Source organism: Malus sylvestris, chromosome 5 (genome assembly GCF_916048215.2).
Source record: "Malus sylvestris chromosome 5, drMalSylv7.2, whole genome shotgun sequence".
In the NCBI taxonomy this organism is placed as follows: Eukaryota; Viridiplantae; Streptophyta; class Magnoliopsida; order Rosales; family Rosaceae; genus Malus; species Malus sylvestris.
This window is the reverse complement of record NC_062264.1, coordinates 7,154,987-7,290,208: the sequence shown is the minus strand read 5'-3', so window position 1 is coordinate 7,290,208 and position 135,222 is coordinate 7,154,987. Positions and strand designations below refer to the sequence as shown.

General features: G+C 38.6%; 15 protein-coding genes, 4 long non-coding RNA genes and 3 pseudogenes across 24 annotated transcripts; 8 read left to right on the top strand and 14 right to left on the bottom strand.

The window, feature by feature from the left end:
* Window positions 1–11,315: 11,315 nt before the first annotated feature.
* Window positions 11,316–14,089, bottom strand: LOC126624250 (subtilisin-like protease SBT3.11). The gene is made up of 3 exons (XM_050293274.1): window positions 13,721–14,089; window positions 13,504–13,601; window positions 11,316–11,529 (listed from the first exon to the last, which is right to left on the bottom strand). The coding sequence occupies exons 1-3, from the start codon at window positions 13,936–13,938 to the stop codon at window positions 11,456–11,458; spliced, it is 390 nt and encodes a 129-aa protein (XP_050149231.1). The 5' UTR covers window positions 13,939–14,089; the 3' UTR covers window positions 11,316–11,455.
* A 9,638-nt stretch (window positions 14,090–23,727) lies between these two features.
* LOC126621806 (uncharacterized) lies at window positions 23,728–25,965 on the top strand. The gene is made up of 6 exons (XM_050290395.1): window positions 23,728–24,036; window positions 24,126–24,258; window positions 24,387–24,544; window positions 24,735–25,148; window positions 25,384–25,504; window positions 25,604–25,965. Coding segments are annotated over exons 1-5 (717 nt in total). The 5' UTR covers window positions 23,728–24,034; the 3' UTR covers window positions 25,394–25,504; window positions 25,604–25,965.
* Window positions 25,966–26,245: 280 nt separating this feature from the next.
* Window positions 26,246–28,259, top strand: LOC126621809 (NADH dehydrogenase [ubiquinone] 1 alpha subcomplex subunit 8-B-like). Its single transcript, XM_050290399.1, has 3 exons — window positions 26,246–26,389; window positions 26,478–26,687; window positions 27,950–28,259. The coding sequence occupies exons 2-3, from the start codon at window positions 26,500–26,502 to the stop codon at window positions 28,080–28,082; spliced, it is 321 nt and encodes a 106-aa protein (XP_050146356.1). The 5' UTR covers window positions 26,246–26,389; window positions 26,478–26,499; the 3' UTR covers window positions 28,083–28,259.
* LOC126621810 (uncharacterized) lies at window positions 28,188–28,612 on the bottom strand. Its single transcript, XR_007623197.1, has 2 exons — window positions 28,400–28,612; window positions 28,188–28,270 (listed from the first exon to the last, which is right to left on the bottom strand). It is a non-coding gene; the product is annotated as an uncharacterized LOC126621810 (long non-coding RNA).
* A 379-nt stretch (window positions 28,613–28,991) lies between these two features.
* LOC126621804 (uncharacterized) lies at window positions 28,992–38,475 on the bottom strand. 2 transcript variants are annotated; one of them, XM_050290392.1, is made up of 10 exons: window positions 38,327–38,475; window positions 35,811–36,158; window positions 35,598–35,713; window positions 35,178–35,385; window positions 34,558–35,080; window positions 34,173–34,424; window positions 33,869–34,060; window positions 33,711–33,785; window positions 31,053–33,584; window positions 28,992–29,622 (listed from the first exon to the last, which is right to left on the bottom strand). In XM_050290392.1, the coding sequence occupies exons 2-10, from the start codon at window positions 35,990–35,992 to the stop codon at window positions 29,320–29,322; spliced, it is 4,383 nt and encodes a 1,460-aa protein (XP_050146349.1). In that variant the 5' UTR covers window positions 35,993–36,158; window positions 38,327–38,475; the 3' UTR covers window positions 28,992–29,319. The 2 variants fall into 2 exon arrangements, with proteins under 2 accessions (XP_050146349.1, XP_050146348.1); XM_050290391.1 differs by having other exon boundaries at window positions 35,811–36,150; window positions 38,327–38,462.
* On the bottom strand, window positions 38,192–43,321 carry LOC126621805 (pentatricopeptide repeat-containing protein At1g71210, mitochondrial-like). 2 transcript variants are annotated; one of them, XM_050290394.1, is made up of 3 exons: window positions 40,010–43,321; window positions 39,672–39,787; window positions 38,192–38,957 (listed from the first exon to the last, which is right to left on the bottom strand). In XM_050290394.1, the coding sequence occupies exon 1, from the start codon at window positions 42,769–42,771 to the stop codon at window positions 40,102–40,104; it is 2,670 nt and encodes an 889-aa protein (XP_050146351.1). In that variant the 5' UTR covers window positions 42,772–43,321; the 3' UTR covers window positions 38,192–38,957; window positions 39,672–39,787; window positions 40,010–40,101. The 2 variants fall into 2 exon arrangements, with proteins under 2 accessions (XP_050146351.1, XP_050146350.1); XM_050290393.1 differs by having other exon boundaries at window positions 39,672–39,860; window positions 40,010–43,320.
* A 511-nt stretch (window positions 43,322–43,832) lies between these two features.
* Window positions 43,833–47,352, bottom strand: LOC126621807 (uncharacterized). Of its 3 annotated transcripts, none has more exons than XM_050290396.1 (4): window positions 47,149–47,352; window positions 46,712–46,764; window positions 45,949–46,024; window positions 43,833–44,559 (listed from the first exon to the last, which is right to left on the bottom strand). In XM_050290396.1, exons 3-4 carry the CDS (start codon window positions 46,015–46,017, stop codon window positions 43,993–43,995), a joined length of 636 nt encoding a protein of 211 aa, XP_050146353.1. In that variant the 5' UTR covers window positions 46,018–46,024; window positions 46,712–46,764; window positions 47,149–47,352; the 3' UTR covers window positions 43,833–43,992. The 3 variants fall into 3 exon arrangements, with proteins under 3 accessions (XP_050146353.1, XP_050146355.1, XP_050146354.1); XM_050290398.1 differs by having other exon boundaries at window positions 43,833–44,556; window positions 47,149–47,349; XM_050290397.1 differs by lacking the exon at window positions 46,712–46,764 and having other exon boundaries at window positions 43,833–44,556; window positions 47,149–47,348.
* Window positions 47,353–56,119: 8,767 nt separating this feature from the next.
* Window positions 56,120–57,130, top strand: LOC126622512 (homeobox-leucine zipper protein HAT3-like; annotated as a pseudogene).
* Window positions 57,131–61,911: 4,781 nt separating this feature from the next.
* LOC126621044 (putative cyclic nucleotide-gated ion channel 8) lies at window positions 61,912–66,419 on the top strand. Its single transcript, XM_050289404.1, has 8 exons — window positions 61,912–62,110; window positions 62,708–62,835; window positions 63,322–63,910; window positions 64,050–64,259; window positions 64,383–64,690; window positions 64,830–64,941; window positions 65,111–65,347; window positions 65,510–66,419. The coding sequence occupies exons 2-8, from the start codon at window positions 62,777–62,779 to the stop codon at window positions 66,221–66,223; spliced, it is 2,229 nt and encodes a 742-aa protein (XP_050145361.1). The 5' UTR covers window positions 61,912–62,110; window positions 62,708–62,776; the 3' UTR covers window positions 66,224–66,419.
* An 833-nt stretch (window positions 66,420–67,252) lies between these two features.
* Window positions 67,253–73,785, top strand: LOC126623659 (probable hexosyltransferase MUCI70). Its single transcript, XM_050292617.1, has 7 exons — window positions 67,253–67,692; window positions 68,240–68,995; window positions 70,029–70,384; window positions 71,690–71,901; window positions 72,332–72,588; window positions 72,695–72,873; window positions 73,220–73,785. The coding sequence occupies exons 1-7, from the start codon at window positions 67,431–67,433 to the stop codon at window positions 73,301–73,303; spliced, it is 2,106 nt and encodes a 701-aa protein (XP_050148574.1). The 5' UTR covers window positions 67,253–67,430; the 3' UTR covers window positions 73,304–73,785.
* A 365-nt stretch (window positions 73,786–74,150) lies between these two features.
* On the bottom strand, window positions 74,151–74,667 carry LOC126623663 (uncharacterized). Its single transcript, XR_007623831.1, has 2 exons — window positions 74,582–74,667; window positions 74,151–74,278 (listed from the first exon to the last, which is right to left on the bottom strand). It is a non-coding gene; the product is annotated as an uncharacterized LOC126623663 (long non-coding RNA).
* Window positions 74,668–74,743: 76 nt separating this feature from the next.
* LOC126623662 (uncharacterized) lies at window positions 74,744–75,735 on the bottom strand. Its single transcript, XR_007623830.1, has 2 exons — window positions 75,130–75,735; window positions 74,744–74,805 (listed from the first exon to the last, which is right to left on the bottom strand). It is a non-coding gene; the product is annotated as an uncharacterized LOC126623662 (long non-coding RNA).
* An 804-nt stretch (window positions 75,736–76,539) lies between these two features.
* On the bottom strand, window positions 76,540–77,424 carry LOC126623661 (uncharacterized). Its single transcript, XM_050292618.1, has one exon. It carries the CDS (start codon window positions 77,208–77,210, stop codon window positions 76,740–76,742), a length of 471 nt encoding a protein of 156 aa, XP_050148575.1. The 5' UTR covers window positions 77,211–77,424; the 3' UTR covers window positions 76,540–76,739.
* A 4,482-nt stretch (window positions 77,425–81,906) lies between these two features.
* On the top strand, window positions 81,907–85,405 carry LOC126622403 (leucine-rich repeat receptor-like tyrosine-protein kinase PXC3). Its single transcript, XM_050291120.1, has 2 exons — window positions 81,907–84,802; window positions 84,883–85,405. The coding sequence occupies exons 1-2, from the start codon at window positions 82,228–82,230 to the stop codon at window positions 85,188–85,190; spliced, it is 2,883 nt and encodes a 960-aa protein (XP_050147077.1). The 5' UTR covers window positions 81,907–82,227; the 3' UTR covers window positions 85,191–85,405.
* Window positions 85,406–85,490: 85 nt separating this feature from the next.
* LOC126622404 (dihydrolipoyllysine-residue acetyltransferase component 5 of pyruvate dehydrogenase complex, chloroplastic-like) lies at window positions 85,491–89,925 on the bottom strand. The gene is made up of 6 exons (XM_050291121.1): window positions 88,733–89,925; window positions 88,131–88,322; window positions 87,946–88,033; window positions 86,304–86,374; window positions 86,105–86,188; window positions 85,491–86,016 (listed from the first exon to the last, which is right to left on the bottom strand). The coding sequence occupies exons 1-6, from the start codon at window positions 89,609–89,611 to the stop codon at window positions 85,912–85,914; spliced, it is 1,419 nt and encodes a 472-aa protein (XP_050147078.1). The 5' UTR covers window positions 89,612–89,925; the 3' UTR covers window positions 85,491–85,911.
* Window positions 89,926–90,858: 933 nt separating this feature from the next.
* On the top strand, window positions 90,859–96,445 carry LOC126621979 (uncharacterized; annotated as a pseudogene).
* Window positions 94,805–96,292, bottom strand: LOC126621980 (uncharacterized). Its single transcript, XR_007623242.1, has 2 exons — window positions 96,176–96,292; window positions 94,805–95,026 (listed from the first exon to the last, which is right to left on the bottom strand). It is a non-coding gene; the product is annotated as an uncharacterized LOC126621980 (long non-coding RNA).
* Window positions 96,446–96,682: 237 nt separating the features above from the next.
* LOC126621978 (uncharacterized) lies at window positions 96,683–101,275 on the bottom strand. 2 transcript variants are annotated; one of them, XM_050290610.1, is made up of 6 exons: window positions 100,930–101,275; window positions 100,544–100,607; window positions 100,003–100,195; window positions 99,105–99,178; window positions 98,425–98,580; window positions 96,683–96,991 (listed from the first exon to the last, which is right to left on the bottom strand). In XM_050290610.1, the coding sequence occupies exons 1-6, from the start codon at window positions 101,186–101,188 to the stop codon at window positions 96,922–96,924; spliced, it is 816 nt and encodes a 271-aa protein (XP_050146567.1). In that variant the 5' UTR covers window positions 101,189–101,275; the 3' UTR covers window positions 96,683–96,921. The 2 variants fall into 2 exon arrangements, with proteins under 2 accessions (XP_050146567.1, XP_050146566.1); XM_050290609.1 differs by having other exon boundaries at window positions 96,683–96,932; window positions 100,930–101,274.
* Window positions 101,276–103,163: 1,888 nt separating this feature from the next.
* LOC126621977 (protein SENSITIVE TO PROTON RHIZOTOXICITY 1-like) lies at window positions 103,164–105,799 on the top strand. Its single transcript, XM_050290608.1, has 2 exons — window positions 103,164–103,328; window positions 104,022–105,799. The coding sequence occupies exon 2, from the start codon at window positions 104,042–104,044 to the stop codon at window positions 105,623–105,625; it is 1,584 nt and encodes a 527-aa protein (XP_050146565.1). The 5' UTR covers window positions 103,164–103,328; window positions 104,022–104,041; the 3' UTR covers window positions 105,626–105,799.
* Window positions 105,800–106,075: 276 nt separating this feature from the next.
* On the bottom strand, window positions 106,076–110,460 carry LOC126621976 (FHA domain-containing protein PS1). The gene is made up of 6 exons (XM_050290607.1): window positions 109,998–110,460; window positions 109,695–109,900; window positions 107,511–109,385; window positions 107,242–107,377; window positions 106,746–107,137; window positions 106,076–106,661 (listed from the first exon to the last, which is right to left on the bottom strand). Exons 1-6 carry the CDS (start codon window positions 110,311–110,313, stop codon window positions 106,425–106,427), a joined length of 3,162 nt encoding a protein of 1,053 aa, XP_050146564.1. The 5' UTR covers window positions 110,314–110,460; the 3' UTR covers window positions 106,076–106,424.
* An 840-nt stretch (window positions 110,461–111,300) lies between these two features.
* On the bottom strand, window positions 111,301–114,011 carry LOC126624814 (uncharacterized). Its single transcript, XM_050293925.1, has 4 exons — window positions 113,642–114,011; window positions 113,413–113,518; window positions 111,778–111,926; window positions 111,301–111,681 (listed from the first exon to the last, which is right to left on the bottom strand). The coding sequence occupies exons 1-4, from the start codon at window positions 113,780–113,782 to the stop codon at window positions 111,586–111,588; spliced, it is 492 nt and encodes a 163-aa protein (XP_050149882.1). The 5' UTR covers window positions 113,783–114,011; the 3' UTR covers window positions 111,301–111,585.
* Window positions 114,012–132,748: 18,737 nt separating this feature from the next.
* On the bottom strand, window positions 132,749–134,474 carry LOC126623910 (GRAS family protein RAM1-like; annotated as a pseudogene).
* Between the last annotated feature and the right edge of the window lie 748 nt (window positions 134,475–135,222).

The window sequence follows — 135,222 nt, the reverse complement described above, 5'->3', positions numbered from 1 at the left end:
TAATTACAACATCGTCAACATATGGCAATAAGCCTGTGAAAGACTTTCCTGAACTGCAAGTGAAAAGTGAAAAATTGGCCTTAGATTGGTTGAAGCCAACAGCAATAATGGCTTTGGTGAATTTGGCGAACCATTGCCTTTAAGCTTGTTTTAACCGTAAAGCGACTTATTGAGGCGACACGCAAGATTCTCCCCTGTTGCCGAATATCAAAAGGAAGGGACATCTAAATTTCTTCATCTAAGTTGCCATGGAAAGCATTGTTGATGTCAAGTTGTTGAAGATGCCAATTTTAACTGGCAGCAACGGCAATAAGGCAGTGGACGATGATCATCCTAGCAGTTCGAGAGAAAGTGTCATGATAGTTAATGACTTCAGTGTGAGTAAAACCCTTGGCGACAAGACATGCTTTGTACCTTTTGATGGAACCATCTACTCGATGTTTAATTTTGAACACCCATTTGCAATCAATTGAGTCTTTCCAAAGGGCAAAGTGGTGAGAGTCTAGGTGTTGTTGGCAGCAAGAGCATCAAGTTCAGACGTCATGGCCTAGCGCCAGTGAGGATTAGTTGCTTCTGCAAAAGAAAAAGGCTCCAAACTGCGACGGGCAATATTTCGTTAAACTCAAATATAACTGAAAGATTTTTTGTATGTGCCTAATTTTAAAGTCGATCTTTTATCCATTCGTAAAATTACAGATGGATTGAATTGTTTCGTCACTTTTTTTCCTCTTTGTGTATTTTCAGACTTGGGTTCAAATGCAATTGATGTTAGGAAGCGCCGTGGTGACTTTTACTACCTCGTTGCATTGATCTCCACCACCACTGTGGTAGCAAGAACCCACCATCTTCAGTCTTTATGAATTTTTACCTACAAAACAATTAACACCTTCGATCAAAAACCAAAGTCTTACCCCCCTCCCACGAGGTGGGGTGGGGTTTGGCCAATGGATCTCTGATGCCTAAGTCAGTAACTCTGAAAATATTGGAAGTTTAGGACTTGTATGCTTCGCGTAAAGTTTACCAATAAATGGTGGAGATGAGGTATTTATAGGAGGTCGTCGGCCATGGGTGTCAGATTTGCCCTACACATGGTAGTTTCGAGTGGCCAAGGTGAGTTAACATGATGGATGAGGAAGGAATAATGCCTAATATATTAACTAGGAGATAATATCTTAGAATTATCATGTAAGTATCATTGATTGATTATGATGAAGATTCCTTATTTGTTTGAGTTGTTCTTCAATCAGGTATATATTAAAGATAGGATTTGGTGATTTAATCCTATCTTTAATGTTGGTATATGGTCCAGCCCATGATCAATGTTCTAGATTATTCTAGTAAGCAAGTGAGGTGGCTAGAGCATGCTACACAATTCTAGCATGTTATTAATTTGATGGAAGAAGCTAGAGAGTACTAGCTTCCTTGGTTACAAATGGAAAGATCTAGAAGCTACAATTTTGTGGCTAGTCTAGAATTATCTATGCTAGAGGTTTGAAAAATACACTAGAAACTAGTAGAATGCCAAACTCTCACCTATAAATATAGGTGTGATGTTGTAGTGAAGTAACCAATTAAGAACCAAGTGTGAATAGCAAAGGATCAAGTCCAAAGCTAGAGTTCCGCTCCAAGAGTGAGAGTAAGAGTGTTCCACTACACATTGTGAGTGAAGTTTAGAGTGATAGAAAATGTGTGTCATACTTTCTTGTATCCATCAAGACTTGTCTTTGGCTTGGTAAGACTATTCTTGTTGTACTCACCTTTTTCATATAGTGAAGATTGATCATTGTTTTGTGGACGTAGGCATAAATTCTTGGTGTCCATCTTCTACTTTACCTTGTGCATTCTCTATCTTGTAGTACCGACATTCCTAACAAGTGGTATCAGAGCCCCGTTGGCTCGTACTACGAGATGGAAGGACGTGGCACTATAATCAAACTCACCAACTCCAATTGGGTAACATGGAAGCCAATGATGGAGGACATTCTCTATTGCAAGGATCTGCATGAGCCAATTGAAGGAGATGCCGATAAGCCCGATAGCATGTCCGATGCCAAGTGGAAGAAGATGAATCGCAAGGCAATTAGCACAATTAGACAATGGGTGGATGATAGTGTTTTTCACCATGTGTCTAATGAAACCAATGCCCGCGAGTTTTGGACGAAGCTTGAGTCTTTGTTTGAGAAAAGGACCCTAGCCAAGAAAGCCTTCTTGATCAAAGAGCTCATCAATGTGAAGTACAAGGATGGTTTAAGTGTAGCAGAACACTTGAACAATTTCCAGAATATCATCAACCAGTTGGCTACTATGAAAATGACGATCGAGGACAAGCTACAAACGCTCTTGTTACTTGGACCCTTGCCAAAAAGTTGGGAGACCTTTGTGGTGAGTATAAGTAACTCTGCTTCTAATGGTGTTCTTACTTTTGATAATGTTAAAAATAGCATGCTCAATGAAGAAACAAGGAAAAAGACTTCTGGTATAGATAGCAGCCAAGTATTTGTCACAGAGAACCGCGGAAGAAGCAAGAGTAGAGGGCCTAGAGGTCATGGCAAGAGTCCTAGCCAATCCAAGTCATGGTTCAGGGGTGCATGCCACCATTGTGGCAAAGAAGGCCATATGAAGAAAAATTGTCGAGTTTGGAAGAGAAAGCAAAGGGAAGGAAACAATCAGAAGAAAGATGATACTGGCAATACCACCGCTGTCATATGTGGTGATGTACCAGAAATATTGTCTGTTGGTGAATGACTGCATAAGGGCAACTCTGACAGAGACATTGAATGGATCTTTGACAATGGAGCTTCCTTCCATGCTACGTCTAAACGGGAGTTCTTTAGTACATACAAAGAAGGTGACTTTGGCATAGTGAAGATAGGGAATGAAAGCTATTCCAAAATTCTTGGAATTGGTGATATTTGCCTAAGAACAAATCTCGGCTGCCAGTTGATGTTGAAAGATGTGAGACATATTCCTGATATACATCTCAATTTGATATCCATCGGTACCCTTGATCGACAAGGTTATTATCACCATATTGGCGACGGAAAATTGAAGCTTACAAAAGGCTTAATGATGGTAGCAAGAGCACGACTTTGTTGTACATTGTACCGGTCAAATGCCAAAGTTTTGAAAGGTGAGTTAAATGCTGTGGAGGACTCATCTCTAGACTTGTGGCATAAGAGCCTAGGCCACATGAGCGAGAAAGGCCTACAAGTTTTGACAAAAAGTCTCACATTCCCTTTGCCAAAGGTACGTCGTTAAACTCTTGTGAGCACTGTTTATTCAGAAAACAAAGAAGAATTAGTTTTTCTGTTCCCTCTACAAAGAAAGGAAATTTGTTAGATCTTATTTATTCAGATGTGTGTGGTCCCATGGAAGTCGAGTCACTTGGAAGAAATAAATATTTTGTTACTTATATTGATGATGCTTCACGAAAGGTCTGGGTGTTTTTGTTAAAATCCAAAGACCATGTGTTTCAGACATTCTAGGAGTTCTATGCCATGGTGGAGAGGGAAACTGGGAAATCTCTCAAGTGCCTTCGTAGCGACAACGGCGACGAGTACACATCTCACTAATTTAGAGAGTATTGTGTGAAACATGGCATACACCATGAGAAGACAGTTCCTGGAACTCCACAACATAATGGTGTTGCTGAAAGAATAAACCGAACCATCATGGAGAAAGTCAGGTGCATGCTGAGGACTGCAAAGTTATCTAAGCAGTCCTGGGGTAAAGCTGTAAGGACAGCCTGCTATTTGATCAATCGATCTCCATTAGTACCATTAGGTCTTGATGTTCCAAAGAGAGTATGGACTGGTAATGATGTGTCTTACTCTTATCCGAAGGTGTTTGGTTGCAAAGCTTATGTGCATGTGCCCAAAGAGCAGAGATCGAAGTTAGACTACAAAGCTACACCGTGCATCTTTCTTGGTTATGGCGGTGAAGATTTTGGTTACAGATTATGGGACCCATACCAGAAGAAGTTTATCAGAAGCAGAGATATGATCTTCTATGAAGACCAAACAATTGGGGATTCGGATAAAGAGGCACAACCAGATGGCGCAATCAAAGGAGTTGATCCATTAGCTTCAGATGAAGAAAGTCACGATGACATCCCTGAAGCAGCTACCAATGAATTGCCTGCAGAACCAGATAATGCTGATCAGGAGGAGCCTGATCATGATGTACCAGACCATGAGATTGCTGATCAAGGGGAGCCTAGTCAAGAAGAGCAGATTCAAGAAGAACCCAATCAGGGGGAGCCTCTAGCCCCCCAAAAGAATGAAGATCAGGTCCTAAGATCCAGCAGAAGTCGAAGACCGTCTACCAAGTATTCTTCATAAGAGTATATCATGTTAACTAATTATGAAGAGCCCGAAACTTATGAGGAGGCCAGAGCTCATAACGATAATGACAGATGGATGAAGGTAATGGAGTCAGAGATGGATTCCTTATTAAAGAATGATACCTATGAGCTGGTGGAGCTTCCAAAGGGCAAAAAAGCATTAAAAAACAAGTGGGTGTTCAAATTGAAAATGGACGACAACATGACAAGGTACAAGGCTTGTTTGGTTATCAAAGGTTTTGGTCAAAAGAAAGGAGTTGACTTTGATGAGATTTTCTCACTGGTGGTGAAGATGACTTCCATTCAAGTTATCCTTGGTATGGCAACAAGCATGGATCTTGAGCTCGAGCAGTTAGACGTTAAAACTGCATTTCTCCACGGCAATTTAGAAGAGGAGATATATATGGAGCAACCCAAAGGCTTTGAAGTCAAAGGTAAAGAAACTTTGGTTTGCAAGCTCAAGAAAAACTTATATGGTCTTAAGCAGGCTCCGAGACAGTGGAATAAGAAATTCAACTCATTCATGGTGAGTAATGGGTACAAGAGAACTCATGCTGACTCTTGTGTCTATATCAAACAATTTTCTGGAGGTAAATTCATCATTTTATTGCTTTATGTTGATGACATGTTGATTGTCTGTCAAGATGCTTCTATGATTAAAAAGCTCAAAGAAGAGTTATCTAAGTCCTTTGATATGAAGGACTTAGGACCAGCCAAGCAGATTTTGAGCATGGAGATAATTCGTGACAGAAAATCCAAAAAGTTGTGGCTGTCACAAGAAAAGTATGTTGAATGGGTGCTTGAAAGGTTCAACATGAAATGAGCCAAATCGGTAAGCTCACCTTTAGCCAATCATATCAAGTTGAGCAAAGAGTCGTGTCCAAAAACATATGAAGAAAAGGAGAAAATGGTAGTTGTTCCCTACTCTTTAGTAGTAAGAAGTATCATGTATGCAATGGTGTGCACACGGCCAGATATTGCTCATGCAGTAGGTGTGGTGAGCAGGTTTCTCTCTAATCCAGGGAAAGACCACTAGGAAGTTGTTAAGTGGATTCTCAGATATTTGAATGGGACTTCTAAGATGTGCTTGTGCTTTGGTAGTTCCAAACCAATCTTGGAAGGATTTACAGATGCTGACATTGTAGGTGACCTGGATGGTAGAAAATCTACGTCTGGGTATTTGTTTACTTTTGCAGGGGGAGCCGTGTCTTGGCAATCCAAGTTGCAAAAATGTGTTGCTTTGTCCACAACCGGGGCTGAATACATAGCCGCTACAGAAACATGCAAGGAGTTGTTGTGGCTGAAGCGGTTTCTCCAAGAGTTAGGTTTGAAACAAAGTGATTATGGCATTTATTGTGATAGTCAGAGTGCTCTGGATTTAAGCAAGAACACTACATATCATTCACGCACTAAGCACATTGATATTCGTTATCATTGGATTAGAGATGCTATCGAGAACAAGTTGCTACAGCTGAAGAAGATTCATACCGATAATAATTCTTCAGACATGTTGACAAAGGTAGTCACAAAATCAAAGTTGGAATTCTGCATTAAGGCTGCTGGGATGGACTCCAGGTAACTTGGAATCATGATCAGAATTCCTCCCTCATGGATTAGAGGGGGAGATTGTTGGTATATGGTCCAGCCCATGATTAATGTTCTAGATTATTCTAGTACGCAAGTGAGGTGGCTGGAGCATGCTAGACAATTCTAGCATGTTATTAAGTTGATGGAAGAAGCTAGAGAGTACTAGCTTCCTTGGTTGCAAATGGAAAGATCTAGAAGCTACAATTTTGTGGCTAGTCTAGAATTATCTATGCTAGAGGTTTGAAAAATACACTAGAAACTAGTAGAATGACAAACCCTCACCTATAAATATGGGTGTGATGTTGTAGTGAAGTAACCAATTAAGAACCAAGTGTGAGTAGCAAAGGATCAAGTCCAAAACTAGAGTTCCACTCCAAAAGTGAAAGTGAGAGTGTTCCACTACACATTGTGAGTGAAGTTTAGAGTGATAGAAAGTGTGTGTCATACTTTCTTGTATCCATCAAGCCTTGTCTTTGGCTTGGTAAGACTACTCTTGTTGTACTCACCTTTTTCATATAGTGAAGATTGATCCTTGTTTCGTGGACGTAGGCATAAATTGCCAAACCACATAAATTCTTGGTGTCTATCTTCTACTTTACCTTGTGCATTCTCTATCTTTTAGTACGGACATTCCTAACATTTAATACCTTTCACTTTTTCATGCCACGAGCAAAGGAGCTTGATGGTGTCGTAGGTAGTTGCTCAAGTCTCCAGGGATGAACTGCACGTGGGAACATTTGTGTCTCCTGCCATATAATAAGGGTATTCTTTTCTTCTTTAGGAAAAAGTCCATATATCATATTCAGAATTTTCGTGATTATTTTTTGCTCCACAACCACTGCCCATTCCTTAAATTTTGTCTGCCATCTCCTCACCACCTCACCCGAACTTTGGCACCGATGATTAGGTCACCCTTCTTCTGCCCGTCTTGAAATATTAGCTAGCACATTTTTAAATTGTTCTTTTGATTCGGATCAAATTTGTGAAGTTTGTCTGTTAGTGAAACAAACTCGCCAACCTCTTGGTATCTATTTCAGTGTCGAGTTATTTTTTCCTTTTGCATTGTGACATGTAGGACCCTAAGAAATATCCCTCTCTTATTGAGGCTTACTATTTTTTCTTATCCATCGTTAATGATTTTTTTTATTGAGTTGGGTTTTTCTTATGCGTTATAAACATGAAACACAAAATAATGGGAGAATTATTTTCCATGCAGGATTTCTTTGCCAAACAAAAGTTGATTTTTTCGATTTTGTTCAATTTAGTTGGATTTTTTTCACTTATGTTGAAACACAATTCCAAACAAAAGTCCAACAAATACGAGTCGATAATGGGAAAATTATTTTTCATGTGGGATTTCTTTGCCGCTCGCGTGTCGTTTACCAACGCACAGGTATCTACACACCACAACAAAATGGTGTTGTAAAAATAAAACATCACCATCTTCTTGAGGTAGCAAGAGCCCTCTGTTTTCAATCCAATCTACCACTTCAATTTTGGGGGAATGTGTTCTTACCGCCGCTTAGCTTATAAATCATATCCCTACACCCTTACACCACAAGCAATCTCCTTTTGAAGTCGTCTACAAAAAGCCACCTTCCTACCACTACATGCGAGTTTTTGGTTGTCTCACTTATGCCACATCCATCCCGCCAACACAAATGCTCTTTCATAGGCTATCCCATTGATCAAAAGGATTACAAACCTTGAAACCCATAAGACACTCACTAGTCGAGATGTCACCTTCCTTAAGGGCACTTTTTCCTTTTCTTGCCTCACCATCTGAACCATCCATTAATATCTCCATTCCTCAAATCACTCCAAATACCTCATGACCAACCCTCCCTACATCACTTGAAAGTTGAAACCCACCAATTTTCATATCACCTCCGGACTCACCACTACCCCAAAACATATGAGGCCATCTATATATAATAAGGAAAACTAATTAAAAGAGCTTAAAATTTTTGAATTTTAACGATAATGATAAAATAAAGGGTAAAGTGAATAGTACCATGATTGACTTTTTAGTGTAAAAATATGATTTTTAGTTAAAATGAACAATACCAAAATTTTTTTGTTAAAGTTCTCATATATAATAACCTATAGGTCATGAAATGTTGGGGTCACAGCATTGATTTGATTTGTGGAAGGAGGACAACCGTGGTCATTGTTCAGTGTGCGGTTGTGAAAGAATAGACAGCCATGGCTGTAGTTTGCAAGTCTGCATCATTGGTCCCCACGTTAAAGGAACACAACAAGAAAGACATCGATATAAGAAAATTATTTGTTTTCACATGCAAGACATCGATATTATACTTAGAAAAATATTTTAAACTTAATAATTTAGAAACACGGAAAAACTAATTTTTGTATCAAGAGAAGGAAACCAAAAAACTCCGAACTTACAAGTAGATAGATGATGGGTTTTGTTTTCCATCTGAACTTTTATAGTGTTTTTGTATAAATCGTGAGATATTTTTTCTTATTTACTAACCTTGTCAATATGGGACTAAAAAAATTAATGATGTTTTCAAGTCTTTAATTGATATGTATAAGTAATGAATAGGCACTAAATTAAACATTTTGATGCCACGTCATATGATTTGCGAATTTGGTTAACGCATTACTCTTTGTTAAAAATTAGACTTGAATTGAAACGCATGTTTAAAAATAACAACCCACATAGCTACTAGTTAGTAATTAAATATAAATTAACAACCAAACAATAATTTGTGAAAAATGAAAAGAATAAACATGCACATAACATATTGGCATTTCAAACTTAGGACCTCTCGTTAATTTTAAACAAAAATCATTGCTTCCAATTAAACTTCTTGATCATTTTAGCCAATTTTATAAATTTATACACTTATGAAAAGAAATTTGTAAAAATTGGAAAGTAAAGAAGCACACATGATGTTTTGAATCCAAGACCTCCTCATTAATTTCAAACAACAAAACCACCAATTCTAGTTAAACTTCTTTGTTATTGGACCAAATTTTATAAATTTCCTGGGCCGACCTTGTTACCATGTTGAAGACAATATCAATGTTGTTGGAAGAGGGCCTTTGGCCGATCTCTCTGATAATTTCACATGGTATCAAAGTCAGAGAGCGAACCCGTATTGCCACATGATAGGTGGGTCCCCTTGGGCCCGCACGATGATGGTGGGTCCCTTGGCCCTGTTTGTAGGGTAAGTCCCATTGACTCCATATGGTTGCCGATATGTAGATCTCCCACATGTGACCCACTAAATGGATCCCACGTGACGGAGTGTGTTGAAATATCCCACATCCGTTGAATTTATCAGAAAAGAAGAGTTTAAGTATCATAACTCCACTCCAACTAATACCGAGGTTTTTCACCTGATGAATTGTGTACATGATAATTACCAAGTTTGAAACAATATTGATGTTGTTAGAAGTGAACTTTCGGGCCATCTCTCTGATAATTTGACATGGGATCACCATTTCCCTTTTAGAAGTATTGGTCGACTACCCTACCACATATTTGCCCCAAAGCACACGAGCATGCATGGAGGCTCCTTAGAGACCCAAATAAGATCACATGCTTTCCTACCTAACTTCATGTTTTAAGACTAGCTCTTACGTACCCGAGTTTATTATCAGATCCCAACCTTCATTGCCTCTTATCAGGCATCCCCCAAAGGAACACTCGTCCACCAGTAGGACTACTGCACTCGTGGGCGTGCGTAACCCTAGCCTAGTAGATGACTAATGGACTTCTTCCATATCAATAGTCGTTGAAGGAAACAGGTAATCGAGAACTATATTCAGAACTCATTTTTCTTTTTCTCTGAAACCTCTGGATAGTCAATTGTTCTTTCTATGTTACCTTTTTTTTGTAAGTTTTCTTGTCAATATGTTTTGAACAACAATTTATCTCCACAACTAACACGAAATCGGAAAAGTGTAACATTCACCTGAAATAATCGAGTACTAAACTATATGATTCAGATCAACTTGGGGGCCAATTGACATGATTCTTTTTCCTTACTTCCCCTATTTCTAAGTTCTCTGATTTCTTCTTTAACCTATTTATATTAAGTACACAAGCTTTAAGTCGAATCTTCCATTTACAAGTGAGGAGGAATGTCACTACACAGTAATACCAATAAAATTACACTTTCTTTTGAGTAAATGAAAAAGGAGTAATTGTTGTTTACGCTCTAAACTATCACGAAATTATCAGTGTACTCCTCAACTAATTCTTTAGCCAGTTTGCCAATTTTTACCTTCATTCAATTTTTTTATTAAACAGTGTTGCATGCCAAGTAGGGGTGCAACTTGGGTTGGGTCAGCCCAAATTCATCCATGTCCAACCTGATTTCTTACTCGATCGGGCCGATTAAAATAAAGTAAAAACTCTTCCAAACCCAATCTCAACCCGATTATTATTGGGTTGAGGTGATGCTCTACCCACTAATGTCAAACCAAACCCAACTTGGTTTCTAGACCGAATTGTTCATGCACATATTACCCTTCCCACTCCATAATATATAAGCTAGGTACAAGTTGGGAGGGCTATACTTGAAGTTTGTTGTTTGCTTTTCATTTGAACAATGAATGATAGTGTTGCTTTTACATTTTTTTTTATTACAAATTTGGTATTGTCTTGTAACTTAATTTCAACTTTACATAGTTGAAACTTTATGACGACACGCTACTTAATTTATCTTTTGTATGGATGAGGATGTGTAAAATTGAATTTTAAATCATTTTGATATTATTTGGTTCAAAATTTGAAATTTATCTTATACAATAATGTTTTACAAGATTGACCTTCATATGAGCAAACCTAAAAACCGAGTAAGCTTGAACTCAATTTAAACCCGAACCTGAATAAACTCGCATGAATCCGAACTCAACCCAAACCCGAATTAGAAATGTTGGGTTAGGGTTTGGTTGAGCTTCTTTCCATTGAATAATGACACATTAGCATCTTGGTGTTGAATAATGACGTCATCACTTAGGCTAAACCTCTTCCGAATAAATTGAGAGCAACTTAGATGGACCTGCTACACCTGGCGTCCAGTTCAATTACACAATACCACAGCTGCTTTTCGTCTACTTTTATTTTTTTCCATCACTTCATCTGAATCCTACCGTGCCAGTGCCCCCAAGGGCCCCAACGTTGATTGACCCAAAGCCTTATCAAATTAAAATAAAAACTTAGAGCCAGGGCCTGATGTTTGTAATCCGCACTGCACCCTTACAAATCATCTGTGGAACATAAGCATGGTCATCCATCTTATATTTCCCTAGGGAACTAGACGTACGCTCAAATTACAACCTCTGCAACTTAACTGGGAATTAAGTAAACTACGGAAACTACATATACAACGTATCAAGGTTACATAAGTACGGCAATCTTAAACTTTTATTATGAACCTTATTACGCAAAGATTCACGGCATGCCAAGAGTAAACAAGTTTATTGTTTTATACACCAAGGCGGATACTTGAGTTTAAAACATGTTCTTATGTATGGAGTTCAGTTCCTCTACTGCAGCTTTCCCGGTCCTGAATGTAGCTGGAATGTCCTGCTTGGTACAACCTGAAGGACCCCAGGTAGCTCTGCCAATATCGAGTAGACAACAAAACTATGAGTATTTATTTCTAATCATCCGAAACTCCCTAGTTTACCGGACTCATAACTTGCATAAAAGATCTATTGATGTAACTCAATAATCAGTAAAATGCCTGAAACTGTGCATAATTGACAAATGGCTTTGTCTACAATGGTTTTCCTCTTCACTTATAAGTGATTGGTCTTAGGGTCGATTCTCTCCAAAGGCGAATTTGAACCACATTACTGCTAGCCCAATGTGAGACTTAGCCCACTTCATTACCTCTTTAGTGTAGATAATATCGTTTGTTCAAAAAAAAAAAATAAAGGTTTTTTCTCTTTTGTTTTCTGTTTATTTTTTGAAGGAGAAACGACTTCAACTCACTTTCGCAATGCACATGCCTTAAAGTTTTCCTAGCATCAATCAACAAATTACTCATATACATTCGTCATCTGCCGTGGTAAATAGATGAAATACCAAATTTGACCTAAAATGTGAAATGCGAATTCATATCAATGCCAGCCTAGAGACATAAACAAAATGCCATGACACTGGTAATTCCTTTACCATATGAAAGCCTATGCAACATTTGTGATGTGTTTAATGGTAATAATACACAACAAAAACAACAACAAGGAGAAAAGGGATACACTGCCAGCCATCAGTACTGAGCATGAGCAAGAAGCATTGTACAGCCTAAGTTAAGCAAAAGTAAACACTTATAATGTGAATCAACAAGGAAACAGTAGGTTTTTTACCAATTGGATACTTGTGGGGGCAACAATAGTAGTATAAAACTTCTTTTATAAAGATAACGTATAAAAATGACATCAGCTAACTTTAAATCATTTAGAAGTTAGAACCACAAAGACTCTGAATCAACAACAGGATAAGAGGATTATAGAGATTATCTAACCAATGACAAACAGTAAAAACATCATTTGAGGTTTTATTTATTTTATTTTCCTCATGTTTGGGTATTGCCAAATTTAGCATATTATGAATTTCACAGGAGTGAAACTTTGGAGTGTGTGAGGGACTTTGAAGTTTCATGGAACTTAGGCTAAATTTGTTAGGAATGCGCTACAAAAATTAGAGGGACTTAAAGATGACTAGATACAATCAATACATTGAGAGATTGCTCAAATGACTCCATGAAAGGTGTCATTTTGAAAGCCCCATGTTAAGTGTCTGTGTAGCGCATTTTTAGTGTTTTAGTAGTAGCTTTGTGGTGTTTCACTAGTTCATTAGTAGTGTTCTTGTTGTGCATTTTTAACAATTTAGTCAATGTTCCTTGGGACTTTGATCTAAACATAGGGTTAAAGTCCAAGTGGAATAAGGACCCAGTAGTGTGAGCAAAACTGAAACTTTAAGGCCTTGTTTGGTATAGAGGATTGAATTGGAATGGATAAGATATTCTTTTCAAGGTATGAAGGAAGAAATGAAAAAATAGCAACCAACTTAAAGGTAGCCAAGGGATTACTCAAGAAGAAAATTTATCCATTCCAATCGTCCCCAAAATGGTAGGATCAGAAGGAAGAAGTTTTCTTCATGTCTAATCCCCTAAAAATTCTCCTCTACCTTCAATATGCCTTGAATTTAGAGGGTTTTCCATTCCATTCTCCTATACCAAATTAGTCCCAAGCATTCTGAACATGCCAGAAAGTGATAACAATAAGCAAGCAAAGAATACCCACAATTGTTGAAACAGATGCGGTTGGGGGTCCAAAACAAAGCTGAAACAAACCCGCAGAGGCCAACCTATCAATCACTACACAACCGATTCCCCAATAGAAAGATCGATACGCTACCGTGAATTAAAAGATCACCTTTAAAAATCGACTCACTTAGCTTGAAACATTCATATTAACCATGTCAAAGAGGAGTATAAGGGATCGGATAAATAAATAACATTTGCTAAGAAAACCGGAAGAATACTCATCACCAACACTAGAAAGAAGGGGAGAGAGAGAGGACTAACTTGAAATTTGGTCGACCTGCTGAGGAGTGAGCTTAGCGGAGAATCCACTGGCAGCCGTCTTGTAACTGTATACCAGAGCCTCCTTCGCAGCCTCCTCACTGTATGTATATATGTATGTATGCATATCACAATCCACAAATTCACACAAATTCACAAAATTCATTTTTCTTTGGTTTTCCCAGGAAACAAACAGTAGATAAAGGAGGGAGAGAGAGACCTGCCGAGGACGGAGGCTAGGGTTCGGATGTGATAGGACTCAGGCTCCTCATTTTCAAGAGGGCGTTCGGTGTAAACGATGTGGACCGCCGTTTCGGAAGAAGAAGCAGCGACGGATTTGGGAGCAGATTCGTCGGCCATAGCGAACACAGAGAAGATGATGAGATTCAAAAGCAAAATTAAAGACAGGAAAGCGTTGGAGCTGGCGGTGCTTAGCATTCCTTTTTATACAATTCAATCACGAATATCAATTTGGGCAAATTCCTTTTAGCAATTAAGGATATGACTTAGCTGCTAAGATACTTGTGTGTGTTTGTTTGGTAACTCCGTCTCTTCCTTTGGCTTTTCTGCCTTGCCTTTGCCTCTTTGGCCTCCAACTTGGTGTGGAGCCTTCTTCCTTATACTTTCTTTCCTTTATTTTATTTTATTTTCTATTTTATTCAAGTTTTCTCTAGAGGTAATGCTAGCAAGACTAAATTTATTGATGATTGGTTTATTACTTAAACGTTCATAAACGTGCTCATTCTTATTGGTAACACATCATTTAGTTTGCAAACTTTGTTTACAAATTTAGTTTCCTCAGCATTGCCCGTTCTCTCGTGCACATCAAAATTACACATCTAAGTTCCACTGCAAAACAAGAGCCATAACATCCAAATAGATTATTCGATCTAACGACTCTTATTATGATGTGTAACTTAAATATGTGATTTTTAATAATTGATGGTAAGCAATGCTTTAAAATTCACTAGGCGGTAGCCGGGTGGCAATAAGAGTGCAAGTTGAAATGATGTTTTTGTTGGATGTATGACCTCAAAGCAATCAAGATTAATTGATCGATTAAGGTAATACAATGTAATCATTGGGCAAGATCACTATAGGTAGATTACCAATGTAATCTCGTTAGTGAGTCCATGTATAACGATTATATACTCTTACAAGGTAACTTATGAAATAATGTTAAAGAGACCATCTTCATATGTGTTTATCCTAAACATTGCTTCTGGTCGTTGAATTATTTGAGTGGACATATTATAATCTGGTAAGATTGGTACACCCTATGTCTACACTCTTGTAGGATGGAATGCATGGTTAGTCTCAAGTCATCATCGTGGGTCATTAAGATAAGTGTGTAGGTACTTAATAAAGATGCAGTATACTGAACACGAATAACTCGAGATCTTATGTATGTATACTTGATACATACTCATGTCAATTAGAACTCGATTGTTGCAATAATGCAAACTAGTCCTTGAACCTAAAGCACCCCAATTTTCTTGTGGTTAGTTTCTTAATGTTACATTATGCAAAAGACGGAGTATGAGAGGATGTTTACGACTTCGTTGGAGTTAAGCAACCCAATCGCAGAGGCAAGTGAATGAAAAACAAGGAATCTCTAACCTTCACAATTGAAGGAGAATGCTCATTGATGTAATTCAAAATCTTGGGCCAAAGCATCGTGATTTGAAATGAAATAGATTCCAAATCTATCAAGTTGAATAATGAGTTTCTCACAAGCTTTATGAATCGAACATACTAATAGCTTGGTTTGTTTCTTATTTGAGCCGGATTAAGCTTGGTTTGGTTTGGTTTGGTTGTTTCACGAGCCAAACACAAGCTGAAACCAATCCGAATTCAAACTTTTTTGAGCTAATTTTATATATACTAAAACCCAAACATCTGGTTATTGTTCTAGGGCAGTGTGCAGACCAAAATGCCCCTCAATTCGTTTGTTAAGCCACTTTTTTGCCATCTTTTCTACAGTACAATGACTTCCTTGCCCTCCGAGGCCACGCGTTCATCCTCTCCGGTTTCAATTTCTTTGGGTGCTTCAATGCTCTTTCCTTTTTTTTCTTTATTGTTGTCCTTTTGATTGTACGTGTCTTTCATCCATCCATGCTTTTTCGTTTTTCTACAGTGAAAAGGCTATTACGCTTTTTTACTCCACCTGTCCGTCATCAGTTACACCAGTGCCCTTTGTTTGGTTGTCTTTGACGGAATTGGACTTTGTTTCACTTTTTTTTTTTTTTTGTATTTGTTTTTGCTACAGCTGCAACACAGTTTTGTCAGGCCCACGTGTTGGTCATCGTGTGGTACTTTGTTTGGGTTTTTATTTTGTTCCGTTTTGTTTCCTCTCATTTTCAAATTTGCTTCACTGTCGCTTTCACCCGTTTTGTTTCCTCTCATTTTGACACACCCTACCGAGATCAAGGCATGATGGCCGTCACGTGAGGGTGACGTAACCATGCGCACAGTGCGGAAGCAATGAAGATAAGAATTATATGAATAATTAAAAACCGAAACTACTAGAGTGCACTACTAAACGGAAGTGTTAGGAGTAAGATACAAAAGTAAACACTCCTAATCAGAGCATAAAAAGTCTAGGTGCAGTCCAGTAGGACAAATACTAATTATACAGTACCATAATATGTCCTACAATTATTTAGATATGTCAGTACCACCGAAGTCCTCGCACCCAGCAACTGCAAACTTACCTAAAACCTGGAGGGGCGCAAAACAGAAAGTGTGAGTGGGCAAAAACAAATGTTTTACAAAACCATTTCATTTATCAACATATCTAACCCCTCGCTGTAAAACATGTATAATTTTTCCCAGAATCAAGATATATGCATATACATAAATATATATGAAATTATAACAATTCAAATCATGCTTCACATAGTCATATTTATATGTATGCCAAGATATAACATAGTAAGCAATTCAAGTAAGAATAATTTCATATAAATATAACATGTTAGTCGGAACCCCTGTGGTAGTCTGTACGGCTGAATTCATAGCTCAACATCAATATAGCCGGAGTCACTACAATGACCTATTCAGCAACATACTGCACAAGAGTCGGAACCAAAGGAAAAGGTTTGTACAACAACAATGGGTGTAATATAACTATGCTCAATACTGTTCTCACATAATAGCTGGACGATAAATCGCTAGTCACCTACGAGTCGGAACCACCTAAGATGGTCTATGCGACAAGACTGTGCACCTAAATTGGATCCAATATGAGCATATGGTGCGGGAGGTGACATAATAAACAAGCATGTGTCATAACTCTGGCTAAATCACAATCACCCTAGGTGCAGTCTTATGAGCTCAACATTATTCAATCACATATCACATCATTGACAATTCACATAACCAAACATAACTCACCTGTGCTTACCTGAGCATCCACAGCACCACATTTATATATATATATATATATATATATATATATATAAAGCATCATATACCAATTCATAAACGAATTATACTTATATGCATGGCATTTACGACATACTTTCATTTAAGCACATATTTCTGGGAAAATATCAAGTATATAAATATATACTGAAAACCAAAAGCCCACTCACTAGTATGTCAAAGGGTCGTAGCCCCCGAGTCGCCCTTGAACACGCTCGTCCTTGGGATAAGTCTCACCTATATGCAAATTAACTATAAAAACGTTTTTTAAAGTACAAAGGCAAACTATATAATAACTTCGCATACAATGCTCAATTTTGGTATTTGAATATACCATAGTGACCTACACAAGCTCAGGATCATTCCCAAATTTTTAGAATATTTTTCTAACCTCTCATGCGCGGCTACGCGCCAGCGAGTGCACAGCAATACACGCGGCCACGCGCAGGGAATCCTGATGAATTCTCTAACGGCCGTTAGGAATATTCCATGGAATATTCCGTTAAAACCCAATGGTAACTATTAAAGATGACTGATGGCGTTAGCATATTCCGTCAACTTATCGAAATATGCTCATTTCTTCTTTGGCGAGTCGCCGGTCGCCGGTGACTTCGCCGGTTTCTAGGTAAAACTTTAAATCGCTTATTCTCTTTCATTTCTTCACCATTTTCCATAAAATTGGTACCAAAATGAAGCTAATAACATGTAGAATCACGTTATATAAGTTTCAAGGCTTAAAATCTACTAGGTTTTCCTAGAGAAAGCTCAATAGTTCAGCTTACCTAGATATACGTCGATCTCAGCCCTCTGACGTCTTCCAACGAAGTACCCCGAGACTCGTGAGGACCTCCTTAAGCTTCCTATAAGCTTCAAATTCCCTGAAACACAAGATTTCACGTATGCATGAACAGTGACAAAATCGGAGCTAGGGTTTCCACGTGAAATCGAAGGTTTCCTTACCTGAAAATGGTACATTTGAACTCGTATGGTCCTCACGAACACAATGGTGATCTTATAACCTTCGATCTACAAGGTTTGAGAGGGTTTCTGGGTTGGTCCGTACGAAGAAGGAAGAGAGAGGGAGAGTCTGAGAGAAAGAGAGCACGGGAATGAGAGAGAGAAAAGGTGGGTGTGTGTGGTCCAAAAGTCACCAATCAAAACTAAGAAAAGTCTTAGTTCTAATTGGGTCACCAATCTAAAACAATTTAACCCAATAATAATTCACACACATCAATTAACGTCCGAAGACAATTCCGTCATTTTACATCATCGATAATAGAAGTTCGGGACGGGCTGTGACACATTTCCATCTTTGTTTCGCGGCTGTTCTCATAGCTTAAATCCTTTTTGCCTCAAAAATTCCTGCTTCGGGTCGTCGCAAATTTTCGTGTTGTTGCTTTCAGTCGGTGTTTTATGCAATTCTGCAGCCTGTGGTTGCTCGGAAAATACGAAATCAATGTAAGGTTTTTATTTGCACCATGTGAAGACATCTGTGTTTAAGGTGAAGAGTTTTGAAATTATGTGCTTTTAATTCGAATGATAGTGTGCTTGCTTATTGTTAATTATTTTTATTTCGTTTTGAATTTGTTAGTTTATCTTTTGTGCATCTAAGTATATGATTCAATGCTTTAGATTGGATTTTTGTGGTTTTGAGTTTGTGGGTTTTTTTGGGTGCATGAGAAAATGTTATCCAATGGTTTGATTAAACAATTTTCCTCAATCTGTTGCAACTTTGATGTCGTTGTGCCCCTTTGTCAAACTTTGTTTTCTGTTTTTTATTTTTTCTGTGCTGTTTTTGTAAAATTGAAGTAGGAGTTTGACGGATGTTGATGAATCCCACAGTTTATCGGCGAAGAGAACAACACCTTTTCTAATGTTTGTAGTCATTTACCCACAAATTCATAAAGTGGTATTATTTTTATGGGGGATGGTTGTTAATCTTTTGTATTGTTAATTTCGCAACGTGTGGGTTGCTCAGAGACCACCGGGTTATGCTTTTGTTCACTTGGATCACAGTAGAGATGCAGAGGATGCAATTGGTGAATTAGATGGTATGTTTAGTATTTGACTGTTGATATTTAATATGGGGTTTTCTTAGTTTATGTCATTCAAATCCAGCATAAGTTCATCGGCAACATTGTTTGTGAAGCAACATAATTAGATGGTATCTATTTTGAGATGCATATTTCAAAATATTCCTTATGCAACCTGTGGTTTTTCACGAATTATACGTGTTCAACTAGGTCTAGGTTTCTTCTTTATATAATGTGGTTGTCACCTTCGTTGGAATTTCTTCACTTTTTGACATGTGAGATATCTCAATCAAAATAATGCTCATCATATAACTTATAATTTAGTAGAACAATATTGATACCGTTGCTTGAGTTGTGAGCATTCTATTTTCCTCTTCCAAAATTGTGACTTGCGGTTTTGCTTTTTATGATTCACTGTTTTATTTTTTATGTTAATCCTTTACTTATGCATTGATGGGTAAGTCTTTGGTTCTGTTTTTTGTTGAGCTTTTTAATTCACCCAAGCTAGCTGTCCATTCCTAATGGATGGGTTTGGTTTCTGGATTAAAAAGGCAATTTCTAACAATGGCATCTAAGAAGAGTATACTCTTTTTTCTCCTTTTTCAACTTATTAAACATGATTTCCTAAGTGTTTATGTTTTTAATTTGTCTGTTTGCAATGTGGGAAAATTCTTATTATCTCCTTGACTCTACAGTTTACTGCCTGCACACGTGTTTGACATTTTGTTTTGCTTTTGGTAAGTAATGTTTGTGTCTTTGTAATATGTGGTTTCTTTTTTAGTCTTCCCTTTTGAATCATTGCTTTGCTGCTTTTATCAAACGTTCCATATTTGATAATAATCTGGGAGAGCAATTTAGGTTTCTCTTTCAATGGCAAATATACCTTTGGGACAGATACTTGGATTCCAGTTTTGAATCCTTTTTTCCATATTAAATCATGCTTTCCAATTTTGTATACTTAATTAAAATTACTTTTTATTTTTTATTTTTTTATATAGGTTCTATAGTTTGTTAATTCAGGTTTAACATCTTATATTATTTTTGAACTTAAATAAGTTCGCAGTATTAGATTGTTAGTGGGGGTTCACTTCAAGATCACTATGCGATGTGCTTTGTTCTACAATAGTGTTCAAACGTTTTGGATTTCTTTCTTTATCTATAGATTTGCATTAATATTGTTTGTTGTCAAGTTAGTTCATTTCCGTGCACATCGATATATAAAGCTTGAGATTTAGGTTTTCAGTCATGTGATGCTCAAATGCTTTATTAATTAGTTGGTTAAATATCTGGTGATCATTTGGGCTATAGAATATTAAATTTGTTGTCAATGCTTTGAAATTTAGCCGAGTACCATGGATACCTGATTGTTTCATATTTGTGTTTATTTTCGCTTCACATTAATGTAAAGTTATATTTATTGAAGGAAAAAAAAAACAACAATTTACACCCGTGCCACCTGACAGACATAGTTGTCTTCTATTTCTTTCTTAACTTACTAAAACTAACTTAGTAAGTGTTTTTCTTTTTGGTTTATGCATTTGCAGTGTGGAAAAATAATTGATTATATCTCCTTAACCCTGCTTTTCCCTTTTGGGATAAGTGCTTCACATTTTCTACTTTTGGTAATTGATATTTGGTTTCCTCTTTAGTTTGCTTTTTCCAACTGTTGTTTTACTGCTTTCATAATGTGTTAAGTGTTTCATAATAGTTATTCTTTGTCATCTGTTAATGTGTGATCATTTGTCTTACTATCCTAATATGAATTGTATTTTTTTTTTGTCAACTTTAGTTCTTTAATTACTTTTGGTTGGCTTATTTCTTTTCTGAGTCCTTTTTATTTTTGGAATTTCAAGTTTATGTAGTGGTTATCGGTTTTGTAATAGTTATGTTAAAATTATTTTAACCATTTATTTAATTAGGAATGAAAGAAAAGAAATCAATCCTTTCTTTCATATTTGTTTACAGATTTGTGTTATGTTGATTCTTATCTTTATAAAATTTATTTCTCTTTTAACATATTCAATGGAAACAGTTAAGGTTGTTGATGCACAAAACCGAAGGTCTTGGAACAACGTAAATCCAACCGTAAATCTGCATGAAATGTACATAACACAAGAAGTATTGTGGTTCACCCCAAGGTTTGGGCTACATCCACACTGATTGTATTTCTCTGAGAGTATTTATGAGGGAGAGAGTGTGAGAGCTTTGCTCTAGATAGGAGAGACTTTGAGAGGGGGTGAGAAGGCCTAGGAATTGGCCTCCCTTAATTGTGAGGGTGAGGAGTCCTTTTATAGAATAAGGGCTCCTCACTTATTACATATTTACCCATTCCTTTATCACATAATTACATTTAAGTCTCCCGAGTATTTGTACGAGATCTAAATATGGAGGCCCTAAATATGGTATAAACAGTAGTCCCCCAAGTCTTCAGTCAAGAAAGTATTTTGGCTGGAGACTTGAAATTCAGTCCATGTGTGGGCCGAAGTAACTAAATGTTGTCTTGAACTAACGCTCAATATTAGGCGGTGCTCAATCTAAAATGAGGCTCAACTAGATGTAGCACATGCTGCGAGGCTGCTCGGCTCGTGGCTTATGTTGCCTTGGTTGGCTCGGCTTGTGGCATTGAAGGTGAGGGAGTCCCTTTTATAGAATAAGGGCTCGCTCCTCAATACATGAATGATGGGCTAGAGTTGATGCTCTTTAATGATGGTGAGGGAGTCCCTTTTATAGAATAAGGGCTCGCTCCTCAATACATAAGTGATGGGTGCTTTCTAATGAAAGTGAGGGAGTCCCTTTTATAGAATAAGGGCTCGCTCCTCAATACATGAATAATGAGCTAGAGTTGATGCTCTCTAATGATGGTGAGGGAGTCCCGTTTATAGAATAAGGGCTCACTCCTCAATACATAAATAATGGACTAAGTCCCCCAAGTATTTTTCATGAGGCCCAGTTGAGGCCCAATATATGGTACATAATGTAGTCCCCCAAGTCTTCGGTTAATAGAGTCTGTTGGCTGGAGACTTCAAATTAAATCCATGTATGGGAAGTGGCGGTTGTTCGGAGGCGGTATTTGTATACCCTGCACTGAAACTTTGTAGGTGAAGCTTTGCAAGTGAAGCTTTGAAACTAGAGCTCTGTAAATTAAGCTTTCAAAGCTGGAGCTTTTGTAAATGAAGCTTTTGAAGCTAGAGCTCTGTAAATGAAGCTTTTGAAGCTAGAGCTCTGTAAATGAGGCTTTTGAAGCTGATTGACATGAGCGATGCTTATGGATGTTTATGTTGATTGACATGAGTGATGCTCATGGATGTTGTCATGAGTGATGCTCATGAATGTTAACATGAGTGATGCTCATGAATGTTGACATGAATGATGGTCATGAATGTTTATGTATGATTGTCATGAGTGATGTTCATGAATGTTTATGTATGAATGACATGAGTAATGCTCATGTATAATTTGGAGTACTAGGCGTACTTTTGATCACCTGGTTTGTGGCATGAAGGAGAGTACGGGTTATACATTTCATCACCTGATTGGTGACATGAATGGCTAGTTTCCAAATGATATTAGAGTACAGGTTGTACATTTCATCACCTGGTTGGTGGCATGAATGGCTAGTTGCCAAATGATATTAGAGTACGGGTGGTACATTTCATCACCTGGTTAGTGGTAATAGCAGCAGGTTGCCGAATAATTGTGGAGTACTGGGCGTACTTTTGATCACCTGGTTGGTGGTAATAGCGGCAGGTTTTCGAATAATTGTGGAGTACTGTGCGTACTTTTGATCGCCTGGTCGGAGCTGTTTTGGGCTTATGGGCCTTTGCCCTTTCACATAACATTTCAGCCCATTTATTTTGGGCTTTGCCATTTTTTTTTTAATTTTTTATTATTACCCACTGATGGGGTTTATACAGATGTCTCTGAAAGATACGAAAAAATAAATTACATGTTTTCAGCATGTTGATGGGCATCTTCTGGTCCAACAAAAAGTGGAGACGGGAAACCTTGGTGGGCATCTTCTTATCTTCAATCATGTTATCCCGTGGGATAGTGGAGTAGTGGAATAATGGAGCATCTTCTTTTCGGCTTTTTGATTTTCTTTCTGTTTTCTTGACCCTGATGAATATGGCAGACAAGGAATAATAATAGATTTAATAATAAGAAAATAATCTTATCTCCGCTTTTGATTTGCAAAAACTTTTGCTTTCTTCTTTTCACTCTCTGCCCTTTCTCTTTTTCTGCTGCTTGAACACCAGTTGGTGTATTCCAGCTCCACCACGAGATCTGAGTTGTGCCATCCCATCTCCAAATGTCCCTCCCTCACTGGTGCCGCTGTTGCATAGCCTCGGAATAGGTTTTTATTATCATTTGCTCCATAACTCAAGAGTTTTCTAACGAGCGCCAAATTCCTAGAGTGAGCGACGAGGAACAAGGCAGTGATATGAGTAATGAACTCCTCGTACTCGAAGCGAACCTCATGCGCCAACTCGCCCTGCGCCACAATCTCCGTCTTCTTTGACTTCAAGCATACCGTTCCGACAAAGTTCACATCCACGAAAGGATCGCCCAGACAAAATAAAGTGGGGAAGAAAGTTGGGGTTGATCTGAACCGTTTGGATATGTTCATTTAACTAAAACTCACTTTTTCTATTTTTATTTGGATATGTTCTTACATTTCTTGCTATAAACTGTTCCACTCTTATATCATTATGGAATTTTACTGTATTTGATTGCTACTCTTTATGATAGAATTTTGATATCTTTTTTTCTTTCTTTTTTATTTCTTATTTATACACTGTTAGAACCTGTTTGCTAAAGTTTGTATTTCGTTTCTAGCATTGCATGTTCAAATTATTTTACCACATTTTTATATGTATCCATTACAATTTTTTCCTCACATTTAAACATCTACCATCCAATTAAAAACATTTACTCATCTATGATATTTGCTAATATTTGTTTTACAATTCTGTTATTATTTTTTGCCATCAACAGAGAACATCGTCTTGAATAGTACTGGCTCCTCCCTTTTTTTCATCGACGCAGACATCCTGGAGGTTAACTCATATAAATCAATGTCAGTGCACTTCTAAAATCGTCATTCCTGTCAAAACCTCTAAACATGCTGATTTTTCAAAATTTCTTATTTTCTTTTTAAACTTGCAGGTTCTCAACCTGTAAACTCCCTATAAAAATAATGCCTCCTTCTTCAAGGCAAGCAAATGAGGTTGAAATTCTACGTACAACAACAAGAGTAACAATAGATGAGTTGGCCTTTTTGGATCCTGATTTGTATAAGGTATACAAACGATTTATGCTTTTCTATCTTTTTAAAAAAAAAACATTTACCTGCATTTTTACATATTGAACAAAAACTAATTTTGTTGTTGCTCTTTTATGATACACGTGTCATAAAATATTTGACAGAATGATACATTCCTATGTAAAGCATTTGTCAAACGTTTTGACACACGTTATGATTGGTGGTACAATGCTTGCTCTAGCTGTGTCAAACAAATGCATAAGGACCCATCGACTGGACAACTCATCTGTCAGAAACACCCCAACCAAATTCCAACACCATGGTAACATTCAATATGCAAGTTTGTTAATCTGTCTTTTTTTACTTTTTCTACGAATTTCAATTTCATGCCGTTTCTTTCCAACTAAAAAATGACTTCAAATCTGTAACCTCTGTTCTTTAAACTTCTTTGCTCTGATTGTTAACAATGAGTTATAAGCCATAAAAAACTGGAATTTAGTTTTTAAATATAGGTACAAAGTTAATTTGATTCTTGAAGACATCACTAATGAAATTAGTGCTTTGATAATTGGCAAAGCTAGAGAAAAACTCTTTGGTATGCCCTGCAAAGATTTGGTCATGAATCAGAGATTGATTGACCAACAACAACTGCCAAATGAGTTTTTGCGACTGATTGGACAAAAGAAGATTTTCCACTTGCGATTCGAAAATAGAAAAAATAGTTTCAACTCAAGTGATGTGCTGGTTTACAATTTGTCTGATGATACAGCTATAGAACCAATAACTCCACAGATCTTACCAAGAGCACTCACAATATCATCCACTACTGTATCATCTTTGACCTCACCACTTGAAACAAGTGGAGAATCACATAAACGAAAGAGGGAGTCTGTGAGGAAAGCTTTTTTTACTGGCAGTGAACAAAGGTATAGATTCAAACTCCATAGTATCATAAAATCTGATACTTTTATTTTACTTCCCTGTGTTCAAATATTCATATTTTCTAGCTATCTTGCTTTACTTAATATATACTTGTCAAGAATCTTTTCTTTTCTTTTTTTAAGACAAAATTTAAGTAAAGAGATACAAATTATAGTTGGACAACATTTTTTATGTTTTATCCAATAAAATGTGCTCATCAATAATGGTCATTTAAAATAGTGAAGCATAAGAAATTTCAGAAGTTGATATGAAATAATTTGATGAAATGCCTATCAAATTGCGGAAAAAAATTCACCTCCAGCTTCTGCAAAAACAGATAGTCCCTCCAAAAATTAACTAGGTCAGTATGGTTTCATTTTGCTAAATTCTTTGCTTCAAAACTACATAGCTGTGAACTTAATCACTGTCTAAATGCCTTGCATTATTTTTCTCTGTATAGGTTGGTTTCTCAATGTCAACACTGATAATGCTTCTGCTACAAGATGTTTCCTCCTCTGCTACAGTATATTTTGCATCTTTTCCTACTCTGTATTAAACTTTGTCTAATATCTTTGGTGGTTTGTAAATACCACTTTCTGCACAAAACTCGACAATATTTTTTGCACCTTCGTATACCAGCATTTGTTAAAGTTTTGTGTACATAAGCTAGTTTAGTTTTTAGAGCACAAAGAACAGCTAAAGTAGAATATATAGCTCTAATATTTTTTGTATCCCTGTAAGAAAGTATCTGCTAATTTTTTGTTTGTAAATATGATCATCTTAATCAAAAAACAGTTATAAATGCTGTGATCCAATCATAAACCTTCATCTTTATCCCTATCTTCTCACAATTCAAGCTTTTCTCCAACTTTTCCATTTTCTTTGTTATTAATATTGTTATTGCTTTGCAAATTCATTTTTCAAGTCTATAATATAGTATTTCATTCTGCTTTAAAACCCCGCAGCAACGTGCGGGTATAAATAACTAGTTTACAGCTGTATCCCTAATTGACGGTCGGTTAAAATAACCTTATTCACTCATCAATTACAATTTCGGATTTATCTTTAAATGCAACAATTATTAGAAACTAATTGACACAATTGAAACTATAGAAAACTACATGGGCCAAAATTGAAATTTGCCCTTTAGAGGTCTTTGATCCTTTCCTTGTGCTCCTCCAACGCCAAGTCAGTTCAGGTGGTGTGTATGTTCGGCTGTGAGAACTCATTCAACCGCAGAAACGAGGTGTGAAGGGGCGGACTTTACCAATTCTGCGCTTTCTTTTCCAATTAATATCTGAAAATTTACAATTTAAAATTTTTTGTTTTATCAGAAACGATCGGAGGAAGTGGGAAATGGCAAGCGCAGTGGACCCAGCAGGAGATCCGATCCCAACATCGGCAGTTCTGACGGCGGCGGCGAAGCACATTCGGTTCAACTGCCAAGCGGAGAACGTGGCTTTTCTCAAGTGCAAGAAGAAGGACCCAAACCCTGAGAAGTGTCTCGACAAGGGTCGCCAAGTCACTCGATGCGTTCTTACCCTGTAAGCCCTTTCAAGTTTTTGCCCTGAGATTCGTATGCTTTGGACCCTTTCCCTTTGGAATTGGAAAAGTTTGATTAACTGGGCTCATGGTTTATAGAGAATTTAAAGCTTGGATTGGTCAAACGAGCTCTATGTGGTTCATTGGTTATATACAATTTGTGGGTTGGATTACTGAAATGAGCTCAATGTGGCTCATGGGTTGCATGGAATTTGAGACTTTAATTAAATGAGCTCAATGTAGCTCATGGATTATAGAATATGAGACTGGGTTGCTCAAATGAGCTCAATGTGGCTCATCGATTATAGAGAATTAGAATTTGTGACCTCGATATTTCATATGAGCTCAATGCGGCTCATGGGTTTTATCGATTGCTCAAGTGAGCTCAATGTGGCTCATTGGTTATAGAGAATTAGAATTTGCAACTTGGATATTTCAAATGAGCTCAATGTGGCTCATCGATTATAGAGAATTAGAATTTGTGACCTCGATATTTCATATGAGCTCAATGCGGCTCATGGGTTTTATCGATTGCTCAAGTGAGCTCAATGTGGCTCATTGGTTATAGGGAATTAGAATTTGCGACTTGGATATTTCAAATGAGCTCAATGTGGCTCATCGGTTATAGAGAATTAGAATTTGCGACTTGGATATTTCAAATGAGCTCAATGTGGTTCATGGGTTATATTGCTTGCTCAAATGAGCTCAATGCGGCTCATGGGTTGTGGAGAATTTCCATTTTTTTGGTTGAGCTAGAGACCAAACTTTTATGCCATCTTTGTTGAAATGGAAAAATCTAAATAATGTGATTCAATACATTGCGATGTATCCATCTATCCAAACAAATGTTTAGAGCAATGTCATTTGGTCTAGCTGACTAGTCTTCGTTTTTGAACACTTTTTGTGCTTATGCTTTTCATCCTCCTCGTTACACTCAGTGAGTACCAACCATTTTTTAAGTTCAGGAGAGTGTTTCCCAAATGAAAAATGAATAATGAGTTTCTCCCAAATGAATTCTGCATCACATTCTTATGTTTGCACTATTTAAGATTTGGAGTTTTTTTTTTTTCCAGTGATTTGATCATCCAGTTAATTTGATGATGTCTATGAAAACTTGAGGAATAATGGTATTGGAAACAATCTATCAAAGTTCCCAAAGAATTCATCAAGAAATTTGCTTAAAATGTATCAGTTCTCACATCAAACAGACTGATTTACGTGTTAGCACGTGCTTCTTTTTAACCTCGATATTTTGTCCTTGCAGGCTGAAAGATCTTCATCAGAGGTGCACGAAAGAGATGGATGCTTATGTTGGATGCATGTATTACAATACAAATGAATTTGATTTATGTCGCAAAGAGCAAGAGGAATTCGAGAAAAAATGCCCGTTAGCTTAAAAACATGTCCCTAGTCCCGCCATTTCCACAATAATAGGGGCAGCGTGCAATGAGCAAATGGCGTTACATACAATTTCAATGGATCTTGTTTTTAGATCTGAGCTATTTTCATCGTATTTGTATGTCGGATTTTTGCTTGGGGAATGCTCCTTTGAAACATGAAGCATGATTGACTTACTTGTGTTGCACTTGGAATTGTTGTACCTTACATGATCCGATGGCAAAAGGGCAACAGGAAAATGAGTTTTACATGTAGGATGAAACTCCACTCGATAGATTAGTCTAACATGGATTGCCACATAACTATTTAAATTAACATTTGACATTTATTTTTTGACATCTTCATTGGATGTGCTCTTAAATGCCCCGCAATATACTATACTAGAAAGAGAAATGCTTAGCCGACTTTCTCAAAACTGAGACTCCATGGACTCTCTGCCATTTCACAATTTGATGTCAATTCTCATGCTAACATTATAAAACATTATGTCAAAAACATGAGAATTATTCTCTCCGGTCGAACATTGGAAAATTTCATCAGTAACATCAGGAAAATCAGCACCGACCCCTGACCTCAGACTCTCCCTCCCCTCAAGAGTCAAGAGTAGGGTCTGCCCTTTTATACAGGAGCCATAAGTCTTACCTTCAGACGGCACTGCCGTGAGAAGCCAGAAGTAAAGATCGAAAGACGCCGTAACAAGCGGCACAATAAGTCTTAAAGCATTTTAGCAATTAGTCGTATTAATTATAATTTTGGTTAAAGTTTTGGCAGAATCCATGAAAAGTCTCACTTATAAACCATCAGACTTTCAGTTTTGTTCTTTTGAGGCGAAAAACCTAAACTCATATAGAGTACCAAACGGGCTCTAGATGAGCCAGCTTTTGGCAAGTTTCTATTTTTCTTCAGGATTCTGATACAGGAGCGCAAGTTAACTCAAAACATGTTACTTACATAAATCCATACATACATACATACATGAATACAATACATGAATACAATACATGCATACATTACATACAAACATACATACATACATTACATGTAACAGAATATCAAAATATTGCACTTTCTCTCTCTCTCTGGCCCTTCAATTCCTAAAGCAATGCTTTGGTATTATGATATGCAGTGCAGAATACAAAATATTATGAACCCAAGCTTTCGCTCTCCTCTCTCTAATCTGTTATCGCCATATAATTACGATAGGGTTGTTGCGCAGAAACGACTTCCAGATTAAGATTATGATGTCCACAGGAAGTGCATAGCATCCAATTGATTCAACATTGTGGAATTGAGAGAGAATTTGTAAAGCTGCCTAAGTTTTTCAGTATCCCCACACCTGTTGGATACTGAAGCTGGCTGAGAAACCGAAGATTTGCTTGCGCGTGAGGAAAGCGCCATCCCCAGCATCTTCTTCAAAAGCATCTGCAACTGATTCCAAAACTTGGCATGTACCTCGGGGTGGTTGGTTTTCAAACAGTCCGAGTCTGTTTCTGACACATACCGCCCTTCAAGCAAGCAAGACAAAGCCGATTCCAACATCTGGAACACAAGAAATATTTCAGCTCTTTTGAGTATTTTAATAACAGAAACAGTAACCGGAAGACGAGATTATATAAACCAAGTCTAGAACTATCTCACAAAATCATATAAAGTCGTAATATGACCAAGTCTCCCAAACAAAAATAGAATTAACATTCAATATGTAGTCAGTTTACTTATCAAGACTAACTATGCAACGTAACTATGACATGTATTCAACGGTCAACCTCAAGAAAAACTGCAAACCAAAATATGTTAATTAATGGGAACTGTTATTAGCACTCCACAAATCTCATTCGACACTCCTCACAAGTGTATTTTTCTTTCTAATTATATAATGTTTGGTACGCAAAATGAGATTTTAGGAGCCCCAATAACAATTCCCTAATTAATTGCAGTATAACTAACAAAACGTCTAGTGGACGTGACTGCTTGATGTGAAGACTGAGGAAGACTGATGCAGCAGTACAGATAGACAAGAAAAAAAAAAAAAAGAGGATTTCAATCAACTTCCGATAGTAAGAGTACATCATGTCTAGGGGCCAGTCAATCAAAATTAAATCCCTTGATCAGATCCTAATCAAATTACAATCCTAACCAACTTAGAGCTGGTTTGGTATTGCTGTGCTTTGAAAAAAAGCTGTTGTGAGAATAAGCGGCTGTGCTGTGAGAATAAGCGGCTGTGAAATAAAACCAGTAGAGTGTTTGGTAAACTTTTTTGTGAAAGTGCTTTTGGAAAAAAAAGCAGGATGATAGTGTGTCTTTTCATTAAAGGAGCACTGTAGCTCCGTGTGCTTTGAAAAAACTGGCTTTTTTTCAAAGCAGCAAATAGCAGCTTCAGCTTTTCCTTTGATTTTCAGCTTATTCTCACAGCAGCTTCCAAAATAAGCCCTTTTTTTTTCAGTTTACCAAACACAAAAATGACCCTCAGCTTTTTTTCACAGTAGCTTTTTTTAAAATCACCTCAATCCCAAACAGGGCCTTAATGTCATGATTCATGATGATGAACGGGACAAGTCAGAAAGTCATCAAGATGAATTAAAAATGCATCAGCCAGGAATTCAAAGGGATAGATCAATCAAGAGTTAGAAGAGAAATAATCCGTTCATGGCTAGTTGTATAGCATTCCCTCTCTTTGCAAAGATCATAAGAATTCACTAAAAAGGAACAAATTCAAGAATAAAATTGCTCTTTAGGATTCAATTCCCTAATAAAATTCCTAAATTAGCACAAAATCTCAAATTGCAAAGAAAAATAACAAAGGAGCATTATGTCTTCATCAAATAAATAACAAAACTAATTTTCTCATCTAAAATACAGATTATATATTGATTATGCACACAGCTAAATGTGGTGCAATTCATGCACACGTGTGTATAAACATTACTTGAATTCGAAGCATTATGTATAAAGCAAGTTCAAAAACTTACTGCATTTGAGTGTAAAGGGCTTGAAAGGCTCAATGAAAGAGCTGATCTCTCTATAAGAATAGTTAAGTACATGGTAGGATGTGTTTTTGGGCCATAAAAATCCATGGCCTTTTGCATGTTCCTCTCCGCCAAGGATGCATATTGCTTGACCCGTTGGATAATTGTGTTTTCACCTTTGGATAAGTTGTTTTTCTTATGATCTGGCTCTAAGAATTTCAAACAACGATCCCTGTGGTAGCAAGCCAACTGAAAATATGAATATGCAGCCTCCTGTTTCCGCAATTCACCTAATGACTCATAAACAGACAGTGCCTCCCGGATGGCATCATTGGCTGAAATCTCATGCTTTCGTGATTGTTTTCTTGATTTTCTGCCACTAGGGCTGGTGGAACGTCGCACATCTACCATCACTCCAGTTTCATAGACATCAACAGTTGTATCTTCTCTTGCCAAGAGCATTCCTAGCCTCAGATACGTATGAGCAAACTGTGTATATACCTCAGTCCTCAAATTGTTTAAATCAGAGCCAGCCTCTTCAACAAAAGCATCGAGTTCCGCTTTTGCTGCCCCATAATACTTAAGGGATTCACTATATTCTAACTTGGCAGTCTCCAATGCTTGGTTGTATGCGTTATGAAAGATTGGATGCCCCTTGAGATTATCAATCTTTGATACCATCTCTTCTGCCAATGCCCGTCTTCCATGCCCCAAGTTGCAGTTTATCAATATGATGTTGGTATGATCAGAGACTTCTCTGAATGCTTTTATAGCATCTACAAAAGCAAGTTCAGCTTTTTTTATTTCTTTCTTTTCAAGCCTGTTTCGACCCAGTTCATTGCATACCCACCCTTTCTTTTTCATTATAGATTGTAGTTCTGCAAAACTGGATGGAAGACCACCTAATGCTTTTGTAGCTTCTCCATAACAGCATAGGGCTTCTGAAAGATTGTTTTCAGCATCTCCAACTGCAGGACCACCAAGGTACTTGAATATCCCTCCATTTTTCAATTTCATTGTTTCTCTCAGAGAAGAATTAGTTTGGGAGGCCAGCATTGGCCCCATGTCATCCACTCCTAAACTGCCTTCTAAATTGCCAGAACTACCAGATTCCACATGTTTCCCTACAAACTTATCTGTACTCGAAGACTGTACAATGGTTTCGCCGTTTCTCTTTTGGTTTAGATATCCGCAATCAGAAACCTTTCCACTCTCCATTTTTAAACAAAGACTATCATCTTCTGGGTCTCTTAAAAGGGGGAAGGCATTGCTCTTAGCATGTGGTCTTTTACTGTATTTCCTGCCAGAATTTACTGAGCTCATATCACCACTACTACTTGCACTGCTACCACTGCTTGCCCTATCACTCTGGCAGCTGCAATTTACTAGAGAACATGAACTGCAGTTTTGCGTATACTGCCCCAACTTCTTCTTGAGCCTTTTAACTTCTTTGACAACCTCAGATGAAACTTTCAACTCTCTAATAGAATATTTTCTCTCTACTGGTGGAGAGATCACACCATCCTTAGCCAAATGGAATTCAACATAAACATCTCCAACCAGTGTCCATGCCTTGGCCCAGAAGAGGTAAATGGACGAGAACTGCTCGAAAGAAAGACAACCATGAGTGGAGCTGGAGCTCAGATCTTCCTGATCACTATTAGATGATGTAGTCTTTTTATTAGTATAATTGAATTTTGTTGGTGATGAGAAGAAACTATTCATGGAAGAAATGAATTTTGTGTCTTCAAGATGCTGAGGCATTGATCCATATACAGAACATGCCAATTCTACAACCTTCAAAGCTTGATGCAACTGACAATCCTCCTTATAGGCTTGTCCAAGCGCCAAATATGACTCTCCAAGCAAAAGAACAAGTTTCCACAATTTGTGGTCCAATGTTGATGTTGGAAGCCATTCTCTAATGTCACACACTTCGATACAGTCAGCATCACCACATGCACAAACAGAAAGATTAACAGATGAAGGTGGCCTATCATGGGTTTCACTCTCCTGGTCCATTAACTTGGATTCAGTAGTTTGCAGTTGGCGCATCCATCTGAGAGATTTAATGGCTTGAGAAACATGATGTATTGCAGCTAGCTTAGAAGAGATTGGTTCAGCAACAGTTTGAACTACATGTCCGGTTGTTGCAGGCAATTTGCAAACTGCAGAGCTTTCAATACCAGAGGAATTTGGTACAGCTTCTGTCAAATCTCCGTAGTCCATGCTACCTTCTGCTATCAATTTTCTTGGAGAATATACATTTGCTTCTAAAGTCATCTTTACCGAAGCTTCAGTTACTAAATCTTCAACATTTTGACCATAGTCATATGATTTCTCCTCTCCCACCAGGCGGGGTTCTTCATGGACTGTTGATTCAGAAATGCTACTTAAAAAGTCCAAAGAATCTTCTTCAGCATCAGTAACAGTAAGTTCACATCCTACAGGCAGATCATCAGATGCTAATTCCAGCTCTTCATCGTGGTTCAAAATAAGCCTCGCAAATTGTTCATGTGCAGATGCACGCACAACCTATTCAGCAGTACATCAATTACGGTTATCATTTCATTTCTGAGACTTATTTGATTTTGGCAAAAATCCTGAACTAGTAATCAAACAAATAAAAAAAAGTAAAAACATCAGTTCATAACACAGTACCAGATGATCTGGTGCATCTAGAAATTCCAAACATTTTTGGAAGAATCTGGCACACTTTGCCATATTATTTGGAGCCTGCAGGAATTCCAAATAAATTAGTAATAACTATAAAGGAACAAAGGAAGGTAGAGAATTAAGTAGTCAAATTTCTTCCATACCACTGAAAGTGAAAGCCTGTGAGCACTTCTATACAAGAGAGTCCCCAATGAATACAGAGAATCACTTCTTCCTCGATGCAATATAGAAGGAAGGGAGCTTGAGCTATCATCACACTCATTAGAAGAACAGTTCTTGGGAATAACAGAAAGATCAAAGAGTTGAATGACATCTTCCCCAGCATTTTTATACAGCTGAAATTTTGAAGATATAATGAATATTAAATGGAAATTGCAAAAAATCAAACTGCATAAAGAGAAGGCAAATGAAAAATCAATTTAACACAAAACTAAATAAGACCAGTACCCAATAAGCTCCAGGATCTTGCTTGCAGTTTTCTTGAAGGAACCTCAAAACGGAAAGGCCGTTTTGCTGCACCACATAAGGATGAAAAGCAGGAGCGCCTTCCTCAGAGATCCCTTTTAGTAGAAATATATCATCTGTTTTCAAAAGCTCATATCCCTGCACAACACCGTTTTCATGATAACAAATGGCCATCTCAGGCACACTTGCCATGACATTGTCAAGCCAGGCTTCAAGCCAAGTTAATGGTGTAACCTGCCAGTAAGATTAAGACAAAAGGAAAAACACACAAACAAACAAAAAGAGGAAAACAGTTAGTATCCTGCAAGCAAACATATAAAAATGGAGGGAAAAGAATAGGACAAAATTTTTAGTAAGCCACTTCAACCTGTCGTGACACATCCCAGAGATGCAAGCTAACAGCAACATATTTTTCATTACTGAACAGAAGCAGGTCACTCCCTATGAGCATGCGGAAATTGTGAAATTGCCAAAACAAAACCCTTAGAAACCCATCGTTACCAGCTCTTCTATGTTTTTCAGACTCTTGTATTGAGCTCCTGGACTTCTCGCCAACTTGTGAATCCTTTTTGACAGGATTGCGCCCCTTATTTTTCTTATCCTTCTTCTTTGCCAAAAAGAAATCATCCCCTTTAACCTGTGCGTATTCTGGACGATTTGATTTTCCACCTGGAGCAACATCATTGTGCTGTCCCACAAACTGAGTATTTGCCCCAGGAAGAACAGAGGAGTTTGATTGCTCTCGTGATGGGACATGATGAGTTGGTGGGCAATCACAAGCTTCCATCCGAACAGAATGCATAGCAAAATTCAAAAACAAAGACTGATCTGCACCTTTTGATTGATTTTTACGTCTTCTTATTAACTTTTCCCCCTCTTCAATGTCAGGCCTACACTTGAGAAAAGGATCAGATAAGAGTTTCTTTTCTTCCTAAATTTTATAAAATACATGACAAATAGAATATCACATTAGCAGGCTATACACACCCAGCATTCAGAACAAGCGTGTGATCAACACGCTGAACTGCAATTGATAATCGAGCCTTGGAATAAGGCATTTTGAAGATCTGCTTCAGAATGTCAGCTGGAGCAATGACGTCGATCTCATCCCCATACTCAACCAATCCAGACACCGCAAGGGCCTCGCATTTTCTAGTGAGATTTGATGTAACAGTGCCACCATCCCAAGCTATATCTGTAAAATCAAATGATACCATATCCATACCATGTTTATTACAGTTTCAAAATCAGAAGCCAAAAATAATTCTGAAATGTATCAAGCAAAAAAAAAAACCCTCGAATTATTTCAAAATTATTACCATCCACATACCCGATATAAAATTCTAACATCAAAAACTAAAAAGGGGAAATATTATTAAACTAAAACTAAAAGAGAAGTGAGCACACCTCCGGCGGCCTTGGAGTGCACGGCAGCAATGGGAAGAACTTTGTCCGGTGAAAGGAGCGGCGGGCTCTTGAGGTCGGTCTCTGTCGGAAGCATTCGATACCGCGGAGCACTCACTCTGAAAATTCACAAACAAAATTAATGAAAACTGAAACAACTGGAGAGAGAGAGAGAGAGAGAGAGAGAGAGAGAGAGAGAGAGAGAGGCGTACTGACGTTTGGCGGGAGGGAATGAGAGCGGAATCGAAAGAGTGGAAGGCTTTATCGGTGGGAACAGGGATGGAGCCGCAGAGGAAGCCGACGGGGTTCGGCCTTTCGATTTCTAACTTGCCGATGCACTGAAGCTCTCGAGAGCCATCGGAGCTCAACGGTACCGATGACACCCCTGATTTCTCCATTGCTGTTTAGTTTGCTAAGCTAGGGTTTCAATTTGAATCTCAATTTTGAATTTTTGCCTTCCTTCTCAAAATTTGGCAGACTCTCTGTTAATAAGGTTGCTTCTCTTTCTTCTGGAAACTTTACTCAGATCAACTGCAACTCCTGATGGACGCGAGAGCTATTCAACTACACATTTTAATTTAGGGCGTATTCAATTGAGATTTTAAAGGATTTTAATTCTTTTAATGAATCTAGGTATTCAATCAGGATTTGAAGTGATTCTCTGAAATTTTAGGTGTATTTAATTAGAATTTTAAAATAGTTTATTAAAGTCCTTAGAAATCCAGGTATATTCAATTAAGATTTTAAAGAAGTTTATAACAGTCTAGCTGTATTCAATTAGAATTTGATTTTAAAGAATTTGAGAAAGTTGAGGAATTAGAGGGAATTGGAGAGATTTCGTACTGTATTTTAAGCATCCACAAATCTCATCTCTTCCCATGAGATTTCGAGGGAATTGAATCAAAATTTTATATGGAATCTCTACAAATCAATTAAACTCCATAAAAATCCAAGGATTTATAAATCCATTAAAATCTCTCACATTCTCAATTGAATACACCCCTTAGTTTGAACAACGTTTGGATACAATTATGAAGAATTCTTGCTTAAAACTCTTCTTAGTCGAATCAAAAGAGTTTTATGCTCATGTCAGAACCTATTATAAACGAGAAATTAGGTTTTCATCTTTTTGCAACTTCATTGATTAAAACCCTATTTCTTTTTTAATTTTTGATCAAGGTCCTTGGTATTAAGAACATCATTAATTATTTTAATAATAATGTATATTTTTTTATTTCTAAATATATTCATTTAATGTTAAAAATGTACAATTAGTATATTTATATTTATGACTAAATTTTTTATCATATATTTTTAGTTTTAGTTTGTACCCATTTTTAATTTGTACCAATTTTCTTTTCAATTTTAATTTGTACCCATATATTCATTTCTTTGTGTGCCCATATTTTTTAAAGTTTATTAGTATTTGTACCCATATATTTTTTTTATTTGTACTTTTTATTTTGCTAAATGTACCCATGCTAATTATATGTACCCATTCATGTAAAACTTTTTAATCTTAAAATGTACTCATTCTTAAATATACCTATTTGTTATATGTAAAATGTACCATTTTTTTTATATGAAATCTATTCAATTTTTTTCTAATCCATTTTTAAACTTATATGGGTACATTATTTTTTTTTTTTTAAATGTATCAATATCAAGTTTAATCGAAGAAATTTACTAATGTTATTAAGCCTAATATTTTTTTTTTTTGTGATTTTGAAGAATGTACCCATGTTTACACACACACACACACACACACAATAGTATATTTATATTTTAATATTTTTAATCCCATAAATTATGGTTTTTTATTTAAAATCTCATTTATATAAACAACTAAAATTTCTAATTTTTAATTTAAAAAATATAGTAACGTACATAGAAATAAATTACCATATTAATTTCAGGGACCTCAATCAAAAATTAAAAATCAACAAGATTTCAATAAAAAAATATTCATAATTAAGGACCGCATCCAAAGTCTCCCATTATAAATTACACTGTAATCTCTGTAAAAAAATGAATTAAAACTACCGTCGTCTAGTTAATGTAGCAAATACATTCCATGTTCATAATGTTTTTACTAATTCCGTTTATTTGTTTTTATAACTAAATGATCTTATATTTAATTGATTTTTTACAAAGATAATCCTTATAGAATAATTTATAATATGAACAATTTTGAGAATAAGCACGAAGTTCTGTGAATCAGCAACGAGCAATTTTAAGTAGGAACTCCTACGTATCCTTTGAGTAGCCATGTATTATTCTTTTAGTTTTTCAAATCTCTCTTTTTATTTCTGGCTATTAAATTAAACGAAAATAATGTACAAAAATGCATTTGTGAGAGGCTTTGTGTTTATTTATTTATTTTCTGATAGTAACATTGATTTTCTATTAAATGTTACTCACTGAGACTCCAAAAAAATTATTATTTCTCCAATTTGTTTATAATTAAAAAGAAAAATACATTTATGTGATCCAATATGCGAGTGGATATGATATTGAGTTTCTGAACCACTTAATACTACGCTCTACTGGTATTCCTCTTCAAGTGAGATGTCTTAGATTTGATTCTCGCCAAGAAGAATTTGAACAAAATTATTACTAGCTCATTATTGTGAGGCTAAACCCAACCATCTTCCACTTCAATGTAGATAATATTGTTTGTTCAAAAAAAAAAAAAAACATTTACATACAAAGAGATACTAAAGATCATTTACCTATCATGGTGGGTGTTATTTGTTGGGAGATATGGAAGGAAAGGTGTAATGCTTTTTTCAAGGACCCCGCTAAGGAGAATGTCCCTCTCTATCGCAGAGATGCTTGAACATCGGTACATGGCGACGAGGGCTCCTGCCGCCACTACAAGAAATGCGATTTGTACCCCTCCCACACCTCCCCTTTGTTAAAATAAATGTAGATGACGCATGGAAATCATCGTCCAATCGAATCTTCTCACATCATCTGTCGAGGAAACTGAGGCAGAGGCTGCACTTGCAAGGCTAGTATTAGCGAAACACGGGCCTGCAAAACGTCATGATTGAAAGTGATTCCAAAGTTTTTGTGGATAATGCTACTACGGTGTTGCAGGACTCATGAGGGAGCTTGATGTGTAACGTTGCTTTTGCTCTATTGTTCATTTCTTTTGACATATCGGCGGTTTTAATGAGAATCTCACTAGACCAAGATAAAGCTTGTGCAGCTAACTTAAACGTTTACACCTATCTACGCATCAGAAATGCATACATTAATGAACGAACCCATGTCAACAATCAGTGCATTGAGTGAGGATATTCTTCGAGATGTCCATAAACTGCAAACTTTGGCAGCATCCGACACTTGGGACGAAGCCTAGAGAAGGGGGGTGAAGGAGAGAAATGTTGTAGGTAAACATTATACAGGCAAGGCAAACAAAATGATGATTTAATCTCAGACAATAAGACACAAGACCACAACTTAAACAACGACTAAGATTACTTCAACTCATCAGACTCCAGCGTTTTGTGGATTCAATAATTTAATCTCTAGTTTATAATCTGAGAAACTCTATTATCCAGCTATAAGTATTACCTAATAACAAACACAGATATATCCTGTTTTCTTATTTTCGCTCGGCCTAGACTTCAAGTTGCATTGCTGATGAGAACTAGCTAGTTTGTGGATGACATGAAATTTTTTACAGGCATTTATGCAGCTAGCACATTATGTTTTGAGGACTTCAAGTGCAACAAACACGCATACGGACACATTCACTTTAAAATCAAAATGCTAATCTTTTTACTTTTGGTTTGAGAACCCAGATGGTTTATGGATTTTTTAGGAAACGTATTTTCATATTCTTCTCCTACATTAATATATCTCCATCTTATGTCGAACATCTCAAACCACAAAGTTAATCTGCAGAGCAGGTAATGTAAAAATAAAAGAACACAAAGCAGCAAGTGAAAACAAACCAGAGAAGCCGACACAAGAGAATCCCATTGCATGTTGTTTCTTCCATTGGAAGAGGACAGATATATATCTCAGGTGTTCAAAGTAAAGGTACACTGGAATAAAAAAACTAACCGGCAATCATCAGAAAAGCACCAATGTGGACGTCTTCATTTTCCTTCTTTTTCTTGCTCTCTAGTTATTTATATCAATATATACCACATTCTTCCCACCCATAACTTCCGAATTTCCTTGTTGATACAAAGCAAGAAATTAAAATCTTGCATGCTTGGAATCACGACTTTTCTTAACCAAATTAAATTTCTGCATCCAAACCCAATGTAAGTATTGAATATAGATTAGTTTATTTCAAATTAAATTACACATAAATCATACATCATTATATCTTTCCTCAGCAGTAAATTAGAAGTTATACATAAATCTAAATACTCCATCTGAACAAAAAATCTTACCACGGTATGAAATATATTATCATGCAGCAAAACTTGTGTAATGTCCATTAAATGCCAGACATTGCAGCATTAGCGACTTCAATGAAATCCAATTAAAGGAGTAGATTTGTGCGCCTTGTTGGATAAAATCCTTTCCGGTACATCACTTCTACCCATCTCTTTGCCTCAGATGTCCTCCCATGTTTAAGAAACCCTTGTACTATGGCGTCATAAGTCCAACGATTAGGCTCATAACCTTTCTGGCACATCTTATCGAATAAAGCACAAGCATGCTCCATGTTGCTCTGGCTTAGTCTTCTAATCAACAAATTGTGTGTGAACACATCTAGCGGAAAGCACTTTTCAATTACTTCTTCCAAATTCCCAATATCTTGGCTCACCTGAATACGACCAGAAAATGCACCAATGAGCAGACCAAGCATTGAACAACCAGACATCTCATTCTGCTCCTCTCTCAGCTGTACCCAAGACTTGTAGAGCTCTGCAGTTTTCAGAGAATGCAACAGAAGTATGTTACCAGTAAAGGACGTAATATGGCGGCCAACTTTCTCCAAGTCATTTATGAGATTTACTGCCATATCAAATTCTTTATTCCAGCACAGCAACTGTATCAGAAACTCGTAACAGTCATCACTTGGAACCACTCCCTTCTCTTTCATTTCCATCAAGAAGTTAACTGCAATTTCCGCCTTTTGGGCTTTGCATAGACCAACAATCAGGGTGCTGTATAGCCTTCTCCCCAACACCTTTCTTCTCTCGTGCAGATCATTGAAGAAGTTCAAAGCATCCGAAATCCGTTCACCCTTCAAATAACTCTGCAACATAATAACATCAGATCTCACATTGGGCTGAATTCCACTCCGCTGCATCATCTCATATACTTGTCTAGCCAGATCGGGCCTTTTGGCATACCCAGCTCCGTAGATGAAAAAGTTGTATACATCACAGCTGGGTTCCCTACAAGACAACTGCATCTCCAACAAATTAAAAAATTGCTCATCTGGATTTTCCATATCACATAGACAACAAATTACATCTTTGAACAGCTTGCGAGTCGGTAAGTGACCCTTTTCTTGCATTTCAATCAGAAGTCTGGCAGCAATATCCCCCTTGCTCAACCCGTTAAAACCATTTATCAAGCTAATGTATCTACTCTTTGTAGAAACCTTGTTAATTCTATTGAGTTCCCCATGTATCAAATAAGCGTCTTCTACCCTCTTAGTTCTGCAAAGAGTTGTAATGAACTTATCATATGTGGAGTTACTTGGCATAAAGTTCCGCTCTAGGGCGAAAGTAACCAACTCTTTCATCTTCTCGAGCTTTCCCTCTCGGCACAATGAGTCTGCCAGAATAGAAAACGTTTTCCTTCCTGTAAAATAACCTTGTTCCACAGAATGCTTCATCACTCGATACGCGTCGTCAATGCTACCTTCCCCACAGAAAACATTGATCAAATAGTTGTAAACCATACTATTAGGCGTGAGCTGAAACTCGGATCTCGAATTATACAACTCAAGTGCGACATCCACCATCCCCGCTTTGCAAAAGAAGCATAAGGCAGCATTCATGGTGACCTTATCAGGGGAAATCTTATCCTCCTTCATCTCCATCAGCAAATCACAAACCTCCTCGAGGCGATCCTCTTTCAGAAGCCTACATATCAAAGTATTGTACCTAAAAGCATCGGGCACATATCCTTCCAACGACTTCTTGTTCTGAAAAAACTCCAATGCTCCATCCAACCTCCCAGCCTGAACAAGATCGCGTATCCACACACCATAAGCACTCTCCATGAGAGCCACCCCCAAGTCCCGAAACTCCTCGACTAATTCACCAGCCTGCTGGAACTTCTTATGCTTACAAAGGGCGTCCACAAGGACACTGACTGCATGCCCGGTGACGGGCTTGCCGTCAGACACCAGTTGGCGCAAATAGGCTTCAGCTTGATCGAGCAACTTCTGCTTACACAACCACTTGAGCATGATGGAATGGGTGATTTCGTTCTCAAAACCCCTCAAAGAAATCTGCTTGGCAATGACCTGAACGGCATCAAGGCAACTCTCCTCCACCACAGCATTCAAAAGGACATGGTAGGCAAAGGAATCGAGGTCCAAACCCTGGAAGCGCATTTTACCAAACAGTTGGAGGGCAATGTCGGGCTTGCCGGCGACAGCGTAGCCCATGACCAGCGTGTCGTGAAATCGGACGGTGTGGGCGTACCTCTGCTTGCTGTAGGTGGAGAGGACGTCGAGCATGAGGGACATGAGCTTGGCCTTGGAGAGGATCTTGAAGATCGCGTTGAAGGTGGCGCGGGTGTGGTGGAAGCCGGGCTGGCGGCCGGCCCAGTCGAAGAACTTGAGGCAGGAGAGGACGTCATGGTCGTTGCTGCCGTAGCGTAGGACCTCGAGGACGAAGGACTCCGAGAGGCGGAGGCTGAGATGGGAGAGGGCCAAGACGTCGTCGTCGGTGGAGGATTTGAGGATGAGGAAGATGCGGTCGAATAAGGCGTCGTTGCGGGTGTTGAACCATTCTTTGAAAGAGAGGACCACGTCCCTTGCCGGAGTCAAGCGAGCTGAGGTTGAAAAAGGAGCGGGGGGAGGGGAAGCGTTGGGGCTGAAACTGAAGGAACTGCTGGTTCTGGTGGCAGCAGCGGCGGCGGTAGTGGTGAGAAGAAAATTGGCATCGAGGATGGCGGCGGAGGAGCAGAGGGAGCAGTTGGTATTCGCCTTGGATTTGGCTAGATTTCTGAGTGAAATAAGCATAATTACTACCGTATTTTTAATTTAATTGGAGGAGGAGGAGGAGGATTCAAGGTAGTGAGTGAGGGTTCAGCCACATTTGGGAAACCTCGTCGATATTGTCGATAGCGTTGCTGCTGCTGCTGCCGCCGCCGCCACCGCCGCCGAACCCCAGCGCAGCCACAATTGGTTTCCCTCTTCCGTTTGCCCGTTTGCCCGTTTGCCGGTCCTGGTTAAAAAAGGACGGGGTTTATAAGCATAGGAAATTACCAAGATGCCACTTGCGGATTTGATGAGCGGAGGAAGCTAGCATAGCAAAAAGTTCACGGTTAATGTTTCAAAAGAAAGAAAGGGAATTTCAGCAGCGACGGCGTCGTATTGAGCCTGAGGCAACCACAAAAGTAGACAGGCGCAATGCAGAATGCAGATCCAGGGAGGCCCGGCTCTGTGTACTCCTAGTTAGTTTTGCTAGACATACACCAGTTTCAATCCTAACCGTTAACCGTTGCAAGATATACATCCGATGGTTCAGATTAGATTATGCCAATTATTATTTTATGAGACGCTTTCTTGCTTTGGAGAATAGCTTTATAAGTGGGCAAGTCCCGATCGCTAAAATATAACGTTTCACTATTTCACCCAAGAGAGTGTTCAAACCGAGTAATGCAGGACAACTTTCGCACTCCGGCACTACCTTATACACGGGTCAATCCCACGAGTTATCCATTCACTTCATCTATCCTTAGGAACATGAATCTAAATTACTACTACATGTTCGCTACTCGATTCATTTGCTTTCCACTTTCAGGGAAGAGTAGAACACTCGTGTCAAAGAATTTCTGGAAATACATACAACAATACAATCATTTGTCAGCACAAATGCACTTGTTCTTCACCCACACACCTATAAAACTTACTGAAAGGGAATAGTTACCGCCAATCCAAAATAGTAATCCGCACTCCTCCAAATACAATTTCTCCTTATTTTCGCACCATCAGGGCAAGATACTTTTTTGAGTTCCTACAACAACTCTCCGTTAAAATTATAAAATTCAAAAAGCATTTGCACACGTGTCAAATTGTGATTTATGCTTTGAAAAATGAATCACCACAGGAGTCGAATAACTTTTTTCCCCCAACTGAATTATACATAAACATTTCCTCCATACAGATTGTGATGTTTCTTTGCAATAGATTTACAAATTCAATTGACTACACGAAAATTAAACTCCTTGAAAAGCAATTCTAAAACCGAACCCAGCATCGCGTGCACTGTGCCATACAATCTCCCTTGCAATCAACATTGAAACCCAATACTCTTGGATTTCGAAGGAGGAGGTTTCGGAGAGACTTCCCTTTTATTCCCCACTCCTTTTCCAAGATCTGCACATTGATTTTCACCTCCTGTTCAAGATCACATCCAAGAACCTCTGGAAACTTTTTTAGCAACTTACACACGTCATCGTCAGAAAGGCTTAAACTCCGAAGATAGTCCAGTGTTTCGATTACAATCTCAAATTTTGGTACTTCAGTTTTCCGTTTTTCACCCCAGTACGGTGAATGAACCAGGCCAAATGCTTTTCCAAGTATCTTCTCTCCCTCTTCATTGCTGATACTAAATGCAGATAGAGCTTCCCGGCATGTTTCCCATGCCTTCCTGTCTTCATCTTTCAAAGTCGTATTTTCAATCTCTGCAGTTGAGTGTAATACCCATTTCTTGGTAGACAAACCTGGTGAGCAAGCTACTCTGTTTGGATTTTGTGAAAAATTACGCAATCTGACATTCGGTGCCGTATTTACAACATCAGGCTGCAGCAAGAATTATCATAATATTATGTCATACTGCAAACTTGAAAGCAACGCACCTTTGCAGACCATAAGTATAAAAATTGAACATCATACAGAATAAATAATAATGGAAAAGGCAAAGCATAGAAAAAGTTACAATACGAAGATATATCTCTCAGCAAACAGGTAAGAACAAATCTACAGTCGATACTTGTTCAGCCATAATTTTTGTCTCATGTCACTCGATACATATCATGCTTTTTGAGGTTGTGTCGTCGTTATAATTGATTTTGTTTGCACTTATTCTTTAGAGTTCTTTTTATTATTTCGTTTCTACACAGAATGCGTTTACTGGCCATCAAGTTAACTTACATTCTACTGAAAATTTAGAAAAAGCAAACATCATGGAATTTATGTTATACCACTCAGCCGAAAAAGCAGACACATACTTTTGAATGGACCAAAAGCACTAGGATGGCAATTAAGAGAGGAAGTGTTTAAATTCGCAACAAACTGAAGCCGACAACTGCCAAAAATCTAACTTCCTCCCCAAAGAAATCTACTTCCTTCAAACCTTTTCCCTAAAAAATTCAGTCTTTTCCGCCCTAAGAAAACTACAAAACACACTGAAATTCCACAAAAAGAAAAAAAGGCCTTTATCATTCTAAAGAAAGCATAATGTCTCTTAGTAAATAAAAATTCATGGGAAGATGAAATCACCAAATTCAACCTTGCTTCAGAAAACAAATTCCACAATCTGAAAGCAATAAGACAGTGAAGGAAAGGATGATCAGCTGCCTCTGCAGACATGGTATACCAAGGAGATGATAAGCTAAGATTACAATTTTCCCTTGAATAGCGTGCGTCAAGGGTAGTTACTCTTCCAAGGGCAAGAATCTAAATCAATACACCGAGTTTGACAATAAAATGAGAAAAGCTGCTGGAGGATTAAAATTTTCAGTACCTATCTTCTAACCTCAACGAATATAACTTGAAATTTTTTTAACCGAAGAGCATTGAGTAGATAACTAACCAACTTCAAAAGATTAAAGTTTCTACAGAAATTGAGATTACAACCAACTCGAAAGGAAGAAGGGACCCAAAAACTATCTATGCCATTGCCAATCTAACATTCAAACCAAAGAGGGAACGAAAACTAGCTGTGATGACAAGTGTTTGAAACTCACAATTCAAAACCTTTCAAGTTTCTAGGGAAACTGCGATTCCAACCCACTTGCAAGTGAGGAAGAAGGGACCCAAAAACTAGCTATGACAAGTGTATCAAACTCACCACTTTAAAAGCATTCAAGTTTTTATACTGAGGTCAACATATAGTGTCAATAATCAATGGAGTTATAACAAATAGAGTCATACGATCTAGCATTTTAAAAGTTTCCAGAAAATGGTACTCACAGTAGAAAAGCAAAAGCGTGTTGCACAATCATGGGTTATCAATGGGGAAGCTAATGATTTTCCTAGCATCCCGGCACTGTAAAAAAATTAGAACAATAATCAAATAAAAAGTCAATAGGGTCAGAAAAATAAAACAGCTTACTCATGGTTAATGAAAAACGTGGAACCAAAAAGGGAAGAGACATGAGAGTATTTTGTTGTTGTAATCATGAAATTTAGTTTAGTGAACCAACATCATAAACTGTACCATTCAGGCCCATTTGATAACCATTTTGTTTTTAGTTTTTGCTTTCCATTTCTAATTACTAGATATAGAGAGAAAGTAGATGGTGGATCAAGAATGTGGAGGGAGTGTGGTAGGAGGGAGAAGGGCGAAATGCACATGGAATGACATACAACAAAAGCCAACAACAAAGCCTTATCCCACTAAGTGGGATCAGCTATATGAATCCTAGAACATCACTGCGCTCAGTTTTGCGCTAAGTCTTCCGTTGGCTCCAAGTACTCTATCTTTTCTTAAAGTCTTGACATACAAAATGACCACAAGTGGAGTCGGCTGTATGGAATGACATACAAAATGAAAACAAAAAACTAGAAAGAAAGAAAAAAATGATTTGAAAATTGTTTTCAGTTTTTCAGTTTTTGGTTTATGTGTTGTGTATCATTTCTATGTGCATTATTATTCCACATTCTTTGAAAACTAAAATCAAAAAACGAAATGGTTATCAAATGAGCAGAGAGCATGCATCTAACAATTTCTCACCCGTCAAAAGACGAAATTAATCTAACCTTTCCAATCCGTGCAATAATATTAAGCTGCCAAAGTTACAATCAAAATGATAAAAGCGGTCAACAATTTCCCCGAATAGTTACATTGACAGTAGTACTAGATTAATATTCTTTTCAATAACCCGAGTCGAGCATGCTATATTTATTCAGAAGAAGATGAACAAACCAAAAAGAACAAAGGAGGTGCTTCTTCAATCAACTAAGCATCTATTTTCTTAACTGTTTTCCCTTCCAAACTCCTCCAGCACCACATCAGTAGATATATATATATATATATATATAGATAACATGTATATATGTATAACAAAAAACATCTCTCCCTAGCTGCCTGAAATCGTCATCTGATTGTTCTACAATGACTGACAAGCAAGAAGAGACAGAAATTAAGGTGAAAATGGAAATGAAAAATACCGGCGATTTATTAGTCGGTGTCGACTTGGCCACCACACCAGTTCCTTCCAAGGGAGATTGCCCGGGGGGGGGGGAGAGAGAGAGATTAGAAAGGGCGTTCTGCCGGGAGAGACGGTGGGTTCCGCTCCAACTACGCGCGCCACAAATTTTGGTGGAGCGATCAGGATCAGGTGGTCAACTCGGCTGCCAGTCCTTGACCTTGGCTTTGGTTTCCTTTTGTTTTCCAGTACAATTACATAAATGCCACTAGCAATTTAATTTTAATTAGAGTGATTAAGGGCTAATCTGTGTCAGTCATGTTTTTTTTTTCTATAACTACTTCTGTTGTGTTAGGAGAATAAATAGTTGTGAAAAAAAAAACAAGTGTTTGGTAAACTATAGTGCTAAAAGTAATTTTAGCAACAAAAAAAAAAAGTAGGGATGGAGGTAGGATTGTCAATATGAAAGTTTCATTAAGAGATTTTATTTAAACTCATCTAACCTCTTTCTATACTCAACTTACTCTCTAAACTCATATTATTTTTTATTAAAAAATTAATCTCTTTAAATCCAAATTTATTACCTAAAATATCCTTCCAAATCCAATTAAAATGTATATTTATCTTTACATCCGTTATAAAATAAAATCTCAAAGAAACTTAAAAGTCAAAATAGTCCTTTGTCTCCCCTCCCACCTTTGGCTCTTTAGAAACAGAGCTTTTTGTTTTTGCAAATTTTTCTTTGCATTTTTTGGTTCACTACATCTTATTTGATTTTTTGGTAAAGTTTCAAATTTCTACTGGAGCTGCTGTTTTTAGTTTATTTGTGTTTTGGTGTTTGTATTTGTGTTTTTGCGCAATTATTTAATTTTATTTGATGAAAGAAATTCATCTAACGTGCACTCATTAACATGCACTATCCCCAAGCAATTAATTAAAATGAGTTTTAACGAAACACTTCTGGTACTGTTCATTTTTTACGAAAAATCACATTTTTACCTTTTCCTGGTACTATTCAATACACCTTCATTTGTTATTTTTCATTAAAACTAAAAAAAAATCGACTTTTCATTAGTTTTCCTTTAATTAAAATGAGAACAAATGTCAATCAAAACGGCAACAAATGTAAAATGAAGTTGAAGTGAAAGGGTTTTGTATAGGAGGACAAACTAGCCGGGATTGACGAAAAAGAAAAAGTTTGAAACCCAAATACTCATCTTTTATATTCTAAAAAAAATTGAAATCAAACGAACAAAAATTTTTCATAAATCAAGTCATACATTGGTTGGAGAATTCAAAACTTCAAAATCACCATCCATTGATAAAAAAATATAAATAATAAATAATAATAAAATAAAAAATAAAAAATAAAAACTTTTTTTTCTCTGTAAAAGCTATTGGGGTTTTTGCCAAAATGAACGCAGGATAACCAATAAGTGATGGTAAGATTTAATTATAGTGTGTGGGTTTATTGATAAATTTTGGTTTTATTATTAATTTCATTTTGTACTTGATGGTAATTATGCAATAGGATAAAAATGACAATTTACATTTGCAATTTAAATTGGATGTAGAAAGAGGTTACATGGGTTTAAATAAAATTTTCCTTTCATTAATTGGTACTGTTCACCGGCATCCAACAAAAAGAGTACTTTTTTTAAAAGTATGTGTAGAGTTACTTCTGCTTTCAGTTGTTTCAAAACTATGATTAAAAAAAAAATTCATTTACCAAACATAATTAAGGACTCAACTTTTTTAAGAAGCTACTTTTAAAAAAATTTAAACAACCCAACCAATGCTAAGGCCTTGTTTGTTATTGACTTTTTTCCACCAAAAGTTGCTCATTTTAAAGTTAAGCAGTAAAAAAGTGTTCGGTAAAAATAAAATATCTGCTTATTTTAAAAGTAATAACCTCCAGACAACAGCTTTTAAAAGTAACATGTTGTTGACCCTAAAAACTACCAAGCCTACATGGCGCGCAAGCCGAGTAATCTATGAGCTAACTACGTCATTCGGTTGTGTGCGGGCGTACCAACTTGTTGGCTGAGGAGTAAAATATGTTGATGTTGCGTTGGGTGCGCGGCAGACTTCTGCATCTTGCAATTACGGCCGAAAAAGGAACACGTCTCGGCCTCCTGGATTCTCAAACCTGAAGACAAGGCTACTATTCTTACGAAGTTCACAAATCGTCGTCGTCGGATTCGATCACTGTGATGGTATTCGTCAGAGTAAACTCACGCCAAATTGACACCAAAATGTAAAGGCACAAATACTCAAAACAAATATAAGTCTTAATAATAAACGTGGTTCGACCGTTGAAATGCCGAACTCTAAATCCCACTTGAGAATATCCAATCATAAAATAACTCGGCATGCAATGTGCCGAGCCCAATAAACTGTAATACCTCACTTCGCCGAGAAGGTTGATGAGATGATCTCGACCAATAAGAATTCTGAAATCCTTCTCGACCGAGACTTGGATAAATAACCAGTCGCCCTCAACGCAGTGTTGTCTATGCCGACTGAAGATGCTGCAAGATTGGCTGGTTCTACGGCGACAGTGTTGTTTATGCCAACTGAAAATATCACTGGTTGCCTTCACAATGCTGTTTATGCCAACTGAAGATGTGTCGGTGAAAAAGAAAAGAAAAAATCTCAAGGTTGTTGAGAGAATTTGCGCAGGGCAGTTGTGTATTAAATTGGAGGCCCTTTTCATGTTGCTAATACCCCGATACTTATAATGCCAGTAGGCTTCAGTGCTTGTTGCTTGCCGTGAGTATCCCGCGTGCAGAAGTAATATTCCTAAGAATATTAGATAATCCCTCATGTGGGCGCTCCCACTTGTTTGGGATGTGATAATGCATGAAATCCCATCGACTTGGATTTTTAAACATATGATAATGCAGCTCCAGTGGATATAATGCATGCAATTGCATCAAAACCAATCAACGCCTACCATTATTTGGAGGCAATCCAAACTAATGGTCCAATCCAAGTGTCATGCATAATAATAGTTGTTTATACCATATTTAGGGCCTCGTATTTAGATCTCGTACAAATACTCGAGGGACTTAAATGTAATTATGTGATAAAGAAAGGGGCAAATATGTAATAAGTGATGAGTCCTTATTCTATAAAAGGACCCATCACCCTCACAAGTAGGATAGGCCAATCCTTAGGCCATATCCTCATCCTCTCAGAGCTCTCATCCTCACAGAGAAGCTCTCCCTCTCTCCCTCTTCAACTCTTACAGAGAAATACATAACCAGTGTGGACGTAGCCCAAATCTTGGGGTGAACCACAATATATCTTGTGTTTTTTACATTTCATGCAGATTCACGGTCAGATTTACGTTGTTCGAAGACCTCCGGTTTTGTGCATCAACATTTGGCGCCGTCTGTGGGAAACGACACGAAAAGCTGTGTCGGTTCTCTTTCATTTTTTTCACCTCCGCCATGAATCTGCAAAAACCCACACAGAGACACAAACACAAAGTTCTTTCTCTCTATAATTTCATTATCGTCGTCTTCTCTGCTACGCTGCATCCACTCCCCCCATTAGCTTTACTTTAGTGATCTGTCAATCTCACTCTCTCCGACATCCACTGTCTTCTTTAATCCCCCAAAACACACAAGTACGTCATCGTTTCACTGGCAATCTGTTTCCTTATATATCATTAGCATCTCACTCTTCTTGTTACTGTAAAGCATTAAACTTTAATCTCAGATGGAGATATGTATGCGGTGAAACAATCCACCACTGCCTCTCTCAAGTCAGCTGCCGCCGTTGGCCAGTAGGTTACCAGCCCGGGAACTACATCAGGGTTCGGAAGGCCCACGTCCCTGGATCACGGGTCAATGAGCAGGGATCAGTTAGGGCCGCGATCAGCGGCAGAGACAAGGTGACTGTGACGGCTGCAACATCATTGCAGAGTAAAGGCATTGATAAGTTGTCTTCTTCCGGAGGTGGAGAGATCCAGGTGAAGGCGGTGGTGACGATTAGGAAGAAAATAAAGGAGAAGATTGAGGATCAGTGGGAGTTCTTCATTAATGGGATTGGACAGGGAATTCTCATTCAGCTGGTCAACGAGCAAGTTGATCCTAACTGTGATTTGTAGATTCAAGCAAGACGAAGCACTGTTCCAACTTAAGACCATAATCATAGAGTTATAAATGAGGAATCTAGCCAAACTGTCCAAGTCGGAACGAACGAGATTCTAGTGCATGGTCCTCATGAAAGAGAAAGCACCTTTGAATCATTTTTTCCAGAAACATCCCAATTTGATTGTCGTCGACTTCACTGTCTTCAAATGACAATTTTCATGTTCATGTTGAGGACATTGATGTGGGTGGCAATGCATTTCCTTCAACAGCCACCTGTCTGAAGTTGCTCAATGTCTTAAGATCACCATTGTTGAAGGATCTATAGTGGAGCGTTCTGGGGATTGGTTGTACAATACTTCCTGTGTCCTGGGCACCAATGGAAAGTTGTTAGCTAAACACAGGAAGATGCAGCTATTTGATATCGACATCCCGGGGAAGATTACCTTTACTGAATCAAAGACTCTCACAGCAGGGCAGACTCCTACCGTTGTGGATATAGCTAAGCAGTCAACAAGACCGGTGTGGATACAGCTATGCAATGAAATCATTTTCTAAGAAAGCAAAAGGAGAAAGCCATGTGCTCACGGTTTCATGAATATGAAATCATTTTCTGATTTCTAAGAAAGCAAAAGGAGAAAGCCATGTGAAATCATTTTCTGAGAAAGTGAAAAGAGAAAGTAAAAGCAAAAGCAGAAATAAAAGAAAATACAAAGAAGCAGACATAATTACGGTGGTGATGGTATGCAAAAAAGTGAATTATGGGCGTGACCTATTGAGCAGAGGGTCAGATTTGTTTTTGAATGATGTAATTTATTTTTCTTATCTTTCAAAGACATCTGTATAAACCCCATCAGAGGGTAATAATACAAAAAAAAAAGGCAAAGCCCAAATTAAATGGGCTAGAACGTTGTGTTGAAGGCGAAGGTTCATAAGCCCAAAATAGCACCAACCAGGTGATCAAAAGTACGCTCAATACTCCAAAATTATTCGGCAACCCGCCGCTATTACCACCAACCAGGTGATAAAATGTACAACCCGTACTCTAATATCATTTGGCAACTAGCCATTCATGCCACCAACCAGGTAATGAAATGTACAACCCGTACTCTAATATCATTTGGCAACTAGCCATTCATGCCACCAACTAGGTGATGAAATGTACAACCCGTACTCTCTTTCATGCCACCTACCAGGTGATCAAAAGTACCCCCAGTACTACAGATTATACATGAGCATTACTCATGTCATTCATACATAAACATTCATGAGCATCACTCATGACAATCATACATAAACATTCATGACCATCATTCATGTCAACATTTATGAGCATCACTCATGTCAACATCCATGAGCATCACTCATGTCAATCAACATAAACATTCATGAGCATTACTCATGTCAATCAGCTTTAAAAGCTTCATTTACAGAGCTCAAGCTTCAAAGCTTCACTTGCAAAGCTTCACTTACCAAGCTTCAGTGCAGGGTATACAAATACCGCCTCCGAACAACCGCCACTTCGGCCCATACATGGATTCAATTTGAAGTCTCCAACCAACAAACTCTGTTGACTAAAGACTTAGGGGACTACATTATGTACCGTATATTGGGCCTCAACTGGGCTTTATGAAAAATACTTGGGGGACTTAGCCCATTATTTATGTAATAAGTAAGGAGCCCTTATTCTATAAAAGGGACTCTCTCACCTTCATTAGAGAGCAACGCCGCCAGCTGAGCAACCGCCTCGCCACGAGCATCACTCATAACCCATCATTTTTGTATTGAGGAACGAGCCCTTATTCTATAAAATGGACTCCCTTACCACCATTAGAGAGCATCGCCGCCTACTGAGCAACCGCCTCACCGCGAGCACCAACTCTAACCCATCATTTTTGTATTGAGGAACGAGCCCTTATTCTATAAAATGGACTCCCTCACCTTCAAACGCCACAAGCCGAGCCAACCAAGGCAACATAAGCCACGAGCCGAGCAGCCTCGCAGTGTGTGCTACTTCTAGTGGAGCATCGTTTCAGACTGAGCACTGCCTCATATCGAACGTCAGTTCAAGACAACATCTAGTTACTTCGGCCCACACATGGACTGAATTTCAAGTCTCCAGCCAAAAGACTCTCTTGACTGAAGACTTGGGGGACTACTGTTTATACCATATTTAGGGCCTCGTATTTAGATCTCGTACAAATACTCGAGGGACTTAAATGTAATTATGTGATAAAGGAATGGGCAAATATGTAATAAGTGAGGAGTCCTTATTCTATAAAATGACCCCTCACCCTCACAATTAGGAGAGGCCAATCCTTAGGTCATATCCTCACCCTCTCAAAGCTCTCATCCTCACAGAGAAGCTCTCCCTCTCTCCCTCTTCAACTCTTACAGAGAAATACATAACCAGTGTAGACGTAGCCCAAATCTTGGGGTGAACCACGATATATCTTGTGTTTTTTACATTTCATGCAGATTCGCGGTCGGATTTACGTTGTTTGAAGACCTCCGGTTTTTTGCATCAACAATAGTGAATTATCATGTCGTGACCTAATCCAAACAGATTTGATGCTATCCTGATGCCAGTCATTACCATGCACGACTCTTCACTTGTGGCTTCTCCTAATGTGGTATATGCCAAGCAGACCCGCATAAAGAGATAGAGAAGTCTTCATTCAACTCTTTCTCCACGCATGCATTAATCTTTCTGCCAATTAATATCCATTTGCCAACCCAAAAACCATGCATTAGGATAAAATCCAAACTGAGCCTTATCTTCCATCTTTTCATCCGATAACATTTCAATCTTTTGGACTCCTTAATTATCTTTGCACTTTAGAAATAATTTTCAATAATTCCTCAGATAACATCATGATTATTAAAATCATAATAATATCTAGACAAATTATTAATCAATCATCTCAATCTTCTTTCAATCCAACGGCTCATAATTTTACTCATTTTACGGCCTCGATTACTCGTGCCGATAGTGTAAAATCGAAGCTCAATAACTTAAACATCATATCATAAAATCATAGGAGCGTTCTAGCTTAAATCATCATCATAAACCATAAATCTTTCAAAGAATGTAAATCTGATAAAGCATGATATTTCATAAAGCGTAAATCCAATTTACTCATAAACGTTTCATAAAACGTATTCATAAAATAATGTTTTTCATGTATGCATTTCTAGTAATTAAATCATGCATTTTGTAAGGGGTCCACTCACCTTACTCCGTCGTCACGGAGCCGTGCAAACTAGAGAAGGAAGAAATGTCACTAACAAACGCACCTAAGCACATAAAACGATCAATTAATTCTATACTATAATGATTGAATTTGGGAAAACGGACATCGTAAATGGATTCAGGACGTCGAAAAACCTAAAGGGGAACCTTGGGTACCCCCACGCGCCGCCACGGGGCTACGGCTCGGAATGCCACACGCTACCACACACGCCGAGTTAGGTCATCGGAAAGTTGGCCGGAAAAGTAGTCGACGTCGCAATGGACGGTAGCGGAGCATAATACATTCGACGGAGGCGCGTGTGCTCCACTCGCTGGCCAAGACAAATGGCCACGTGCGCCTCCGCACAGACCCACACACTAGCTGGAAACTGGGATTCAATTCGGTCAAGTCAAATCTGGGTTTCGGGTCTAGGCTTGTTTCTAGGTTTAGGCCTGAGGTTTTTGGGCTGGGTGCCGAAGCTTTCTAAGCTCCGTTCAACCCTAAATCTCAACTAAAACTAGTCATACAACATACCAAATTAAAGCCCAAGGAACAAGGAAGAATATTAGAGCAGTTCCAGCCATGCTGGTTGCTCGGGCCACAGGGGAGGAGAAAGGGCCCTCGGGCCGGTGGGTGCAGCTCCAGCCGTGTGGAGGCCGAACGACGGTGGGAGCCCGAGCAAAGGGGGGGTGGGGAGTCGACGGGCCTGTGGCCCGAGGGTTTTACAATTTTTTATGTTTTTTTGTGTCAGAGAGAGAGAGAGGGAGAGAGATAGGGGGGGACCGGTTGCAATTTTTTATTATTTAAACAAACAAAAAAAATTATTATTTTAATTGCTTATTGCCAGGGGGAGGGTTTCAAGGGTGGAGATGTAAATGTCAATTACTGTTCATTAATGGTAGTTACTATTCATTTAAGGCAGTTACTGTTCAATAGGGTGGATTAAATAGTGGATTGCCAGGGGGAGGGCTCCATGGCTGGAGTTGCTCTTATACCTCTTATTTGTGCCATACTTAGGGCCTCCGTATTTAGATCTCGTATAAATACTTTGAGGACTCAAATGTAATTATGTAATTAATGAAGGGGCAAATATGTAATAAGTGATAAGCCCTTATTCTATAAAAAGACTCATCACCCTCCTCATTTGGGGAGGCCAATTCTTAGGCCATGAGAATAGCTCTCTCACCCTCAGAAGCTCTCACCCTCTCATCCTCAATCATTTCAGAGAAATACAATAATCAGTGTGGACGTAACCCAAACATTGGGGTGAACCACGATACATCTTGTGTTATTTACTTTCTTGCAGATTCATGGTCGGATTTACGTTGTTCCAAGACCCTTCCGGTTTTGTGCATCAACATTTGGCGCCATTTGTGGGAATCGATATGAAAAGTTATGTTGGTTCTCTTTCATTTTTTCACCTCCGTCGTAGATCTGCAAAACCCAAAACCGAACCAACCTCCCCCAGCTCTTTCTCTCTAGCCATTCCTTTTAACCAGACACTCACACTCTCCCCAAATCAGTTCACCAGAAACAAACAGAAGATTATCAAAACAAAACCAACCCAAATACCCGAACATGGAAATAATGTTTCTTTCTTGCTTTTCTCTGTAATCTGGGAGTTGGGTTTTTCTTCTAACTCTGTTTGGCTGCTGAGAAAATGAGTGAGAAAATGAAAGATATGAAAGGGTTGGGGTTGGGATTGAGTCTGAGCTTGGGATTGAAACCCAATGAGAGTGAGCCTTGTTTGCAGTGGAATCTCATGGAGAAGCCTTCACACCTCATGCAGAATCACCCTCATAGAACTTCATAGAATGAAATCTTCCAATTTCCTGATCGAAACCCAGATACGAGGTTGTTTCTCAGAAGAATAGACGTGAACGAGGGGCCGTCGATGGCGAATTTCGAGGAAGAAAATGGGGTTTCATCGTCGAACAGCACGGTGACGAGCCTAAGCAGAAAGATAAGCGAGAATGAGCCCATCGTCGACAAGAATGAAGGTGAGAGGACCTCGTGCTCCCACGAAGGCGGCAGTGACGACGAAGACGGTAACGGCGGCGACATGTCAAGGAAGAAGCTGATGCTGTCGAAAAAGCAATCTCTGCTGCTCGATGAGACATTTAAGGAGCACAATACTCTAAATCCGAAGCAGAAGCAAGAGTTGGCAAAGCAGCTGAACCTAAGACCAAGACAAGTGGAGGTTTGGTTTCAGAACAGGAGGGAAAGCTTTCTCGTTGTGCCGCCACTGTTGTATGCGCCTCCATCATCCTCTTCGTCGCCTAGAGTTTTTAGGGTTTTCAGAGGAATTTTTTGGGGCTTTCCGAGCTGGATTATTCCCTCTCATTCCTCATACGAATCTCCATGCACTGCTGGTTCAGCGGCTTCGTTGATTAGGCCCCCTCCCGATCACCACCGTACTTTCCTCCAATCGTTCCTCTCCTCCTCCGCCGCCGCCACTGCCATCATCTTCGAGAAGCTCCTGATCCCAACCTTGCTCGCTCCGGCTGAGTCTACCAAGTCTGTACAAATCTTTCGAGATCAGCAAACACAACCGACGAAGGACGAGTTACTGAGTGAGTGGACTCAGTTAGTGGAACGATTCTTTATACACCCAGCCGGGTTGAAGCCGATCTTTGCACTACTAGCTTTTACTTCATTAGAAGAAGAGTAGCGTTGCTATCATTGGCGTCTTCGTCCAGGAGCAGGAGGTCCTTCATTTGCACAGCTATCTACAATCACGAGGTTCAGATCGAGGAGGAAGGCCAGCCCGAAACCCTAGACTACCACCTTTTTCTTCGTCGACCGTTCCGGTCAAAAGGTTTCGCCTTGGCATGATATACCATTGCAAGTGGGTGATGGTGTATTCAACTTTGTGGTTGAAATATCCAAAGAATCGAGTGCAAAGATGGAGGTTGCTAATGATGAGCCACACACCCCGATAAAGCAGGATACAAATAAAGGAGCATCTTTGTGCTTCTCAGCCGTTGGATCCATAACCAAGCCGACCAGCTTCACCATTCTTGCTTTCCTGCTTCAAGGAACATCTTCTTTACAGGGTGGTAACCATGTGAAATCACTTTATGAAGGCCCAGAGGATATGTCTACTTGAGTTATGAAATGGGGTGGGAAACAAAAGCGGAAAGCAGAGAGAAAAGCAGAAAACAAAAGCGAAAGTAAAGTGAAAAAAAAAAACCGAGAAAAAGCAGAAAGCAAAAGGGAGGCTTTCATCTGCGAGAGCACATGGGGACATTGCAAAAGCAAGGAATAAACACCCACACTGCAAAAGCAAGGAATAAACACCTTACCAGAATGATGTGATTTACTTTTCTAATTTTTTGAATGATGTAATTTTTTTTTCTAATCTTTCGAAGACATCTGTATAACCCCATCAGAGGGTAATAAAAAAAATAAAAAAAGGCAAGCCCAAAATAATAGGCTGGAATGTTGTGTGGAAGGTGAAGGCCCATGTGCCCAAAAGAGCCAAGCCCTCTATTATCACCAACCAGGTGATCAAAAGTACGTCCAGTACTACCAAATTTATTCAGCACCCTGCCGCTATTATCACCAACCAGGTGATCAAAAGTATGCCCAGTACTCCAAAATTATCCGGCAAACTGCTGCCATTATCACCTATTAGGTGATCAAAAGTACGTCCAGTACTCCAAAATTATACATGAGCATCACTCATGTCAATCATACATAAACATTCATGAGCATCACTCATGACAATCATACATAAACATTCATGTCAACATTCATAAGCATCACTCATGTCAACATCCATGAGCATTACTCATGTCAATCAACATAAACATTCATGAGCATCACTTATGTCAATCAGCTTCGAAAGCTTCATTTACAGAGCTTTAGCTTCGAGAGCTCCAGCTTCAAAAGCTTCATTTACAAAAGCTCCAGCTTCAAAGCTTCACCTACAAAGCTTCAGTGCAGGGTATACAAATACCGTCTCCGAACAACCGCCACTTCGGCCCATACATGGGTTTAATTTGAAGTCTACAACCAACAGACTCTATTGATCGAAGACTTGGGAGACGACACTATGTACATATATTAGACCTCATAAAAAATACTTGGGGGACTTAACCCATTTTTTATGTACTGAGGAGTGAACCCTTATTCTATAAAATGGACTCCCTCACTTTCATTAGAGAGCACCCATTATTCATGTACTGATGAGCGATCCCTTATTCTATAAAAGGGACTCCCTCACTTTCATTAGAGAGCACCTATCACTTATGTATTGAGGAGCGAGCCCTTATTCTATAAAAGGGACTCCTCATCATCATTAGAGAGCATCGCCGCCTGCTGAGCAACTGCCTTGTTGCGAGCATCACTCATAACCCATTATTCATGTACTGAGGAGCGAGCCCTTATTCTATAAAAAAGACTCCCTTACCATCATTAGAAAGCATCGCCGCCAGCTGAACAACCGCCTCGCCGCGAGCATCAACTCTAGCCCATCACTTATGTATTGAGGAGCGAGCCCTTATTCTATAAAAGAGACTCCCTCACCATCATTAGAAAGCATCGCCACCTACTGAGTAACCGCCTTGCCGCGAGCATCAACTCTAGCCTGTCATTTTATGTATTGAGGAACGAGCCCTTATTCTATAAAAGGGACTCCATCACCTTTAACACCACAAGCCGAGCCAACCAAAGCAACATAAGTTATAAGCCGAGCAGCCTCGCAACATGTGCTACTTCTAGTTGAGCATCATTTCAGATTGAGCACCGCCTCATATCGAGTATCAGTCCTAAACGACATCTAGTTACTTCGGCCCACACATGGACTGAATTTCAAGTCTTCAACCAAAAGACTCTCTTGACTGAAGACTTGGGGGACTACTGTTTGTACCATACTTAGGGCCTCCGTATTTAGATTTCGTATAAATACTCGGATGACTCAAATGTAATTATGTAATAAATGAATGGGTAAATATGTAATAAGTGATGAGCCCTTATTCTATAAAATGACTCATCACCCTCCTCATTTGGGGAGGCCAATTCTTAGGCCATGGGAAGAGCTCTCTCACCCTCAGAAGCTCTCACCCTCTCATCCTCAATCCTCTCAGAGAAATACAATAATCAGTGTGGACGTAGCCCAAACATTAGGGTGAACCACGATACATCTTATGTTATTTACTTTCTTGCAGATTCACGATCGGATTTACGTTGTTCCAAGACCCTTCCGGTTTTGTGCATCAACACCGCTCACGTGGCCAGTTGTGGTCGGAAAACGGCTTGCAAGGTTCAGGTTCTTGCCAAAATTTTAGGAAGTATCCTTGAATTGTTTCTTTGTGTCAAACGTTATAATGAGGCCAGAAACAACATGAAGAGGTGATCTAAGATGACCTACATCGTTTTCGGGGCTTACCTTGCTCGAAATCTTGAAGGTGTGCCATGAACTCAACTGAAAAGACAATGAACAGTGGTGTTGCCACTGTCGAGGCGTCGGGACTCCATGGTCTTAGCCTAAGTTCGTGACGCGGAGAGTTAGACGATGGTGCAGCTCACTGGAATGGTGAGTTGATGGTGGTCTCAGTGTGTGGGTGGGTGTGTGCTACTCGGAGAGAGGGAGAGAAAGACAAAGAGATCGAGCTGAGAGAGTGTGAGGGTGAAAGTCTCACGGAAGAGAGAGATAAGAGAGGGAAAGTGGACCGGGGAACCAAAATGTATGGGTGGCCCCACATGGCACACCAAATAAGACCAAAAAGCAAACATTTAAAACTAAGTACCCCAACCAAAGTGAAATTACAAAATTATGCTCAACGTTTCATAAAGTTCGGGATGGGTCGTTACAGCCACAACAACCACAATCACCACCATTGTCGTTACTATCGCCCATAAAACCATTGTTTCATCTGCACCCCAACCACCACTCCCCATTGTTGGCACCACCACCATACCCCCTCCCCTATGATTGATGCTACTATCGCCACCACCATTGTCCCCGCCATTGCTCTCATAGCCACCACCGCTACTACTATGTCCATTTTTTTATTATATACAATTATATCACTTACATTAATGTTTACGAATTCATACTCACACCACTTTCAAAAATACAATTTATTAAATGCTTATCTATTTTACTTTGCAATTGAATATTCTTAAAACACAGCAAAAGCAATTTAAAAAAAAAACAAAGTAATTTCAAACTTGAGGGCATAAGTATAGCCCGCTTGAGCGCATAATGCCATCTCATCATTAAGATGGCTCGTGCTCCTTTTGATGGAGTTAACCAACGAGCTAATGAGATTTGCGAGTTAATACATAGTGACGTGTGTAGTTCGATGGCTATAGCTACTTCATCACCTGTACTGACAACATGTCAAGGTATGAATTTGTGTATCTTATGAAACACAATTCGGAAGCCCTTGAAAAGTTTAAAGAACTTAAAACCTACGTGAAACTGCATATTGAAAAAAGTAGAGAGACCCTCAAATCAGATTGTGGAGGTGAATACTTAAGTGCTCATAGCTTACTTGAAAGACTGGGATATTGTTACAGTGGAAACCTCCTGCAAGCCACAATTGAATGATGTTTCTGAAAGGAGAAATCAAACATTATTGATTATAGATTGGTCCATGATGAGTTATACTGATACACCTTTGGGTTATGCGTTTGATAGTTGAGTATCTACTTGACCGAGTCTCTTCAAGTGAGTTTTGAGGCCGGTCCTAGGGTCCCCAAGCTTGGACCAGATCACCAATAGTTGGTAGTTGTGTCCAACTTTGGGAGAGACTTTTCCAAGTATTGGGTACTCAAGCAATACTCCACATGTCATAATACAAGTGCAGAAATTGACCTATTTTTTCGTGTCCCTCCACTTATGTTTCGCACATGGAGTACTCGCTTAAATATTGGCCGCTCAAAAAATTTTCTCCAGCTCTCGAGGTTTTGAATTCCCCCACGTGAGAATGCAAATATCTCATCTTTTGTGAATAACATGTATTCACTGTAACTAAATTTCATAATCAGAACCGTTGAACTTGTTAATGTTCATTTGACGATCATCTTTACAAAAAGCATTCGAATAAGAGATCTTCTAGTCCTCCAAATGTATGAAACAAATCGACAATGTGAGCACCAAGTAACATATTCATGATGAATCGTCCATTAAGTAGATACACTTGATTACTAAACGATCTCCGATTTGATTAATTTTTCATAGAGATGGTCTTCAAATAAAGACTGAGAAATTGAACGATTTCGAATATGAAGTTCATACGATGAAGATACATTCTTCGCAAAAGGTGGAGAAACACAAGGTCTATTCTAAATCAAAATTCAAGATTACAATTCATTTTAAGAAAAAATTGAAAACTTAAATTGGCTATTTTTAGTTTTGATAGAAAGTAAAAATTAAAAACCAAATGGTAACCATGCTCCATGTTTTAGATTGTAACTTGTTTACATAACCGTTCTAACGGTCTAGCTCTCCCCCACCCTCCTCAATACCAGCCTTCTCTATCTCTTATCATCCGTCTTTCTCTCTCTAAATCACCCACCTTCTTTCTCCTCCTCAAACCCTAATGTTTCCAACATCTTCCAAAACATTCATTATTATTATTTATTAATAATATTATTGGAGATTTAGAGATTACAGAATCAAAAGCTGGACATGATCCATGTAAGTTCATCCTTTTGTTACTCCTGCTTCGTCTTTCCTTCTTAATTCTGATTTCAAACGTTAAATTATAGGGAAGAAAGTTGAATTTTTATCTGGTAGGGGCGAATATTTTTACATTTTTAATTAATATATGTTTAGATGATATAGATCACCATGCAATCCTTAACAATGCCAAATACTCGGATCATAACGTTACATTGAGCTCGTAATAGATAATTAGAGGATACAATTTGTTATTTTCTTGCAAGCAGTGGATTGCTCTGGTCGTTAGGATTCTCATGTTCAACCCATTGCGTCCCGAGATCAAACTATCCTCCCAAAAAGAAAGTACAAGAACCGATAATTGCATTAAACATGCAAATGATCTACCATGATGTTATGTTAAGATCATAGATGAATAACAGCATTGTATTCTTTCGATTTTTTTCCTCTGTTTTGATGAACAATGATCATCTCTACGCTCGAAACTCCTAAGCTTGAGTGCAGTTTTTAAAGTTTTTTCTCCAATGTATACCATGGCAGCGTCGTACCTGATTGTTTTTATTGAGTATATTGTTGTACTGATTGAATTTTCTGCATTTCTTTGCCACTCATCAGTGACTTGATTTGGGGCTTGCTGTGAATTCTCACTTTCTCGTCTTGCATCTATGTAACCGCTGATACAAAATGTTCGATTGCACTCGCAAATCACAGTATATTGGTGGCCAAAAGGAGAAATTTGTACGGTATGCATTGTACATTATCCTTTGCTCTTCTGCTTTCTGTTTTCCTTTTCCTTCTTCCGGAGGCTATAACTGTCGTTGACATATGGATCTTATCTGCGTCTTTCTAGTGGTTTGTAACCGAAGGCCTCAGAATGTATTTTCTTTTCCAGCGGATTCTTCCTACATTGATCGATTGTGTTTTCTTTCAATTACTCTTGTTTAGCTTCATTTGGCTGCGCTGGGTCGTTATGGTTAACGCCTGAGAACATGAAAAATATAAGTGTTGTTTAGATTCTTAAGGATTTCTCATTTTTTTTGTGCTGGATTTCTCTTAGCATATGTACTTTTCAATAAGCCAAATGAATTCTAATTCAAGTTCATTGAAGCCTTGAACTTGTATGTCTTCTTTGACGAGTCAAACTGAGTTGCTGGTAAAACTTTGACGATGCAAAAACATATTTATGGAGTTTTCCGCAGAATTTTATGGTTATGAATTGTTATTTGTAGGTTGGATGACTTGGGTTCTACGTATTCCATGAGTTCTGATACCGGTAAAATGAATAAATGTGGATTTAGTATCGAGTCATTCCCTTTTACTGGTGGAAAACCAAAGAGAGCACCGTCACAATCATTCAGGTATGGAATTCAACAGGGAACAGATGGACTAAAGACATTTGGTAGATCATTAAGAACTGGCGTCACCCGCGCAGTGTTCCCAGAAGATCTTAAAGTGTCTGATAAAAAGATATTTGACCCCCAAGACAAATCCCTCCTGCTATGGAACAGGCTTTTCGTCATAACTTGCATCTTTGCAATATCCATTGACCCTTTGTTCTTCTATCTTCCAATCTTCGACAATGATGAGGATTGCCTCTCTATCGATCGAAGATTAGGAACGACAACTATAACTATACGGTCATTAGTAGATGCTTTCTACCTTATTCGCATGGCTTTACAGTTTCGTACAGCTTATATTGCTCCATCATCTCGGGTTTTCGGAAGAGGCGAACTTGTGATAGATCCTCCGCAGATAGCAAAGCGATATCTACACCGTTATTTCTTAGTTGACTTGGCTTCTGTGCTCCCCTTACCCCAGGTCTGCATGCAACATACCCAATTTCTACCATTGACCCCGCTGCAAGGCGAAAAATTCTTTACTCTAATATTCATAGCAATCAAATTTGGAATATAGAAACGATGGTTCTTGGATTTATCTTGTTTGCTCATGACTACAGATTGTGGTTTGGAGATTCTTGCATGGAAGAGAGTCAGAGGTTTTGGCTACGAAACAGGCATTGCTGTTTATTGTCTGGCTCCAGTTACTACCGAGATTTATCCGCTTATTAGCTTTAAACTCTGATCTGAAAAGGAGTGCAGGTGCTTTTGCCGAAAGTGCTTGGGCCGGGGCTGCCTACTATTTGCTTTGGTTTATGCTTGCCGCTCAAGTAAGTGTTTTATCTTCTCCTGCCTCCTTCATAGTTTCTGAATACTACCACTAGCTGAAGTACCTTATAGGAAGTATTACCATTCTATTGAATTGATTTGGCCACTCTTGGATAAATTTACAGGTCACCGGGGCTGCATGGTACTTATTAGCTGTTGAGCGCTATGATGGATGCTGGCGGGGAGCTTGTAGAAATAGTGGAAAATGTAGGATAGAATACTTGTACTGTGGCATTGATGCAAATGCCCCCGGATTCAAAGAATGGCAAAAAATCAGAGTGGATCTTCTTAAGAAGAGCTGCACTGCGGAAGGGGAAAATCCGCCATTTAATTTTGGAATCTTCGCAGAGGCTATATCTTCAGATGTCATTGCATCAGCCGAATTTATGTCCAAATTATTGTTCTGCTTGTGGTGGGGACTGAAAAATTTAAGGTGTGTAAGTGTAACTCGCTCATCAAGGATTGTCTTGTTCAAAATTCGGTGAAAATTCTGTATTAAGTACGCTAATGTTCTGATTTGGGTTCTGAAAGTCTTACCAATTTTCAGTACGTTGTTCTTTCACTTTCTGCAGTACACTTGGCCAGGGGCTCGAAACTAGCACGTACCCTCTAGAGGTTCTATTTTCCATTGGGATAGGCATTTTTGGGCTCATCCTCTTTGCCCTTCTGATTGGAAATATCCAGGTGAGATGCAAATGAATCCTGTGAATGCTTTATGGATATGTATACGTGATCCAAATTTTACGCCACAAATAACTGATATGTTGAGAGTTAGCAACCTGCATTTAGTTAGTTAATGGCTTTATATGCTTTGAGCTGAGGGCTAATTTGATGTTTAATGAAATATCGACAGACGTACCTTCAGTCTCTAACAATTCGTCTTGAGGAGATGCGGATTAAAAAGCGTGACTCTGAGCAGTGGATGCACCACCGCTGGCTTCCACAAGAACTTAGGGAAAGGGTTAGGCGCTATGATCAATACAAGTGGTTGGAGACTCGCGGTGTGGATGAGGAGAACATTGTCCAGAGTCTTCCAAAAGATCTAAGAAGGGACATTAAACGCCATCTCTGCTTGAATTTGGTTAGAAGGGTAAGCATCCAGTTTCACCTTTGTTATTGTTCGTTCTTAATCGTGAATGTCGCTATGTTATTGCAGATGCATGTTTACAAGGAATATGTTATCGTCTTCTTATATATGCTCTATGTATTTTGAAGACGGATAATTTCACATGGTCATGAGTGACTTATGCAGGTGCCTCTTTTCGCCAATATGGATGAGCGGTTACTTGACGCCATTTGTGAGCGCCTGAAACCAAGTTTATGCACGGACAATACCTACATTGTCCGGGAAGGGGATCCGGTTATTGAGATGCTGTTCATCATACGTGGTCGCCTAGAAAGTGTTACTACAGATGGCGGTAGAAGTGGATTTTTCAACAGCGGTGTACTGAAAGAAGGGGACTTTTGCGGAGAAGAGCTCCTAACATGGGCACTGGATCCTAAAGCTGGTTCTAACTTGCCATCGTCAACTCGAACTGTGAAGGCTTTAACTGAGGTTGAGGCTTTTGCTTTAGAAGCAGAGGAGTTGAAATTTGTTGCCAGTCAGTTTCGGCACCTGCATAGCAGACAGGTTCAGTACACCTTTCGTTTCTACTCCCAGCAGTGGAGGACTTGGGCAGCGTGCTTTATCCAAGCCGCATGGCGCCACTACAGGAGAAAATTGGCGGAAAAACAGCGTAGAGAAGAGGAAGAAGGCTTTGACTACGGTGAAGGAGATGATGATGATGGTGGTGGTGGTGGTGATTTTAAAGGCGGTTCTGGTACAAGCATGCTTCGTTCTGCCATCTATGCATCCCGGTTTGCAGCAAATGCTCTTCGTGGTCATAGGATCCGCAGTGGAAGGGAGCAGATATTGAAGCTGCAGAAGCCCACTGAACCCGATTTCTCTGCTTATGATGACAAGTAATCCCAGTCTCAATTGATGTTAAAAATCCGAGCTCGTTTTGGTAGCTTTGGCTGTATAAAATGTATACCACTAGTCACTCACACACAATTGCCATAGCATGATTTTGGTTGGCACTTCCTAGTCATTCAAAGGAATGTAAAACATCTTGTTAAAAAAAAATTGGAGAGAAACGAAAGGAAAATCTTCATATCGTTTATACCCAAGTTAGCTACATCAGTGTGCTTCCCCCTCTCTACCCCTTGGATACAAAGAAAAAGGACCTTTATTACCTCAAAATTCTAAATAATATTTGGGCTAAAGAACTTACTAGTTACATTTTCTACACACTAGATTACCTATGTAGGTGAATTAATTCAACCAAAAATGAAAGATTACAACCCATGCCTTGATTACATCTGAGAATTATCCGACTCAACTGCGTGTCCGTGATCTGTAGGTAGTAGGTACACCGGCATTCATTTCCTTGAGTTGCTCAATTACACCAAGCAGAAGATACTTCCAACTCCACATCTTCTTCCCACTAAGTAGCACTCTCCATATTACTTCGAGACTACTCAGTAATAACATGATTATACAGCTCAACTTGTCATTACTTCTAACATGATTATACAATTATACTCTCAGCTTGTGATGACTTAGAGACTGCTCAGTAATGACATGGTTATACAGTTACACACCCAACTTGTCATTATTTCAAGACTACTCAGTAATGACATGATTATAGAGTTATACTCTCAACTTATTATTACTTCGAGATTATTGAGTAATCACATGATTATACATTTATACATTCACAATGTCATCACTTCAAAACTACTTAGTAATGACATGATTATAATATTCAGCTTACACTAACTACTAACTACAGCTAGTGTAAGTAAAAGCTCAATATATGTATGTCCAAGCCTTTTTATTTACTATGACATGCTTAGATTTCGAGAAAATATGCGTGGTACTATATGTGTTTTTAAAACGGAGGTTTAAAACAGAGAGTTAATATGTGTTTTTAATCACTCAAACGTCGATCCATCGCTCGCTCGCTCGCTTCCTTCACACTCTTCCCAGATGTGTTTTTCTTTCTTTTAATATTCACAGATTAAAACATTGAAAGATTAAAAAAAAAAAAAAAAAAACAGAGAGGGTAAACTCATATGTACTTTGTGGGAGGAGTCGAGCGCGAGAGAGGAGTGAGATTAACGATGCAAGAATGGCTCAGCAGAGGCAGTCAGGGCTGGAGCGGTTGGGATTACGCGGCCACGATCCCCACCATTCCAACGGCGGAGGACCACCAGAACACCTCGCCATAGGGATCCGCTCCGCTCACCACAAGCCCGTTCGGACCCGCCGATCTGGTCGATCCGACAAGGGCCCACTTAGAATCTCCATTGGCGCCGTCCTCCTCCTCCTCCTCTTCCTAGTCCTCCTTCTTACTCTCCTCGCCTACTATTACCTCTCCCGCAGCAATAGAGGTATGTATGTTTTGCTTCTCAATTTTCTTCAGTAACTTTCTGTTTGGTTTCCGGGAAAATGAAGGAAAGGAAAAGGGAGTTAGTTAGTTACTTGTCAATCTTATGCACTTTGAATGTCTGGTGGCGACTGCCTTGTTTGGCTGCTGAGAAAATATAGAAAGAAGGGTCACATTTTACTTTACTTTCTTAGTTGATTTCACATTTCGGTTTTGGAGATAACTAAGTGCTTCTGCAATGATAGATCTGTGTTTTTGTTCATTTGAAGTTTCTGATTATGGAAGTATGCAGGTTTTAGCTAAGCATTTGGTCTTGTTTGTTACAAAGAGAGTGCGAAACATTCGGAGTATTAGATGTCTTTGCTTGATTGTTGATAGGTGTAGGAAAAGGATCAACCCGACTAATTGTTTGATTTCCTTCTCCATTGTTTTTTAAGAAATGTTACAAAAGGCTTTCACATTTTTGCTATAATTAATTCAACAGTATCTGGTTATGGAAGTATATGGATTCTAGCTTTGTATTAAATGATTGCTTTCTCGTGTTGGCACAGAAATAAATAGTTCTCATGCTGAGGAAGACGACTTAAAGAATGATCTTGACTTTCTCACAAATGTGACACGGACAGAGACTTCTAAAGTCCTTAGGTTTGGGAAGGGTTCGGTAGTTCATGGCCGAGATTCTAGGTATTGGGATAAAGATGATAGGAGAAGGGATGAAGATTACAATGGGGATGAGGTGGAGCATAGTAGTGCAGGTGTTAGGGATGAATCCACATATAAGGATGATGTTCCTGTGAGTGTTAAAAGCAGCAAAAAGAAGTCCTCAAATGACGACTTAACTAAACGTTCCAATAGGAAAGGGGGATTGTACAACGAAGCTGGGCGCAATGAGTTGAAAGTTTATGAAGCAGAGTATGAGGCCTCTCTGAAGAATAGTCAACAGTATAGGGATGAAGATTTGGATAAGCAAAAGGATGTAATTCATGTTGATGACGAGTATGATGACGGGATTGATTTTTATGATGATACAAGACATCAGAATGATGACCATTTTGGTGAAGAAAAATCACATGATGAAGATGGTAGAGAGTCCCTTGATGTTCCTGATATCGAAATTAATGATCATAATGTTGTTGAGAAGGTTGATAAAGTCTTCGCCAGTCCATTTGAAAATGACTCTGCTCAGCACTTTCAAAACCTGGATGAAGTTAACAGAAATTCCAGGCATGTCAGTGTAATTTCTGGTCAATCTTCAAGAAAGTCGCGGTCCAGTACAAAAAGGAAAGCTAAGCGCCACAAATCTTCTGGTAAATTATCTGTTTCTTCTTGTAAATTGGTGTGTGAGAACTATGTCTAATTACATTTATCTTTTCATTTATTGATTTTGTATTCAGCTTGCATGAGTGATATATATCGTGGCTACTGCTTCTGGATCTGTTATTCATTTTCACATTTGATCCCATGATCTCAGCATGCCATTGGTTATAAATTAGAATTTTTATGAAACTCAGAGAAGGACTCCTTAGCACATACAAAAGAGATAGTTCTTATTGCAAATCATAGAAGTGCCATGGAGTGCAGACAGAACAGAACAGTTAATTCTTTTTGCAACTAGATAACTGCATAATTTCAGTATATTGGTATAATGTGGAAGTGGCATCTGCTTCCCATACTATATTTCCTTAATTTATTTCCATTACTTAGAAAGAAAAACAGAAAAGGGAAAAGGAAGCCGCAAACACATAACTTCGACATGGTGATTGCTACAATGTTCTTAAGTTGTCAGTAGTCCTATAAAATCATGACCATAGTGCTGAGTCCTTAAACTTCATTAACCTCAAAGGAACCTATCTTGGTTTTGTTAATGAATTTTTACTGTTCTGTATCAAACATATTTTTGGCCTCAGATTTAGCATCTCTTAAACTTATGCCTATTGCCAGTCCTACATGCACTAGGAAGCACTGGGAAGAACTTGAGCTTGGTAATGATTGTTTGATGCTGCTCTTTATGTATAAGAACTGGTTCTGTGAAATCATGATATCTCCTTGAGCATCCTCTTGGAGTAACAAATTTCAGGTGTTTTATTTAAAGTGAGATATTTCTATAGATTATTAGATATAGAAATTGGGGTTGTTAGGAGTAAATGCTGTGAATAAGACCATGACCGGTTGGAAGAGCCATTGTACTTGTTTTTTTCTTGCTTGGTTTTTTGAAAGATTGTTTTATGAATATAGTTGAATGCAACTTCATGACAGGAGTTGCCTTCAATCTAGCTGTTTTAGGGGATGCTCCTTATCGCTGATTTTGTGTTTTTGACCTGTTATATTGAAATTCTTCAGGTTCCTCTTGTGACATGAAGTTTTTAAACTCTACTGCACATCTTATAGAGCCTTTAGAAAGTCCAAAGTTTGCAAGATTCAGCTTGCAGTATACTGAAGCAGAGGACAAGCCTGAAGCAGATGAGCAATGGGAGCCGAGATTTGCAGGGCATCAGTCTTTGCAAGAACGGGAAAATTCCTTTTTGGCACATGATCAAAACATAAAGTGTGGCTTTGTTAAAGGTCCTAAAGGATCCCCAAGCACTGGATTTGACTTGGCAGAAGATGACACAAATTACATCACCAGATGCCACATCGCTGTTATCTCTTGTATCTTTGGAAATTCAGATCACTTGAGGATACCTTATGGTAAAACGGTAAGGAGCTTCTCTTTAATGGGGGAACAATATTATCCATATTATCTTCTTGTCAAGAAAAAAAATCAAAATTAAAGCTTCATATCGTCTTTGTCAACCAATCCGACCCGTTAAGTTAACAGGTCATTCGAACCCAACCTGTTAAGCTAACGGGTCATCCGAACCCGACCCGTTAAACTAACGGGTCATCCGTTTCACCCGTTAACAATTATTATTATTATTTTTTTGCATAGAGTTTATTTTTTGTTGTTAAGACTTTATTGAAATTACTAAAACATTCTCAACTAACGGATGCTAACGGGTTGACCCAAGGTGACCCGTTATTTAACGGGTTCACCCATTAGCAACCCAACCCGTTAAGCATCCATTGAAATACTAAAATTAACGGGTTGGGTCGGATCAGGTTAACGGGTCGGGTCCAAATGCCAGGTCTAATTGTGACACAGGCGTAAATTGAAGTTTTATGCCATGACATGTTAACCTGGATTGAATGACCGAAAACTAATTGGAATATGGACTATAACTCATATGTAAATCAAGTATGGAACTATAGCTTGTTGGATTAACGGTATCAGTTATAAAGTTTATACCATCTCATGACTTTTACACCATGTCACAACTTTTACAATAACTTTTACACCTGCTGATACTCTAAATAACAATGTTTTGGCCCTTTTTCTTATTACATGGTTGTTGAACTCTCACATGATAGAGCAAATTCCAGTGCATTTCTCATAAGAAAAAAAAGTCAAGTCTCCAAGGCTTGTCTAGTTCCTATAATAAATGTTTGGGATATAGTGTCCGCTTTGTACCTTGATTTGAGTGGAATGAGTGGAACGTGGACTCTTTTATCATCTAATTCAGCCAGTTTAACCTTGCAACACTCTTTAAGTTGAAATTCAATGATGTGCAGTGTAGACCAACATATCAAATGTAACTTTGAGATTGAGCTTGCTTCAAATGTAACTTTGGGATTGAGTTTGCTCGGTAGGATTTTATTTCCTAATATTTCAGAAATGTGATTTTTCTTTTGTTCCATGTTCCAGTTAATTCATACATTTGTTTAAATGAATCTTATACCTTTTCTGGTCTTCTATAATGGACTTAGACTTATCCACTGGAAATTTCCAATCACAGTGCAATTTTTAGTCTATTAATGTTCTGTTTTATCCATTTTCAGTTTCAAAAAAAAGGAAAATTCTTTGATTTAGACATAAAGTTGCAATAATTGTCATAGCCAATAAAGGGAAAAGAAAAACAGAATAAACAAGAATGGCGACTCAAGTGAAACTTTCTTGATTTCAGGTCTCTCGTCTGTCAAGGAAGAATGTGTGCTTTGTTATGTTTATTGATGAAGTTACTTTGCAAACCCTGATTGCTGAAGGGCAAACACCAGATAGGATGGGTTTTATTGGTTTATGGAGGATTGTGGTGGTGAAGAACCTACCATACACTGATATGCGGCGAGTGGGGAAAATTCCCAAACTTTTGCCTCATCGGCTTTTTCCTTCTGCGAGGTGAGAATTTGACTAGTAATATGTACTGATTGTCATCTTCTAGGTGGTTAATCATACTTAGCAGTTACCTTTAAAGGTTGTAACACCGATGCTAAATTGTGTGTTTACGCACATTAGTTGTATAGATTAGATTGTGCATGTGTGTCTATGTGTCCATGAGAGTTATGAAAATCAGTTATTAAACTTGAATCACTACTCAAATTTCAGATATCAGTCATTAAATCTTACCAAAAAATGATATGCATCTTTAAGAACATTAGGAGGTGTGAGATTAAGCTAGCAATTGAGGACCACTGTACAAAGAATATAAGCAGCTGCATATTACTACAATAGAACTAGTGCTTTTGTATGCTTTGCTCGTTGGATTTGTTTATTTGGTGGGTGGTGCTTTTCCTTAGCTCTTGTCTAAAACCCTTGCTTAAATTTTCAGGTATTCAATCTGGTTGGACAGTAAATTGCGCCTCCAACTTGACCCCTTACTCATATTGGAATACTTTTTGTGGCGAAAAGGTTATGAGTATGCAATTTCCAATCACTACAACCGACACTGTGTATGGGAAGAAGTTGCACAGAATAAGAGATTGAATAAGTATAACCATACCGTCATAGATCAACAATTTGCCTTCTACCAAGCTGATGGCCTAACAAAATTTAATGCCTTGGACCCCAACAGGCTTCTTCCCAGCAGTATGATTTGTTCAATGAGAAAAAGAGCGTTTTCATTAAAATATTTTGACTGCAATGCATTTTCTTTTACCAATCCATGACATAATTTGTTTAATCACATCTGCAGATGTACCAGAAGGGTCTTTTATCATCCGGGCACACACTCCAATGTCAAACTTGTTTTCATGTCTATGGTTCAATGAGCTTGAGCGGTTTACCCCTCGTGATCAACTAAGTTTTGCATATACATACCAGAAGTTAAGAAGGATGAATCCGGAAAAACCTCTCCACCTTCATATGTTCAAGGTAAAATTTATGCAGATTATTGGTTATAGCCAAACTGAATGTAAACTGCGTGAATAATTTGGATTTGATTCAGTAACTGTAAGAATTACCTCTCCTCACCACAACCAACATGAGTGAATAAATGAATAGTAAGAATAACAATACTTGGATGCCTTATGGATAAGGACTAAAAAGTTGTTCTTCTTACAATCTTAGGCGGGTAAATCCCAGTTCATGAGTCAACCTTGTAAGGAGGAATTACTCCTTGTGCATAAAAAGCCAAGCATTTTTCTCAATAGGAGCAAAAAAAAAAAAAGGAGCCTGGATTGGTTATAACATTTTTAATCTGATTCTGTCAATGTTGCAGGATTGCGAGAGGAGAGCCATAGCTAAGTTGTTTCGCCACAGATCAGAAGAGAAGCAGAGTATTCGGAAAGAGGCAACGGAGTAGAACTTCTTTGGCTTTTCCGAATCCTGCTTTATACGAATGGTGTTTGGCCACACTCTTCACTGTGTAGAAGTGCAGACTGACTACATGGTAGATGGAAATTTTGCACTTTTAATGTGAGAAGACTATAACGATGAAGAACTTTTCTTTTTTTATCCAGAGAGTTCTTGTGGGGGTGAAGTTAGCATTTCTGCGGTCGCTTTTACTGCTGAGCTGGCTCTTTAGAAAAGATACGTAACGCTTCTTGGTTGTTATTCGTCCCATTTTTTCATTCGTTGCTCCGTATCTGGATTCGGAGGCAAGTAGCAATACGCTTATGGCAACTGACACTGTATCCAAATCATAGGTCCATTCATGTATTTTACACCAAATGGATGTTTTGCTGTTATATTGTTTCTGTAATTGCTTATTCAAAGGCATGTACTATATGCATATATATATTCTTTTAGGCAAATACAATTTGATCGATCATTCATTTCGCTGAATTGACCTTGTTGTGCCATTTTGCCCTCACTCACATACCAAATACTTTAGTAGCTTCATTGAAGAGAGACTGTGGAAGAGATTACAAAGTTGGAGGGGGTAAGGCTCTTGAGCGCTGCGGGCATGGAATTGCTTGTGAAAGTGGTTGCTCAAAACCACCCAACTCTAATCTGCTGTTTGTCAAAGATCTGTTTGGTTGAGGAAAGCTTGTGCTGGTTCCTTTTTTCTGGTGAACTGGAACTATTTTGTACTACTGCTGTTATTACCAAAGAAACTATTGTTCCTTCATTTCCTTCATGTCCTTCATGTCCATTTATTTCCATATAGTCTGTCATGCATTTATGTGATTATATGTATATGAGAATAATAAACTGTTCAATCAGTTTGTGGTTATCATTTGGCATGTATAAAGAAAATATTTGAAGTCCTTTACAAAATAAGGCATGGAAAAGAACTTAACATAGATTTTACACCATCCATGACACATTCTCTTGACTCGAAGCTCAGTTTATTTCTGGTGCAAGCTTACATTCCAATAAACAACATTATTCAACTTTTTTGTTGGTATTAGCCAATAGTGGCACGCCTGATACAACAAATGACTCGTTTAAAAGAGTTTGATGCATTTTAAACTGACAAGAGTTTCAAACACTCGCAGGGGGAATTGTGTCCACCAACAAATCACAAGTTATATATGCAGATTGACTATATGTACGCTTGGAAAAATTAATATTGCATCTTGGTTTGTAGTCGAAAGTTCTTTGGTTTTTTTTTTTTTTTTTTTTTTTTTTGGGAAACTTCGAAAGTTCTTTGTTTTTATATTTGAAATGAATGGAACATTGATTGTGATGATAAATTTTTGAAAAGGCGTAGTGATCACCTTTTGATAATTGGAAAGGTTGTGCTTAAAAACAGTGGCCTCATGCTTAAGCGGGAGATGTTAGAATGTGAGCATGAGACTGGAAAGTTAGAGCCTATTGTTTCATTCCAATTTGAATAAGAACGTCTTACTAGAAAAGGGGCTAATCCTTATTGGGTTTGGCAAGAATTGTACGGTTGTACAGTGGTCTCTATTCTCACAGAATATACTAGGGTGGGCACAGGTCGGGTTAGGCCAAATTTACAGGAACCGAACCCTACCCATTGTAAATAGTAACAAGCCGGGTCGAGCCGGGTAATGGGATTTCTAATTTAGAAACCAGACGTAACCCGGTTCATTTGAAACGAGCTGTTACGGGCCGGGTCCACAAGTTCAATTTCACATTTTTTTTTTGGTCAGGGACGACCTCGTTGAGATCGTATTCCTTAGCATACAGAAGGGGATCGCCCGTGGGAGAACGCACAACCATATCCTCCTGATCGAGCTCTTTCCTTTGTCCCCGTCTCTTTTGCTTATCTTTCCCAATCCTAAATCAAGGTCTCTGTCTCTCAACTCCGATCAACGACGATGACGCGAGGCTCCAATCTGACTCGGATCGAATATGGCACTAGGCTCCAATCTGACTCAGATCGATGATGGCACAAGGCTCTATCCAGATCGGTTCAGCAGAGATCTCGAAGCAATTGGCGCAATTGATTCGACGCTGGGAGGGAGAAGAGAACGAGGAATGGGTGGTGCGGTCAAGGAGGAGATAATGCCTAAAGAGATCTCGATGCCGGTGATGGGGTGGTGGTAGTCGCTGTGGCGGTGATGGGTTGACGATGGAACAATCTTCTGGGTTTTCGGTGATATCATTGAGGGAGATAGAGAGCAATGGGAAAGATGAGATGTCAGTACTGTGGGATTTGGGAGGGAGGGAGGGAGACTGGGAGGAGGACAATCGAGAAGATGGGCCATCGTGGTGGTCGCCAGACTTGCTACGACGGTGATGTTTTGGGTGGTGGAGAAGATGACTGACGAAGAGTGGCGGTGGAAGGGAGGGGACGTAAGAAAGATTGGAGTTTGTAACCAGAGAGACTCGGAACTAGTTTGGGAGTGAGGTGCTTAAAAAAACCACCTATGAAAAAAAACTGTGAAGGTTAGTGTTTGGTAAACTGAAAAAAAATGGCTTATTTTGGAAGCTGCTGTAAGAATAAGCTGAAATCAAAGGAAAAAGCTGAAGTTGCTATTTGTAGCTTTAGAAAACTGGCTTTTTTTCAAAGCACATGGAGCTACAATGCTCATTTAATGAAAGGACCCACTATTAGACTACTTTTTTTTCAAAAGCTTTTTTACAAAAAAGTTTACCAAACGCTCTGCTAATTTATTTCACAGCCGCTTATTATCACAGCAGTTTTTTTTCAAAGCACAGCAATACCAAACCAGCCCAGGTGTGATTAAGACCTAGGGTAAAAACTAACGGATAAGATTGGATGTATATTACTCTTCAAATCTCGTCCGTCCATTACAATTACAAACGGACCGGTCTGGGGTTCCCTTTTCCTATATATCTGGACTCGGGCCGCCCCTAAAATGGTATCTTCCGACCCCGCCCCATTTTTCCTCTTAAAAAATTGGAACCGACCCGCTATTCCTATATCCGTTTGCCCACCCTTAGAATATACTCTTTTCTGAACTGAAAACCCATTGTTCATTTGAGCACTGAGATTCTGATAGAGAGGAGAATGTGTCTGTGAAGATGGGGCTTCTTGGCTTCTTTATTAGCTTCAAGAAGTCAATTTTATTCTTACATTTCTTTATTGTGCAACAAAGAGCTCTCTATTATATTTAAAAAAAAACGGAAATCATAAGATGCTTTAGCAAATAGTCAAATGGATAGAGAAACTGAAATACATTCATACATAGACATGACTTGGTCATGAGACGTGCCCTCTGTACCTTCTTTTTATTAATCAAACTATATATGATCAAATTATTTACACTGACCACTAGTATATGATCACCCCATTTAAAAAAGATATTATGAAGAAAAAAAAAAAACAAGAACGCAAGAAAGGGAAGAGGTAGACAATTTGATCATGGCCATGCAGGTTTCTTGAGTTTGTGATTAGGGTTGTGGAGGAAGAACAACCTTTTTATGACCTTCATAATCCCCGCGACGCCGACGGCAGTAGTAGTAGTACTGTTGGTTTTCGAAAACTTGAAAGATTGAACGCAGCCCAATTGTTTTAATATCTCTTGTGAAAACCTACCAGAGTAGTCTGATCTTGCTGCAGTTCTTGACATCGGTAGTTCTTCGTTGAAATCTTCCCAGAGCATGTCCATCGTCTTAGTCTCCTCTTCTTCCTTCTCTCTCATTTTCCGGCCGCCACGCTCGATATGTGAAACACTCTTTCTTCTTTGATAACTACAATTTACAGCATCCATGATGTCTTCTCCATGATTACGATCTTCTTCTGCTGCAGGAGATAAGCACCACAACGGGGGTGAGTCGATAGGAGTTAGAGGGAAATTGTGTGTGGGGAAGCTGAAATCGTCTGTGTCCATGAAGTGGTTGATCTACTGGGAATCAAATAGTTGGCCGCACAACATTAATTAAAATGATGAGATACTCGCACAGGAGTAGTTCGTTGGCCTGGAGGAGGTTTGGTAGAGGTTGACAATGTTGCAGCTGGTCGTTCTCGAAAGTTTTAGTTCAACTGCTTCCTGCGGGTCACCATTTCTTTTTTATTTGATGAAATATAAGTTAAGGGTGTCAGGGCCCCCCACGTAGTTGCATTTTCAAGGAAGATTTATATATTTTTCTCTCTAGTGAACCCAAACCACGTGGCTTAAACGTGAGAAAGACTTTTGTCCGGTTATTTACGATAAATGGTGGAAGATTTGTGATATTAAGTCACATAATAATTAAGCAGTCATAATAATTTAATTCAAATTTGTGATTTACGAAAATTGAAGTTAAAACTTTTCATTTACAAGTAAGGAAGAGGATCGTGAATCGAAATATTAATCGAATTTAAACATAACATGTGCTAAGAAACAAAAATGGGTAATCCAATCTGGGCCAGGGGCGGTACAACAAAGATAAAACCTTTTTTATTGCAGAATTATTAATTAGCAATATACGTTCCAAATTGTGTTGGAAAATATAGTTTCTTGCCAGACTCGTTGAATTGGAAAGGAGCAAAAGGGACATCTCATCTATCGGCGGATTGGAAGGAGGAAACACCTCCCCTTTCAAACCAAAACAACAAAGCTGTTGACTCTGAAGCTGTGAAAGGGATTTGCTTTGCCACTTATGTCCTGCCTAGGAACCAAGTGCACCAATTGTTTATTTTTAGCGGATAAATAACAAAGGTTTAAGAAGTTAAAGCTGTAGGGTAGATAATATCATTTGTAAAAAAAAAATTAAAACCTTTATTATAACCAAATCCTGATAGGTTAAAAAGAGTATTCCTAGCCGACGATGGCATAGTTTTATCCCTATAAATAGTGCCCGTCAATAGAATGATCCATATTAGTAATTGCATATGTTGAGAAATTTGCCTTCCTAAAACCAACGTCAGGACTCAGGAAGTCTATCAAACTTGAGAAAGAGCCACTTCATGTAAGTAATAGTGATTTAGAGATGCCATGCAGGGATGAGGATCCTCTTCGGATCCCCTTTGTTAGGATCCTAAGGATGCTCACATTTTAACCGTTCATCGTATATCATGCAATTAGTTTTTGTTGAGTACTATTTATATTTAATTTTAAATAAAAAAATCAAATAATTTCTGACCGCATGATATATGATGAATGGTTAAAATATAAGAATTTCTAATATCCCTACAATTTAAATCCGGATGAGATCCAAATCCGCCATGCAGTAGCACATCGGCGCAGCATAGTGTCAATGACAAGTAAACCGATTGTTTAGCACTTTTTTTTTTTTTTGTCAAGTCCTTTTTAGGACGGTACAAAATTTTTAGTAGGTGGATTGTGTTAAGATTGTTCCATCAACTACAATATTTTTGTTGGGCCTATTTTTTATTTGGGCCTTTAAAGTTAAGTAATGGGTTTGGACATAAGTGTTTAGCCATTATTTAATTGGTGAAGCCCAAAACTTAATTAGCTTGATTTGAAATTCTCTTCTGCACATTTTACCACGAGTGAACGGTTGAGATTTAACTAAATGATGTGCCGGTGAGCCTTGCCTTGCTTAAGGCTCAATTGCCGCGAGAGTCGGTGCAGTTTATGTGCGAAGAAAGGGATTCTTGTAGCTAAAAATTGGAATTGGATATAAAACCTTAGGTTTCTTGGATTGCAAGCAGAGGAAGTAAGATCCTAGGAAGATTTTAAGATTGAGTCGATTGGTATAAATAAAAGGGTTTTGGAGAAGGAAGAATACACACAAAAAAATAGGATAAATTACATAGTAGCCCCTCAGGTTTGAGGTCTATTACAATCTCATACAACATCTTTAAAACATTTCATTTTCATACCTCAAGTACTATTTTATTTCAAAATAATACCTCTGTTACATTTTTCATCCATTGATCCATTAAGTGCTGACGTGACTGCCACATTTATGCCACGTGGCTGCCAAATGTGAGCCACGTGGTAAAAAAAAAATTATAATTTTTTTTAAAACCTTAATCTTAAAAAAAAGGGTTAGAAAATCCAAATCCCATCAGCCCACCCCCCATCCCCATACCTGAACCTTAAAAGAAGAAGAAGAAGCAGCAACAGAAAACCTAGAACCCAATGAAGACGAAGAAGAAGATTCAGGTTCTGGTTTTTAATTTAGAAGATTCAGGTTTTTAAAAAAATAATTATTTTTTTTTTTTTGCCACGTGACATTTGTCAGCCACGTGGTACAAATGTGACAGTTACGTCAGCACTTAATGGATCAATGGATGAAAAATGTAACGGATGTATTATTTTGAAATAAAATAATACTTGAGGTATGAAAGTGAAATTTTTTAAAGATGTTGTATGAGGTTGTAATAGACCTCAAACCTAAGAGGCTATTATGTAATTTACCCAAAAAACTACAAACAATCAAGTTTTATCTCTACCTACTATTAATTCTCTCAATACTTTTGAATCTCGAAGCCTTTCTATGGCATAAGACCATCTCCAACCGAAATGACTAAACATAGCTCCGTCCAAAATTATAGCCCTGCAAATAATTGTGAAAAAATTGTGTTTTTCTAAAGAATTCGCCATGGTATCTCTGATCCATGCATAGTATCATGAAAAATGGATATAAATGAACGATTCAGGTCATACTTATAAACCATCTCCAATCGAAAGGGTTAAACATAGCCCTCAATGGTTTATTAATTTTAAATTTTATTGGTTAACTTAATTAAACTATGGTTGTATATTTTCAAATCTAGTCGTTGAATTTGAATTAATTATTGCAAATGAGGAGATGGGCCCAGAAAAGGGCTAAGAGGGGGGAATACATTTGGCTAGCTTGATACTCCTTTGGCCAAATAATAGTCTGGTGGACTCTAGAGAATTATAGCCCAGCCATTGGTTGGAGATGAGTTTTTAAGCAAATCATGCTATTTTTTGGCTTTTGGACCTTTAGCCCTCTCCATTAGAGATGGCAAAAATTCAAGATTATTGCTCTGCTAGACTTCTTCTCTGCTTCATTATCTAAAGTTGCTTGGGATTTTTTTTCTTTTTAGTTTGTATTAATGTATTGATGCAGCACGAGCGTAGAAGGGATACCAATGTAAGTCATTGAAGAACAATGTTCTAGATCCACCAGATTTTGGAAGAAAACCAAAAGGTTCATTTGAATAATCTTGAATGATGCATTACATTGGGAGCCAAAAGCCTTAAATAGACTTAAAACCAACCATGGGGAATTTCACAGGACTTAAGGAATTTGAAATGAAATAATCACATGGAATTTGAAGAGTTCGATTCGAATTCCAAAATTTTAAAACGTGTTTTTGGAAGTTTAAATAACCTTGGATGGCTAAAATCCATCATATATTATAGCAAAACTATATGTTTGAACTGGGAAGCCGCACTATTTTTCAAGAAGGTATTATGCGCCTAAAACGAAGCTCGAACACCAAATTTGTAAATTCTCACAGGTTCCTTTTGTCCTCCTCCGCCTCCATTTAGTCTTAAAATGTAAATTTTTTTTTCCTTTCGTAAAATATGTATTATTATTATTATTATTATTTAAACCCGCTTGGTACTCCATTACATAATTGTGGTCTCATGTTGGGTGACACAAAGCCTAACAGTGTTGGTACGAAGGACTAGTGTTTCACATTTTGTCCTAATCAGATGCCAAACTTAATAGATACTTTATTTAAGAACAAAAAAAAAAATAATGAAAAATATTTGAAAATTTTGAGTTTTAACGCTAAGAACAAAATAAAAGGTAAAGTGAATAGTAACATGATTGAATTTTTAGTGTAAAAATATAGTTTTTCGTTAAAGTGAACAAAAAAAAAATGGAGAACTGAACTTAAACTTCAAGGGCAAACTCTTAGCCACAAATATTTCTTGTTCTTATAAGAAGTCTTTGGAATCAAAGGTTTCGAATGAAATGTCAGTGGTGTACAGTTTAATCCAAGCAAAGAAAAAAAAAAGAGCATAAAAATCAAACACAATGATTGGTCTCGGTCAACGCAGTCCCGGTTCAAAGCATAAAAGTGAGTGGCAGCCCCGGTTCAATCCCAGAAAAAGGGCCGGCGGATGGTTCACGGCATGAGCACTGATATTATAGTGGCGACGACCCTCTTAACCAATCGAATCGAAACCTCATCACATTCTCCGCAAACAAACGATTTTTTAGTGGAATCTTTTTGAGCACCTTCCCATATTCTCATCTGTATTTCTAACTTGTTCTGTTGTTTGTCTTCATTTACGCGTTTTTGAACAACCTTTGTTTTTCTAGTCCACAGTCCACATGGTATAAAACTTTTACAGGGTTTTATCATCTAAGAAATTGTTAAGGTTGGACTTTCTTATCACGCCACATGTAAACTTAGGAAACTTAGGAGTCTTGCATTCGTGTCGACCACAATGGGTCGTGTGAGATTCAAGTCTAACGAGAGTTTCTCCTTGTATATGTCTTGAATCTCACATGGTAGAAACTTTCACCTACTATAATTATTCTGTGGTTTACTAACAACAATGGTATTGGTACCCATAACAAGAAAACCCTACTAAAAAATCACTCGGTAAGAGTATCAATGCGAAATTTACTAAGGCTACCGATGCTAGAGAAAAGACCACTAGTTTATTTACTCTGAGGTCTAAAATTGTCTTGGCAAGAAGAGACCCCTTAGTCAATAGTCCAGTCAACTCCACTTCCCAACCAACACGCCAAACATTTTCTCTTCTTCCCGTTCCCACAACATTTCCATTCCTCTAAAACCCCATAACCCAAACACAAACACAACCAGACATCTCTCTGCAATTCTCTCTCTCTCTCTCTCCCACCTGAAAACCACATAAACTATATATACAAATCTCCCCTCGTATCTATAAATAATAAAAAACCAAACACAAGTGCAAAAAAGACAATAACCTTTGTAGCCCAAAAATGAGCAGGTATGGCCGCCAAACCACCTCCCTTGTCCTGTATTTCAACTTCCATTTCTTCTTGTCCTTGTTCTGCTACCTTCCTCTTCCTACGGTCTTCTCCCAACTCTCCTCAAACCAGAAAACCGCCATGATCAATCTCTCCAACAACCTCAACACTCCTACTAGAGTTGTTCCATGGGACGTCAACAAAGAACCAAACCCATGTTTGTGGACGGGAGTTGGGTGCAATCCCCCGACCAATTCATCCGTCATCCAGATTTCTCTGTCCGGGCATTTTCTATCTTCCTCGGACTTTCTGCCACTCGTTTGTCGGATTCAGTCTCTGCAGATTCTCGATGTGTCCGGCAACCATCTGACCACAATCCCACCTGGGTTTATCTCGGATTGTGGAAAGCTAGGCGGGTTAAAGCTGCTCAATTTTAGTATGAACAATTTGGAGGGTCGTCTTCCCGATTTTGTCAGGTTTTCTGGGTTGGAGGCTTTGGACTTTGCTCGGAATAACTTGAATGGAAGCATCGACTCCGAGTTGGACGGGTTGGTCGGGCTCAGAAGCTTGAACCTTAGCTTCAACCAATTTACTGGGTCCGTTCCGACCCGTCTCGGAAAATCCAAGGTTTTGGAGGAGCTTGAGCTTTCTATGAATACGTTTGATGGTCCTTTTCCTGCTGAACTTGTGGGATACCATAATTTGACTCTGCTTGATCTTAGCGGAAATCAGCTTTCCGGGAGTGTTCCTGATGGAATCAGAGAGCTCGCCAAGTTGGAGGTTTTGATTCTTTCGGCCAATAAGTTATCCGGCGGAATCCCACAAAGCATTTCAAATATCACCAGCCTCTGGAGATTTGCAGCAAATTCTAACAATTTCAATGGTTCAATTCCTGATGGCATTGCAGAGCATCTGAAAAACTTGGACCTCAGTTATAATAAATTGAGTGGGTCGATTCCATCGGACCTCTTGTCATCGTGGAATCTGCATACTCTGGATTTGTCGAATAATAGATTGGAGGGACAGATACCGCCAGTTCTATCTCCGAGCTTGGTCAGGTTGAGACTGGGAAGCAATTTTCTTGATGGGAAGATACCTTCTACAGCAAATGCAACAAATCAAACGTTGACCTACTTGGAGATGGAAAACAATAACTTAACTGGATCAATTCCTCCTGAATTGGGTGATTGCCAGAATTTGGCGTTGCTGAATTTGGCTCAGAATCACCTGTCTGGGGCTCTGCCGGTGGAGTTGGGTAACCTTAGCCATCTTCAGGTCTTGAAACTTCAATTTAACAATTTGAGTGGTAGAATTCCAATTCAAATTACTCAACTGCCCAAGTTGTCCATTCTGAATATCAGCTGGAATTCTCTCAGCGGTTCAATACCTCCTTCAGTTTCAAACATGCAGAATCTTACTAACATGAACTTACAAGGCAACAAGCTGAGCGGTTCCATTCCCGCCAGTATTGCCTCCATGGATTCTCTGATGGAACTCCAACTTGGAGAAAATCACTTAAGTGGTGACATTCCAAGAATGCCGATGTCTTTGCAGATTGCTTTGAATCTCAGCAGCAATCTTTTTCAAGGACGTATTCCCGAAACTCTTTCGAGGCTCAGTGAATTAGAAATTCTGGATCTCTCAAATAACAAATTCTCAGGTAAGATACCGGATTTTTTTACTGGAATGAAAACCTTGACACAGTTGTTACTTTCTAACAATGAGCTCTCTGGAGAAATTCCTGATTTCGGTTCTTGGGTCATGGTCAACACAAGTGGGAACGAGGGTGTGACTAACAGAACAAAAAGCACTCCACCCCAAACGGAGAAGAAAAAATCATATGCAGTGACAATTGTTCTTGCAGTTGTAGCAGCTGTGGTTGCTTTTGGAGCGGTCACCACTGTTGCCTTATCACTATCGCGACAGAATGACAGGGTTAATGATGAACGAGTTCAAACAGGGGAAGAACTTGCTGTGCCCGAGGTCCACCAGGGAAATCTCTTAACTGCAAATGGTATTCATAGATCAAACATCGTTTTCACTAGAGCGATGGAAGTAGTTTCTGACCGATCAAACATTGTGCTGAAGACTAGGTTTTCAACTTACTACAAAGCCATCATGCCGTCTGGAGCAATCTACTTTGTCAAGAAGCTCAACTTGAGTGACAAGATATTCCAACTGGGCAGCCACGAGAGGTTCGCCAAAGATTTAGAGGTCTTTGGGAAACTAAGCAATTCCAATGTCATGAATCCACTGGCCTATGTCTTGACTGTTGACAGTGCTTATCTGTTCTATGAATTTGCTCCAAAAGGAACCCTTTTTGATGCTCTTCATGGTATCTCGGGCGATGACATGGATTGGGGGAGCAGATATAGTATTGCTGTCGGAGTAGCGCAGGGTCTTTCTTTTCTTCATGGGTGCACTCCAAGTCCAATACTCCTCCTTGACCTGTCAAGCCGAAGCATTTTGCTCAAGTCCCTCAAGGAGCCTTTGATTGGAGAAGCTGAGCTCTTGAAGGTGACTGATCCGTCAAAGAGCACCGGAAGCCTTTCTACTATTGCTGGTTCTGTTGGCTACATTCCTCCAGGTAAGCAATTCTGTGATTTCTTCAGTAACTTGCTGGATTTAAAGCAATTATGTCTATATCTTGTCTCTGTTCTGTGGCAGAGTATGCATACACTATGAGGGTAACAATGGCCGGCAATATCTATAGCTTCGGGGTCATTCTGCTGGAGTTGCTGACGGGAAAGCCAGCAGTTAGCGAGGGCATTGAGTTGGCCAAGTGGGTCTTGAGTAACTCAGCGCAGCAAGATAAAAGGGATCACATTCTTGATTATAGTATCAGCAGAACATCAATTGCCGTCCGAAGCCAGATGCTTGCGGTCCTGAAAATTGCTCTCGCTTGTGTTAGTGTATCACCCAAAGCAAGGCCAAGAATGAAGAGTGTGCTTAGAATGCTCCTCAATGCAAGATAAAGTAACATGGCATGATTCAAACTCGATGTTAAATACTAGTTCCATGCATAAGATGGGATGAACCCGAAGTTTTGGTCAGTTCCTACGAGTAGAATATCAGTGGTTCGATGTTTGTGTAGTTAAAGCTTATCTTGCCATAGAAGATAGAGCAACTATAAGAAGTAATGTAAAATGTAGAAAATTTACATACTGAACTAGATTGTCTTTGAGCTTTACCACTTATACAAGATAGCCAAAGCTTGGCACAACAGCAATTTCCTGCATAAAAAACAATGCTTGCTTGTACTACTGCTTCCAACAGAGCGCCAAGTGCAATATTTATTGAAAATAGCTAAAACATTTTCGAAATGGATTTCAGTAGCAATACTTCTGTGTCATGAATACGCTTAAAGTTACAAATTTGATTTCACTCAACCCATACGCTACAACCTCAACAACGAATTTCGTGCAATAGTCAACCCTAAAAAAAAAAGAAAAGGATCGAAAAAAAAAAAAAAAAAAAACAACGGCCAGCAAGATTTTATGACAGAACCTTTGACGAACTAGAACTAAAACTCATTATGCATTTATATTCAAAATTATTTTCCTATTCTTCGTAAAATTGAGCCAGCCTCCCGTCAAACCTAAAAGATAAGCAACAGTAGAAGCATGCCTGACAAGATCAAATCGCAGACATTCTGAAAGCCAAGCGGGAATCAATTGGGGACAAGGCATGTAGAGACTAGAAGGTAAGATCTTTGGGGTCCTCAATGATCTTGGCCAAGGTTTGCAAGAATGAAGCAAGATCAGCTCCATAAATTATGCGGTGGTCAGCAGTAACATTTACCTGTAAATAATTGCATGTTCCAAGAATTAGAATTTGTAGTTTCATTCTATGTATCACACCAATAAGTATATATTTCGTTATTTCTTACCTGCATTTGGTTCTTCCTACCAATACGACCATCCTTAGTAGCCACAACAGTAGGCTGAGATGATCCGACAGCCATAATTGCACCCTATAGAAGTTGAAATCAGAAACGCACAATTATTAATAACCACCAGCATAAAACATGCACCTTCACTCTCTAACAGAAAATAAAGAATGAGAAAAACATGAAATGAATCGCTTACAGTTCCAGGTGGCAGAATAGCATCAAACCGATCAACACCAAACATCCCAAGATTAGAAACAGTGAATGTACCTACAAAACAGCAAACGGTAGTCATTTAAATCAGACAAAAATGGAGCACTTTGAATGTCAAATTTTCAGTAAAAGACTGTAAAACAAGGGCTGCAATCTTCAGAAGCTCTGTACTGCCTTCACTTAGCATAAATATTAGCGATTATGCCACCATTTCTCTCAAGAAGAATCCAAATCTAGGATCATAAGAATATTCTAACCCAGAAATCATCAATTAAAGTACATATACCAAAACTCAAAAAATAAAATTAGGAGGAAAAATGGCAGAAACCCTGAATTGCATAAGAATAGAGACAGATACTACTCAGGTACTCGACCACAGTAAGGTTCTGTGAGCCTAATGATAAGGCAGGCTAAAAAATAAGGGCCAGACCCTTCGAATGCGCCACAGTCCAAAGGTGACAGAGAGAACAGGCACTGTAAACTGCATCATTAATAAAATTCTAGACACTGTTGCTCTAATATGCATTCTGACTGTATTGGTGATCTGAACAAAAAGGAAGGACAATAAAAAGGTTGTACCCAGTGCACAAGGCTCCTGCTTTACGCAGGGTCTGGGAGAGGTGAATGTCGGCTAGCCTTACCCCCATTTATGGAGAGGCTGCTCCCAAAACAAAAAGGAAGGACAATACAACACAAAATTCTAATGGCATGGCTAAAGCTTTTGGTCAATCTTAGAGTCAAACAAGAGTTGTGACAAGGAGCCAAGATTGAGTTGAAGCACTGAAACAAATCAACTTAGCAAACCAGCATTTCCTGTTTGTAAAGCACTTTACACGCAGTACAGAAAGTTGTAATATCTTGTGATTGGTGTTCATATAAACCATGTTTTACGGAAAGCAGAAGAGGGAAAGTCGCTCAATTTACAATTACAAAAAAGAATTTAGCCACAGCCTTTTCCACAGTTACAGAAGAGAAGCCTCTGCCAAGCTTTGAAATATTGGCCCGGATTACACTTTCAAATGGTACTTATTTGAAAACAAAATGAACCCAACTGACAACTAAATTATGTACATGTTATGGGGAACATGAGAACTCTGAGCATAGGCAACCAAATTATTTAGGCATTGTTGCTTGAGGAAAACAGATGCTTGCTGGCTGCCTGATCAATGATCACCTTGTTCTCATTCTATTATTCAGCTTTGGTGTTTAATTTCATACCGCAATAAAGCATAAATTGAACTATTAATTGTCAAGCTTCAGCTAAATAATTAAAAGTTCATAGAGAATGTCAGTGCACATAAATCCCTGTTTTTTCTCCAAATGAACATACTTTTTCGTATTGATCGAAAAATCTAGTTACTACTTTTTGATCAATATGATTATTTCTTTCAAATTTAGTAACATACTTTTTCGTATTGAATCGAAAAAGTAGTTATTAAAATTGATAAGAATAATCATGAATTTTGAAGCATTTTATACAAGTTTTAAAAACTTCACATGCAAAGGTCGTCTATTTTCACATTTCATTCTGCATGACAATGTATTAGAACATATACCAAACACTCTCATGCCCTCTCTGCTCAACATGTTGTGTGGTTACTAAGCATTTAGGCAAGTAATAATAGTACCTGTATTGTACTCATGAGGTTGTAGCTGCTTGGCCCTGGCCTTATCAACTAACTCCTTCCACTTTCTTGACAATGTATATATGTCAACCTGAACCATTAAAACTTCGAGCCTCAGAACCACCAACCACCGTCCCAAAACAAAAGAAACCACTACTATAAAGCATGGAAAACAAAAAGGTACAAACCTTGTCCGCATCCTGAAGCACTGGCGTAATCAATCCACCTTCGATTGCCACAGCGACCGCTATGTTAATGCTGCTGTTGTATGTAAAGCTCTTACCATCTCTACAGCCAGAGTTCACAACAGGATGTTTGACCAATGCAAGTGCAGTAGCCTTTGCAAGCAATGCTGTCATGGTCACTCCCTTCGACTTGATCTAGAAAAAATAAATCATAACATCTACTCGTTACAACATCTACTGTCCTGATTCAGAATTCTCGACCAGTAAGCCACATTCACGTGGGGAATAAAATGCTACCTTATTAACGAAGCAAGCGCATACTATAGACTACAATATTCTTCATTTAAATGGAAAAAGAAATCGTTTTATGATTTTAGGACAATGTCAAATTATCAAGTCAGAGACTCAATTTTGATGACACAAACTATGGATTCTCATGTTAAGCAACCCAAATTGTTGAATTGAAATTACCTAAAAAGCAACTTTTCGGTGCTGCGGATAAATGAATAATGAATTTGAATTTGATACCCAAATAAGAATTCAGCATTGTTCTTGCAAAATGTGAAATGATACCGAAAGCATATTTCTCGAAAATTTGAAGTTACCTTTTTGTACAGGGCATCCAGCGCGTCAGTGGTGATAGTGTATCCTACTCTGAAAGTGGGCACAGAGAGACTCTCAAGCATGTTCCTACTCACTGCCCCCTGCATTGTTGTAAAAGGCACCACCGATCCCAACTCAATTCCTGCCTCTGCCGCCACAGCAGCGGCTGACTTTCCAACACTCGGTTCAGCAGCCACCGCCACCGTCGGCTGAGTAGCAAAAGCTTCAACATCCTTAGCCACAATCCTCCCCAGCGGTCCACTTCCCACCACTGACCCCAAGTCCACCTTCAAGTCCTTAGCAAGCTTCTTTGCATACGGCGATGCCACGATTCTCTTCCCTCCCTCTGACGCCGGGTGGGTTGAAGCCACGGTTGCCGCAGCCTTAGGGACCACCGCGGGACCCGCATTATCTGGAATTTTCTCCGGCTGTGGCTCCGGAGCAGTTGCGGGCGGTGCTGGTGCCGCTGGAGCTGGAGCTGCTGATGAAGAATTGGCCTTGGTCTTGGCCTCGGCAATCTCGTCCTCGGTTTCGGCCAATAGAGCAATAGCCGAACCGACGGCTGCGACGCCGCCCTCCTCGACCATAATAGAAGCCAAGTAACCGTCGTAGAAGGTCTCGACGTCCATGTCAGCCTTATCGGACTCGACGACGACGACGCTCTCGCCCTTGGAGAGCTTGTCGCCCTCGGACTTGACCCAGGAGACGATCTTGCCCTCAGTCATGGTGGAGCTGAGAGCCGGCATGAAGATCTCCCGGATCTTGGCCTGGACTTGGGCCCTGCCCCGGCGCCCGGAAATGAGTGCCGGCGCAGAGGAGGTGGGGTTACGGCGGAGGGGTTGGGAGGTGGGGATGAAGGAGGTGTTGAGAAGGTGAGCCATTGGAGTGGGCGGTCAGAGAGAGAGAGAATGAGGGGGTTTGTGTAGAAGAAGGAAGGAAGGAAGGATGAGAATCCAGAGGGTCTGTGGATTCGATGGGTAGGTTTTGTTTTGTGGGTTTATTTCGATTTCGTAGTTGATATCTTCATCGCATTTGGGGGTGTGTGTTTCTCGAGTGCATCGAAACGATGGCGGGCGTTCCAACTTCCAACTACTTTACCAGTGTCGATGGTGGCGATGTGCCTTTGGTTTGCTTCGTTTCTATAAGCTTTAATGTTTTTACATCACTAGTCCTTGAAATTGATCAAAATCCTCATTTTTGAACTTCAAATTCAAAATCGACAATGTCATCCTGAAATTTAATTCCATACGTCAATTTGGTTATTTCGTTTAGATTTTCTCAATTATTTATGATAACTAAGTTCATCTCTACCCAAAGACTATAGGTCACCTATATTCAACAAAATCAGTCTTCCGCTAAAGAGAATCGAGGTAAAAGAATCAGGTTAAGTTTAGCACCAAAAAATACTAAAATATGAAGGAGAATATGACAAACGATAATGTTAATGGGTTAAATTGTTAAATGTATATGAGAGTGTGATTGGTAACGATGAGAGTGTGATTGGTAACGATCAATTCCATGAACCCACTAACCACCATCACGCCTCTCCCTCACCACCACAACCCGATCAACACCACGGCCAACCGCCAACCACCACAATCTCTCCTTCACTAATTTTTCTACCACCATTGGAGAAAATTGTGAAACCATCTTACTACCACCAAATCCACCATGATGGACCTCAACCATCAATAAGAAAACCTAGCAGAAGAAGTTTCATGTAGTCCTACCATCTCAACAGAACACCATTTTTCTTAATTTCACAATTCAAGATCCAAAATTTCAATTTCTTTTCTTTAAAATGAGATAACTGGTGACAAACTACGGTTATTTACAATTTACAAGCCCGGAGAAACTATGAGAAATTTCACACTGCCCGTGACCACAATCAAACAAACACAGCAGCTTGAAGTTTAATTAAATAAACAATATGGGGAAAATGCAAAGGGGGAAACAACAGAATTTGAATCCACACCTCCTTCACTTTGTCAGACTATCTTATATGTTTGATGAGTGCATTTCCGTTTGCTTTCACCTTTTTTTTTTATTTATTTTTTATTTTTTTAAGGGAACAGCTTGTGGCAAACCATGTTATCCACTTTTTTCGGGCCCGAAGAGGCAATAGAGAATTTCATCCTGTTCGCGACGACAATCAAGCAAATTCAATGACACGGAAAAATGAAACACACGATGTGCCGTACGAAATACGAACCCAACTACTTGGGCACCACGTGGTGGTTTATAACATAATTTAGTTTAATTTGTTGCATCTGGATTAATATCCGGCTTCTAAAGACGAGTTGCAACATCAAATTTATTCGCAATGGTAGAAGTTGCAGTTCCCACCCGCGTTCATATCAGACCCCTTCTTTCTGTAAGCCCACATCTTCCAATTCGTCGTAATATAGTGTCAACAAATACAAAAGCATGCAAGATTCGTGGAGTTGCAGCTTCTTCTTCTTCTTCTTCTTCTTCTTCCACTGGCACTTGTGGGTATAAACAACCGGTTGATGATGGACAAATAGTGTTGCCAAACAAGGCAAGCAAGAAAAGGGTCTTCTTTTTAGACGTCAATCCTCTCTTATGCGGGAAGCAGACCCAGCTTACACGCTTTTGCTCATTGGGTCTCCTTATTTTTCAATCAAGTTAGCCTATCCGACCCTGTTATTGCTGTAAGTCCACTTTACCCATTTTGGCACCATGTGTTCGATGAAATGCTTCACTGGGTTTTTCCTCTTTCTCTTGACATAATGTTTAATCTTTCCTCAAGGGTTCCACAAATTAAATTGTTAGGGAAAGATTGATAGCTAGCTTGGCAAAATATATTTGACAGGAGGCACTATGTAGCTCCACACCTGACCATTTTTTGTGATGCTTATAGGGAAGTTTGATTACCCTTTTGAAGGGTTAAGATGCAGTTTATGATTTCTACGTGGTTAGTGGCCCGCCATTGTTTAACTCGATAGCCCAAGCAGAAACATAATATCTGTTATGCACAAAGCCATGTATTTTTATGAAGGGAACCGTAATAAGTCATTGGACCTTGTAGACTCCCTACAAAGCTAATTATTCTTCCATGATTCTCGGAATTTGATCATCTCGACTTTGAAATTACAATTAACAAATGTTGTATCATGATAGTTAATCTTGGTAACAGTAAATATATCTACTTTTTCTAAATTCTGCACTTGCAGGTTGTTGATGGGGAAGGAGGAAGTGAGCACCGCGGACAGTTATTACCATCCTATAAAGCACATAGGTGGAAATTCACAAGACAGTTTTCAAGGGGGCATGTTGGAAGGTCACATGGAGTCATCACCAATGTTCTTCGAAAATGCAATGTGCCTGAGAGTTAGCCTCTATTTTGGTATCATTACATTAGGTTGTAATAATATCTTTAGAGCAAATATGAATCTGATTATAGAGCTAGAAGCATAAATCAAAACTAACTTTTTAATAAGTAATAATTTGTTAATAGAACAATGAGGGGCAACTACCGAGTACGCAAACATTAACATGATGTTTATAATGAAGCAACAAAAAATTCTAACAGAGTAAAGAAAGAAATGGACCTTACAAACTACATCATTACTAGCACTGTCACTGCCAATACTACCATCATTTTCATTGTCAACACACTACAGTAATCACCTGTGTTCTTTATTGCTGCCACCAAGACATTAGCCCGACCAAGGAATTAGCACACCACCTACACTGATGCTGTTTTCCCCACTATCACCACTATGGTTATATGATCATTGTTGCTTCTGTTGCCACTTGCCACCACTTACCACTATACCTACTTATTATATTCTTGCAACATCCATTCTTACCTTTATCATAATCATATTTTCAATGAAGTCTAAATAAATAGTTTTTTTTTTTTTTTTTGGTAAATAAACTGTTATTTATCTTTTGTCAAACCCATTCCTACTTGAAGCTCATATCTGATGCTACACATAATACAAGATACAGGATCTAATCGATACCAGTCTAATGTAATCCTATCCTATCATATTTGGTCAATTGGAGAAAGTTTAGTGGAAAGGGCAAGGGCACTCTCAAAATCTTTAGGTTAGGGGAAAAAAGTGTTAGGTGGCTAGTCTTCATTGGCTACCAATTTCTTCGTAAGTTGACCCTTCAAGAGCCTTGGGCAAGAGCCAGGGATAAACTAGCCCCCTGAAGAGCCCTGGGCTATTTTAGCCTACGCTAGATATGTCCCATTAGAAGTGTCATTTGAGGCTAAATAACACTTTTTTCAAGGCTACTTTTCATGCATTAGATATGCTTTTATATCATGTGCACCAAAGACCGACATCTATTTGATAGACTCTCCAGGTTGAACCCCTCTACCTTTTGTTTCTTATTTTTTTTTTCTAAAAGACCTGGGAAGGAGTAGAAACAATAAAACGGCTATAATATGTCAAAATAGCAATGAGAGTTTGATAGTAATGAAGATCTGTTTCTTTCCTATTTTACTGCTGCTGCTTTGGTATTTGAAATTGATCATTCCAATATAAACATGATTACCTGTATTTATGAACAGGCAAGGATCTACTTGTTTGAAATAAAAATTCAATAACCAGTTTGCTCTCTATTTAAAAATTGTATCCTTATAAGTTTTGAATTTATACATAATTTTTTATTAGTCTGGATACTTCCCATCATATTGGATTCTTTAAGCCATGCCTGAAGCTAGTGGAATTGAAGCTTAAAACATGAAATCTCTCATAAAGGCCTATAGATGATAAAATTCAAATATTTTGGTTTTCTGCTTTGCGTTATTTTGAACATAAAGTGGTGCAGGTCATAAAAGTAGAACATCACAAAACTGATGATGCTATAGCTACACTTGTGGGGCAAGTTATTCGAACAGGATATCGGGTGGTGATTGCCTCTCCTGATAAAGATTTTAAGCAATTGCTTTCGGAAGATGTCCAGCTTGTTATGCCCCTGGACGAGTTAGAACGCTGGTCGTTTTACACTCTTAAGCACTACATAGCTCAGTATAACTGTGATCCATGCTGTGATTTGAGCCTTAGTAAGTATAATTGTAATGTGGTGGTTTCATATTTCAATTAACTATGTTAGTGCTAGCAATATGACTCTAATTTGACATATTTTTTATGATAAGTGTTTTCTAGTTTTGTTTCCAGAGCCAGTTATGATGTTGATGTATCTTATCCTCGACAGTTTTCTTCATAACGCTATATCTGTGACTGTTCACTGTTATATAAGACTTATTGATTCATGTAGTCTATAGTTTTTAGGGCTTAATTAAAAATACTCATTAATTTTGCTAGGATGATGTCATATAGAGTGAACACTGACATATTCAGATTTATTCACGGATGAGAATTTGGACAGCAACTGTACTGCAATGTTTTGTAAAGCATTTGATCAAATTCCAACACACACATAATGGGTTTAAATAAGAGTTATCTGCCATACAGTTAACAGTTTTTAGGCAGCAAAAAACTAAATTGGAGTTCTTTCAGAGACTGATCATTTCTTCTTAATTTGTCAGTTTGTTTACATTTCTTCTAAGATCCCAGAGTGGTTTCACTAGGCCGCATTCCTGTGTGATAAACCCCTCTTAATATAATATTTATTCACTTCCAGAACACGTTTTGTAAGTCTGTTAACTTAATGTCTAGGGTGCATTGTGGGTGATGACGCTGATGGTGTTCCTGGAATCCAACATCTAGCTCCTGGATTTGGTCAGAAGACTGCCCTAAAGCTCTTGAAAAAGCATGGTTCATTGGAAAATCTACTAAACACAGCTGCAGTCAGAACTGTGGGCAGACAGTATGCTCAAGATGCTCTAACAAAACATGTTGATTACCTAAGGAGGAACCACGAGATTCTTTCCCTTAGGAGGTAATTAATATGCTTGCGGTGTTAATTTTCTTTTATCAGTAAATTCCAGGGATAATTTTGTTATTCAGAGTTATCTTATTACCTTGCTCTATAGTAGTCCATAGTTGTTGATATTCCTCAGTCACACTTTTCTGCAGGGATGTTGATGTTAAACTTAGAGAGGAGTGGTTGGTTACGAGAGACACAAGCAATGATTCAGCAACTCTGTCTAACTTCTATAAATTCTTGGAAGAAACCTGGTATTTCAGTCGTCAAAGAGCATCTGTTTCAAATGGCTAAGCTGATAGGTAATTGCTTGTACCTTTCCATATGACAGAAACAAGTTCATGATCCGTTCCTTGTTTCCCATTGGGCGTATGGGGAGGTTGGGCGGTACTTGTTGAGGATGAGGTCTTTAATTTACTGATTTTTCTTGCCTGTACATTTCTCAAAGTATAAAATTTTATAAACTTCATTCTACATGTCCGTTACATAACTATGACATTTCTGAAAATTTTGAAATACTATAAAGTGCAGTCTGCTATAACAGTTCATTCTATCAATAAAATATCATCTCGAGAGAAAAAATGAACTAATGTGTGAGCAACACATTTCACTTTTACAGTGTCATTGTCTAACATACACATGTCCTTATTCAATATAATCCGTTCTTTACATCAACATATTGAATTTGTCTCGTATATGCATTACCATGATGCAATCTTATTCATTTTTCCAATGCACCTGGCACTCAGATTGTTTAATTCATTATTTCTATACGTAATATATATACATAAGCATATATTTGTCACACGTCTTCTTGATAGAGCTCTACATACCACTAAACAAAGGATTCTCAAATGACTTATTTCAAGTAGTCATTTACAAAGCCCTCAAAGTGCATTACATCTAGTGATTACAAATCCCTCTATCTAATGTTTAGAGTATTGTAATTCTAGTTGTGTGAGATGTTGGGATTTTTGTGGAGAGAGATTTAGGAAATATAAGAGCTGATGTGTTTTTTTGGATTACCACTCTGAAAGGGTGGGAGGAGGGAGAAAAAATGAAGGAAAATATAAGAGATGATGTTGCTTTTTGGATTACCACTTGGAACGGGTGGGAGGAGGGTGAAAACAACTTAAATTTGTTTTTAGTTTTTGGTTTTTGGTTTCCTTTTGTGTACCATTCCATATACATTTCTTCTACTTCTCTCTCACCATCCTTCCTCCTCAATCCATCTCTCCTTCTCCTGTATCTTACCAAAAATTAAACATAAAAGACTCAAAGTATTTCTGATATCATCCGAAAGCTTTTATAAAGAATTAATTCACTTTTATAGACCAGTGTTCTAGGATTAGCACATACAGAATGATCATGTAAATAATTTTTTCCCCCTGACCTATTTTCCATTAAAATTTGTTCAGTGGGTGGTACGAAGAACTATATTATTTTAACCCGAGAGCTTAGCAAAATTTAATGTACTGGGATGTGCTACTATATAAAAGTCCTGAAATCGAAGAACACAGAGGGCAGACTGATATACTTCTGTGCTTCTGAATGCAGAATTTATCGTAAGTTCTCACTACCTGTCTTCTCTCTTCCTCCCTCCCTCTCCCATTTTGTTGCTTCTGATATGCTTTTCTCCTCCTGTTTATGGGATCTCAGATTTTGTTCTACGGTGGCTAAGAGAAACTTGGCTGTGGATGGTTATAGTGCATGAGTGAGTGCTGAAGGTTTTGGAACTGCAAATCTCAGCTAAATACGCAAATGTACCAATTCCACCCAACGGGTGCATTTGAATGCTTTTGATGTCGAATTTCTTCTTACCTGTGTCTGTAAGGGTCTTATTCCTTTGATGTTTGGTGTTATAAGTTATTTAGGTAACTGGACAATGTCTTTTGTGTGGAGATTGGGCCCCAAGCTACCACTTGTAGTTTGTACAGGGAGAATTATTTTGTTTCCCAAAAATAAACAAATTATTTTTTTCTTCTATTTTTAATCAAAGAGGAAAAAGAAATTGAACTCGCAACAGGTTTCAACGCTGCGAAGAGAAGTGCCTATGCGGACAATAACTGAGCACGAGAAGCATGACCTTGACCGTTAACAAAGGATTATGTATATGAATTTCTTGCTGTTATCTTGACAGTAACAGAGATTTTCGTGCTACAAGATTTCATCCTTTGAATAAGACATGAATATTGGAGCAACTGGCCGATTCAACATCTCTTGAATATGAAAACAAGAACTGGAGACCATGATCGGTTTACCGTCTGAAACTCGGAGCAGATCCACATCTCAACCGGTAATTTGGAGATGAAATCTTGGACGGTCTTCAGTTCTTCCCTGAATTTCCATAAGGAAAACATAAGTCTAAAACATAAGAGTCGACGAGAAGAACACAACTGCCAGTATTAAGTTAAAGAAGTTACGAACAAAATCATAGACAATCCTAAAAATAACATACTCCTCAGTAGCATAAATAACAGGAAAAAAACAAACAAGTCTCTGAAATCTGAAGCAGCAGATGCCCACAGAGAAGCCTAAAATCCGAATATCCCACAAACAATCCAACTCCTCATCAGCCAAATTATCAAGGGGTGTGCTATCCACACACCCTTTTTACTTCTCACACACCCTTCTAATTTTCGACCGTCCGATCAGATGAGTTGAATAAGATCAAAGGACAAAAATTAACAAGGGGTGTGAGAGAAGTAAAAAAGAGTGTGGATAGCACGCCCCATTATCAAAAACCCTCCTATTCAGTTCTGCCCATAAAACCCTTCTTTCGTACCCCTAAAGAAACTAAATTCTCACACAACAAAGCATTACATGACACTGGAATGGACCAGCATAAGCCTGTCACCTTGAGTAATCGTGACCATAAAGGATATGGCACAGGGAAATGAAGCAATAAGTGATCCATATTTGCAGAAGCCCCCGTCTTCTTTGAACCATTTCACAAATATTAATCTTCTCACGAGCAATTAGCCAAACTAGCAACTTAGAAGGTTCTTTAGCTTCCCATATTACAAAGGAAGGTGTGACAGTAGCAAGGGTTCAATTATTCAACAGATCTGAAAAAGATATGCAGGCAAATATTCGAGAAGCCACTGACATCCATACTCTCTTATGCGCTCAGCTCTACTTGGAACCAATCACCCAGTTTCAAGGTCTGTCAGTATAGACTGGACCTCTCCATTCCTACTCATTAAGGTTTCTCCGACACACAAGAATCCCATCTAAGAGGGAAGGAGGACAGATTGGCACACATTCCAGCAATGGGAAAATCATGATATCGAGACAGTTTAAAGAGATGAGGCTAATTAGTATAAAAATCTGTTTCCCAAACTCAAACCTCACTTTTTCCGCAACTCAACCTTATTCTCTTTCAAGCTTCCAACTTTCACTCTTCATTCCACAATAAATTCCAAGTCATGCTTCCACTTAATTAAAATCATTAAGGGACAACTAATATCAATCGTTTAAAACTTTGTTTCCATATCATTACATAGTATTCTGCTGCCAAAGAACTTTTTTTTGTTGTTTTGTTAATAAATAACCATATATTTCAGACAGAGCTTGGAGGAACTTAATAATCTTATATTATGGATTTTTTCGTTCTAATACTCCATCTAAGAGTTACCAGTATTCACCAAAGCTGTTCCTAACAATCCAATCTCATATGTTTATTCCCGTATTTAACAAGAAAATTACTCAGTCAGTTGTAATTGTAATATGGTTTTGCTTAAACTGCACAATGAGTGAAATAAAACCCAGGAAGCACAAACTAGCAAACAAAGTGAAGAAAAAGAAAATATTAGAGCAGAAGTGTTACCATCCACCAGGATGCCCCACATAAACCACTAAGCTGATAAGCCCTCCATCCATCAGGATACCTTTTGCAGCTTCCAATGCTTTTAGTGATGTGTCTGACTGCGTGGTGAGTGATTTGTCACCCCCTGGAAGATAGCCTAGGTTGAAAGCGACAAGCCTGGCAACACCCATTTAATCAAAGTTTTCAGGAAGCAAGTTCTTCCTATTGCAGTAATGTGGTCAACAATATTGCCATCTATATGAATAAAGATTCTGTGTTTTCAGCTGTCCAAAACACTTATTTCATTTTCTCTTCTTCTGTTTTATATATATATAAGGAAAAACAATGCCTTTATTGAATTTAAAGAACGGTGCAAACACAGTGACCAAGCTTAGACACTAATAATCACAAAACTGTCAACTAGCTAACAAACAATCATTATACACCTCCACAGTACACTATTTTTCGAAGCTGGACTTATGCCATTGCATAATATTAGGCATCTAAGCTTTCTGAATGTATTCTTGTTTTCTTAACTGATTTTCTTTGCATTCGTTAATGAAGAACTGATGTAAAAGAGACATAGAGGTCAAAGGTATTGGCATAAAATTAAATTCCATTTGGGTTTCACATTATCACTCTGATTCAATACACAAAAGAATGGGATGAGATCATCAAGAATCTTGAGTTAAAGTGAGTACCTAACAGATGTATTCCTTGGTAGAACTTCATGCATTTTACTGTGGCATTTGGAGAACAGCTTAACGAGTCCCTTCTACATATAATTGAAACTAAGAAGAATTTTCATACGTCCACAATATTACCCACAAAAAAAAAAGAAAAAAGAAAAAAAAAGAACTAAAAGTAAAACCACAAGATAGTTCAGTCCAGTCCCAACCACCAGTCCGGAATGAAAGCATGATAAACATCATTATAGTTGGTTTCAATCACGCTAATAAATAACTCTATGAAGGAAAACATGTGTATGTTGATAAGGCTTTGAGTATACAAATCACGCATAACACAGAAGCACAAACATAGAAACACAATGAAAGCCAGAATTCTCCGTAATAAAGTGCCGTTAAAACCTCTTTTTAAATCTAATGAGCAATCACATTCATTTTCTTTATTATTCAACAGTCAAATATGGTGCATTTAGAAGAACTAATCATAAAGACAGTGGTGAAAACATGAGTACATCAGATACTACTCTGACTCCACTCCAATGGACTCTACAACTAAGAATAAACGGGAGATCAAGGCAAAGCCTATATTTCCTGTAATATTAGTCCTACATAATATGCAATGGAGGTTCAACCAGTGATGATTAGACAATAAATTACTCATGGACTGAACACAATTTTTTTATCCACACTCGTTTTGGAATCAAGACCACCGATGTCCTTCCCCCAACGGGTCCAAAACGAGCTGCCCAATCCTTTTATTACTTCGCATGCAGTTTTGTTGATACAGTGACCTCTCAAGTCTCACACAACTACTCCAACTTTCTATTTCCTCAGAAGACAAAATTTGGAATCATGAATTACAAATGCACAAACTTTCTCTTTCCTCAAAAAGAAGACAATTTGTCAAAGGTACCTCATTTGGAGTGACCGATTCTTCCAGCAGAGAAGAAGTTTTCTGTAAAGCAGCTTCCTGAATGTCAAGTCCGTAAACAGAACCCTTTCCCGATTCATCAGCGACCATCTTGAGCATCGCTAAGGTATCATGACCATTGCCACAAGTGGCATCAATGACCGTATCACCTTTTTGGACAACATGTTTCCATACCCTGTTAAGAAAAGACACTAGAAGATATTCAGAGTTGAAACAATAGTTACAATACTATCACAAAATAAAGGAAAAACTAAGAATGATAATCTATAGCGCAGGAGATACCGCATAACATTACGTATAAAACCCACAGCTCTCGAATTTACATGTTTGTTAAACCAATTAATATGCAGTCATTGTGCATAATAAAAAAACCAAAAGGCTCGAGATGCTTGCCTTGAAAACCAGAAGTGGGTTAATGGTAGGCTCAAAGCCTCAAATATAACAATGCAAATGTAGGTATAACTAAACAAAAACATGCTCGAAATGCAGACATATTTAGGGAAACTAGTGATTGATTTCTTACAAGTGGGAAACTTCTGTGGCCCTCTTCTTCCCCAAGATAAAGCTCACCAGTAGATCCTCCAATCCTGAATCATGGTCCACATTCTAATAAGTAGTTGATTCCAATTCGGTTTCACTTTAATGTATTAATTATCAATTTTACCCCAACTCCACAACCACAGTTGACACACTAGTTATCTGTTTGGTTCCTGAGAAAATACAAAATTTAACCCAGATTTTCTCTCAGCCCAAGTAAACAAATCATAGCATAGCATAATAGTCTAGTTATTCCCCTCAAATTTTCTCAGCAACCAAACAGTTGAGATAATTCAGACTTGGAAAATAAATGCAGCACATGAATTATCATGGGATGTGAGTGTAGTACAAGTTTTGAAACACTGCACTTACCAAAGAGAGGAGAGTCTTTCGGGAAAGAAACGGAAACGGAAACGGAATCACTGGCCGCAGGGGCAGGGGTTTGGGAAACGTTTCGGCGGAAGAGGTCACGAGGAGTCTGACTCAGCGAAACGTTTCGAGTAGGAGGAGAGGGAAAGAGGAAGAAGCAGCGTGTTGAGGAAGAAGAAGTTGGAATTAGCGTCAGGGGTTTGTGTATCCCAAGCAAATGCGCACCAAATCTCAATCCGACCGGCACTGTCACTGCCAGCATAGCTCCGGCGGCCTCTACCTCCTCCTCCTGCGGATAAAAGATAACGGCGTCGAAATTCACGTTCAATCAAATTAAACAATGCAGTGCAAATGCCGCCCGAATTGAAATTTCAGTAAAATGGGTCGGGTCAGGCCGAATCAAGCCCAACTCCGGCCCGTTTAAAGTGGGCACGGCACGGTCTGGACTTTGAACTAGTTTTGGTGGGCAGCTGGGGTAAATTGTATGAGTAAATTGTTTGGATGAGTAAATTGTAAAAAATGCACTATAAATTATTGGATACTGAGTCATTTATAGTGTGGTCTAGTAATATTTGTTTTTATTTGTAAGTAAGAGTATTAGCACATTTGTCTTTATTTGTAAGTAAGAGTATTAGCATTGTCTCATACGAAGGAAGAGTTCGATGCCTAATTATGGTTGACACATTGTGTCACTTAGTCTAAATCTCTCCTCTTAATGTCTCTATATCAATAACAATTTAGATAAAGAGATTTGAGGCTACTAGATGCCATGCATGAATATGTAATGAAGTAATAAGTCATTTGAAAAAAACTTTATTGAGAAATACTAAAAGAGACTCTCTCCAAATAGGACCCTCGATAGGCTATCTGCCACCTTACAGTTTAATATTAATTATCATGTCAACATTACAAAACATTGTGCCAAAAACATGAGGTGACAAAGAGTCCATGGAGAGTCCCACTTTTTTTTTTTTGAACAAACGATATTATCTACACTAAGAGGGAGTGGGAGTGGATCAAGCCTTACAATAGGTCAGTCACAATAATGTGGATCAAATTCACCTTTGTTTGAGAATCGATCTAAGAGTTTTTACTTACAAATAAAAAGAAATACCACTATACTATAGTACTAAATGTCATCATTTCTCTACTTTATTTAGTGACTTTATAATACTCATGTAGTGCACTTTACTAACTTTGGCACTACGAAATCTCTCATAAAAAAAAAAAAAAAAACACTATTAAGGCAAGATAACGCATTTAGATGAGGTCCATGGAGTGGCATTAAAACTGAGCCAAATCAAACCGTTTAACAAATGCTAAATTGGAGTAGTCATCTGGACAGGCAACACATGTCCAAGTCAGGTCATATCTCATGGGGATTGGAGAGTTGTACATGCTGACCATGTTCCTAGAAGAAACTAAGGCACCTTCCCCTTCCGAGAAGAAACGTTGGCGCACATTCCTCCTCCATTACTTTACTTTGTAGTAAACCTCCACCACTCCACTCGTTCTAATCGCATATTTTATTCATCTTTTTCTTATTTTATAACACTGTCTACATTTGAGATGTAACAGTCCCATATTTACCTTTTTAGAAAATATAAATATGAGTTATTCTGAGAAATATGTAGATTAGGAATCTAACGGATAATTTCCTAAAAACGTAAAAAAATAAAGGAAATAGACATCTTTATTTACCTCTTCTAGTAAAGATGAATAATTTACATTTTGTTTTTTCGTCCACTGTGTAAACTTGTCATTTCAAAACATTTTGCATTTCCCATTTAAAATGCTTAAACACTTAATAAACCATAACTCTTAACGTCTGAACGAATGTAATTTTCTTGTTCATAATTACGATTTAATAATAATTTCAAATGTATTTATTATAAATAACAAGTTGGAAAACGATTTATTATTTTTAAACTTTTTTATTATACGAGTCAAATAACGCACACTAAACCAAACCAAGTCGAATTGAAATTGCATCGCCCACAAATTCTAAAGAAATAATTAGACACGGAAAGAGTCGTCCCGAGTTGAGGGGGACCCTCACATCTCCAATCAGACTCCAGACTTCGTCTCTTTATGTGAGAAATCTCGACCGTACAGAGCTAATCAAGATCTGATCACAGCCCATGAACGGTCTGATTGATGGGGTTGACTAAGAGCCTTTGGCCCCACTGTGTAGACTGTAAATTGTAAGGCAGAGATTGCTGAGATTTGGAAAAAAAACAAACAAACACAGAGATTGCTGATATATATCTACAGATAGAAATGTATATGTATATATATAGATGCAGCTGAGCTCAAACAAGTAAATAAATTTAACAGCCAACTGAGGGGAGAAGAAGGAGAGGAGACAAAAGAGCATACAAGCACAAGCACTCTACAATCTGGTGATTTTCTTACCTCCCTTTCTAGGGTTCTCATATGTGTGTGTGTGTGTGTGTGTGTGTATATATATATTTATATTTTATTTTTTATTTTTGATCTTTTGATTTTATTTTTTGTATGTGGTAGGATCTTATGTAATCTGTTTTGTTTAACTGAAATGGATTGTGCTGCTTTTGGGAATTATGAATGATATTTGATGGGATTTTGGGTTTCTTACTTAGGTTTAGTGAAAATAATTCAGCTTGAGCTATCTTGAATTGAGATTTTGGGTTTCTTAATTGTTAATTAGCAATAAGTGTGTCATTAAAGTTATTTAATATGCACATAAAGCTCCTAATCAATCAATCTAAATTGTTTTTGGAAAACTAAGTTGAATTCTGGATGGGAAATAGGTAGGGATTAATGATTTAACTCTGAGAATTGTTATCCTATGAGGATATTTACAGTTTATGCTAAAAGTTATTTTATTTTTTTGAATCATTTCATGAATAATTTGGTGAGGAACATGATAGTTTTCTTAAAAGTAGCATCAGAGGGGAAACTGGGTATTGAATTTGTTCAGATTTTCAGTTGCTTGTCGTGCAGCTGTATCTTAATTGGATGATTCATTTCTGTTTGCGGTTGCTTTGATTTACAATGACGATTCTCTTGTCTCGTATATTAAGTTGGATTGGTGTTGGATTTTGATACATCAGGTGAGCATATAAATTGAGAAATGGATCCTAAAGAAAGGCAATGGGACACCTGGGAGAATCCTTCCACTGGGAATGATGTGACGAATACGATTTCCTCAGATCATCCGTCTTTTACCAATTTCAATTCGCAGCAGCATCAACGCGAGTGGGAAAGGCCCTCTGTTTTAGATTATGAAATGAGGATGGAACCGTCCTTCCAGAAATTCCACCAGCCTTCTGATTCGCAAACGTCATACATTTGCAACTCCAAGAATGATACAAAAATTCCAGATCAAGAAGGTGGTAAGATGCATGAGGTGCAGCAGCCTAATAAAATCCAAGACTGGGATGCAAGAATGACGTTGAACAATCTCACATTCCTGGAACAAAAGATCCATCAGCTTCAGGATTTAGTGCATGTGATTGTTGGCCGGAGAGGTCAAGTTCTAGGACGACCAGATGAACTTGTGGCTCAGCAACAGCAGCTCATAACTGCCGATCTTACTTCAATAATTGCTCAGTTGATCTCGACAGCAGGTAGTCTTCTACCATCTGTGAAGCATACGCTTTCCACCACGTTACCTTCTACAGGACAGTTTGGGCAGCTTGGTGGGTCATTTATTCCTTCTGCAGCAGGAAATGATGCGGGTGTTAAGATGCAAATTAATAGCGGAAGCAAATTAGCTGATCAGGCCAACCAGACTGATCTAATAAGTAATTATGGGACTGAGCATATTGAAGAACATGAAACCAAAGATGAGGAGGATGCTGATGAAGGTGAGAACCTTCCGCCTGGTAGCTACGAAATTTTACAGTTAGAGAAAGAAGAAATCCTTGCACCTCACACTCACTTCTGTGCAATTTGCGGAAAGGGATTCAAGCGGGATGCAAATTTAAGGATGCACATGAGAGGTCATGGAGACGAGTACAAAACTGCAGCAGCACTTGCAAAACCCAACAAAGAATCCAGCTCTGAACCAACCCTTATCAAAAGGTATTCATGCCCTTATGCCGGCTGCAAGCGGAACAAGGATTACAAAAAGTTTCAGCCTTTGAAGACTATTTTGTGTGTCAAGAATCACTACAAGAGAACCCACTGTGACAAAAGTTACACTTGCAGCAGATGCAATACCAAGAAGTTCTCTGTTATTGCGGATCTGAAAACTCATGAGAAGCATTGTGGTATAGACAAGTGGCTTTGTTCTTGTGGCACCACCTTCTCGAGGAAAGACAAGCTTTTTGGGCACATTACCCTTTTTCAAGGCCACACTCCTGCCATACCCCTCGATGAAACAAAAGGAACTCTAGGGCCAGCAGACCACGGGGAAGGCAGTGAAGCGTCAAACAGAGTTGGAAGCATAAACTTCAGTGTTAGCTCCACTGCTCCTGGTGGAGGTGGTGCAGCTCAAAGTCTCATGGACGTGAAAGAAAGTGTTGATGATCCGACCAGTTACTTCTCTCCATTGAATTTTGAAACCTGTAATTTTGATGGGTTTCAAGAGTTCCCTCGACCCCCGTTTGAGGATACAGAGAGTTCATTCTCGTTTCTTATGCCAGGGTCTTGTAATTACACTCACAAAACTGGAGGAGGTGAGTCGAATTTCAACAATCTTCATCGACAGTAATGATGACTCGCCCCTAGTGTATGATTTCCTATAAGAACTGTAAGTTTTAGATGATCCCATATGTTTATGAATTCTTGAGCTTAAATAAATGGTTTTCTTTGCCAGTTTGGAGCTTGTTGTAAGTTTTAGGTGATCCCATATATCCTGAATAATAATGCATACAGAATTTGAATTTGTCTCGGTCCCTTGCTCTTGAGAAACAAGAACTTTCGCCACTTTACTACGGTTTGGTGGTATTCCTCTTCACTTATAAGTGAGAGGTCTAAGGTTCGAATCTCGTGGATAGTGAATTCGATACCAAATTAGGTTGCCCATTGTGTGGCTTAGCCAAACTCCCCCCCCTTTAGTGTAAAAATATTGATGAACTCAAAAACAAAAACAAAAACTTTCATTCGAGGCTTCAAACATGTTATACGTATATTTCATAAAGAATTTGAATCAGAGCTCCTTAAAGCATCGTTTTATTTGAATGATGTAATGATGCATAACAACAGATTTCGAATCCTCAAGTTCTTGATCTAATCCCTTACATCCCCGACAAGGTTTTGATGAGGCGATCCTTATCCTTTGTGCATACAAGTTTGTTCTTTCTTTAATCAATAGGATATTACTTTCAGAAAAACCGACACATGAGGACAATTTGAATCCTCAAGTTCTTGATAAAATCAGTTGAAATAAAGAAGTTGAAGTGCTTGATAAAGCACAAATAAGTCAACTTCTTCGGCATCATTTTGCTCGACATAACAACACCATTACAACTTGAGTTGAGAACGGAAATGAACACTGTTTTTAAGTTCATCTAACGGATCTGCCCGTAATGAGAATTGTGGTGCAGAATGAGCTTCAAGCCCTTTGCACCTTCACCATTTGACAACTTCTTCAGAGGGCCGCAGCTATTGTACTTTTCTCTCAAAGCTACATTGCCGGAGTAAGACCATGTACGCCCACAGGGAGAACTGTCCGGCCACATAAACCTCTCAGAAAGTGGGTTCACCAGACTCTCACGAAATTCTTGAGCTGTCTCACAAAGCAAACCCTGAAACAAAACCAAAATCATGTTTAAAAAAAACACCTGCATTATGCGCAAGAATGGTTAAAGTACTAGTTGTAGCATCATTACCTCTGCCATGGCTTTGATCTTCAGGGTAACATCATTACTGAGAAGGATAAGTTGTCCATCGTTCCTCTTCATCCTTCTATGTAAAAGAGCACAATCTAGGATATGGTCTTCTGGGGAGGGTGATACAAGGTCCATCGTGCTCCCACACCTCGAAAAAGTCAATGAGCCCGTTGTCCCAGAAGGAAAGCACCAACTCTTCTCGCTAAATAGAGACTGCGGAGAAACAGGAGGGGTTGGAGCAATCAGTCTTCCATCTTCCATTGAGCTCTGGACATGGATCCACCAATTTGTTTTAACCATACATTCTTCGATCCATTCCAGAACCGATTCAGCCTCTGCTTTCTTTCTGAAAAGGCTGCCACGTTGCTTCAAGCAATCCAGTTCCTGTATAACTGTTTACAATAAGCGAGTGCATTAACAATCATCAGCAACAATGTTACTTAGCAAATAAAATGACCAGGCAAGAAAACTGATGCACGTATTCAAATTTCATTACCCATTCTTGGAATGATTAACTGAGTCCCCTTAAGACCTTGTAGAAACTGCAATGACTTCCCTGATTCCTTGTCTAGAAGAGTAGTAGCGTCTGCAACCATAGTCCAGCTCCTCTTTCCTTCTCCAACAGATTTATTCTGAAAATTAACTTTGAGTTACATGTCTATGCTCGATAAAGCTAGTTACAGCCATGGAAATAAATTCATGGAAGAAAGTTAGAGCTGTGGCAATAAATTTATGAAAAATTTAACCGAGTATTGACCAACTTACAGAGTGTGCATTGGCGACCTCCTTATTTTTAGTAGAACTGAAAGATATGCTGCTTTTTGTCTCTGTGTTAGGGACCGAGTCTTCTGATATGTTCTTGCCTCCGGAGCTTTTTAGTGATTGAAAGGGAATCCTTTCTCTTCTTAATTTTGTTACTGTCAACTTTTTCTCCACCCTTGCTTGATTTCCAGAAGTATTTCCTACTAATTTTGTTTCCTGGAGTTCCTTCATTATCTGGTTCTCTTTTCCTGGGGATTCAATCAGCTCTTGTTGATGGATATTGGAGACTAGATTTAGCTTCGACGAGGATGATGTGCTTGATTTGGAATGCTTAACTTTTATCGTACCCTTCTTTTTCAAAGACCTCAGTCGAATAGTATTTGGGGTGAAATTTTCCTTGTCTGGAGTAAAGATCTCCTCGTCCTCTTCAATATCATCATCATACCCAGCCTCTGTAGATTTTCCTCTGCTCTTCTCTGTTTGAAGCTTTACAGCACTAGCAGGTTTGCCTCTTCTTGCCCAAACGCTTCCCATCCTCGTACTTGATTTATTCTCTGATCTCAGTGGAGGACTTTCACAGAATTCCGATTCAGGCTGTCCTGCTGCAGTAAAGAGAGATTGTGTGGTCTGGCTCTCTTTGTCATCCATTATCTCTGACATAGATGAGTTTCCAGATTCTGTCACAAGAAGTGCAGAAGAAATGCTTGTATCCCTCTTTTCATGATCTTCTGGTGCCACGCTTTTGTTTTCCGATTCTCCACAACTCACATCCACTAGACATTCTTTTTCATCAGAATGTTCAAAATTCAGGTTAAAGGGCAAGCTGGATCTTGGTTCTGGGGTCAGGCTTTCTTCTACAACTTTCTGATCTTTGGTCTCCCTGAGGACTTCCCCGATTGGCAATGATAAGTTCTCCATCACAAGAGGTCCAGAAAAAAGACATGAAATATCAGTCTGTCCATTATCTTTTCCCAATGGGCTTTGGTTCTCAAGTTTCTCAGGTACAGAAGCAGCAGCATAAGCTTCCTTTTCCTTTTCATCAAAATGTTCGAACTTTTGGCTAATCAGCAAGTTCGGTTTTGGTCCTCGGGTCAGGTTTTCTTCTGGAATTTGTTCATCTTTGTCCTCCTCAAGGACTTCCCCAGTCCGCAAGGATGAGTTCTCCATCACCCGAGGTCCAGAGGAAAGACATATACAATCAATCTGTCCCTGATATTTTCTCGAAGGGCCTTGGCTCTCAAATTCCTCAGGTACTTGAGTAGCAGGATATGCCTCATCTTCCTTTTCACCGGTAGAATGTTCAGCATTCAGGTTGACTGGCAAGTTTGGTTTTGATTCCGGGGTCAGATTTTCTTTCTCAATTAGCTGAATTTTAGTCTCCTCGAGGATTTCCCCAGTCACAAGAGGCGAAAGATCATTCTTTCCATGGTCTTTTCCCAATTGGCTTTGGTTCTCAGTTTCCTCAGGCACATGCACAGCATGATAAGCTTCTCCTTCCTCTGCAGTAAAAACGGAATTCTCTGGGTTCTCTCTTTCAGAAACCTCTTCTGTGACACAGTAAGGCTGTAGGTGCTGGTTTTCCTTTCGACTAGGATTAGATTCTTCCATATTCATAAACAGGTTCACCGATTCCGTTCCAAATGCCCAGAAGCTTGACACTTCATTCTCTTCACCGCTACCTTTTGATAAGTTCTCACCACCTTCTTCACTTTGATCACAGACTGAGTAAATGGCATTTTCCGGCAGCGGAGGTGCTGATGGGACGTCCATCTTCCCAATTACTCCCACAATTTCATCGGAGGATGACGATTCTATACCCTCTGAATTTGAATCTGGAGATTCAGGTTTTTTGTTTTCAGCTGACAAAGAATTCTCCCACTGCACGAAACCAAATAGAAAACGCAAAAGAAAATTTGTATAAAGGTCATTGGCAACTGGAAATTCCCTATTCAATTCAATTCAACTCAATTCGGATAAAATACGAAACAGATTGAACAAGCAGCAGAACGAAAAACCATTCAAGAAACAATCTTTTCTTTTGGGCATTCCACACTATCCATTCAATTCAATTCGTAATAATTCAAAGATGTATGAAATTAAGAACATAATCAAGAACAATTCAACCAACAATCTTTTAGGCATACCTCAAATTCATGTCCAAAATAAACAAGCTACATAATTTCTTACCTGGTCCACTACTTGTTCTGCACTTTCATCATCTTCGTGCTCTATGAATGGCACGAAAGGGGTTTCAGAATCATAGGCCCGACTCATAGGAATCCAGTGCAGGCTGTAGACCCTGCTGGAACCACCAAGCTGGAGCCTGTCCCCTTCGCTCAGCTCCACTCGAACTCCCGGCTCGATCTTCTTGTCCGAAACCCAAGTCCCATGTACTGCAACAAAAACCCCAATTAACCCAACAAGCCATATATTTTGGGATTTTCTCATTTAATTAAAGAAAATTGAATGAAATGCCAAATAAATAGTTACCTGAAGACAAATCGGTGAGAGAGAGCTTTTGGGAAAAGGGGTCGGAGAGGATTTGGAGGTGGAATCTGCTGATGCTGGGGTGAGTCAAGACGATGTTGCAGTCCGGGTGTCGGCCAACGATCAAGATTTCTTCATGGGTTTTCCGGTGGACTGCGGAGATGGGTTTGGAGTGCGGCGGCGGGGGGGATTTGTTGACGATAAAGATGTTCTTGAGAATGGCTCCGTTCTTGAGGACCGTGAAGACGGGGATTTTCGGCTCCTCTTCTTCTTCATTTTCTTCTCCGTTCAGTTTCCTGTTCACTTTCTCGTTCGCCATGACTGTTCTTTGCTCAAAATTTGAATTTTGCGTAGGGCAAACTAGGTTTTAGAGCGAGAGAGAGAGATGACGAATTGTTGTGATTCCTGGAGAAAATATGTGGGAGCTTGTGCAGGGATTTTATTTCAAAAAGGCTACCGTTGTGATTTTTTCAATTATATAACGGCTATTTATTATTTAAGGCCGACTAAATTTTCGGATTTTAAAACTAAATTCTAAATTCTAAAGATTTTAAGAAAAGAAATGTTCAATAAATAAATAAAGGGTTGCTTATGTGAGTCTTCTCGCTGTTGGTGTGAAAGCCAGACTTGTGGGCAGAGGAAAACTAAAATGCCTATGTGAGTCTTCTCAACCCCTTAAAGGTGTGGATAACCGTGACTTGCCACCAATTGTCCCACTTTAAAAAAAAAAAATAATAAACAAAGGTTTGCTTAATTAAAAATTTCAAAAAAATGCAAAGGCAGACATGGCAAGGAGAAAGGTGAGTGTCGTTGGGTTCAGTTCACTTTCATACATAAAATTGAAATTGAACCTAATAAAATAACTAGTTTAGTTAGGTCTTGGTTCGATCTGATTGGTTTGTATTCGGTTTAGGCTTCAACCTTGTATTGGTTTGTACATCATCATATAACTCATCTGGTTTGGAATTTGAAGTTGGAGGATGCTGAGAGTGTTTGCAGGGGTCTTTTTTGAAGGCCTTCATTAGGTTACTAGATTGTCTTTGACAGACTAATCAAGTCATTGTCTTTGTTCATTTGAGTTTGTAGAAACTAGAACATTATATGGCTCATCGGAATGAACAAGAAAATCCAATCATTGACAACTCAGATGAACAAAAACGGGGACTCAGCGTGACAGATTATAAGTGCAGTGCAAGAGACGCAATTTTAGCAAACGAGAGTTTGAAACCAAACGTGGGACGGAACGCCTCGTTCCACTCTGTTCTGTCCCGTCCCACATATCAAACGGTACAGGATCCCATCCACAAGAAATTAACGGCCAAAACTATCATACACGGATTGAGATCAATTATCGTACAAAAAAATAGGTCAAAATTTGACGTTACAATAAAAAAGATTCTGATATGGGAACCTTGAGCACAATGCTTTAGTTGGTCCCTTATGTAATTCATGACTCGGACGGGAAAAACTTATCCCAACTCACATCTTACTTGTAACGATGGCATCACCAAGACACAAAAAGTTCTGAAATAAAAAGCCAAGAAGGGCAAACCCCATATTCATTTGGCTGGCTATCCGGCACGAGAGGAGCTCAATCCTGCTTGCTTTGAGAAAGCCTTGCACGATGTCTTAGCTCAGCTCTTTTCCACTTAACAATCAGGCGACATAAGGAAAAGAGTGTGTTTACCTGTGAAAGAAATTAGATTCATGTTAAAACAAAGAATTGAAAATACGGAATCAGACAAGATACAACAATAGTTGAATATGAAACGCACGTACTAACCAAAATTATGATTGCAATGACGAGAAGAGGCCCAGACCAGAGTGTTGAGAGAAAAACTCCACCCTCATCAAAATAATCCTGACTGGCAAAGCTCTTCCAGTTCGCACGCAGGAAACTATTCAGACTCTCTGCAAGATATACTCCAGCCACTGCAAAACAATTTCCACATATAAGTATCTAGATAGGCAATAGGAACATATGTAAGTTGACATGCTCAGTTCCACCCTTGTTCTGAAAGCAAACCCCAAAGGACATGAAAATATTCTATAACCCCTTGTGATAAGTACTGGTTGGTGACTGAGTTGGCAAAGTTTCCAACTAATCTCGAAAACTGGAAATTACTACAATTCTCCATTAACAAGCTTCTACAAAAGGTATGAGGAACAAGATATACTAGTTGTACGATTCACGCATAATGTTTTGAAAACATCAATCTTCTGATAAAGAATAAACAAATGATCCAAACCCTAAAGAGAAACAAGGCCACCAAAATAGTAGTATTTTTTGCAGTTCTTTCTTCGGGACTGATATCAGATGTTTCAATGGATTTCCTAAATAACCAGAAATCGAAACGGAAGAGATTCATACATATTCTGGAGAAATCAAACAGCACGCGAAATACAAAAAATCTATTTATATTTAAAGCTTCAAATACAAAAGCACAAAGTGATTAAATAAATGGCCAAATGATTGGGTGTTGTACCAACCTTTTGAGAAAAGTTGTGCCTAGTAAAGGCCAAGGAATTCCTGAACAATCCTTTGGCACTCCCTTCCCAGTTTGATATAAAGCTTGGTCAAGGTTCCTATGGCATCTTGCCTAACAACTAGGAAAAAAGTTATAGCTTGATCGAGTTTGTTCCTCAGTTTTATGTTCCCTCATCAAACCAGATCCTCAAACCATGTTTGAAAGTCTCCATCGAACTATCAAAGCACAAGTCTCCTTGGAGGCAATCAGAATCATTTGATGAAAATGAATTGGGCTGCATCTAGCAGCACATAAATCCAAATTCTTTTGCTGAAAATCCAATCGAATAAAAGAGGATCTCTGCTACCATATCACAAGGTTTCATTAGAACCATATAAACGAACCAATTTCCTTGCTAAAAATGCAATGAGTTTTGGCCTTGTATAACCATATAAACTGACCAATACTTAGTAGAACCAGAGTAGAACCCCAGGTTTCATTACAAGCATTTTCCCCCTTTTGAACCAAGACAATAAACAAGCTGCTCGGACCTTGTCGGGGTCAGCCCCAATTACCATTCTCAATTATGCTTTTAAATTTCGCAGTAAAATTGCTTCTGGAATCAACTCATTCTAATGTTAAAAGTATGCAAAAGGACAAGCACACATTATATGTTTCATCAACGATCTAGCCACAAGCGAAAAAAAAGCGATTTTGCTCAAGCCACAAAAGGACGAAAGACAAGGCATAAATCTAACCTAAATGAAAGCATTTCAGCCATAACCCATTATATGTTTCATCAAACAACTACTCTATATATTGTTGTAAGGGAAGAACAATCCTTCACAGATTGACTGAAGGCACAATCACACGTTACGCGACCTCGCAAACAACACAGAACACTAACTATAATACAAATTTCATATGAAAGCAATATAAAACGAACTTACATGCCGAAAGGAACAGAAACATTTGGAAGTTGAGATTCCTCCTGGAGGTAATGGCTACTATCAGAAACACAAGATGCATCCCCATTAAACCCATCAACCAAGGTTCCTGCCAATCACCCATTATATAAAATTAGATTTTCTTTTCAAATTTGTTTACTTTCTGGGAAACCAAACAGCGAGAGAGAGAGAGAGAGAGAGAGAGAGAGAGAGAGAGAGAGAATGGAGGTACCTTCCAGTCGATGGCGTGGAAAAAGCCCAAGAAAGTGTTCACAGCAGGTGCAAGACCAGAACGTAACTCTGCGGATAATTTCTGGACGAGATCTGCCATTTGATCCAGGTGCTCCTCCACTGCCGACCGAACCTGCTCCATTTCTCACTCTCTCACACTGCTCCTTTCTTCTTCTACCTTCTACCTCCTTCTTTTCTTTCTTCTTTTAATTTCTGGAAGAATAAATAATGATCGAGTCTCTCTCTCTCCTCTTTCTGAATTCTTCTTCTCAGATCCAAAGCTGAGAGTGTCGCTGTTATTAGTCTGATAAGTCCAACGTTGTAGAGAGGAGAGACGAGAGGAGATGAAGTAAAGTCCAAGTCGACCCAAAAACTATAAAATGGGCCGGCCAATTTCCACTTTCTTATTTATTTGGGAATTGCTTGATCGCTATTTCTAAGGTGCGGACCTTACATGCAGAGGGGATCTGGGCCGTTAGATGAAAATTTAATGGCTGAAAACAAATCTATCATAATGAGCTTAGGGTCAAACCGGATCATAAATGACTCGTCACTTAATGAAAATGATACCCGGTATGAGTTCAAAATGTCTTGGGATTTAAACTACCTCGGACATCAACACTTGCCATGTTTAATTAGTCTTGTCCTCCTCCAAAAACTCTCCCTCACCTGTGTTTGCTCAAACATCCTTGTCATTGAAAACATCATTTTTGTTCGAAAATTTGCTTCTTATTCCAAACCCAATTATAGTATGTGCTTGTGTTCTCCGACCTCATAGAAATTCCAGACAACAGTGAAGGAAATCAGGGGAGTTTGGTTGAAGGCTGTGTTGTCGGTTCCACAGAAAAGACGTGATTTTCACTTTATTCAAGTTGGGTTCAGAGTGCTTTAGCGATAACTGACATCATATTTGATTCCCCAGTGAATTTCAAATTTGGTGAGTTTTGAAAATGGAACCCTAGAATTTAATTTTGTTAATTTTGTTATTTAGTATAAATTTAAGTAGGTGTAAGGTTAATTATGCATGTTTGTTGATGTAACTAGCTGAATTTTGTGCATATATGTGAAATTTTTGAAAAAATTGGGTGCGTTGTGAAGTTATGAAGCTATGCTGACGGGTTATGTAGAGGCTGGGTCGTTATTTGTTGTTTTGGTAATGTTCTAGTTTTAAATAGGGATTGATTTTGTATCTGAATTATTGCTAATTTTATGGTGGTAAAGATTGATTTTTTTTCATCTAAGTATTGTTAATTTTATGGGTGGGACTTGAAATTGCTTAAGTAATGAGCACTATTCACAGTAAATTTATAACTATGAAACTTTGATGGCAGGTTGTTGTAAGGTTATTTGTTGTTATTGTTAATTTTGTGGTGGGACTTGAAATTGCTTACGTAATGATACTCTGTTTCCAGTAGATGTATAACTATGAAATTTGGTGACAGTTTGTTGTAAGGTTATGTGTTGTTGATTGTTGTCTGTGTATTGTTATGTGTACAAGATATGACAACCCAGGGTGTTCAACTAGCAACCAAAGAAGAAGAAGTGTATAAGGAAGGGTTAACAACCTATCCCAAGCCTCCCATGTGTTACGATTGATTAGGTAGAAGTTTAATGAGGCACAACTTTATGCTTTTAGGGCATCCTGCTTTGGCCACCTGTAGAGTGTGGATGAATTGGTCTTCATCAGGAAATTGGTCCATGAGTTGTTCCATAGAGTGGCAAATCAAGGGGTTAAAGACCTAGAGGGGCTGACTTATTTAATAGGTTGTGAATTGACCCAGTTTGCAAAGCAGGACTTCTACCTCATTACTAGGCTTCGATGTGACGAACCCCATGATATAGAGCTTGAGCCATAAAGGATTAGGCAGCTAAGGGAGTATTTTCCCACTAAATTAGGGTTAGTAGGTGAAAATAGCAAGGGGATGAAGGAAAAGGGGAAAGGTAAAGCCAAAGCCGCCGTCAAGAAAATCACCAAAAAATATTTGTGATTTACGAGAAGCTTGAAAGGGCATTTAAGTGCAAGAACAAGGAAAATTCCTTCAAGCTAGGTTTGGTATACTTTTCTGAGGTTGTATTGATAGGGGCAAAAAACAACGTTGTTGTGAATCTAAACTACCTCCACCTCGTGAAAGAAAAGGATAGGTTCAACAACTTTTCATGGGGTTCCATCTTCTTCGAACAACTTCATGACAACCTTTCATTTGCTGCTTTAAGAAGAGGTAGAGGTAGAGTTGAGGAGGATGGTGAGGGAGATAAGGAGGAAGAAAAAGAAGATAGGGGAACAAAGAGGGCTACGATCCAAATAGGGCTGCAAAGGATTTTTGTACGATTTTCAGGTAATGTGTGTTGCTTTCGTTGGTAAAATTGACTTTATTAATGTGATTGAGTATTAATTATTGAGGAATACGTGCAGATGTGGGCATACGGAAAAAATTCCCCAATTTGAGAAGCCCGTACGTTACTACAAGATGGCAGATCTGACAGCTATACCGAGAATTCTGCGGTGGAAGATAATGAAGAAATAGCTGATCACATGGAAAAACATCATCACCCAGAATATAATTCCATGATTACAAATCTAGTAGAAATACAATAAAAATTTTCGACCACAACCACATCCAATCACATGGAAAAATAACGCTATTGTTTGGAAAGTTAACTGGACAGTGACCATCCAGATAGGCCGGTGTAAATAGCTAGGGGTGGTATTGGTACGATTATCGTACCAAAACCCATGTACCAATTACCATACCAAACTTTTGGTATGACAAAATCTATTACGATTACCATGCCAAACTTTCGATATACCGAATTTCAGCATGCCAAATAGTTCGGTTGACATGGTATGATAATTGTAATTACCACTTTGTTTTGGGCCATTCTTTGGGGCCAAAATTTTATTTTTTTGTTTCCAACCCAATTCAGGGCCCAAACGTGTTCTGGCCACTCCTGTTGGGTATCTAAATTTTTTGAATTTAATTATGAGAATTTTATAGAGATTCATTTAAGAAACAAGAAGTGAATAGATGGAAGAATTGTTGAAAGAACCCAATATCCCTTAAAAAATAGGACAAGGATTCCTAAATTCCATCTCTACATTCTTTAAAATTGTACAAAAATTAACTTGATGGACGAAGCCAGGGAGAAAGACAACCCAATTTGATGAAGGAGAAGATGAGATGGACTCTAGAGAGAGAGAGTCGTCGGAACTTGAGCAATAGAGATGAAGTCGGTGGCTAAATAGTGAAAAGATGAAGAGTTGCAACGCAAGAAGGCTTAGGTTTTTTTATTGGGAAAGTAGAGGTTAGAGGGTGAGATGATTGGATAAATGACTAGGAAAAAAATTAAAGTGCATATATAATGATAATAATACCTAATTATATATATAAATGAATAAATAAATGATATAGTATTAATAGTAGTGGTACGGTACGATATACCACTAGTAATGATTTTGAATACCATTACCTTACCAAAAATGTATGGTGTTTGTACCATACTTGACCAATCCCGAAACTACTGAGCACCGGTCAATGTTATACCGTCAAGGACCTAAAAGAGTTTCCCTCCAACCAGGAGGCCAATCACAGCGCAACACGTGTCAACATCAGAAGCCAATCATAGTGCGACAAGTGTCAACATCTGAAGCCAATCACAACACGACACATGTCAATGTCAGAATGAAACTAGCAACTCTCTTCTATAAATAAAGATCATTCTCTCACAATATTTCCTAATGTCATTTGTACTAAATCATTCACTAGTACTCACAAAAGGAGAGCTTGAACCTATGTACTTGTGTAAACCCTTCACAATTAATGAGAACTCCTCTACTCCGTGGACGTAGCCAATCTGGGTGAACCACATACATCTTGTGTTTGCTTCCTGGTCTCTATCCATTTACATACTTATCTACACTAGTGACCGGAGCAATCTAGCGAATGTCACAAACTTAACATTTTCTGTTGTACCAAAGTCCTCACTGATTTTGTGCATCAACATTTGGCGCCGTTTATGGGAACGACACTTATTCCCAGTCTCTTCAGCTTTGCCAAGCTGGTTTCCACCATTCCTACACTCTATTTTGACCAGGCATCCCTCTCCAACATGGGGAGCGAAAGAAGCCACAACACACAGAATGACACCCATCTTGCACCTAGTGCGAAGTAACGAAAGAAGGAAGGAAAAAGGGTTGCTCTTCAAGCTAAAGTCGATGAGATGTAAGCTTAGAATAACAAGATAGCAATGAAGAATGAGGTACTCTAGGAGCAGTATGAGAAGCTCTTTGAGACGCTCCACGAAATTAGGCGTACTCAAACACACGAGCTCGTTGCCCCTGTGAACATCAACTATCATCTGGGTGCCCCCCAACACGGAGGGTCACCTCCCTTTGACATGGGTATCCCTGATGAGGAGTGAGCTAATCAACAAAACATTGATCAACGTGAGACTTCTCTCAAGCCAGATGCTTCGACCCGAAGTAGAAGAAGTGGAGGAAGACACCTCATTGAAGAAGGGTTGGAAGGATCGAAAGCCGTTTATCGTAACTGCCGAGACTTCCTAAAGCAACGTTGAGAGAATCCCCTCCACATATGCTTGAAGATCAATGACCCAAGGGTTTTTGAAAGATTCGGTCCCCTCCCATGACCCAGGCCAGCTGTCAATCTAGGGAAGGAACGACAGGTCCCAGAGGAACATGAAGGTACGAGGGACTCTGAGGTATTCCGACAGACTCGCCCTAGAAGTCAGTACGGCGAGTCTAAGAAAAAACCACACACCCTTGCTCAAACTTTCCTACTTCCAAGATGCGATGGATACTTACGAAAGAAAATTCCAGTGGTACATGACTCCACTCAAGACCCCCTTATCCTACAGCTCTGTGAGGAAGTAAACAAGTTGAAGGCCGAACGTCAGGCTGAGATACCTGATTGGAACCAACCCAGGCTTGGCCCTCTCACAAGAAGGATCCTCAACACCCTTATTCAAGCGAAGACAAAACAAAAGCTTGTTTTACAACTCTATACTGGAAATGAGGACCCAATTGAACACCTTAACCTCTTTGAGTCCACCATGGCATATCAGATGCACACCGACGAAGAGCGATGTCTTTTCTTCCCCTCCACCCTCTCTGGCAGAGCTCTAAACTGGTATTGCCGTCTTCCACCTGAGACAGTAGACTCATTTGAGGAATTGAGGAAACTGTTTGTCTTTCAACACATCTTCCAGACTGATCACTTGCATTATGCAGATGACTTGTACACTATTCGCCAGAAGCCGGACGAGTCACTACGATAGTATGTTGGTCGTTTCAGTCATGAGTATTCTCGCTGCGCTGAGGCAGATGACAAGATTACCCTCAAGGCCTTCACGGCAGGCCTACATGATTGTTTCTTCAAATACATGATCAATGCCAACACTTGGAAGACTTACTCTGAGGTGATGGCACATGCTTACAACCACGCCTTCACTAAAGCAAGGACATACTAAGGGAACCCCCATATGGTTAACCCCTATCAACAAATGGGAAATGGAAGTCAAGTTCTACCAAGTGATGAGATATTGGCCATTCAGACACCCATTGCATCATCTCCTGCCTCATTTAGCTACTCGCTAAGTCACCAAACGTATCTGTCTCTTGGTAAGAGGAATGATTTTTACTCTCAACAAGCCCATTACAACAAGAGGGATAAAAGTTCGTATCAAGACAACCAGGGGTGAACGTACCATCGACTATTTTGATTATGGGGCCAAGCCTCACTCTTTCAAAGTGGAGGATTAGGTACTGAAGGAAATGCTATTATAAAAAGGCATACATATTACAAATGTTTTTACTTTCAACCGCTTGAGATCTTTTGTCACACAAGCCATTCGGCAAATATTTAAAGAATAGGGAATTCATACAACTTCTTCTGAGTCTTTTGCGTTCCTAGCACTGGAACACTTGGTCTACGTTGACCTACCCTTATACTCCAACTCAGAGCTTCAACATGCGTACTTTGACACAAAGTATGTGATACTAAGTGTTACAACCAACATGGTTCACATATCAAAAACATGGATCCCTTCATGCATAGCAAAACATTCATAAGTATCACTCATATCAATCAACATAAACATTATACATTCCAACACATTCATACATAAACATCATACATTCCAACACGTTCATACATAAACATCATACATTCCAACACATCCATACATAAGCCAATTGTGCTTCAAAAGGGTTCAACATACTTTGTGTCTTCGACACTTGCTACAATGTGCCTCGACACCTTGCCCTTATTCTCACCAACCAGGTGATGAAATGTGAAGAAGGAACTTATCTTCATGCCACCAACCAGGTGATGAAATGTACAACCCGTACTCTCCTTCATGCCACCAACCAGGTGATGAAATATACAACCCGTACTCTCCTTCATGCCACCAACTAGATGATGAAATGTACAACCCGTATTCTAATATCATTTGGCAACTTGCCACTCATGCCACCAACCAGGTGAAGAAGGAACTCATATTCATGCCACAAACCAGGTGATGAAATGTACAACCCATACTCTAATATCATTTGGCAACTTGCCACTCATGCCACCAACCAGGTGAAGAAGGAACTCATCTTCGTACCACCAACCATGTGATGAAATGTATAACCCGTACTCTCATTCATGCCACCAACCAGGTGATGAAATGTATAACCCGTACTCTAATATCATTTGGCAACTTGCCACTCATGCCACTAACCAGGTGAAGAAGGAACTCATCTTCATGCCACTAACCAAGTGATGAAATGTATAACCTGTACTCTCCTTCATGCCACCAATCAGGTGATGAAATGTATAACCCGTACTCTAATATCGTTTGGTAACTTGCCACTCATGCCACCAACTAGGTGAAGAAGGAACTCATCTTCATGCCACTAACCAGGTGATGAATGTACAACCCATACTCTCCTTCATGCCACCAACCAGGTGATGAAATGTACAACCCGTACTCTAATATAATTTGGCAACTTGACACTCATGCCACCAACCAGGTGAAGAAGGAACTCATCTTCATGCCACCAACCAGGTGATGAAATGTACAACCTGTACTCTCTTTCATGCCACTAACCAGGTGATGAAATGTACAAACAGTACTCTAATATCATTTGGCAACTCACCACTCATGCCACCAACCAAGTAAAGAAGGAACTCATCTTCATGCCACCAACCAAGTGATGAAATGTACAACCCGTACTCTCCTTCATGCCACCAACTAGGTGATGAAATGTACAACCCGTACTTTAATATCATTTGGCAACTTGCCATTCATGCCACCAACCAGGTGAAGAAGGAACTCATCTTCGTGCCATCAACCAGGTGATGAAATATGATGAAAGGTGATGAAGGAACTCACATTCGTACCACCAACCAAGTGATGAAAGTAACTCACAATTCTTTCCACCTACCAGAAGACGAGTGGTACAACTTGTATATGTGAACTCCTAGCATTCACAAGTAATTAAAAATCCTCAAGCTTGACAACTCAACTAGGAGAACACTTATGCCCAACAAGAGTTATAGTCACCCACAAAGTCTTATTGCAAGCCAACAACAACTTCAGTGCATGGCAAACGAAGATCAAGCTATTCAGCCTTCTTGCATCTGCTTCAGACATTTCCCCTCTGTAACAAGGCAAACACTACAACTCATAGAAAGCTTCACACTCTTGAGCTCTCCAATTTATGGTGCCAACAAGAGCTTCATCAATGGAGGGCAACCACAATTCTCAAAAGCTTCACACACTCTTGATCAAGATAGTGTGAAGTTAAACCAATTTATGGTGCCAACAAAAGCTTCATCAAATGAGTTCAACCATAATTCTTAAAAGCTTCACACACTCTTGATCAAGACAGTGTGAAGCAAAACCAATTTATAGTGCCAACAAAAGCTTCATCAATGGAGGGCAACCACAATTCTCAAAAGCTTCACACACTCTTGATCAAGATAGTGTGAAGCAAAACCAATTTATGGTGCCAACAAAAGCTTCATCAAAGGAGTTCAACCACAATTCTCAAAAGCTTCACACATTCTTAATCAAGATAGTGTGAAGCAAAACCAATTTATGGTGCCAACAAGAGCTTCATCAATGGAGGGCAACCACAATTCTAAAAAACTTCACACACTCTTGATCAAGACAGTGTGAAGCAAAAATAATTTATGGTGCCAACAAAAGCTTCATCAAAGGAGTTCAACCACAATTCTCAAAAGCTTCACACACTCTTGATCAAGACAGTGTGAAGCAAAACCAATTTATGGTGCCAACAAGAGCTTCATCAATGGAGGGCAACCACAATTCTCAAAAGCTTCACCCACTCTTGATCAAGACAGTGTGAAGCAAAACCAATTTATGGTGCCAACAAAAGCTTCATCAAATGAGTTCAAACACAATTCTCAAAAGCTTCACACACTCTTGATCAAGACAGTGTGAAGCAAAACCAATTTATGGTGCCAACAAGAGCTTCATCAATGGAGGGCAATGATAGGAGCATATTTATGCGACTGAGTTAGCTTGTTCTCGTGCATTTATGTTGTTATTTCTTAGTTAATTATGTATTTTAAGCTATTTTCATGTGTTTGTAGGTCCATAGGCTTTATGAAGCAAAAAGATGCATTTTGGTGCATTTTGGGCTTGGAATGAATAACACATGCATGGAGCAAGGTGGATGGACGAAATTGAAGACTAAAGAGGCTAGGAATGTGTTAAAGAGAAAGAAGAATTAATGTAAAAAGGACAAAGAGCTCAGCCACAAAGGGGTGTCACTCAACCATTCACCTTTCCATCCTTGCTGTGCATCACCATTGCACTCCCTTTGGATTCCTATGCCGTGCATCATCATCCATGTTCCCTCCATTGACTCATTTGTTGCATCATTCCACCTCCCTTTCCTTTCTCTACCATGTGCACAATCATTCATGTTCCCTAGCTGCAACACCACTCCATTTTACCCCCATGTTTTGCATCATCACTTCACTTTCACCTTTGAATCATTTCAAACACCACTCATTGCACTCACTTGCTACACAATTCCTTGTTCCCTCCATCATTTCAATTTCATGCATCATTACATTGAATCATTGCACTCAATTGCTACACCATTCCTTGTTCCCTCCATCATTTCAGATTTTATGCATCATTACATTGAATCATTGCACTCAATTGCTACAACACTTCATGTTCCCCTCCATTGCCATGCACTTCCTCTATAAAAGGAAGTGTGTGTAACATAAATTTAGTTCATACTTGGTTAGATCATTCACTCCCATTTTCAACACAACCTTCATCCAAACACATCCATTCATCTTCACATCCATTCCTCCATGCAAACAAACCTTCAAACACTCACCAACATCTTGTGCCGTAGCAAAGGAAGGGAAGGAAAGTGCTTGGACGTGCTTGTTATCCAACTTGGATCGTTGGAGCGTTTAGGTGTTTTCTTTCTTTTGTTTCTAATGTTTAAATTCATTTCCTTTCGTTTTGTTGTAAATATGAGTGGCTAAACCCTTTTTGGCTAGGGGTGATTTCAAAGCCATGATTATGTGTGCAATATAATTTGATAAATTCCAGTTATGAACTCTTGAATCGTGAATGCAATTGGCTTAACTATTTGATTGATAACTTATTTGTATTTGTTAATTAAGGGTCAACACTTAATTGGCATGCATAAAATCCGTTGCTAGAATATAAGAAAGTTTCACATAATCGTTACAAACTTATATTCATAAGTAGTGGAGGTCGCTTATAAATGATCGCGTTAAGTTTAATTCTAGCATGAGTAACATGATGTCATAGTTGCAAGTGCTTTGTCAATGCTTATGATTTTCATTAAATGTAATGATATTTGATTGTATCTCTATTATGATGTCATGTAGGGAACTTTAGAAGAATGTTTTGGGTTGTCGAATGATGTCATCCAATCCAATAAAACAAGGAAAATCTGAGAGTTAACTAGTGATGTCACGATTAATTTGGAGCATTGTCGTTCATAATTCAATGAAGTAGTAACTGGAAATCGAGTTATCTGCATACATGTCATGTGTGGAGAAAAAGCCTCTAGCTATCCCATCCATCAACTTATTTCTCAAATTTGTTTTACAATCTGTCTAGGTTTTCATACTTGTTTGTTTGTTTCAACTTCATCCAAAACTCAATCCCCCTTTACTTTAGTGTGTCTAGTTAGTTAGAATCTGTTTTAATTTGTGTTTTTAAATGTTTTGATTCAAGTAAAAGTCAATTTTCGTCCAAAGTCATTCATAGTGTTTAGTTTAAGTTTACTTGGTTGTTTTAAGCTGTTTTGAGTATTTTAAGTTTGCTTTGAGTCTTGTGAGTCTTGTTAAATGTTTTTAAGTTTAGTTTTATGTTTTTGAGTCAGTTTAGAGGTTATTAGCAAGCCCTCCTAATCCCCGGTCCAGAACGATCCCTACTTATACTTATACTACAATTGTCAAAAGAGGGTTAAATTTGTGTGTTAAGTTAATTTTCGCATCAGGCAACCACAATTCTTAAAAGCTTCACACACTCTTGATTAAGACAGTGTGAAGCAAAACCAATTTATGGTGCCAACAAAAGCTTCATCAATGGAGGGCAACTACAATTCTCAAACCTTCGAGGCAAATTCAAGACTGTTCGAAGCAAATTCAATTTATATGGTTCATCCAAACCTTTGACTACTACAAGGAGTGGCTTGCATCACAATATCTTACTCAACAGTGTGGAAGTAAAATTTGTATATGTTGTCTCTCCCACATTTTCAAATTTCTAGTTTCCCAAAAAAAAAAAGAAAAAAAAAAGGGAAATTCAACAAAGCTTCCTCAATGGAGGACAACTACAAATTCTCAAAAGCTTCACACTATCTTGATCAAGATAGTGTGAAGCAAAATCAATTCGTGGTACCCAACAAAGCTTCACCACAAAAGCTTCACCACAAAAGCTTCACCAACAAAAGCTTCATCAATGGAGGACAACTACAAATTTTCAAAAGCTTCACACTATCTTGATCAAGATAGTGTGAAGCAAAATCAATTCATGGTGCCGAACAAAAGCTTCAACTCCAAAGCTTCACCTACAAAGCTTCAACTCTAAAGCTTCACCCACAATAACTTCACCTACAAAAGCTTCACCCATAAAAACTTCACCCACCACAAAAGCTTCACCTACAAAAGCTTCACCCACAATAGCTTCACCTACAAAAGCTTCACCCATAAAAGCTTCGCCCACCATAAAAGCTTCACCTATAAAAGCTTCACCCACAATAGCTTCACCTACAAAAGCTTCACCCACAAAAGCTTCACCCACCACAAAAGCTTCACCTATAAAAGCTTCACCCACAAAAGCTTCATCCCCTACAAAAGCTTCACCCACAAAAGCTTCACCTACAAAAGCTTTACCCATAAAATATTCACCAACAAAAGCTTCCCCCACCACAAAAGCTTCACCACAAAAGCTTCACCTACAAAGCTTCAACACAAAAGCTTCATTTACAAAAGCTTCACACTATCTTGATCAAGATAGTGTGAAGCAAAATCAATTCATGGTATCCAACAAAGCTTCAACCTCAAAGCTTCACCTACAAAGCTTCACCTATAAAGCTTAAATTATATATATATTTTCGGAAATTCAAAAATTCAAAAATTCGAAAATTTGAAAATTCAAAAAAAAAAAAAAAAATTGCCAAGGCCTCATCTTCTTTAGGCCTAACAACTTTCATAACAAATATATATGAAGGAGTTTTGGGCTACCACTTAGAAAAGAAAATGGTGAAGTTTTGTTACTTTGGAAACTTGGCTACTAGCAAGACACCTCTTTCGTCAACTCCCTCGACCGGAGACTTGGGGAACTCCTACCATATGCTATTGTACCTTGATACTCGGAAGTCTCACGACCACTCAGTGACTTGGATTTTTTCAAGTCTCCAACCGAGAAGTTTTCCTCACTCGGGAAATTAAGGGAGCACTACCTCAACCTACATGATTCACTCACAAAGCTTCAACATACAAGATTCAACAAAAGGAAAAATTCAAAGAACTTAGTGAAGAAGGCCTTGGTGTATTTAACACAATACGTTGAAATGAAGCAAAGCTTATTTATTGATATCTCCGATAAGTTACAAATATGTACATATACATGAATCAAAATAAACAAACAAGAGGGAGCCTTCACAAAGGTTGCTCAGAAGAAGTCTCAGCAGTCGGCAGAGCCCCAGAAAGAGGAGGCACCAAAGGGTGATTCTTCGGAGCCTCAATACTAGGTAGAACCCCAGAAGGAGGAGGCACCGAAGGTTGATCATTTGGAGCTTCATTACGCGGTACAGCCCTAGAAGACGAAAGCAATAGATGTCTTTGGAACAAACCCACAAACCTCTAATGATCAAGTAAAATCTGACCATCAGATTCCTGCAGCTGGTCGAGCTTCCTCTTCATGTTTGTAGCATAGTCATGTGCGAGCCTGTGCAACTATTTATTCTCATGCTTGAGCCCTCTGATCTCCTGTTTGAGACTTATCACTTCAGTCGCCAATGATTCAACTTGGCGGGTTCGAGCAAATAGGCGTTGGGCCATATTAGACACAGAACCTGCATTGAGAGCCAGAGAATCCTTAATAGCCAACTCATCAGACCGTTTGGAAAGTAGTCTGTTATCTTTGGGAGTGAGAAGGTTCCTGGCCACCACCGCAGCGATCATATCATTCTTCATCACAGAGTCCCTAACAGTAAGAGGACCAGTAGGGGATAAGAAGGATAGGCACCATATGTTGTCTTGAGAAGGCATGGCTGCCTCTTCACCAAAGTTCAAGTCAAAACGACGGTCAGATAGGCCAAACATTCTCAGAAATGATGAAGGAGAAATGAAGTGCAATAAATCTTTGAAGTAAGGGGAAAATTCCTACAAGCAATAACTCTCTGAATGTACTTCTTGCACATAATTGGTGCCCTTATAAAAGAAAGGGTAACAGGGCCGTTGGTTTAAAAATCGAAGAGGCACCACTCTCCAGATTCCGAAGATGCACCACTTTCCACACACAACATCAGCTCCTCGGATACCATAGATAACTTTGCCAAAGATCTCTGACAAAGTTTAGACGCATAAATTTTGAAGGTCCAGCTACCCTACTATTACCCACAAGGGTAAAGGAACAACACTACTGCTTGATAACTAGAAAGTCCCAATGTGTGTCAACCTCCGTGCTCCGTGGCAAGGCAGACTGTCAAAAATGCCCAACCTTTGCTCACGTTCGAGAAAACACTCCCAACAAGATTGCTTGCTCAAAAATCGAAGAGGCACCGCCCTCCGAATCTCGAGAGCCAGACTCTCAACAAGATTACTTTCTCAAAAATCGAAGAGACACTGCTATCCGAATCTCAAGAGTCAAACTCCCAACAGGATTGCCTTCTTAAAAATCGAAGAGGCACCGCTTTCTGAATCTCGAGAGCCAGACTCCCAACAAGATTACGTGCTTAAAAATCAAAGAGGCACTGCCCTCCGAATCTCGAGAACCAGACTCCCATCAAGATTACTTTCTCAAAAATCGAAGAGACACTGCTATTCGAATCTTAAGAGTTAGACTCCCAACAGGATTGCTTTGTCAAAAATCGAAGAGGCATCGTTATCTGAATCTCGAGAGCCAGATCCTCGACAGGATTACTTGTTCAAAAACTAAAGAGGCATCGCTCTCTGAACTTCGAGAGCCAGATTTCCTTGGATAAAGCTTGTCTGCAATCTTCACATTCAACATCAGCTTTCCAGATACCACATACCACTTTTTCAAAGTGCTCTAACAAAGTTAAAACACATGAAGCTTGCAGCTCCCACTACATTGCTATGACCAAGAAGGGTAAAGGAATAACACTACTATTTGTTGTTAGGGAGACTCCTATATATGTCGACCTCCATCATCCACAGCCAGGCAGACTTGCAAATAACTCAACTTTTCTTCACATCTGAGAGGGCACTTTCAGCAGAGTCTCTCGAAATACTCAGCTTCTTTTCCTCTCGATAATACATCTGCAAACAAGCCACACCAGAGCAAGAGTATCTCATATCATCAATGTTAAAAGTAAGAGTATCCCATATCATGCTTTTTCCCTATCTTTTCCTTTAGCCTTTTTCTTACCTGCAAGATAAGGAGAAAGAAAGCAATCAGTCAGCATTTGGAATCAAGCTTCCAGTCAGGAACTGACTGCCTGAAACCCCTTGCCTGATTATTTACCTGGCATTGCTCTCGAGTACTCATCTTCAACATCTTATGCTTCCAGAGAAGATACCACATCTGCTGAGGAACAGATAAGGCAAGTGAGAAGGATATAAGGTAGCATGTGGAGACAAGCGTAACAAAACACGTGCCGATACATCCACTACTTTGTTAACAGCAAAAGTATCCCATATCATTAAGGTTGAACGTACTCTAGATTTGATGAACTTGTTTTGACCCTAAAATTCTTGAGTCGGCCTTATACTCTGGAGGAAACCAGAAAACCCTCAAGCCCAGTTCAAGAATAAGCCTGTGGAAAGTTACTTCTTCAAAAGCAAAATTATCTCATATCATCTCTTCTCCATTTGCTTCTCCTTATCCTTGTTTCTGTTTACGACACAAGGAGAAGAAGAACAATCAACCGGAAGCCGAAGTCGAACCTCCGATCCAGATTGCTTGCTTGGAAGTCTGATTGCTTATCTTGTCTGTTACATCCTTAGGCAAATCTCCTAGCTCAGCGACTTGGGGGACTCCTACTATAGGGTTTGTATCGCACTTGACCAAGCTCGAAACTACAAGTAAACTTCAAGTGAAATTGATACATTACCTTGTGCATCTTCATCGGTTAAAGATACCACCCCTGGATAGAGGAAAAGTACTTCCAGAAAAGATGCCACATCTACATATGAGACAAATAAGACAAGTGAAAATGATACCACACTTCGGTACTTAGAAGTTTCGTGATTACTCAATGGCTTGGATCTTGCAAGTCCCCAACCGAGGAGCTTCCCTTATTCGGGAACTTAGGGGAGCACTGTTTGTACCATACTTGACCAATCTCGAAACTACTGCGCACCAATCAATGTTATAACGTCAAGGACCCAGAAGAGTTTCCCTTCAACCAGGAGGCCAATCACAGTGCGACACGTGTCAACATATGGTACGGTACCAATGGTACAAATTTTTTAGCATAACTTTGGTATGGTACGGTGGTATGGTAATTTGGCAAAAATTTCCACCCCTATATATCGCAGTAAGGTTAGCATGGTTTCATGCTACGCATGTTGGATACGTGATGGATATACAAGTGTTTGTTTGTTGAACAAGTTCACTAAAAACTGACCGTCCAAGAAGTTTCAACGCATCAAACATTACAAGGTTTCTGGCTGTAGTATGTAAATAGTTCTTAGTCCTAAGGCATCATAGGTATCTTATAGTTATAGATAACTTTGATTTCACCTCAAAGCCCTCAATGAGACCGCAAAGCCAATAGTGTGATATTCGGGTTCACATGTATAAGTATCAAGGTACATGAATGTGCAATAAGGAATCTATCACATTTTGGTATAATTATTCAATATAAGGATATATCCCTCTAAGCCATTTGAAGATCTATCTCGGAAATCTCTGGCCAAAGTAACTGTTGATCAAGCTATGTTTGTAACAACTGCTTCAACATGAGATGTATCATGATGATCATAGATAATTGTATGTGATTTGACATAATTCCATAGTATAAATCGTGATTGGGATATGGATGATAGAAGAATCGAATTGCATTGTAACTACTATCAAGGTACGAAAGAGTATCATAATTAGTTCACGTATACTTGTACTTGTCCATGTAGTCATGATATGCTGGTAGGTGTCACTCATGGGTTATGGAATTAGGTTAATTGATTAATTAATTTCACTGCCGGCTTTTGTTACTAAGAGGTCACACACATATGATAAGTTCTAGTAACGTTATATGGATAATGATTAGATATAATTAATTTTTAATAATACTGAATTAATTATTTGGACCCTTTGGACATGTTTGAATTAAATAGGCATTGACTTTATGTAATTAAAAGGGATTCAAGTCACAAACCCAAAGTGGGTAAGTGATTGAGCTAAGCGCATGGAACAAAGCCCATGCTGCCTAACCTTAGGAAGGTGTAGCAATGAGTCTATAAATACTCCTTGTGTTTCTCTCATAAAGATAATGCAAAAGTTGTTTAGTTTTGTCCCTAAAAAAAAGAGAAAAACCCCAAGCCAAAACACCTTAGTGCCATCCTTTCTATATTGATCAAAGTGAGAGATATTCCTAGCACATTTAAATCAATCACTCTATCATTTGTTACTAGATTTATCAGTGTGGATGCTCTTAGAGGCTCAACACTTGGGGAGTTTCATGTGATCAACCATGAAGATGAAGATTGCAAGCAAAGAGATGATCCAATCATGGGGCATGCACATAGCTAGAGATTTAAGTAAGTTAATATTTACGACTTCTTACTTTGTTGCTGTAGCGATTACAACCAACCATTTGGATTGTCACATCCCGACCTGGGCCCCACCACATCCCAGGCTCGACTCCGCTGTAGCACGATATTGGGCCCCGACCACACCCTCACGGTTTTGTTTCTGGGAACTCAAGCGAGCAGAACTTCCCAGTGGGTCACCTATCTTAGGAATGCTCTGGCCCCTTTCTTGCTTAACTTCGGAGTTCCTATGTAACCCGAAGCCAGTGAGCTCCCAAAAGGCCTCGTGCTAGGTAGAGATGAGAATATACATATAAGGCTTACATGATCCACTCCCCTAAGCGATGTGAGATGTTACATGGATAATGTGTTGTATGTTATTTGTTATTATCCGTTGCATATTTAATTATTCAAATTAAATTAATCTTAACAATATGACCGGAAACCCAACATGTTGTTAGCATGATTTATGTCTACAGACTTATGACTTCTAAATCTTGAACTCAATTGAGTTCCTTGGCCTTCTCTTTTACAAGTAATTCAAATTAATGTTTCCTGTATATTGATTCATTACTAGATATATCAATGTCAACTTGATAGTCGCCTTGAATGCATTAACATCTTCATAGTCGGACAATGATTTAAAAGTTGGCCGTCTAGGTGCTAAACAGCTGGCCACCGCTACAATTAATCCCTACACCTTTAAAAAAAAAAAAAAAGCACACCTAGACAGGCTTGGCGGTTTTGTGACTTCTTTTATTTTTTTTTCTACAAAATAACTTAGGGTCGTGACTCTCTCTCCGTCTCAACAGAAAATAGATGACTTCCATTTTACATTTTATTTTTTCAATAAATTGTAAGAGACTTTTGTTGGATACTTTGGATACTTGGATAAACATTCATTATGTTTCAATAAATTGGAGCACTTTATAATTTATATATTATTCTATTTTGCAATTTATGTTTCTCAATACAATTGTTGTATTTTTTTAAGTACAAACAAACACTTATTAATTTATATGTTGTATAATAAATTTAATTTAATAAATGACCGTTTAGGACCTTGCTTAAGCTCTCACCTAGTCCTCAAGCTCTAGATCCCTACCCGCTATCTAACTAACACAATTTTTAGAACAATGAGCATACTCAAGATGCCATGCGGGGGTTGAACTGTTTGCAATAATTGAGAAAGACAGAGTAAGCGGTTTGCATGGTGCGAGGAAAATAAAGGGCATATGTATGAAAAAGTACCATGATACATAGAGAGCGATTTTTTAGTATCCCGGAAAACTAACACCACATGTTTTTATATAATTAGAAGGAAGTGTCCTTCAATATGTACAATGATATATGATATTACATCCTATTTTTTGGGCACACTGAAAAATCTCTCATAGGATTAGTGCTCACTCACATCCAAAATGGTAATTTTTATTAATTTAGGGTTTGGCACACCTTTTCCTGCAACCACTTGTTGGGGTTAAACTATAGTTACATCTAATTAGGGTTTCTTGTGCGTGGGACTTTTGAAAAACGTGATAACATATAAAAATCCCAAGTGGAGTATATATGAAAATCCCAAGTGCAAATGCATGAAATGTAATGCATGTGATCATACCTTGAATTTGTACCAAGCTACTTCATTTCTCTTATGAAATCGACCTTGAATTGCCGATTGCCGCTACTATATTTCTAAGTCTATCCTATTAGGTAATTGAGTGATAATAGCAATTACAAGTAAATATGTGTGTAGTTTTATAGTCAAGTAAGCCTATTGACAAAAATCCTAACTTAGGACATAAGTTCTAGACTAACATGAGCCCTTGCTCAATCGAGGACCCTAGGCGGCCATCTCACCAGGCTCCTATTAGGACCGGCCGGCCTAAGGCAAAATGGTGATTAATGTAGATGAAATGTATAAGACATGTACATAAAATGAAAACTAAAACTATTTCAACTTGTTATGTCTTCATTCATTCTTCTTTATTTCTTTCTTTCCCTCTTACCACTCTTCTTTCATCCATCGTTCCTTCAAATACTTTCCTCATATCTCAATTAAAGAGATGAAGTAATGTCAATTATTATATATAGCGGACTGGAAAACGTTCTTAATTAATTGATACTAAAACAGATGAAGTAAATTGGAATCACTTATATGATTGATACAATCAAAGTTCTAAAAGACGCTAAACACTAGCTAGGTGGCGGGTTGGGCAGATTGGGTGGACTATGCGGATTTTTAATTTTTATATAACATATAAATATAAATGTCTACCTATACATTAAGAATACATATGATTGTATTAGGGACACATAAATTGCAAAATAAAATGACATGTAGATTATAAAGTATTAGAACATATTGAAAACCTAAGGAACAAGCATATTGAGTGTTCATCCAAGTATTTAACAAGTCTCTTACAATTTATTAAAAAATTAAATGAAAAATGAAAGTTATCTAACTTTTGTCTAAGTGAGAGTCGCAACCTAGGCGGGACGGTCGCCTTGCATCTAGGTGCCCTTTCTTAATTTTCAAACACATGAGAATTAATTGAGATGCTAGCTAGCCGTCTAGCGCCTATGCGAGGATTTTTAGAATAGTGGATACAATATTAGTGTAAAGAGTCAATCTGATATATATGATAATCAGCAAACAATAATTGCTTAAATTCAAAGTTATTGTATCTGAAGAAGAAGAGATTCCAAAAATAATGAATGTGTTAGAAGATAAATATATACATATTTATGATACAGTGCAGTGCCATGCAGAAACTGTAAGCAGATACCTGTCTTGCCACCCAAGAGATATTGTCCTTCCATCGTCTCTTTCGAAAACCTTGAACCCAGCTGCAGCTCCACTACTCTCTCCATCAAACTCAAGTGGAGAATAGTGAGTCCTAATTTTCAAAAGAAGTCTTGCTTGTATCTTGGACTTAGAGCTTAGATTTATTCCTTCAAAACCCTGACTCTCCATCTTCGTCTTCCATGTTTCCATCTTTTCAGTTTTCGGACAATTCTCATCGTTGTTATTGTCGTAATTGAGCATGCTTTTGATCTCTTTTCCAAGGTGGTTCTTCTCAATGCTCAACCTTTCAGCACTCTCTAATGGCAGACAATCATCTAAAGAATCAAACATGGCTGCAAAATAATGCAAAGACTCCATGAATCTCGATAAGAAACTTCGAGGACTTTTGCTCCCTTCTTGTTCAACCAAGATTACAATGGAAGGGTTGAGTAAATGTACAGATTTTAACAAGTCAGATATCTTCAAATTATTGCTCAATGTATTCAACTGAAAAACCAAATTCACAGCAATTGTTTCGTTTCTCTTTTTTCTCAAGTTTATGAGCTTTGAGCCTCTCAACAACCCTTGAAATTCAAAAACAAGATTCCGAAACCCCTTTGAGAAGCTTGTCAGTCTGTTCTCCGTTTCACGTAGCTCATCCACGCTTCTTCCGAACCCCGTTATTCTGAGCGATATACGATTGCTACTGCTTGCGTTCTCGGACAGAGACTGTATAAGAGAAGGCCACTGAAATCCATAGGAGACATCAAAATCAATAACATGTAATGCACGATTGTTCTTCTCTTGTTCCTTCTCAAATGCCTCAATGATTGCTTGGTTTGCCGTGAAATGAGCAAACTGGTAGTACGGAGAGACCCGGTAGAGAGCGGTGAACGCTACAAACTCTTCTTCACTCGTCGGTTCCTTCATGATCATGTCATAAAAGGGCGATTTTCGAGTGAGAAGCCTTGCAGCTAAGCCGTCTGCAAAATAAGCCACTACTCGTTGGACAGAGTCACCGCATAAGGAAACAATCTTGTATAACTCAGTGAGATGCTCCAAGGCTGAGCCGACATTGTTTTCGTTAACTGCGGTGGCTGTTATGAGCAACATGTGGATCAGGTGGAGGCCCCTTCCATCTTCACCATCAAGAGCAACCCCTTTCTTCTTGTGAAGGTCTAGTTTTTTTAGCATTTGTTCCCTCATTTGAAGAAGCCTAAATATCTTCCCTTCACAACCTTCATACGAGTTTAGAGGGCTCACCAAAATACTATTAGCAATACCATCGTCTCTTGATCTCTTTCTCTTCTTAAATCTCTCCTTCCCTGAACTTGTAACAATTGCAAGGCTAAGATTCAGAAACTCCTCCTCCTCATCTATGTCTTCCATGGATTTAGAGAGAGAAAAAAAACAGTCGAGAGAGAGAGAGAGAGAGAGAGTGTGTGTGTGTAGTACTGATTGATGAAAGAGATCATGAATGAGCATTTAAGGAAGTGGGGAGGGATGGAATATCTCATTACGAAAATTCCCTTCTGTCATTACATGGGAATGGATCAAAAGACATGAGAGATATTGAAGAATAGTTTATATAAAACATTTTTGTATATTTGTTCGGTGTGTCTTGGGCCAAGAAAACGTATTGATGATTTTTTATTTGTCTATTAAAATATGAAGGCAGTTTTGGAAATTTATGAAAAGTGTTTGATTAGTAGTTCGGATGGGTAAGAAGATGCCGTATGCATTCTGACAAAAAAACCAGCGGGCAAAAATTAGGGTATCAAACCTACCGTCCTTGAAAAATCGTCGTTATTTGCCATGTGCTTCTAGAAAGTATATTATATATATGTCCTAACAAATACTATTTTCTAGTTTTTCCCCCACTAAATCAAAGCCATATTCCTCTTTACTTCCTTTTCTTTAACTTTTGTTTTTCCTGAAAATGACTGCCATTTTGATGCTACAAAGAAGAAGGGCATTTGATTCCATTTTGTCAAATGGTTTGGGAAATTGGCGATGATTACTCATCAAATGGTTATTTTTTTGGTATATGTCGTCAGTATTTGATTGATATGTCGTCAATTTTTAATTGTTATGTCATCAATATTTGATTGATATGTTGTTGATTTTGATTAGTTCAACAACTTTTCAAGATTTAATTTCTATTTATTTAATTTTTGATATATAAAAGAGTAATATTTGATCCTATCGTTGTTAATGTCCTTGTCCATCGTTGTAGGATGTAGTGTAAATTATATCATTTTTTTGTCAAACAATAGATTTTGTTAGATTATATGTTAGATTAATCACCGACGGGGTTTGAACTCA

What these genes read in the sequence shown, in the direction of transcription:
- LOC126624250 (XM_050293274.1), bottom strand. Translation starts at nt 13,938, where the DNA reads ATGCTAAGCACCGCCAGCTCCAACGCTTTCCTGTCTTTAATTTTGCTT. An exon ending in CTAGCCTCCGTCCTCGGCAG is followed by an intron (nt 13,602 to 13,720) that starts GTCTCTCTCTCC and finishes ATATACATACAG; the next exon opens with TGAGGAGGCTGCGAAGGAGG. An exon ending in GCAGGTCGACCAAATTTCAA is followed by an intron (nt 11,530 to 13,503) that starts GTTAGTCCTCTC and finishes CGATATTGGCAG; the next exon opens with AGCTACCTGGGGTCCTTCAG.
- LOC126621806 (XM_050290395.1), top strand. An exon ending in TGGATCCTGATTTGTATAAG is followed by an intron (nt 24,259 to 24,386) that starts GTATACAAACGA and finishes AATATTTGACAG; the next exon opens with AATGATACATTCCTATGTAA. An exon ending in AACCAAATTCCAACACCATG is followed by an intron (nt 24,545 to 24,734) that starts GTAACATTCAAT and finishes TTTTAAATATAG; the next exon opens with GTACAAAGTTAATTTGATTC.
- LOC126621809 (XM_050290399.1), top strand. Translation starts at nt 26,500, where the DNA reads ATGGCAAGCGCAGTGGACCCAGCAGGAGATCCGATCCCAACATCGGCA. An exon ending in ACTCGATGCGTTCTTACCCT is followed by an intron (nt 26,688 to 27,949) that starts GTAAGCCCTTTC and finishes TTGTCCTTGCAG; the next exon opens with GCTGAAAGATCTTCATCAGA.
- LOC126621804 (XM_050290392.1), bottom strand. Translation starts at nt 35,992, where the DNA reads ATGGAGAAATCAGGGGTGTCATCGGTACCGTTGAGCTCCGATGGCTCT. An exon ending in GCACTCCAAGGCCGCCGGAG is followed by an intron (nt 35,386 to 35,597) that starts GTGTGCTCACTT and finishes TTGATTTTACAG; the next exon opens with ATATAGCTTGGGATGGTGGC. An exon ending in TAGATGCACCAGATCATCTG is followed by an intron (nt 33,585 to 33,710) that starts GTACTGTGTTAT and finishes ACTGCTGAATAG; the next exon opens with GTTGTGCGTGCATCTGCACA.
- LOC126621805 (XM_050290394.1), bottom strand. Translation starts at nt 42,771, where the DNA reads ATGCTTATTTCACTCAGAAATCTAGCCAAATCCAAGGCGAATACCAAC.
- LOC126621807 (XM_050290396.1), bottom strand. Translation starts at nt 46,017, where the DNA reads ATGCTAGGAAAATCATTAGCTTCCCCATTGATAACCCATGATTGTGCA. An exon ending in CACGCTTTTGCTTTTCTACT is followed by an intron (nt 44,560 to 45,948) that starts GTGAGTACCATT and finishes TAATTCTTGCTG; the next exon opens with CAGCCTGATGTTGTAAATAC.
- LOC126621044 (XM_050289404.1), top strand. Translation starts at nt 62,777, where the DNA reads ATGTTCGATTGCACTCGCAAATCACAGTATATTGGTGGCCAAAAGGAG. An exon ending in CAAAAGGAGAAATTTGTACG is followed by an intron (nt 62,836 to 63,321) that starts GTATGCATTGTA and finishes TGTTATTTGTAG; the next exon opens with GTTGGATGACTTGGGTTCTA. An exon ending in CTGTGCTCCCCTTACCCCAG is followed by an intron (nt 63,911 to 64,049) that starts GTCTGCATGCAA and finishes TCATGACTACAG; the next exon opens with ATTGTGGTTTGGAGATTCTT.
- LOC126623659 (XM_050292617.1), top strand. Translation starts at nt 67,431, where the DNA reads ATGGCTCAGCAGAGGCAGTCAGGGCTGGAGCGGTTGGGATTACGCGGC. An exon ending in CCTCTCCCGCAGCAATAGAG is followed by an intron (nt 67,693 to 68,239) that starts GTATGTATGTTT and finishes GTGTTGGCACAG; the next exon opens with AAATAAATAGTTCTCATGCT. An exon ending in CGGCTTTTTCCTTCTGCGAG is followed by an intron (nt 71,902 to 72,331) that starts GTGAGAATTTGA and finishes TTAAATTTTCAG; the next exon opens with GTATTCAATCTGGTTGGACA.
- LOC126623661 (XM_050292618.1), bottom strand. Translation starts at nt 77,210, where the DNA reads ATGGACACAGACGATTTCAGCTTCCCCACACACAATTTCCCTCTAACT.
- LOC126622403 (XM_050291120.1), top strand. Translation starts at nt 82,228, where the DNA reads ATGAGCAGGTATGGCCGCCAAACCACCTCCCTTGTCCTGTATTTCAAC. An exon ending in TGTTGGCTACATTCCTCCAG is followed by an intron (nt 84,803 to 84,882) that starts GTAAGCAATTCT and finishes GTTCTGTGGCAG; the next exon opens with AGTATGCATACACTATGAGG.
- LOC126622404 (XM_050291121.1), bottom strand. Translation starts at nt 89,611, where the DNA reads ATGGCTCACCTTCTCAACACCTCCTTCATCCCCACCTCCCAACCCCTC. An exon ending in ACCTCATGAGTACAATACAG is followed by an intron (nt 86,375 to 87,945) that starts GTACTATTATTA and finishes GCTGTTTTGTAG; the next exon opens with GTACATTCACTGTTTCTAAT. An exon ending in GTAGGAAGAACCAAATGCAG is followed by an intron (nt 86,017 to 86,104) that starts GTAAGAAATAAC and finishes AATTATTTACAG; the next exon opens with GTAAATGTTACTGCTGACCA.
- LOC126621978 (XM_050290609.1), bottom strand. Translation starts at nt 101,188, where the DNA reads ATGCTGGCAGTGACAGTGCCGGTCGGATTGAGATTTGGTGCGCATTTG. An exon ending in GCCACAGAAGTTTCCCACTT is followed by an intron (nt 100,196 to 100,543) that starts GTAAGAAATCAA and finishes TTTTCTTAACAG; the next exon opens with GGTATGGAAACATGTTGTCC. An exon ending in CCAAGGAATACATCTGTTAG is followed by an intron (nt 98,581 to 99,104) that starts GTACTCACTTTA and finishes GGGTGTTGCCAG; the next exon opens with GCTTGTCGCTTTCAACCTAG.
- LOC126621977 (XM_050290608.1), top strand. Translation starts at nt 104,042, where the DNA reads ATGGATCCTAAAGAAAGGCAATGGGACACCTGGGAGAATCCTTCCACT.
- LOC126621976 (XM_050290607.1), bottom strand. Translation starts at nt 110,313, where the DNA reads ATGGCGAACGAGAAAGTGAACAGGAAACTGAACGGAGAAGAAAATGAA. An exon ending in GTTAATCATTCCAAGAATGG is followed by an intron (nt 107,138 to 107,241) that starts GTAATGAAATTT and finishes TATTGTAAACAG; the next exon opens with TTATACAGGAACTGGATTGC. An exon ending in AGATCAAAGCCATGGCAGAG is followed by an intron (nt 106,662 to 106,745) that starts GTAATGATGCTA and finishes GTTTTGTTTCAG; the next exon opens with GGTTTGCTTTGTGAGACAGC.
- LOC126624814 (XM_050293925.1), bottom strand. Translation starts at nt 113,782, where the DNA reads ATGGAGCAGGTTCGGTCGGCAGTGGAGGAGCACCTGGATCAAATGGCA. An exon ending in GTTTCTGTTCCTTTCGGCAT is followed by an intron (nt 111,927 to 113,412) that starts GTAAGTTCGTTT and finishes ATTGTTTTGCAG; the next exon opens with TGGCTGGAGTATATCTTGCA. An exon ending in TCATTGCAATCATAATTTTG is followed by an intron (nt 111,682 to 111,777) that starts GTTAGTACGTGC and finishes TTTCTTTCACAG; the next exon opens with GTAAACACACTCTTTTCCTT.